The following is a 144179-nucleotide window of genomic DNA, read 5'->3' on the forward strand; positions in this document are numbered from 1 at the left end:
AGACTGTTTAATATAAATTTGAGTAGTTCAGCAGTGTTTGTAAATTCCCATATTACATTTGTGAATCCTTGTGTTCCAGCCCAGTGACCACCAATTATTTATGGCAGGGCTGTTTTTGGTAGCCACACCCATCCTCAGCTGAACTGTTTTTCCCAATTTCTAATTGAGAATCACTTCCAATTCCACCATGGTAGCTATCATACCTATTTAACCAGTTCACCCCCAAGGGTTTTTATCCTAACGGACCAGAGCAATTTTCAGTTGTCAGCGCTCCTCCCTTTTATTCCCTAATAACTTTATTACTACTTATCACAAGAAAATGATCTATACCTCGTTTTTTTCACCGCCAATTAGGCTTTCTGTGGATAGTACATTTTGCTAAGAATTTTTTTATTCTAAATGCATTTTAATGAGAAAAACAGAAAAAAAAGAAAAAAAATCATTATTTCTCAGTGTTCAGCCTTTATAGTTTTAAAATTAAACAATCTCCTGTGGATAAAACAAACACGTTTTATTTGCCCAGTGGTCCCGATAATTAAACCGTTTAGATTATGTCCCTACCACAATGTATGGCGACAGTATATTATTTTGAAATATAAGTGGTTATTTTTCTGTTTGTTCTGGCCATAATTACAAGCCCCTGTGTAATAAATTAAAATTAATTTTCCCCATAAAATATAGAATAAAAAAAGCTGAGTCCCTACGGCAACTATTTATTTATTTTTTTTAAGGTGATTTTTTTTTTTTACAAGTGTTTTTTTGGGGGGGGGAGGGTTGGAAGTGTAATTTTATTAATGATGTGTATATACTTGAAAATGTATGTATTTTGTAGGTGTAATATACTTTTTGGCCACAAGATGGCGCTAGTGAACACTCATAGGACGTGTTCACTTTTTTTTTTTTTACACTTTATTAAACTGTTACATTTCCTGTTTATGTGAATGGACGTAGCCGCTGTTCGCGGTCACGTCCATTCACTCCAGGCACTGTGATTGGGTAGAGGACTGTTCGGTCCTCTTCCCCAATCACCCAGCACGGGATCCCGACGGTAATGGCGGCGGTAGCGGCGGACACACGGCGGTAGCAGCGGCGGGAATGCGCGACGTATTAAAACGTCATGTTGCTGTTAATAGCGGTAAGCATGACGTTTTAATACGTTAGGATGGCGGTAAATGGTTAAGTGCTGGAGCTTGGTCACTCGTGGCCTAGGTCACTCGTGCCATTTAATTCCTAAGTGCCATTTATTACAAAGTGCTTCACAACTTACCAACAATTTACCAAGAATTCACCCAAGAATTCAAACAGGATTCAACAGCCACGGGACTCTGCTGGAAACTACTACTCTGCATCCACAACTGCCTCCAATGCTATTGCTAAAAATGCCACTGCTGGATATATGTTGCACAGCCAAGTAGACTCTGCTTCTTCATTTACACAGGTTTGCTTGCACTAACTGCATACTCATATAAACTGTTTAGTGGTTGGAAACTTCCTGGTTATAATCAGAGACCATTACTATGTTTACTGCACTTTTTCTCATGTTCTGCCTGTCTGCAAATATCTACAAGTTGCATTGCAATATGCATCCTCCCAGTGTACCACACTCCATATTCATTTCACCTGCTCTGCTTTCCTCACCTTACTCAGCTTCTCATGAACTGTTAGCTCTCCTGAAATCTCTCTCTCCCACCAGCAGCTCAAAAACCTCACAAACATTTAAATCCCATTCACATTTGCTTACTCTCTCCCTCCTACTCTTACTTGCAGCTGGTGATATATCACCCAATCCTGGACCACAGCCTGCTGCCAGACAAGCATCCCCTGCTGACCTGCTTCATACACTTCACAGCCCTCTGTCCACAAATAACCTCAACACCCATCCTCGCTCCAACCTTATTTCCATCCATCCCACCCACAAACACATGCTCCCCCTGCCTTGCGGTCTCTGGAATGCCAGATCCGTCCGCAATAAACTTACAGCAGTCCACGACCTCTTCCTCTCCAAATCCCTCACCATCCTCGCACTCACTGAGACATGGCTCACCCCCTCTGACTCTGCCGCAGAGGCTGCCCTCTCCTATGGTGGGCTTCACCTCAGTCACATCCCCAGACCAGACAACAGGACCGGGGGAGGGGTGGGTCTGCTCCTCTCCCCATCCAGCACCTTCCGTGTCCTCACCCCACCTACCTCCCTACAATTGACATCATTCGAGGCCCACACCATCCGCCTCTACCACCCCCTCCCTGCCATTGTTGCGGTCTTATACCGTCCTCCAGGCTCCACCCCACAATTTCTCGATGACCTTGCTTCCTGGCTCCCTCACATCCTCTCCTCTGACCTCCCCACCATCATCCTTGGGGATTTCAATATTCCCATCGATGAAGCCCAGAACTCCACTGTGACCCGGCTACTCACCATTGCCAACTCACTTGGACTAGTACAACACACCAACGCCCCCACTCACACTGCACGTCACACTCTCGACCTTATATTCACTAAATCCACCGCTATTGCAGACCTTGACATCGCACCCTTTCCACCCTCAGACCATCACCTTCTCACCTTCAACCTCCTCGCGGAAGGCACCTCCAAACTACCCGCCCGCCCACCTGGTCGATGGCAGCGAGACCTACGCAAGCTCAACCCTAGCGTCCTTGCTTACCCCCTGCATGCCCTCTCCTCCACTCTCCCCACCCTAACCTGTCCTAATCTTGCTGCAGCTCAGTATCGCCAAACTCTCTCATCAGCCCTAGAGAAAGCTGCTCCACCAATATTTCGCCGCAACCGACCCCCTAACTCCCAGCCCTGGCGCACTACCCATACTCGCAACCTCCAGAGGGAAACACGCGCCACTGAACGGAAATGGAGGAGATCTAGACTTGACCAGGATTTCCTACAGTACAAGACCAACCTGCTGCAGTTCCACACTGCCCTTGCTCATGCAAAGCAGGAATACTTTACCAAGCTCATCGGAGCACAAGCTTCCAACCCCCGGCGTCTCTTTGCCACTTTCAACTCCCTGCTTAAACCCACCCCCCCACCTTCTGTTTCCTCCCTCTCTGCCACAGATTTAGCCACCCACTTCACCAACAAAATTGTCTCTATCCGCCAGGAAATATCCAATCTCAAATCTTCACCTCCCACCCCCTCCCAACCAGCTCCTCCTCCACCCTATCCTCCCCTCACATCCTTCACTCCTACTACCACCGAGGAAGTCATCCACCTACTGCAGACTTCCCATACCACTACTTCCCCCCTTGACCCCATCCCATCTGATTTACTCCAGCCTCACTTCACGGAATTGGCCCCAGTCCTCACTACCCTGTTCAACCTCTCCCTATCCACAGCTACCTTCCCTCAGACTTCAAGCAGGCCACTGTAATACCCCTGCTCAAGAAACCCTCCCTCGACCCCTCACTACCCTCCAACTACCGTCCTATCTCCCTCCTCCCCTTTGCCTCAAAACTCCTTGAGCGTCTGGTTCACAAACGCCTGACCCAGTTCCTCAATGCCAACTCACTGCTAGACCCACTGCAATCTGGATTTCGGCCTGCCCACTCAACCGAAACTGCTCTCACCAAAGTGGTCAATGACCTTGCCTTAGCTAAAGCTGAAGGTAAATACTCCATTCTCCTCCTTCTTGACCTTTCAGCAGCTTTTGACACAGTAGATCATCCCCTACTCCTCCAGTCCCTCCAGTCCATGGGCATTCACGATCTTGCCCTGTCCTGGCTTTCATCCTACCTCTCCAACCGCTCCTTCACGACCGCCTTCAATGAGTCCTCATCCACCCCCGACCACCTCTCGGTGGGAGTCCCCCAAGGTTCGGTCCTTGGCCCCCTACTGTTCACCCTATATACATCCTCCATTGGCAAGGTTATCTCCTCCATGGGTTTTAACTATCATCTGTATGCAGATGACACCCAGATCTACCTCCACACCCCTGACATATCCACCACTACCATGGACAAGGTCTCCTCCTGTCTATCAGCCATCTCCTCCTGGATGTCTGCTAGGTTCCTGAAACTAAACCTAGACAAAACGGAATTTATGATCTTCCCACCCCGGACATCCATAAACCTCCCAGATGCGCATGTCACTGTTAACCACACTACCATTCACCCTACCTCTCAAGCCCGCTGTCTGGGTGTCACCCTGGACTCCTCACTCTCCTTCACTCCCCACATCCAAAACCTCACAAAGTCCTGCAACTTCCACCTTCGTAACATCTGTAAGATTCGCCCTTTCCTGACCTCTGCCACCACCAAACTCCTCATCCATGCCCTCATAATTTCCCGCCTTGACTACTGCAATGCCCTGCTGTCTGGTCTCCCTATGACCCGAACAGCCCCACTGCAGTCCATCATGAATGCAGCAGCCAGAATTATCCACTGCTCCCATCGCTCCACCATGGCGGATCCATTCCTTGAATCCCTCCACTGGCTTCCTATCCAGTCCAGAATCAGATTCAAGATACTGTGTCTGACCTACAAATCTGTGCACAAAACCTGTCCAACCTACATTTCCGATCGTACTCAGAGGTACACACCTAGCCGCTCACTCCGCTCTTCCAATGAAATTCGCCTAACCGCCCCCCGCATCACCCAGTCCCATGCACGCCTCCAGGACTTCTCAAGAGCTGCTCCAACACTATGGAACTCCCTACCTCCACCCGTTAGGGCAGCCCCCTCCTTCAACATCTTCAAGAAAGCCCTCAAAACTCACTTTTTCACTCTGGCCTACTACCCCTCACAAGTGCTCTAAACCCACAGCTGAACTCTGGTCTCCTACCTCTCGTGTCCCTACCTCTCCCTTTAGATTGTAAGCCTTTGGGCAGGGTCCTCCTCCTTTTGTGTCCAACCTGATCATGCACCTCCATTACTGTGAACCCATGCTAGGCATCTGAGTGAACCTAACTTGCCTAATCTACATGCTTCATCCAGTGACTGACTAAGCATTACCTTGTACTCATACTGTGCTGCATGACCTGACCTTTCTTGTATTCAGGTATTGTCGTTTTGCTGTATGTCACCCCTAAATATTGTATGTATCCCTATTTATTGTCCAGCGCTGCGTAATATGTTGGCGCTTTATAAATACAATTAATAAATAATAAATAAACTGTATATTTTAACTATAGTGAAAAACATTTCACATAACCAATTAAAATGAATATACTGAGAGGAATCTGGGATGACCTCCTCCAATGGTCTATAGGCTTCCTGTCTACATTGCCCTGAGGCAGTGAAAATAACTGAGAACTGTAATTGTCACCATCCCTTCCCTGTCACTAATTAAGCTTTTTAAAAGATTCCTTTGGTTATCAATCCTTCACATAAAAGTGTACCTGAGAGGCTGTGCCTTCTCAGAAGAGTCAGATTACCGGTCCTGATTGCGGCCGAACAGAGGCACTCGGGAGGACAGTGGGGAACGCATCGGTGCTCTTTGGGATTGTGGAATCCCCGGGTAAGTATAAAATCTTTATATTCTGCCATCTCAGGTTTACTTTTATGCCTTCCCTTCAGGCTACTTTCCCACATATGCCATTGCATCGCGGTTATCTCCCCAGCTGCAGCTTGTCGCAGTGACCATTAGTCTCTGTAAGACTGGCCACAACTCCTGTGGTGTGATGGAAATGCTCCGGCACTGCAGGGTAATGCAGAAGGTGCAATGCATTACCCAGAATTCCCCTTCTAATTTTTATTTTCTGTTAACAGTCACACCGCCTCTATAACATGTGGTGCGGCTTTTCTAGGCCATTGCAGTGGGATTGTCAAGGCACCGCCATAGTGTGCAACCAGCCTAAAATGTAACATCACTGCCATTAGAAAACAATACACGTTATATATTACCGCTACAGAAGTCACTGTGTGATTTAACATTATGAAACTTTACCATTTCTTTTTAATTTGCAGCTTGATATGAATTCTAACAATTCCTGAAACTCCCCATTTCACTTCTTTGCACCTATACTGACAGGCAATATTTAGTTAACAGATTATCCCCACACCTCCAATTCCCACAATCCTCCATATGTAACTGTCTGCATGTATTAGGAGGTAAAATGTTAGCATTCCATGGATTTTTAGGTTTCCTGAGAAGAAACGTCTGTACACATCTAATTACATGTATCCACATGCTTGGGACAGATTAAAGGGAAGGTCCAAGCAAAAAAAAAAAATGAGTTTCACTTGCCTGGGGCTTCTACCAGCCCCATGCAGCCATCCTGTGCCCTCGCAGTCACTCACTGCTGCTCCAGTCCTCCGCTGGCAGCTTTCTGACCTCGGAGGTCAGGGCCACATTGCATACATTTTTACGCATTCCAGCAAGTGCAGGAACAAAAATTTACGAGTTGCACCACTAACGCGTAAAAATGTATGTGTTAATGTTCCTGCACTGGCGGGAATGTGTAAAAATGTACGCAATTCAGCCCTGACCTCCGAGGTCAGCAAGCTGCCAGCAGGGGACTGGAGCAGCAGTGAGTGACTACGAGGGCACAGGATGGCTGCATGGGGCTGGTAGAAGCCCCAGGTAAGTGAAACTCATTTTTTTTTTGCTTGGACCTTCCCTTTAAGTGATTATATGTGCCAGTGTGAACTTAGTGTCTACATCAGAGAGCAAGGTAAGAAGCTATACTAGTGTGTTCTAAAAACTCTGGCAATGTACAAAGCTGACCTGGAGAAGATTGCTTCTTCTCACTCAGCACAGGAACAGCGGCACGTTGAGGAATTGGTCACCAGCAGAAGAGTATTTGGGCATTTAACAGTTCACTGAGGTTTTGTTCACATCTAAAATCGAAATCGCTGACGCCAGCGATTTTACTTTTTTTTTTCTCCCGGGGCTTACCTGCACACTGCGATTTTGTGTACAGCGTTTTTAAAAGCGCTTTTGCAGAGTGATTTGTTTTTTCACTTCCTGACACAGGAAGTGAACTGTTTGACCCGGAAATGAATAAATACAATGTATTTATTCATCAAAGCGCAAATGCAATCGCCGCACAAAGCGATTTTGTGAGCGGTTTGCACTTTTCCTATACCTTTATTGTAGCAAAATAGCCCTAACAATGATACAGGCAGTGCTTAGCTGAGCGGATTGGAAACGAACAGCTCAGATGTGAACTCTCACATAGGGAATCATTGCACAAGCGCTTTCAGGGCGATTTTGCAAATCGCCGGCGCTTAAAAAATAGAGAAAATGCCTTTAGTGTGAACAAACCCTGACTGGATAAAGTCACTTTGTTCCTCTTAAAGGGTACCTGAGATGAGTTAGAAAAATAAATGTATACATACTTGGGGCTTCCTTCAGCCCCCTTCAGGCTAATCGGTCCCTCGCCCTGCTCCTCTGCCGCATGGATCCTCCACTATGGATCCTGATAATTCCATCATGCATGCGCACTACGCCCCGACTGGCTGAATTACCGGGACCCGCAGAGGAGCATAGAATGATGGAGGACAGCGAGGGATCGATCAGCCTGAAGGGGGCTGGAGGAAGCCCCAGGTAGGTATAAATTCCTTCTTTTTATCTCATCTCAGGTTTACTTTAACCACTTGAGGACCGCAGTATTAAACCCCCCTAAAGACCAGGCCAATTTTAACTAAATGGGCCACTGCAGCTTTAAGGCCAAGCTGCAAGGCCACACGACACAGCACACAAGTGATCCCCTCCCCCTTTCTCCCCACCAACAGAGCTCTCTGTTGGTGAGGTCTAATTCCCCCCCCCCCCCCCGTGTTTATTTATTTTTTAACCACTTTACCCCCGCGCGTACGGATTTCTCCGCCCCTCTTTCCATCCTTTCACCCCCAGGGACGGAGAAATCCGTACTCTGCGCACTCCCGCCGCTGTCCGCGCTCCCGCTCGTAAACACGCCGCCCGCCGCTAGTAAACACGCCGCCGCCCGCTCGCCCAGAGATCAACGAACGGGAAAATCCATTCCCGTTCGTTGATCTAAGCCCCGCAATGATCTGCTGCTGCTCGGCTGAGCAGCGCGATCATTGTGAAAAAATAACAAAGTCCCAGCCTCTTTCTACTTCCTGCAAGCGTCCGGAAGGACGCTTGCAGGTCGCATGAAACAAATTGGTAATGTTGCCATCTTGTGGCCAAATAGTAAAACTACACCCTAACCATTTTTTACACACAAATAAACTTGTTTTACACAAAAAATGAACTCCTTACCTCCCACACTCCCCAATTTTTTTTTTTTTTGTAATTAAAAAAAAAATAAAAAATTTACAATTTAAAAAAAATACATAAATAGTTACCTTAGGGACTGAACTTTTTAAATATTTATGTCAAGAGGGTATAACACTGTTACTTTATAAACTATGGGCTTGTAATTAGGGATGGACGCAAAACTGAAAAAAATGCACCTTTATTTCCAACTAAAATATTGGCGGCAAACATTGTGATAGGGACATAATTTAAACGGTTTTATAACCGGGATAAATAGGCATATACATTTAATGGGTTTTAATTACAGTAGCATGCATTATTTAAAAACTATAAAGGCCGAAAAACTGAAAAATAATAAATTTTTTCCCACATTTTTTCCTATTTTCCCATTAAAACACATTTAGAATAAAATTATTCTTGGCTTAATGTCCCACCTAAAGAAAGCCTAATTGGTGGCGAAAAAAACAAGATATAGTTCATTTCATTGCGATAAGTAATGATAAAATTATAGACGAATGAATGGAAGGAGCGCTGAAAGGTGAAAATTGCTCTGGTGGTCAGGGGGTAAAACCCCTCAGTTGGGAAGTGGTTAATAAATATTTGTTTTTTTAATAATAAAATGTGCTTTTTTTTCAATATATTTCCCTGCTCCCTCCCCCCGCCACCCAATCAGCGTGATCAGCTGTCATAGGCTTCAGCCTATGACAGCCGATCAGTTAAACGCAAATGGAGGGGGCAGCCATGTCACACGGCTGTCCCCAGTACAGCGCTTCTGCCGATCGCAGCACTGTACATGTAAATAGCCGTCAAACCTTCTTCCAAGACTGAAGGCGGGGCGAAGCTCCACCCTCCAAGCAGGAGATGCGCGCGCTGCCTGCGCGCAATCTCCTGCAAACTTCAGCCCCAGGACTTGACGCCAATTGGGGTTAGGTGGTCCTGGGGCTGCCGCTGTGGTCACGCCCATGACGTTACCTGGTCGTCAGGTAGTTAAAGAGGAACTGTAGTGAAAATAACATAATTAATAAAATTGCTTTAGTCATTGTTTGCCCATTGTAAAGTCTTTCCTCTGCCTTATTTACTGCACACTCTCAAATTTATCACTGTTGGTGACATATTTAGTTCTGCCAGATGATCTGTATGGAGCGTTAGTTTACTGAGAGTTCTATGACAGAGGGAGATTTTGCTTGCTTGACAGTTGGAATAAGCAGTTCTTTCCCACAATGCACGACTGCAGACCGGCCAAGTGTCACGGTTTCGCCGTGGCACCAACGATTTACAGCCTCTATCACGGGATCATGGGGCACTGGTCAAATGTCCTGGCCTCTTCACAGAGCAGGAGAGTTTGCAGTTAACTGTTTCACTGCCCGGAGTCTTTGCAGAGAACACTCAAATACATGCATCACATCACAATCTGCAGCCTTGCTTCACGCTGAACTTCATCAACAGCACAACAACATAAACTCCAGGCTCAGCAAGGAATGTCTTTGAAGTTGATAGAGAGTGAGATAGCGATCTCTACCCTGGCTATCTGGTTACAGAGCATCTGAATAGTGAGGGGGATATCTTATCTTTCAATATGCTTGTGAAGTGCTAGAAATCATGTATGGATCAATCATATTGGTTGCACTCCTCTGTGGGGTTTATATGAAAAGGGCGCCTGTAAAAAAGGGCGCCTGGTGGAGCCCATATATACCAACTTCGGCTTAAAAAAAGGCGCCTGGTGTAGCCCATATAAAAACTTCGGCTACAAAAAAAAGGAGCCTGGTATAGCCCATATAAAAACTTCGGCTACAAAAAAAAGGAGCCTGGTATAGCCCATATAAAAACTTCGGCTACAAAAAAACTCCGGGATGTGTTAATTACTATTCCCCCTCCAGGCCGCCATGGATAGTGGGGGAATGAAATAATTTGGCTTCCAGCGCTTGTAGCCCATATAAAAACTTAGGCTACAAAAAAGGCGCCTGGTGTAGCCCATATAAAAACTTCGGCTACAAAAAAAGGCAATAATATGGGCTACAAAGGGGCGCCCTACTGTAGCCGAAAACCTTGTAGCCGAAAAAATATGGGCTACAAAGGGGAGCCCGCTTGTAGCCTATATCAAAACTCGGGCGCCCTTTTCTACACCTTGTAGCCCATATTTCCAAAAATAACATTGATGTCTATGGCGGTGCCCTTTTCATACAGGCAGCGCAGGCGCCCTTTTCAACCGCTACCCCTCTGTGCTATTGCTTTTATTAATAACCCCGTATTGTGATAAAAGATCCTTAATTAGGGATAGTTATGTGATTTAATGCATTTACAGTCCTGGGACTAGAGTTATGCACTTGTGGGCACTGTGTTAACATTTCTGATATGTAAAGTTTTTTGCCAGAAATAAATAATTTAATATTTTGCACATTTCAGTCTTTATTTTGTTATTTAATATATTCATAACTCTTCATGTAGAGCTGTTTACTCTAATTTATATCCTTTATGACATATGTGTGCTGCCATTATTCTTTAAATAGCTTGTCTAACAAGTGGGAGGGGTTTCACCACTATATCAGCCACACAGACCCCTCTGATCTATTCGAGAAAAGGTAAAGATTTCTTGTGGGAAAGGGATATCAGCTACTGATTGGGATGATGGGTTAAAGTTCATCTTTAGACATGCCAGCTGTATGTTGTTATACAATGATTTTGACGGTATGAGTACAGAGCATCAATGCTGCAGCAAACAAAATTATTTTCTATATAACCCTTGTCCATCATTTAAAGCCCACTAATAGGCCCAGTGCACACCAAAAACCTCTAGCAGATCCGCAAAACGTTAGAGGTTTTTGGAGCAGATTTCAGAGCGATTCTAAACTATACCATTCAAGAAGTACCCTCTATAGAAATGAGCCTAATAATATATTCAAAATAAATGATCCAAATGCATATATCAAAGAATTAAAATATTTTTATTAAACTACAAGATCACATACAATAAAACCTGAAAAAGTGCTCGATTGAAGCGGACAGGAGTCTGCGAGCGCGTAAGGCAGCACCCCCCATGCCAGGTTCTTCAATTTGTCATGTAAGCACTTTTTCAGGTTTTATAAGCACTATATGTATTTTATTTCTTTTTGCAGTAATATTGCATGGTGGAGTGAGTCTTGCAAATAGGTCTCTATGCACTTTATATATGATCACTGTGAATTATGACATTGTAGGTGGATTGTGGACTGCGGCACATATCCCGGTTTTTCTGGGTGTGGACTGCAGCCCACGATTCCAGTAGGGTGGTTTTGTATTGTATTTTTGAGCTTTATGGAATTTTTGCATTGTTGCGGATACACAGGAGGGTGTTTTATGTACTGTATTTTTTGTTTATGGGTTCTTTGCCTGTATTTATTGTAAACAGTATGTGATGGCGAATTTGTTTATAATTGGACACTGAACACTCTTATTGGCAATTAGTTGCCTACACATTATTTTCAGCACTTGGTGTTCATTGCCTGATTAGGAGCTAAAATATTCATGTAATTTTGCTTCATTTATACCCTAATATAAGACTGGTGATTTAACATATTGTGTGATGTATGTTTTTTTTTTTATTGATTTTAATTGTATGTGATCTTGTAGTTTAATAAAGATATATTAATTCTTTGATGATATATGCATTTGGATCATTTGTTTTAAATATATTATTAGGCTCATTTCTATAGAGGGTACTTTTTTTCTTGAATGGTATAGTTTTCTATATGAACCCTGCAGATTTGGAGCTGTGATCACTATTATTGTTGTGCTCGCTTCTATGTGTAAAGTTCAGAGCGATTCTAGGCATGTTTAGAGACGTTTTATAAACATGCCTAGCGTTTTTTGGAGCGTTTTTGTGTAGCAGATTACAGGTTACAGTAAAGCTGTTACTGAACAGCTACTGTAACAAAAAACGCCTGGAAAACCGTTCTGATGTAGCGTTTTTCAGAGCAGTTTTTCACTTTCCAATACTTTAACATTGAGGCAGAAACGCCTCAGAAATCTAAAAAAATGCTGCAGCCCCCGAGTATGCATTTGTGGAAAAAATGAGCCGCTCTGGTGTGCACCATTCCATTCACTTTCATTAGCCAAGCGGTTTTCCCCCTGCAAGCGTTTTAAAAAATGCTTCAGAACCGCTCCGCTGTGCACCAGCCCATAGATAGCTGGGCACCCACCCTGCATAAATCAGGTGGCTTCAGTCATAAGCTGCTGACGACTTGGGCTCCCAGTGTGTAGTGTTAGCACTTAGCAGATGATTTTACCCACTTTACTCCACAGGCTATTTCACCCTTACCACCAAGAGCCATTTTCACCTTTCAGCACTCCTCACATTCATTTGGCCATAACTTTATCACTGCCTATCGTGCCTAAATGATCTATATCTTGTTTTTTTGCCACAAATTAGTCTTTGTGTGGGTAATACTTGTTTTCTGTTTTCTGTTTTATTGTACTCTATTAATCATTACAAGCCCTTATTTGCTAAAATAACAGTAATAGACTCTCATACAGTATAATACATAGTAGAAAAAAAGCTGAGTCCCACTCCCTACAGAAAGCATTTACATTTATTTTTAAGGATTTTAAATGTTGGCACAATATGGCACTATACACTTTTCATTAGTGTGTTTAGTGATAATTTTTTTTAACACTATTTTTTTTGCTTTTATTTTTATGAATAAACATGACTCTGGATTGGAGTCATGTCCATTAATTTCAAGGCACTTTGACTCAGGAAACACATGTTCCCCTTCACCAGCCCCAGACATATAAGCAGGGGCGTAGCTAGAAATGACTGGGCCCCATAGCAAAAAAAAATCATGCCCCTCCTCCCCCCGACCTTCCAACCCCACGGACCTCGGACCTCCCACCCAAACATTTTGCGGGGAAATCTGATTCCCCCACAAAATGCAACCAGATTGTCGGCAGATTTCCCCACAAAATGCAACCAGATTGTCGGCAGATTTCCACACAATATGCAACCAGATTGTCGGCAGATTTCCCCACAAAATGCAACCAGATTGTTGGCAGATTTCCCCACAAATTGCAACCAGATTGTTGGCAGATTTCCCCACAAATTGCAACCAGATTGTGGGCAGATTTCCCAACAAAATGCAACCAGATTGGTGGCAGATTTCCCCACAAATTGCAACCAGATTGGCGGCAGATTTCCCCCCCAAAAATGCAACCAAATTGGCAGCAGATTTCCCAAAATAATGCAACCAGATTGTCGGCAGATTTTCCCACAAATTGCAACCAGATTGTCGGCAGATTTCCCCACAAATTGCACCAGATTCGCGGCAGATTTCCTCAAAAAAAATGCAACTAGATTGGCAGCAGATTTCCCAAAAAAATGCAACCAGATTGGTGGCAGATATACCCCACAAATTGCAACCAGATTGTCAGCAGATTTCCCCATAAAATGCAATCAGATTATCGCCAGATTCCCCGACAAAATGCAATTAGATTGTCGCCAAATTTACCCAACAAAATGCAATTAGATTGTCGCCAGATTTCCCCACAAAATGCAGTATATGTAGCCAGGTCTATAGTGGGCTAACATTAATTACCAGGAGGGAGGGTATTTGGGCAGGCTGGCACGCCATTTGCGGTGCAGGGACTGCACTGGGTAGGCAGTTAGGTAGCTGAGTGGGAGGGTAGGCAGTTAGGTAGCTGGGTAGGCAGATAGGTAGACGGGTAGGCAGATAGGTAGACGGGTAGGCAGATAGGTAGATGGGTAGGCAGATAGGTAGCTGGGTGGCAGGGTAGGCAGTTAGGTAGCTGTGTGGCAGGGTAGTCAGATAGCTAGCTGTGTGGCAGGGTAGGCAGTTAGGTAGCTGGGTGGCAGGGTAGGCAGATAGGTAGCTGGGTGGCAGGGTAGGCAGATAGGTAGCTGGGTGGGCAGTTAGGTAGCTGGGTGGGAGGGTGGGCAGTTAGGTAGCTGGCTGGGAGGGTGGGCGGTTAGGTAGCTGGGTGGGCGGTTAGGCAGCCGGGTGGGTGGGCAGTTAGGCGGGTGGGTGGGTGTCTGGGTGGGCGGTTAGGCAGCTGAGTGGGTGGTTAGGCAGCTGGATGGGTGGGTGGTTGGTTGGTTGGGCAGCTGGATGGATGGATGGATGGATGGATGGGTGGTTGGTTGGTTAGGTAGCTGGATGGATGGATGGGTGGGTGCGTGGCAGCTGGGTGGGTGGGTGATTAGGCAGCTGGGTGGGTGGCTGGGTGATTAGGCAGCTGGGTGGGTGGGTGATTAGGCAGCTGGGTGGGTGATTAGGCAGCTGGGTGGCAGGGTGATTAGGCGGCTGGATGGGTGGCTGGGTGATTAGGCAGCTGGGTGGGTGGGTGATTAGGCGGGTGGGTGATTAGGCGGGCGATTAGGCAGGCGGGTGGGTGATTAGGCGGGTGGGGGATTGGGCGGGTGGGTGATTAGGTAGGTGGGTGGGTGGATGATTAGGTGGGTGAATGGGTGGGTGGGTGATTAGGCAGCTGGGTGGGTAGCTGGGTGGGCGGGTAGCTGGGTAGGTAGCTGGGTGGGTGGGTAGGTAGCAGGGTAGGTAGCTGGGTGGGTGGGTAGGTAGGTGGGTGGGTGGGTAGGTAGCTGGGTGGGTAGGTGGGTGGGTGGTTTTCGGCGGGTGGGTAGGTAGCTGGGTGGGTGGGTAGGTAGCCTTTGGGTAGGTGGGTGGCTGGGTGGGCGGGTAACTTTAGCTGGGTTGGCGGGTGGGCGGGCAGCTGGGTGGGTGGGTACCTGGGTGGGTGAGCGGCTAGCTGGGCGGCTAGCTGGGTGGCTGGGCGGGTGGTTTAGTGGAGTAGGGGCCCGACTCCTATCCCCCCTGCCTCACCTGGGGTCCGGGTCCCCCCTCCTTTTACGAGCGGCGGGAGGTGCGGCATATTCAGCAGGCTCCGGCGGGGTAATCAGAAGCTAGAGGTTCAGCTGCCCCGGGTTATGGTGTCTCCTCTGTATACCGCGCGCAATAAACCAGGAAGTAGTGCGTGCGGCATACAGAGGAGACACCGTAGGCTGGGGGCAGCTGAACCTCTAGCTTCTGATTACCCTGCCGGAGCCTGCTGAATATGCCGCACCTCCCGCCGCTCGTAAAAGGAGGGGGGCCCGCCGAAGTGAGGGGGCGGGGGGGCCCGGGCCGGCGCCGGCAATATAATAATAATAATAATAAAAAAAAATAGCTGCCGCGGGGCCCCATAGCAACGCTATGGCTGCTACAGTGGAGAAAATAATTATTTGACCCCTCACTGATTTTGTAAGTTTGTCCAATGACAAAGAAATGAAAAGTCTCAGAACAGTATCATTTCAATGGTAGGTTTATTTTAACAGTGGCAGATAGCACATCAAAAGGAAAATCGAAAAAATAACCTTAAATAAAAGATAGCAACTGATTTCCATTTCATTGAGTGAAATAAGTTTTTGAACCCTCTAACAATAAAAGACTTAATACTTAGTGGAAAAACCCTTGTTTGCAAGCACAGAGGTCAAACGTTTCTTGTAATTGATGACCAAGTTTGCACACATTTTAGGAGGAATGTTGGTCCACTCCTCTTTGCAGATCATCTCTAAATCCCTAATGTTTCGAGGCTGTCTCTGTGCAACTCTGAGCTTGAGCTCCCTCCATAGGTTTTCTATTGGATTACGGTCCGGAGACTGACTAGGCCACTCCATGACCTTAATGTGCTTCTTCTTGAGTCACTCCTTTGTTGCCTTTGCTGTATGTTTTGGGTCATTGTCGTGCTGGAACACCCATCCACGACCCATTTTCAGTTTCCTGGCAGAGGGAAGGAGGTTGTCGTTCAGGATTTCACGATACATGGCTCCGTCCATTTTCCCGTTAATGCGATTAAGTTGTCCTGTGCCCTTAGCAGAAAAACACCCCCAAAGCAAAATGTTTCCACTCCCATGCTTGACGGTGGGGACGGTGTTTTGGGGGTCATAGGCAGCATTTTTCTTCCTCCAAACACAGCGAGTTGAGTTAATGCCAAAGAGCTCTATTTTGGTCTCATCAGACCACAGCACCTTCTCCCAGTCACTCACAGAATCATTCAGGTGTTCTTTGGCAAACTTCAGACGGGCCTGCACATGTGCCTTCTTGAGCAGGGGGACCTTGCGAGCCCTGCAGGATTTTAATCCATTGCGGTGTAATGTGTTTCCAATGGTTTTCTTGGTGACTGTGGTCCCTGCTAATTTGAGGTCATTCACTAACTCTTCCCGTGTAGTTCTAGGATGCTTTTTCACCTTTCTCAGAACCATTGACACCCCACGACGTGAGATCTTGCGTGGAGCCCCAGAGCGAGGTCGATTGATGGTCATTTTGTGCTCCTTCCATTTTCGAACAATCGCACCAACAGTTGTCACCTTCTCTCCCAGCTTCTTGCTAATGGTTTTGTAGCCCATTCCAGCCTTGTGCAGGTCTACAATTTTGTCTGACATCCTTGGACAGCTCTTTGGTCTTTCCCATGTTGGAAAGTTTGGAGTCTGCTTGATTGATTGATTCTGTGGACAGGTGTCTTTTATACAGGTGACTAGTTAAAGGACAACTGTAGTGAGAGGTATATGGAGGCTGCCATATTTCTTTCCTTATAAGCAATACCAGTTCCCCGGCAGCCCTGCTGGTCTATTTGGCTGAAGAAGTGTCTGAATCACACCAGAAACAAGCATGCAGCTAATCTTGTCATATCTGTCAAAAATGTCAGACACACCTGATCTGCTGCATGCTGGTTCAGGGGCTATGGCTGAAAGTATTAGAGGCAGAGGATCAGCAGGATAGCCAGGCAACTGGTATTGCTTAAATGGAAACAAATATGGCAGCCTCCATATACCTCTCACTACAGTTCTCCTTTAAGACAGGTGTCCTTAATGAGGGTGACTAATTGAGTAGAAGTGTCTAACCACTCTGTGGGAGCCAGAACTCTTAATGGTTGGTAGGGGTTCAAAAACTTATTTCACTCAATGAAATGCAAATCAGTTGCTATCTTTTATTTAAGGTTATTTTTTCGATTTTCCTTTTGATGTGCTATCTGCCACTGTTAAAATAAACCTACCATTGAAATGATACTGTTCTTAGACTTCATTTCTTTGTCATTGGACAAACTTACAAAATCAGTGAGGGGTCAAATAATTATTTCCTCCACTGTATCCCCATTGCTACGCCTCTGTTTTCAAGCGTTTTGTGCATTTTAATGCATTTGCGGTTCACATATACAAAACGCATATGCGTTTTGTATGCGTTTTACAAATGTGTTTTATGCAAATAACTAGGAAGATAACGGGAAGCTTAAATACATCACAAAACTTATTTTTTAAAAAAAAATGCATATAAAAGTGCATGGAAAACACATGAAGAATGCATACCTTTACGTTTCCATTGACTTTCATTATGTGTGTTTTTGATGCGTTTTTGCAAAATTATGCAGAAAAAACAGCGTTTTTGAAAACGCATATGTGTTTTTTCCTGTGGCCAATAGACTTCCATTAGCGGCAAAAATTGCAGCGTTTTCCGCAAAGCTATCGTTTCTGCAGTCATGTTGTGAATGAGCGGCGAATGTGCGCATGCACATTGACAGGAAGTATTGGTATGTCCTGTCCTGAAGAAATGCAGCATGCAGGACCTTTTGTGATCATGCAAAACCGGATTTCAATGGTATAAAACAGCTCCTGCGATTACCTTTCTTCTGCAGATGTCCTAGCTTTTTGCAATTTGCATACGATCGAAAAAGGTTTGCAAAATGCAGCAAATTGCTTCTAGTATATAACAGCCCTTAGGGCTCATTTCCACTAGGCACTAGGAGGGATTTCCCTCACAGGAATTTGGATAGAGAATCGCAGCCTACTGAAATCAATAGGCTGCTTCCAAATTTACGTGCGGGGGGAAAATAAATTGAACATTTTTTGCATCATGCATGTCAACCCCCAGAGTGTGTATAACAGGATAGAGGGGTTTGGATGAATACTTGCATCAAGACCAGTGCCAGCATGCGGCTTGGAGACGCCCGGGGCATAGAAGTTTCTCAGCAGACAATTCTCGATTTTCTGTCAACCTGCTCTCAGCTAGAGTTGGGCGAACTGTTAGCGCAACTGCAGCCGAACAGTTCGGCTGCAGTTGCGCTAACAGTTCGCCCAACTCTACTCTCAGCTGGTACATACTGTAGATTGTGGCCCAAAAAGCTGGTAAATCTATATGTGCAGGGTGGGAGGTGTGACAGGAAACTTGGGGGTGTTTATGACAAAACTTTTTACCCTGTAACACATCGAAAACCGCAACTGTGTAGATCTGAGACAAGATTCTGCATTATGGGTCCTATGGGAAAAAAGCATTTTACAATTGTTATCTACAGTATCCGTTTCGACATCACCATTTGCATCATATCTGCTGTGTCCATTGCGGAAGCAGAACGCAAAGTCCTGTCTTGCACTTATTTTTCAGACACTGTATATGCTATGTATGCCAATGGACATAATGAAAGTCAATAAAAAAACGGACTACATCTGTACTAGTGCTTTCAGCCTAATTGTACTTCACAGATTTCTTTTCTGCAACCTCTTGACGACCAGCTAACGCCGATTGGCGTAAACTGGTCGTCTGCAAGTCTCCATGGAAACGGCCGCTCTTCCGAGCGGCCTTTCCATGTCCGTTCACGGAGGCTGTCTCCGTGAACAGCCGGAGAGCCACCGATCGCGGCTCACCGGCAAAATGTAAACAAGCGGGGAGAAAATCCCCGCTGTTTACATCATACGGCGCTGCTGCGCAGCAGCGCCGTAAGGCAGATCGGCGATCCCCGGCCTCTGATTGGCCGGGGATCGCCATCATTTGATAGGCTGAAGCCTATCTTACAATGCGCAAGACGGATATCCGTCCTGCGCAGCTCAGAGGGGAAGGGAGAGGGAGGGAGAGGGACGGAGCGCTGAAAACGCTGCGGAGGGGGGCTGTGAAGAGCCCCCCCCGCAAAGCGCAGAGAGCCGGCGGCGATCAGACCCCCCCCAGCAGGACATCCCCCTAGTGGGGAAAAAAGGGGGTAAGTCTGATCGCCCTGGCTAAAACCTGATCTGTGTTGCGGGCTGGAGAGCCTACGCAGCACAGATCATTCAGAAAAGCCCTGGTCGGCATTGAAATTAGCAGAAACATCAACCCTAGCCAGTAATTACGTAGGACTAATGTTGATGGTAAAATAAAATAATAAAGATATTAAATACACAAACCTCAAACCTTTTCCTAAATCAGGTCTGCCTTGCTGTTAATTGTCAAAAACACAAAATGCATGCTACAACAAATACCACAGGATACATAGTACGTATATTGACAGACACAATTAATATACTAAAAACCTTAATTGGATCTGCTGTGAACATAAATGCTGCCAATTTAGCTTAGTGTGGACCTAGCCATACGCATATGTACATAATGCACTGTATACCACTACAAGAAAAGGTGTGTTTTTGCAGTTGACAAGAATGAAGGTATCTTAAAGCTAATGAAAAGCGCAAAAATAAACAAATAAAAATCAAACATACTAAAGGAGAGGGAAGGCTCTGTGTCCTATAGAGCCTTCCTGCTCCTCTCACAGTCCTCGCTTTCCAGTGCTGACCCCCTGGTAGAAGTATTCGACCAATCGAATCCTGCACCCTGCCACCACAGGCTTTGGAAGACTGATAGGCAGTTCCATACTGCACCTGCGCTAGCACCCTCTCTCTCATGCACACGCATGCGCAATACAGAGCCATCAGGGCCGGTTCTCTCATAAAGCAAGGTGAAACATTAGCATCAGGCACAGAGATTTCAGGGGCAGCATTTTTGTACTGTGTACCTTCCTGAGGAGGAATGGAATGGCTGAGGGTGAGCAGTTTGTTTGTCGCAGACTCACAGCCAGTCAGTGTGCTATTGTGTTGAGCTGCAGCATGTCATGTGAGAACCGTAAATGAAGCAGAGTAAATTGTTGGGTGCTGTGTGATCATTCCAAATCGGGGGGTGAGGGCGCATCCTCACAAGTTTGCCTCAGGCAGCAGACTAGAACCGGCACTGAGAGCCAATTGTCTTTGGGAGCACTCGGGCTTCCGAAGCCTCCCGCAGTGGGGGATTCAAACGGGGGTGACATCACTGGAGCAAGGGGACCGCAAGAGTAACAGGAAAGCTCTAGTCTATAGGACCCAGAACATGCCCTCTCCTTAGGTAAGTATTTTTTTTATTTTGCACTTCCCATTAGCTTTAAGTTGACCTGAACTCTTGCACAGGGCAGAAGGAAAACCTAGAGAAATGTATGGATTTAGAGAGTTTAGCCTGTCTAATTACCCCTTATCTGTGACTAATTACCACTGTAATTTAATCTGATCAACTGTGTCAGCTCAGGGATCTCCTCTGTAATGGCAGAGCTGCCAATTTACAAACAAAGATCTATTTATCGGAGACTTCCTCCAGCCCCTGGCAGCCGTCCTGAGCCCTCGCCACAACCTGGGCCACCGGCTGGGAGCGGAGCTGAGGCAAGGGCACAGGGAGGCTACGAGGGGCTGGAAGTAACACTTGATAAAGGCCGCTGGCCGAAACGTGTGTTTTTTCTATTTCTAAGGTACAATAAACCAGCATTTTTGCACAAATCCAGGTGGAGACCCAGTCATTTTGTCTTTGCTGTTAGGGGCTGGAAGAAGCCCAGGTAAGTAAATCTTTTTTTTTTTATTTACTCAGACCTTCCCTTTAATTATTAGGCAGTTGCGTATCTTTTAGAGCTGAGGGGAAGTTCTGAGTTCAGGCCCGCTTTAAGGTTTTGGCTGGTGCTCAATTTTTCAAAACCACATGGGGTGTATAGGCTAAACTAAAGCCTTTACGCACACACACAGGCATGCCGCCTGGCAGGGGTCGGGACTCAATACCTGGGGAGACATTGCACGGCCAACACTGTACAGATGGAGTTGCTCACAAGTTGTGCCACGCAGTGGGCAGTGTGATTACTGAGAACAATGCTCTCGGCCAGCGCTCAACCTTGTTGTTCTGCTGAGTTGATTACCAGCAGCGATGCCAGGGAACTTTCAGGCTGCTGTACACACACTAGATTCTCAGCAGAGGCAGTACTTCATACCTCCTAACTTTTTGAGATGAGAAATTTGGACACTTAAGCCACTCACCTTCCACACCCCCGATCACATCCCCATCACACCGCTAGTCACAAATACCATATAGATTTCATAAGACAAATATTTTTTATAATTCAAACTACACTGGTCCTTTATATCCTGGTTCATTTTCTTTCATATTAACTTTTTAAAATTGGTAATATATAAATTTAAAGGTTGGGAATAAAGTTTATAGTCAATAAAACACATTTTTAGTAGAGAAATATATATATTTACATAGAAAAAGGACAAAGTCCTGAAAGAGGGACAAATGAGGAGGAAAGAGGGACAGGGCTCCTAAAGAGGCACTGTCCCTCCAAAAGAGCGACAGTTGGGAGCTATGGTACTTACTGGCAGCTCAGCAGAGTTTCATCCAGACATATTCTAGGGAACTGATGACAGGAAACAGTATTCTGCAAGTCACTACCGGCTACCTTAGCTACTGTCATTTTTTAGCTATCTTATATTATGCAGTGCAAATAATTGCGTGACATTAACGGAAAAAAAATGATTCATAAATTGTGTAAGCGGCAGAATAGCAGATAATTCTCTGCTTTCCATCACAGATCACAGTAGCTGCCATCCATCCCAGCCAGCAGCATGTGTTCTGGTGGGGGTATGGTACACTGATGACTGTGTGCCTGGGGTCTCTGACAAGGCTTGACTTGAGGATAAAACCAGTTCTAAATTCCAGCACTGCTTTTTGTAATGCCACAGATGTTCGCATGTCTCCTGTATGCAGGAAGCCGACTACACGCCCCTCTATGAACCTCCCCCATCTATCAGAAGTGGCATGGGGCAGCGTACACTCTCCAGGGCACTGTCACCTCTGCCAGCATCTTCCACTCATACTGCCACTGTACAGCAGGAGCTGCTCATCACCTCAGCGGTGCACCCTCCCGTACAGATACACTCTGTTTATCCAGCTCAAACTAGGATTTAAACGCCATACTGGATTAGGAACTCCACCCTGCACTAACTTCTGCTGCTTACAGGGAACTTTTCCCAGAAGAAATACACAATGGGGCACAAGTTCAAGAAAGAGATCTCTGACTTCTTCTTCGAGTATGACACCCCCAGGATGGTCCTGGTCCGGGACAAGAAGGTCGGGCTGACGTTCAGACTCATCCAGTTTGGAGTGTTGTGCTACATCGTGGGGTAAGAAGTAGAGGGCAGATGACATTACAGCACGTATGTAGATGACAGAGCAGTAGCCAGAGCGCTTATGAACTCCAAGTTTTACTACCCCTTGTAATGATCTCACACCAATAGCTGTGTCTTTAATCTATTAATTAATCGCAATAAAATCTATGATAGTGATTGTTTGAATGTGTTAAAACGAAGCTGCCCATAAATGGTACATCTTGGTTGTAAAGTCTCACCCAATATATGCAGTGTAATACAGTAAAAGGATAAAATAGTGAATTTACTTTGATAGGATACTTAATACTTCTCTCACCTTAAAGATGGCAACAGATGGTCCAATTTTAGTGAAGAATCATTTGAACGATCCCAAAAGATGTTTAACATTCAGTGGCAAATTTGCTGATTGGAAAAAACGTGTTTTTTTTTATAGTTGTAGTGATGGTTAGGTAGTACAGATCAGTTAGTTGGTGAAATAATCGATGTATTGTGACGTTATTTCTGATCGCATTGATCCGCTTGATCGATCAATTCTTTGCTAAAAATTGGTCCATTAATGGCTATATTAAGGTGACATGATATGATTCTTCAGATGATCGATTCTGTAATTCAATCGTAATATCCATTGGATCGATCCCTTTTTGAAACTATTCCATTAATCTGAACTACTTGGTTGGCATCTTTACTTCTGTTAGTGGGCTTGAATGATCGATATTACACTCGAATTGTAGAGTCGATCGTACAAAGAATGGGATCATTAATAAATACCTTTAATACCTTTACATAGTTGTGCTGAGATTGTACATTCAAGACTGTATCATCTGGGCACCGTCAATTTATCAGGTGCTCTATCATTTCCTGCTACCTTTGGAAACCTGCCAGCTGGTTTAAAAAATACTTAAAAAGAATCGGAGGAGTCAAACATATAAAAAAGTAAATACTTACCTAAGGAGGTAATACTTACCTAAGGTTGTCTCCTGGTCCTCTGCCCGGGACGCTCCTTAACATTGGGGCTGCACTTTTCTTCTGGCACAAGCACAGCCGTTTTGCATCTGCCTAAGCACGGCCTCACATGCACAGTAGCACAGAGCCACTCATGCAGGAGCGCTCTGGCTTGCTGCACCGGTGTGGCTGTAGTCATGCAGGCACAGTACAGCTGTCCTCGTGTCTGAAGAGGAGCGCAGCCCAGAGGTTCCTCTCTATAAACCCTTGTTGGTAAACTTCAGGAGTGGGAGCCGCACTCAGCGACAGGGGACCAGAGCATGGTGTGAGAAGCCCCTATAGGATTCCTTCTTCTTAGGTAAGTATTTATTTTTGTACCTGAGCAGTGGTATAGTAATAGGGGATGCAGAGGTTGCGACCGCACCGGGGCCCCTGGACCAGAGGGGTCCACTAGAGGCTCTCCTTCATCCATCTTATTAGCTTTTCATTGGTGGTATGCTGCTAATGAACACCTCTACATGTGCACTGCATAGTGGTTATTATTAACAAACTATTTCCTTACTCTAAATGCACGCATGCGTTCGCACTCCCGTGGCAACTCAAATTCTGCACAGTACTTCTGCGTCTGTGCAGAACGCTCCCAGCCACGGAAGCACAAATGTGAGCAGCGCAGCCCTGTGCTCACGCATGTGAATTGGCCACCGACTTGGCGGCTGCTACGGAGGGAACCCCGGGAGACCGGCTTGGAACGGAGCTGCGGTGAGGGACACATAGGCTTCCAGGGACTGGAGGAAGCCCCAGGTATGTAGATCTGATTTTTATTACTATCCCAGATATACCCTTTAACCAATACCAGTTGCTTGGCAGTTCTGCTGATCTGTCTCGTCAGTAGTGTCTGAATCAAACCAGAAACAAGCATGCAGCTAATCCAGCCAGACTTAAATCATAAACCTCTGATCTGCATGCTTGTACAGGGTTTATGACTAAAAGTTTTAGTGGGATAGGATCAGCAGCAGGGGCGTATCTGGGTAATATAGAGCCTATGGCAAACGCTGAAATTGCGCCCCCTCCCCTGGTTGGAGCCTCTTTTCCCTCTAAAAACTGCATCCTCTCTCGTGTCCATGTGTTATGGTTGCCTGTGTTTTTTGGCTGGAGATATTGCTGAAGTTACTTTTTAAAAAATCTCATATTTCCTCTGTCCTTTTTTGTAACACTAAGCCAAGTGAGCCCTACATACATAAATGAAGTATCCATGTTTGCTAGATAATAAAATTGATCTGAGTTCTGAGTGACATGGAGGCATGGGGCGTAGCATAGGGGCAGACATGGCGCTGTGGCGCCCATGGCATGAGCCATGCCTGCACCCCTCTAGATACGCCTCTGATCAGCAGGACAGCCAGGCAATATGCATTGTTTAAAGCGGATCCGAGATGAAAAACTAACTATAACAAGTAACTTGTCTATAAATCTTATCTAAAGTTTAGATAGTTTACACAGCAAATTTAGCTGCAAACATCTTGAATAGAATATGATTATTTCTTCCTTTGATACAATGACAGCAGCCATGTTGTTTGTAAACATTACAAACAGGCAAGCTTATCTGTATCTTCTGTGAAAAAAAAACCTAATCCCCCCCCCTCCTCCTCTCTCCTCCCCTCTGCCTCTGAAATCTCTGGCTAGTAATAATAATAATAATCCCCCCTCCTCCTGCCCAGTCTGAGCTCCCATGAGCCCTTGCTACTGCCAAGGCTCTCTGAAAAACTGTGGGCGGGGCTTATTTAGTTTATAGGGAATTAGAGTATTAAAACAAAAACAAAAAAGTATTTGGCTTGAGGAATGCCCTATAAACAATAGGAAAGGAACACAATTGTGCAATGAGTAAAAGTTCATCTTGGTTCCACTTTAACCACTTGAGGACCGCGGTGTTAAACACCCCTAAAGACCAGGCCATTTTTTACTAAAAGGGCCACTGCAGCTTTAAGGTCTAGCTGCACAGCCGCACATGTCAGCACACAAGTGATTTCTCCCCCCCCCCTTTTCTCCCCACCAACAGAGCTCTCTGTTGGTGGGGCTTGATCACTCCCCCAATGTTTATTTTTTTCATTTATTTTTTTTACAAGTATTTATCTTTTTTTATTATTTTATTTTTTTTATAAAAAGTGTATTTTCTAATTATTTTTCCCTCCCCCAGTCAGCCTATCACAGCAATCGGCTGTGATAGGCTTCAACCTTTCCCTTCTGTGTCCCACAGGGGGACAGCCCTGTCACATGGCTGTACCCAGTACAGCGCTGCCTTAGATCACAGCTCTGTACAGTCCTATTAGACGGCGTCTAACAGTCTCCGAGCGGCAATCGCCGCTGGGAAACTGAAGGTGGAGCGGTCCTGTGGCTGCCGCCGCGTTCAAGCCAATTGGCTTGGATTGGTCGGCAAGAAGTTAAAGGAAGTAAATATGGCAGCCTGTAATCCCTCTAATTTAAGGTTTGCTTTAAAGGCTCAGGCACACTATAAGTGCTTTTCTGAGCACTTTTTGGCCTCCAGAGCTTTCTGAGAGCTTTTTAAAAAACGCTCCCATTGACTTACACTAAAATTGCAGTAAAATCGTGATTGCAGTAAAATCGAGCAATTTTAATGTAAGTCAATGAGAGTGTTTTTTAAAAAGCTCTAAGAAAATACTAGTGCCGCCCCCTTGCACACCCTTTGCCACCCCTCATCCTGTGATGTGCTCCCTGCTGGACAGGAAGTACGTCACTGAGATGTCCAGGTTTCCCCATCGTATTCCCATCGTTCCATGCATGCATGCCACACCGCCGCTGCTAGCATATTTAACATTTCTGCATCGTCCACTGACTTTTATTACTTCCGCCACGGCTGCATTGCTGCAGAAGTCCGGCAGTAACGCGATGTTGAGTTTGCGGTGGCTCGGCAGCGGATCAAGCACTTTCAGCGCAACCCATCGCAATGCCTTAAGTGTGCTAGGCCTCATTGCCTTGCATTGTTGCTGCATTACCCTGCGGAAAAACAGGGTAATGCAGCACACACTTGCAAGGCAAGTGTAAAAGGAGCCTAAAGGACACCTGAAACTCGCAAAATGCATGGAAAACACAATTGCAAATGCATACAAAAATGTAGAAACACAATGCAGAATAATCATGGTTTTCTGGACAGCATAGTGTGCTCCCAGCCTCAGGGAAAGAAGTATTTGATCATTACCCTGACGTTGGGGCACTGGGTTTTTGAGGGTTTTTCTGTTATTCTGTCACACAGCCACAATAAACTTACCATTACAATTATAGACGGGTCATTTCTTGGTCAGAGGGCAAATAAGCAAAATTAGCAGGGGGATCAAATACTTTTTTCCCTCACTATACATGTTCATATGATAAAGTACAGCAGAAACAAGAAACACTAGGAGGTGGTCCCTGCCTTTGCGGGATTACAATCTAGAGGATATGCAGGTTACAGCTGTTAGAAGGCAAAAGTGATTTTCATGTTGTTATGTGCCAAGCAAAAGGCTTAGGGCCCATTCACACCAGAAGTGCTTTTCTGATCGTTTTGCGATTGATTAGCGTTTTTTAAAATCAATCCCATTCACTTTCATTAAAATAGTGGTAAAAATTGTGGAAAAATTGCAGCGATTTCGATGACTCAGTCATGAAGAGGTTAATTAAAGCTCATTCTCAGGCAATAGCTAAATGTACTATCAAACAGCTTAGTTGTTACAATGGCCAAGCTTTACATTTTTATTTATTTATCTATTTTTTTTAAATAAGGGTTTTGTAGATAAATCTTGTATTAAGTGTGTGGTCACAGCTTGAAGTTGCACAGCAGAAGGAGCTAACAACAGGCTGTGTGTGCTGGATGCAGCAGCACAACAATGGCAAGAGGGCAAACTGAACAATTTAGACGAGGAACAATAAGATGAAAAACTGTAGCATTTAAAACACACACACACACACACACACACACACACACACACACACACACACACACACAGACACACACACACACAGACACACACACACACACACACACACACAGACACACACACAGACACACACACACACACACACACACACACACACACACACACACACACACACACAGACACACACACACAGATACACACACACACACACACACACACACACACACACACACACACACACACACAGACACACACACACAGACACACACACACACACACACACACACAGACACACACACACACACAGACACACACACACACCACACACACACCACACACACACACACACACACACAGACCTTGTTTCAGAATAAAATGCTTTTAAAGAAAGACACACACACACACACACACACACACAGACACACACACACACACAGACACACACACACACACACACACACACACACACAGACACAGACACACACACACAGACACACACACACACACACACACACACACAGACACACACACACACACACAGACACACACACACACCACACACACACAGACACACACACACACACACACAGACACACACACAGACACACACACACAGACACACACACACACCACACACACACACCACACACACACAGACACAGACACACACACACACCACACACACACACACACACACACACACACACACACACACACACACACACACACACCTTGTTTCAGAATAAAATGCTTTTAAAGAAAGCTTTGAGAAAGCCCATGAGGAGATGGACTAATCAAAAACCTGTAGGAGCTGACAGGTTTTACTGCTTACTGTAAGTGATAGTGACATTGGAAAAGTAATTTATAGTGCATTTTATTCTGGAAACCGTTTGTGTCTGTGAAGTTATCTATAAGCTTTTACCAGAAAATGTTTTGGAATCCTATGCTATCAATAGTCTTATTTCTGGAACATCCAGAACACAACTGATTATTTGAAAACATAGTTTGACATTAGCCACACTGTGTAATTTCTAGCTGTGACATGTGTACAGTACCACAGAGTTACTATTTTGCTACATGAGTTCTCCAGAGAAGCTTTGCCTAGTTTTTTTTTATTGAAGTTCATTCGCTGTGTTGTAAAACTTCTTGTAAAACTTCAGTAGAACAGTGATCAGTGTTACAAAGGTCTAATCAGGAGGGACTTTCTATCTTGCTTAGTACAGCTGATAAAAAATGCTAGTACAGGAAGCTGTCTGCCATCTGCTCATACTGATGGAAAGACACTTCCTTTTAAGAGAATGTATTGCTCAAAGTAAAGTGACACAGCTTCACTAAGAGCTTATTTGGAATATTTTTATAATACAGTATATTTATATAGCGCTGTCATGTTCTGACACATCACAGAGTTTATAGCCATTCCATGAACTGTCCCTCATAAGAGCTCACAATCTAATCCATAATACCATAGCCATAGTCTGCTGTCCCATCATAGTCTAAGGAAAATTATTTTCCATGTTGTAACTGTTTTCATTATGAAGGATAACATTGCTACATTGTTGTATTGGACAAAGATTAGTTTGTCCTGTGCCATATAAATACAAAGTTTTGAACCTTTCAATGTAAAAGGTTTATTGTTACTGCAGAGGAGAGAGAGCATTCAACAGCTCAGCTAATTGCTGTTTACATGAGCATGGCCTGTGGTCTCCTGCTGAATGTAAACAACAATCAGCACAGCAGAGGACTTTCTGACACATACAACATGTTTGTGAGTCTTTCCCTGAAACAAGCAGGAATGATTGCATGGAACATTTAAATATTTGATGTAGACTCTTAAAAGAGAAGGTAACTGCATGAAAAACTTGGCTATAACTGTAAATTTGGTCATCGGACTTAGCCAATAAAATAATGGGTGTTGGAGCCCAGATATGAATGGGGGGCAGAGGGAACTAAAGCGTTAGGCGTGGGAGGGGTTAAGGTTAGGCACCCTCCTAGAGTTAGCCAGGGGGAGGGGTTAGGTTAAGGTTAGTTCCCTTCCAAGGTTTAGGCATGTGGGCGGTACCTATACTGGGGTAACTATATCTAGATACCCTATACCTGTACCTGGCGACCTACATACCTATACACTCTGAACCACCTAAGAAGTTTTAGGCAAACCACCTAGGAAGTTTTCGAGTTAGGAGAGTTAAGCAGTGGCTTTTTTTCCCAGGTTTACGGAATATAGCGTTCAGGAGTACTTTAAGCATAAGTTGCAGGGCGTTAAACATCGTTGTCTTCAATGTACAGCTTGCTTCTACACAGAGTTATTCATTTTTTTGTTTTCACAAAACAATTATTACAATTGAATGTATTCGTGTGGATTAGTAGTTTTTCGCTTTGCAAATAATTTTATTTACAGGAATACTGCACTTTCGTTATAAAATATACATAGCACGTATAATTACTAAATTGCTTTAATGATCTTAAAGTAAAATTAATTTTCAGTCTACAACCGGCTATCATTTTTTAATGTTACTTCCTTGTACACTTGGCAACAGTATTGCTTGCACTTATGACTTCCTAGCACATCCATATCCCTGCCCTTTCAGTCCTTTGGGATTGCTGCATTGATTCATTGTCTCCTTTAAAAACTGGCCCTAAACTATGGTAGATACATTAGAGTGTGAGCTCTGCCGAAAGGACAGTTTGTGGTGTGACATGTTTCTCTGTAATACACTGTAAATAAGTGTTGCCACTATATAAATGTACAGTTTAGACCAGGGGTGTCAAACTCAAATAGACGGAGGGCCGAAATGAAAAACTTAGACCAGGTCGAAGGCCAACAGTAATATTTAACCCCCCCCCCCCCCCGCCCCCTTCCCTTTGGAATGATCACACAGCACCTGACAATTACTACAGCATACTATAGCCACGGTGGGCCAAAAAAAAAAAACACCCTAAGTATAGATAGGTAGGTAGCCAGGTATAGGTGACTCTGTATAGGAAGTCAGGTATAGGTGCCCCCAGTATAGGTAGCCAAGAATAGGTGCCTTCAGTATAGAGAGCCAGGCACAGGTGCCTCCGGTATAAGCTAGCCAGACACAGGTGCCCCCGGTATAGGTTAGCCAGGTATAGGTGGCCCCAGTATAGGTTAGCCAGGTAGGTGCCCCAGTATAGGTTATGCAGGCATAGGTGCACACAGTACAGGTTAGCCAGGTAGGTGCCCCAGTATAGGTGGACAGGCATAGGTGCACACAGTACAGGTTAGCTAGGTAGGTGCCCCCAGTATAGGTAGACAGGCATAAGTGCACCCAGTATAGGTAAGCTAGGTAGGTGCCCTAGTATAGGTAGACAGACATAAGTGCGCCCAGTATAGTTTAGCTGGGTAGGTGCCCCTAGTAGGTAGCCAGCCTGCCTTCCCTCCTTCCCTGGCCTCCACTAGGTAGATGCCCCCAGTAGGTAGCCAGCCTGCCTCCCCTCCTTTCCCGGCCACCACTAGGTAAACGCCCCCAGTAGATAGCAAGCCTGCCTCCACTCCTTCCCCGGCCACCACTAGGTAGATGCCCCCAGTAGATAGCAAGCCGGCCACCACTAGGTAATGCCCCCAGTAGGCAGTCAGCCTGCCTCTCCTCCTGCCCTGACTGCCGCTAGGTAGATGCCCCTAGTAGGTAGCCAGCCTGCCTTCCCTCCTTCCCTGGCCTCCACTAGGTAGATGCCCCCAATAGGTGGCCAGCCTGCCTCCCCTCCTTTCCCGGCCACCACTAGGTAAACGCCCCCAGTAGATAGCAAGCCTGCCTCCACTCCTTCCCCGGCCACCACTAGGTAGATGCCCCCAGTAGATAGCAAGCCGGCCACCACTAGGTAGATGCCCCCAGTAGGCAGTCAGCCTGCCTCCCCTCCTTCCTCGGCCGCCGCTCCTTTACCTCCTGTATTCGGTGGCCCGTCCTGCCCCAAAGTACGATCCCCTGCTCCTCTTTGCTGCATGCATTCACTGAAGACAGCAGAGCGGCTCCCTGGTAAGGTCGCGTATACTGGGAAGTATTTCCTGTACACATGCCTACAAGGTTGGAGCCTCTCTGCTGTCTTCACATCACTGCTGCATCCCGCGGCACATACTTTAGGGCAGGACAGGCCGCTGACTCCAGGAGGTAAAGGAGCGGCGGCTGGAGAGTAAGAGACCCCTCGGTTCTTAGACGTCGAGAGGAGGAAAAAGGGAGTGATAGAGCGTAAGCATGTTCTATCACTTGTACAGGGAAGGAGGGCAGAGGGCAAAGCAAGCCGGCCTCATCAAGGGGCCGGTCACATAACAGTGGGAGGGGGCAGAGCCGGGAGCATGGCCGTGGGCCAAAATCAATGTTAATTGCCAAAGCACTTGCGGGCCAAGTTTTATGGCACTGCAGGCCAAATTTGGCTCGCGGGCCAGAGTTTGACATATATGGTTTAGACAAAGGACAGTGATAATAATAACAAACTAACATTGTTCTGGGTTTTGTCAAATAAGCATATATAGGGTTTGTGTGAGCTGCTCGTAAACTGATAAACATCATTTAGTCCCAACTCAGAGTTACTACTAAGACTCCTCTTTACTGAATGGCATTGGCAGTCGATAAAATTGTGTTGCTGTGGTGTTTGGATGCAGTGGGGAAAGAGAGTACCATGGACTGTGCATGAGATCAATCGGTTCCACATCTGCAACTGTGCATGTCATCTGTGGCTTGAAACGAGGGCCGCAGTGAGTCCTCATTACTACCTCTGATGGTTATACAACTAAGGATGGTGTTGACTGCCAGCACAAGACTGATGCCAGTGTTAGGGTTATGCAGATTTCCTAGATTGGCAGAGATTTAGATGATTTGGGTGGGCATGCCAATTGTTGGATGACAGTTTGCGTCCTATTTTAATAATGTGTGAAATATGCTAGATAATTGGTGTATGCATAATTATGTGCCACAGGCCTTGGGGTTTTGTTTTTTTTTTGTTGATTTATCTAGTAACCTGTTAGTGTTTTATTAAGATGGAATATTCAGGGCATCAATAGTGGATCCCACATTAATTTGAAAGAGGTACTGTATATATTAATTTGGGTGCTGGGTGATATTGATAGAATACTGGTAATGAGCTGTTACTGATTATCTACTAGCAGCTTTGCAATGGTAGTTTTGTTGGGGTTGTCGGCACTATTTTTCCTAGATCTGCTGTCCGTAAACAAAAGCCTTCTAATTCCTAACCCCTAATTGTAACCTTCCCATCATTGTAACCGCTTATGATTACATTTTTTCTGTGTACATAGGGAAGAAAGGGGAGAGCGCCGGCACTGCTGTCACATTCTTTTATTTCAAAATCGTTGGAAAGTTAAAAATACATTGTCCGTACAAAAATTGAAAAGACACATACCATTTATAGCAGTGAAAGATGCAGTGGGTGCAGAGGGTGCAGAGCCTGACGGCCGTTTCGCGCAATTCGCGCTTCTACGGAGGCTGCAAAGGGATGCTGGCGTGGACAGGCTTATATATTTTTACAAAGCCTGCGTGCAGCGATTCGCCGCTACACGCACCGCCCCCCTGGCCATCACAACAAGCCTCCACATTGGCCGCTCGTACGAGCGGAGGCAGCTGGGAGCTGGTGACGTCAGGTACTTCCTAGCTACGGCGGCCTGCATGGGAGACACTGTATTAGGTCTCCCAGGCAACCCAAGTTTCCCACATTCCCCCCATCACCTTTAGTCGGTACAATTGTAATATAGCATATCTGCACTTTAATTCAGGGTCCCTGATTTTTTTACCACAGGTTTTTGCACTGTTTTTAATACTTTATACATTTTTGCACAGGTGCACTTTTCCTACCCCAATTTCTTCTTTGGGGCTTATTAATTGTAATTGTCACAATTGTATTCCTAACACAATCATGTTCACTTTATGTGCGTTTTTTAAGGGACACTAATGTTTGCACAAATAATGAATTCAAGTTGTTTTTTTAAACTTTATTATGACTCTATAGCTTTATAAGGTATCAAATTTTGCACAAATATGCACTTTGCAGCCCGCAGCTGCAATATTTATTCTTGCCACAAGATGGCAGCAAGATTTTCCTGGCTACGGAATTGGCCTGGCTCCGTGTTGGTTGCCTGGGAGACCTAATACAGTGTCTCCCATGCAGGCCGTCGTAGCTAGGAAGTACCTGACGTCACCAGCCCCCAGCTGCCTCCGCTCGTACGAGCGGCCAATGTGGAGGCTTGTTGTGATGGCCAGGGGGGCGGTGCGTGTAGCGGCGAATCGCCGCATGCAGGCTTTGTAAAAATATATAAGCCTGTCCACGCCAGCATCCCTTTGCAGCCTCCGTAGAAACGCGAATTGCGTGAAACGGCCGTCAGGCTCTGCACCCTCCGCACCCACCGCATCTTTCACTGCTATAAATGGTATGTGTCTTTTCAATTTTTGTACGGACAATGTATTTTTAACTTTCCAACGATTTTGAAATAAAAGAATGTGACAGCAATGCCGGCGCTCTCCCCCTTCTTCCCTATGTACACAGATCTTTTTGGCCTGAGCACGCTGAAGACACTTAGTATATGACACATACATCTTAGCATTGGACTGTGCTGCCCCCCCCCCCCCCCCTCCCTCCTTCCTGGATGGTAGACAGTCTGCAGTGCCAGCATCTCCTTTTCCCCTATTCTCCTCTCAAAAGTTACATTTATTTCTTCCTGCCTAACCCTTACCTCATTCCCAATGCAAACCCCTACCTAGACAACTAACTGCACTATTAACTCTAATCTCTCCTACCCTATTACTTAAAACTAACTACAGTATTCTCTAAGTATGCTTAACCTAGCTAACTCGTAAAGTGATTGCTTGCTATTGGCTAACCAATATCTGATTATCAGAGCCTAAACTAACCAATCTGTGCCCACAAAACCAATCTATGCAAAAACCATGCAAATATAGCGCCTAAAGAAAACATCCTACCACCCAGTAAACCTTGCAGCTGATGTGTGGCTGATCTATAGCCTTCTACTGGGTGCCTGTCAAACTGATATCCAAGACTCAGCTGTATCATAGCCTGGGCCTAGCGGAATATCAACTATGTAATAGCCAGTGCTTGGCTATATAATAACTGAATGCAGGTGCCTTGTGCCATATTTGTGCTGCTTGCAGGCTCCCAAATTACCTGCTTTTCCTCACTCTTATCCCTTTGCAACATAGGAGCGATATTGTGATAAATGCACAAACACACGCATCTATTAAGCTAAGCTTTTGCTAAGCAGATCCACACCACATCCAGCAGGCCACCTGCCTTAATGCAATCAGGCTTCCATGCCAGGAGTGTGTATGTATAAAGACCATGTAGAAGGAATGTAGGAGTAAATCCAGAACCCTGATGAAAAAGACCTAATACTTAGTGTCAGCACTGCTTTCATGTCTGACACTGTGTCAACCCAAGACATATGCTTCTCAAGTCAGGGCAGTGATCTCGCTCCTGCAGGGTGAACCTCAGGCCTGGGCACTTTCCCTGAAGGAACAGGGTCATGTAGCTATGAAGTTGGTACATAGTCACTTTGAGGCTCTGGCAGATTTGTATGATGACCCCCAAAAAGCTGCATCTGCTGAGGCTGCACTTCAATTTTTACATCAAGAAATGCATCTAGTAGAGGAGTATGTTTCTGACTTTTGAAGATGGGAAGCAGATACTCAGTCAAATGATGCAGCTCTCAAGTAGTCTCCACTCTGCCAAGATATTCTCCAAGCTGGATTTAAGAGGGGCCTACAACTTGGTAGGATTAGAGAAGGTGATGGATGGACGACTGCCTTCTGTTCCCATTTTGGAAACTTCAAATACTTGGTTATGTCCTTTGGGTTATGCAATGCCCCTGCTACATGCCAACACTTTTTCAATGGTATTTTCCATGACTTCCTGGACTTATGGGCTGCCAGGACTGCACTGGCATCCCCTCACAGGCACATTTGCTTGACCTGAGAAAGCGGCTTATGCCATGAAACGCATTGTCCATTGTGCATAATAAAATTTGAACTTTTAATATTTACACCTGTGTAAGCCTCCTTGTTCAAGGTAGGATCAACCAGTTTAACTATTTTCATTCTATATTTGAAGATTTGTGTTTTTGTGCATTACATCCCTGGTATTTGACTTCGGCTTGTTCCTGGACCTTCTTGTTTGCAGCCTGCCCCGATCCCAGATTGTATCTGACACTGATTGATCTCTGCCTGTTCTGACCCCAGCCTTATACCTGTATCTGAACCTTGAAGCCTGCCCTGATCCCAGATTATATCTGATTACCTGGCTCTATCTTGGATTGTGACATTCCTTATACCTCTACAGATCTCCAGCTGAACCTTTACATTGGGGTGTCGCCTGTTCTCCTAACCACTGTTAGGGAACTCTGGAGTGCAACCTGGTGGGTACTAGGGAGCAAAGCCCATCGTCCCTTGTGGGCACTCTTGTGAAGACACGTGGTCACTTAGACCCTCCACTCTAAGGGTTACCCTTGCCTCAGTGGAACGGTTAACATAGTACCACCGCTACAGTGTACTTATAACTTACTGCAGCCATTAACATTCATTTGTAACATTTTATAACAGGAAACTGTTACCACCATATAGCAGGAAACTCTTGCCGCTATATTATACAGTAGCAGGAAACTCTTGCCACTGTATAGCAGGCAAACTCTTGCCACTATATAGCAGGAAACTCTTGCCACCTTATAGAACACAAACTCTTACCATGTCATTGCATGCAAACTCTTGCCACCATATAGCAGGAAACTATCGCCACAATATAGCAGGAATCTCTTGCCACCTCATAGCAGGAAACTCTTGCCACAATACAGCAGGCATACTTATGCTACCTCACAAGCAAACTCTTGCCACTATGTAACAGGAAACGTGCCACTGTACTGCAGGAAACTCTTGCCACTGTACAGCTAGAAACTCATGCCACCATATAGCAGGAAACTCTTGCCACTGTACAGCTAGAAACTCATGCCACGATATAGCTAGAAGCTCTTGCCACTGTACAGCTAGAAGCTCATGCCGCCATATAGAAAGAAACTCTTGCCACTGTACAGCAGGAAACTCTTGCCACAATATAGCAGGCAAACTCGTGCCACTGCACAGCAGGAAACTATTGCCACTGTACAGCAGGAAACTCATGCCACAGTACAGCAGGAAACTCTTGCCACGATATAGCAGGAAACTCTTGCCACCTTATAGAACACAAACTCTTGCCATGTCATTGCATGCAAACTCTTGCCACCATATAGCAGGAAACTATCGCCACAATATAGCAGGAATCTCTTGCCACCTCATAGCAGAAAACTCTTGCCACAATACAGCAGGCAAACTTATGCTACCTCACATGCAAACTCTTGCCACTATATAACAGGAAACGTGCCACTGTACTGCGGGAAACTCTTGCCACTGTACAGCTAGAAACTCATGCCACCATATAGCAGGAAACTCTTGCCACTGTACAGCTAGAAACTCAGGCCACCATATAGAAAGAAACTCTTGCCACTGTACAGCAGGAAACTCTTGCCACAATATAGCAGGCAAACTCGTGCCACTGCACAGCAGGAAACTCATGCCACTGTACAGCAGGAAACTCTTGCCACTGTACAGCAGGAAACTCTTGCCACGATATAGCAGGCAAACTCTTGCCACTGTATAGCAGGATTCTTTTGCAACCAAATAACAGACACTGTTCAGGTTTTCAGGTTGGCTAGATCACAGAGGATCCCCAACGTAAAACGGGGCCACAGCGTTTATCAGAGGTACAAACACAAAAATGGGACACCTCATATGCTCATTCCAACCTGAATAATCACAAATGCCTTCACATTTAAAAAGGGAAATTTCAGTTTTGCATAGCGTTTATAGTGAGAGGGCTTTTTGGTCCTTGTTATCCCCTTACACGCTCCTAGATGTGCTGGTTCACCATGAGCTTGCTGGGCAATCTGAAGCACAAAAATCAGTTCTGCAGATCCACATGTAAATGTGATGTTCAATGCATTCTTGTAATATGTAAAAGTGCAATGTATTTGTAATGATTTGTGAGGATAACCTTTCCCAGCTACCACTGTTTATCACTAAAAAGGATTTATATAAAAGTCAAATGGATGTTAAAACTCTGGGATCAGTTTGTGATTAGCACACAGATAGTGATGATGGCTCACTGCTACATATTGTGGCCATCTGTTTACAGTTACAGCCAAGCTCACAAAAGAGCTGCTATGCAGGAATGAAATGTACTTATATACTACCTTCAGGTCCTAAGAAGGACCTACACCATTGAAAATGGTACCCTTATAGGCAGTGCTTTGATTACCATTGTGTAACCATACCATACATACAAATTAAAATATTCATTATATTATATTACAAATCATAAAGGATTTGTGATTTTTTTTCTTGGATGAAAGGTTTAAACTTGTGTTAATCTCTGCAGTCTTCTGCAGACTCATAATAATGCACTGGGAATGTCACTCGGATTAAGCTAAAAATGTAGGCCGTTTGATGGGACAGATAATACAAGTCACAGACATGGTGCACATTAGTACTCCTTATAAAACCATTCACTTTACTGCTCTCACTGCTACTGGGGTTCACATAGTACTGTTTGCATACTTTTGCAGTACTTTTTGAACATAAGTTGTGTTTCTGCATTAAGTACAAGCATTTCTAGATGCAGAAGAATTGTGAGTCGGCCCCAATATTTGACCCACTCCAAGTTGGAATTTTTGATAACTCAAGTAAACCCTGGAGAGTTAACAACTTCTCTGAAGAGGCAGCCCTGACTGGCCTAGAACTAGCTAGCTTGTGTAGGAGCCTTTTATTTCGGCCTCTAAATGCTAATAGACACCATGCAATTTTCTTGTCAGATCGACTGATCGATAATTTACGGCAAGTCCTATCTGCTTCCCATCGAGAAAAGGATCGATTTTGAGATCAGTAGTGCACAAAATCAATTCCTGTCTCGATCGGAAGCCGAATGGACATGATGTAAATTATCGATTGCTCGGTCGATCTAATGGGAAAACTGCATTGTGTGTGTATAAGCCATAAGCTCTCTGGGATAACACTCTACATGAGCAGTGGGAGTAGTGTAGAGAGCAGCTACTGCCGCAGACTGAGCAGAGTATCAACAAGACAGGAGGATATGAGGAATGGGACATAGCTGACACAAACTAAACATATGCATAGTCTGTCATCCAGGCTCAGAGGAAAATTTCAAATACATTTCAAATACATTTGAAAAAAAAAACCAAAAAACATTCAGGTCCAAGTATGTTTTAATAAAAGCTTACTCGAACACGTGCATAACAGCTTTTAAAACAAAGCCGATTATTAACCTCTGAAGAAAATCTAGCAACTGATACTTTGTCCAGAAATGTATTAGAAATATTTGTCCAGAAATGTATTAATCAAGCGAGATAATTCAGCATCAATCACCTGTCAATCTCTACACGCTGCCCTTCTGCCAGATTTGGTCACTGATGTCACCTGGGGTTCCTTTGGGTGGCTGGATGGTGTAATGGTTAGGGGCTCTGCCTCTGACACAGGAGACCAGGGTTCAAATCTCGGCTCTGCCTGTTCAGTAAGCCAGCACTAATTCAGTAGGAGACCTTTGGCAAGTCTCCCTTACACTGCTACTGCCAATAGAGCGCGCCCTAGTGGCTGCTGCTCTGGCGTTTTGAGTCCGCCAGGAGAAAGGCGCAATATAAATGTTATTTGTCTTGTCTTGTCATAACTTACTGCAGCCATGTACTGTCATTTGGCTGTAATATGGTGTATTGGCAGGCATTGTGACCGATGTGGCTACATTCCAAAAACCAAATACAAAACCAAATACAGCAGCGCTTCCAAGTTTCCAACACAGTTCAATGTCAATTTATGCAGGCTTTTTTCAGACAATGGGCTTGATTCACAAAAGAGTGTTAACTGTTAGCACGGCCATTTCCGCGCGAATTTTCGCGTTGCGCGCAAACGCGAATTTTCGCGCGAAAACTTTAAAACATTATCGTTTCGTGCGAAAATTCGCGATCGCGCGCAATGCAAAAATTCACGCGAAAACGGCCGTGCTAACAGTTAGCACTCTTTTGTGAATCAAGCCCCATATCTTCAGCACAACAATTAAATTCCCAGCAGCTTATAGTCAAAAGGCTCACTCACCAGCTCCACTAAGACCCGACTAAGGCCCCGTTTCCACTTGTGCGCCGGCATGCGTCTTGCGAGACGCGATGCCGGCACAGCTGCTGGCTCTCGCAGCTATGGGATTCGGACAGTCCCGCACAGAATTATGCTGCAGGGCCTCAGATTTTTCCTCTACCACAAATTCGGATGGCCGAGGATGCGAGAGGCAGCAGCTGTGCCGGCATCACGTCTCGCAAGATGCATGCCGATGCACAAGTGGAAACGGGGCATTAGTGGGGCCTTAGTGGAGCTGGTGAGGGAGCCTTTTGACTATAAGCTGCTGGGAATTGAATTGTTATGCTGAAGATATGAAGAGATGGACTAGTCCAAAACCTGTCACTTCTGTCAGGTTTCTACTATCTACTGTAAGTGACAGCAACATAGGAGAAAAGTAATTTATGACTCAATTTACTCTGGAAAAAAAATGTACTTCTTATTTGTTTATGTTTGCACATATTTTAAATTTTACAATTTTTCGGCATAGTGCCACTTTAAGTAAACAGTCGGCTAGCAACAATCTGCGTGTCGCTAGCCTGCCGGGTTTTTTTTATGAGGCACAGCAGAGCACGGGGGGAGACTGGGGGACACGGTAAGGACACAGAGGCTGGGGATTGTATGCTTAATGTGCCTCTGTGTCCTAATAGGATCCTTCATACCCACCTCGGGGTCTCTTTCAAGAGAACCTGAGGTGACATGCAGGTCAAAAGTTAAATACTTACCTAAGTAGAGGGAAGCCTCTGGATCCTCCAGGAGCTTCCCATGCCGTCCTTCGCTCCGTCAGCACATCACTCCTCTTCATGCACAAGTGTGGCCATGCCTCACCCACATTAGAACACCTGCGCCACAGCATGGAGCTGCACGTGCATGAGCATCTCCGGCTTACTGTGCAGACATGGCTTTGCTCACGCAGGTGCAGTATGACCGCGCTCATGCAGGGGCAGTATGGCCACGTTCACGCAGGTGCAGTATGGCCATGCTCAAGCAGGTGCAGTATGGCCGTGCTCAAGCAGGTGCAGTATGACCGCGCTCACACAGGTGCAGTATGGCCACGTTCACGCAGGTGCAGTATGGCCAGCGTTTACGCAGGTGCAGTATGGCCGTGCTCACGCAGTTGGAGTATGGCCGCACTCACGCAGGTGCAGTATGGCCGCGCTCATGCAGGTGCAGCATGGCCGCTCTCACGCAGGTGCAGTATGGCCGCTCTCACACAGGTGCAGTATGGCCACGCTCACCCAGGTACAGTATGGCCGCGCTTGCGTAGGTGCAGTATGGCCATGCTCATGCTTGAAGAGGAACTCGATCATGGAATCCGACCTTGTGGATTTCTTTGGAGGTCCGTGCTCAGCGACGAAGGACTGTAGGATGTCTCCTTCTCTTTAGGGATGTATTTAACTTTTGATCCGAGGTTTGCCTCACATACACTTTAAGTTATTTTTTTATGGTGTTTGCAGGGCTAGTTCTCTAATGAGGCAAGTTGAAACATTTGCATCAGGCGGCAGAGATTACAGGGGCAGCATTTTTGTACTGTGTTTACAGTAACAGCATGCAGTCAGAGTAGGAAGAGAACAAGACTTACAGACTCACAGCCAGCCAGTGTGCTATTGTGTTGCATGTCATGTGAGAACATTAAATGAAGCAGAGTAAATTGTTGGGTGCCGTGCGAGCATAACAAATCGGGGGGTGTTAGAGGAGAGGGGGGGTCACATCCTCACACGTTTGCCTCAGGTAGCAAAAAGTCTAGAACTGGCCCTGGGTGTTTGTTTTATATATTTGTTTATTTTAACCATTATTCTTAAGTGAGAGATCTGCATGGACCTCTAAACTGCATGCTTATTGACTGGGCAGACACAGATAAATTATAGGACTTCCTTTTTTTGAAAGGGGGCTTTAGAATTTCAAATTATTCCTTTGGAACATGTTCCCCAGTGAAGCAGTTTATCTCGGCGCATAGTGCACCACATAGTGCATGGTATTGGTGCAGCTATAGCTGCAATACTATAATCCGTGGTTGTGTGTCAGTAATTCGGACCCTGAATTACTTGTTTCCACCCCCCGCCCACACCTCCACTGAGTTGCTATGACTGGGAGGGGGAATAATATTTATCGCCGTAGGAAATTCGCTGGCAGCGGGGTAAGCCATCATTCATGCAGATCATATGTTTTGCCACTGGTTTGACTGCACTGGCTGCATGCTTGCAGGTTTGTGACTGAAAAGCAACTAAACCCAGAAGCTCAGCCCACAGTGGGAATGAAGATGGCAGCTGAAGGTATTCTCACTTTTGCATCCCTTAATAAGTAGGACTAGGGAGTTCTGGAACTAGGTAATAATGGTGTAATCATAGTATCAAGACAGTGACAGGTCCCTTGCACCATGGGGAGGCTGCACATCCCAATGACCGCCTCACCTGATAAAGCGTTGGTACATTAGCTCCCGACCACCACCCTACAAGCAATCCATCAGGCTGATCAACTTGGCCGAGCACTGGCTGATTCTTTTGTGCCGCCACTTGCCCCGCCCGCTACATCACGTATGCTGCGCTCCATCATCCCTCCATCTCCCTGCATAGCAACAGAGCCTGTGGTTAGCTACACAGCTGACTTTGCATCTGTTCAGCCCAATGATGTCGTGCGAGGCATAGGGTCCCAATCCCCAGCAGGTGACATCAGTCAAAGGTGTGTATGCACCTTTACCAAATCTGTGTAGTAGAAACGTAAACTGAGTGAATATACTTTGAATGGATAATTTAGGTAGTCCCTCACAATACATAAAAGAGGTAAGATTGCACAATCAAGATTGTATCATTAGTGGCTGCCTTGAGAGCCTCTCACCATGATCACAGACACCAGTAAACTGGCAGGGGTTCAACCCTTCCCAGTTCAACCCAATGCTAACAAATTGGTTTGGCTGAAGTTGGACTTTAAAGATGAACTCCAGTGAAAACGATGTAACAAAAAAAGTGCTCAATTTTTACAATAATTATGTATGAAGGATTTAGTTAGTGTTTGCTCATTGTTAAAGGACCACTATCGCGAAAAAAGTAGGCAGTTAAAATCTGACAGAAATGACAGTTTTGGACTAGTCCATCTCTTCATGGGGGATTCTCAGGGTTTTTGTTTTTTCAACAGCATTTCCTGAACAGCAGTTGCAAAGTCTAACTGACAAAACAGTGTGCAAGTGATTAGGGAGGCCGGCTGGTATCTTGCTATTTTGGCAGTTAAACTGCTGTTCAGGAAATGCTAATGAAAACAAAGAAAACCCTGAGAATCCCCCATGAGGAGATGGACTGCCCCAAAACCTGTCGGTTCTGTCAGATTTTAACTGCCTACTTTTTTTTGCGACCGTGGTCCTTTAAATCTTTCCTCTCCCTGATTTACATTCAGACATTTATCACATGGTTATAGGTTTACTGCTGGCAATTGATGTCACTGGAAGGGGATGCTGCTTGTTTTTTTGGCAGTTGGAAACAGCTGTTGTTTCCCACAATGCAAAAAGGCTCCCACGGTGTGATTTCAGTACCTCAGTGCTGTGAGGCGCTGACATCACACTGTAAGAGGGGTTTTACCACAATCAGCCATAAAGAGCCCCCTGATGATGCGTTTGAGAAAAGGAATAGATTTCTCATGGGAAAGGGGGTATCGGCTACTGATTGGGATGAAGTTCAATTTTTGGTTATGGTTTCTCTTTAAAGAAACCAGTTTAACAGGTTCTTGAGAACATTGGCAAGAAATATTTATACAAGCATATCAATGCTGGACTTGAGGACAAATTTCTCCATTTTTATCGAGTTTTGGGTCCTTGGTCAGAATATAGGAATAACCTTCTGTATCAAATGCTATGTCTCTTATTAAAATCATGTTTTCTCCTAGGTCATACTTTCACATCTTATTAACCACTTGAGGACCGCAGTGTTAAACCCCCCTAAAGACCAGGTTCTTTTTTACTTAATTGGCACAGGAGTGATTCCCCCCCCCCCTTTTCCCCCCACCAACAGAGCTCTCTGCTGGTGGGGTCTGATCGCTCCACAGTTGTTTTTTTTTTTTTTTTTTAATAAAAATGCCTTTTTTTTATTCCCCTGCTCCCTCCCTATTCCCCTGCTCCCTCCCTCCCCCCGCCAGCCAATCAGGGTGATCAGCTGTCATAGGCTTCAGCGGTCATAGAGTAGTTAATACAATTAATTTTAAGCCACCAGCAAAAAAGATAATACTCAGAATGACTTTGACAGTACTTTTTCACCTATTGTAAGTTCATCATTTGCAGAGTTCTGAAAAGTTATTTAAAACAGAAGATGAAAAACGGTCTTTTAGGAGAAAACTTTGAAGAAAAGTGAATTGAATAAGGGCCATTGAGTGTCTCATGAGTCTGTGGGAATTGTTATTACTGCACGAGGATTATTTTTAGTCTTAGTTTAGTCTTTTTTCTCTTCCTCTTATGTATTGTTTCTGACATGGTAAACAATCGCAATCATATGCTATCCAGCCTGTACTTGTATAATGGTTGTTTGTTTTATATGTTTACCCCCTTGTTGGGGTCACAATATGAATCCACACTATGTACATTTCTCTGTGAATTGAGGTTTCAATCTATTAACACAATTTTGAACTAAAGACACCGTTTTATTATCTAATATTTAGAAATGTCACCCAGGCTGATGTCATAAAACAAGTTCAGAACAATGGCATGTCTCTTCTGGTATTCACCATCTGTCATAATGACTTAATTGTGAGTAAATAATTGTCACTAGTCAAATAAGGGGAGTAACCTTCTATTGGGTAGATTTATATGCTGTATAATATAAATAATATTGACAAAGGGCAATAAGCTTGCTTCCCTGTGATACTGCTTATTCCTGGAATGTGTGAAAGGTCTCTGTCAAAGAATCTTTGGTACTTTGCTAAATATGTCATCATTTATGGCCATATTCACAGAGGTTGACTATAAAGTTCAGTGTAAGAGACATTTATGTCCACACTAGGTGTGTGACTGTACTTGCCAGCTGTTCTCCAATGTCAACCCCAGTTTTAGAAAGTATTTTTATAGTTATTGACAAACTTTATTTAAATCCCCCATTTGAGGAAAATTATCATTTCAGTTTTGGATAGATTGGCAAGGGGTTAGTTATGAGGATTTCTGTCACTTCCTGTTTAGACAGGAAGTGAAGAAAGCTCTCCAGGAATGACAGAGTCTTAACAAATAATAAACTTTTTGCAGAGTTAGAAGCCCTAACTAGCTTTATTTCTGATGATCAGCACCATTCGGCTTTTTACACTGCTGTCTGAAACATCATTTACATCATGGTGTGACTAGAAATCACCAATCTCCACAGCAACATTAGCACTGCAACAAAGGTTATTTGTAAGCACCACATTGTAACATCTGCAAATATGGCGGCTGCGGACACGCAGGGTATACCCGCAGCCGCCTTTGTTCCCTGTTCACAGGCCTCATCCGTTCCATCGGCGTCTAGCACGCCGGGAACGGTACTGTCTCATGCTCATAGGGTCGCTGTATCGCACAGGCGCACGCGGAGACAAGACCTTTATGCTGGAAGAAGGCGCTGTCAGCTGACGTCAGAGGTGACTCACGCCGCTCAGATTGGCTGATTGGGTTGGGGCTCGGCTGTGAGCTCTCCTCGGCTTCTTAAGCCTTCACTGGTCACTTTCAACTTGTCTGCTGTTGCAAATACACTCGTGTTAGCGCTCAGACCTTAGACTTGTATCCGGTGTGCTTTGATCTGGGAGGAAACCAGGGATTTCACACAAGACTAGGACTATTGTCATATTGTATTACTGATTACCTGTGTATGATTCTGGCTTTACTCTGACCTTGCTATTGTTTATTGATTCTGTACTTCTGCCTATCTGACCTTAGTTGCTGAACTTCTGCCTGATAACTCACTATTCTTCTGCCTCACGTTTCTGTACTGTATTCGTCTCTCAGTTGCCAAACCTTGCCTGTCTGACCTCTCTACTCACCAGTGGGCCCTTGCCACTGGTGAGGTGCTCTTTTGACTAAATACCCACCAGCTCCTCTGGTGAGGTTTAGTTTAAGATATACAGCTCCCGTGATTGATAGTACCTTACCAGCTCCTCTGGTAAGGTCTAGTTAAACTATTCAGTCGCTTGTGCTGATAGTACCTTACCAGCTCCCAAGGTAAGGTTTAGCCAAACTTTGTTGTCACTCTTGCTGTTAGTACTTTACCAGCTCCTCTGGTAAGACCTATTATTTATACTACTGTTGTTGCAGCTAGTACCCACCATCTCCCCTGGTGAGGTCTAGCACTGTTGTTTCAGATAGTACTCACCAGCTTCTCTGGTGAGATCTATCCATTTAATCTACTGTTGCACCAAACACTTTACACCTCTGTTTCTCAGCCTTCTCTACTTGCATTATTGGTGATACTGCAGATCACCACATAATCGGGTATACAGTCTGTATTATTGGTGATTCTGCAGATCACACAATAATCAGACATCTGTGTGCTACACCAATTGTTACACACATGCTTTGTTACGTTCAAGTAAATTCATGTTGAACTGGTCCCTAAATAACACTGGTGTCAAGGCAAAGTTGAAGTCATGTAACCACTTAAGGCATTGACACTGACTGTGGTATACTTCCGAGCAATCATTGGTGTCTTGGCAGGATGTGGGCCAATTTGCACTTTTGACCACAGTATTTGCTCCGTATGAGTGTGGTATGCTACACAAATTGGCATATTCCCTTCCTGGAGATCAACTGGTGCCGTATTCTCCGATTGGCTTGGTTGTGCCTCATTGGTGTAACTTAACCACATTTGTGACTATCTATTGATGTCATCTGTGATTGCTTCCTGCCCTCCATCTTAACTGTTTAGATTACACTTGCCTGATTGCCCCCTGCCTCAAACTTTGCTATGTTAAGCAACCAAGCTTGAGTGCCACCTTCCTCAGTCTTTGCTTTATTCAGTTATAAAGACGTATTGACTCCTGACCTCTGCTTTATTCTTTGACCAAGCCTAACAACCACCAGACATGTCCCAGCTACCTGCTATCATTAGTAGGTGTGACATCCACCCACCAATCCCGTATTACTAGGCCACAGTTGTCCTGCAAGTCTCATGCACTAGAGACTTCTGGAGGTGAATCCACTGTGTGCACAGTAAACGGTTAAGATTGGTTGATGGTGCAATCTCGATTGCCTGTGCAATCGAAAAGGGAAAATGATTGGCTTTGTGTAATTCGGTTGAAAGGGTTGAATTTGTGCAAGACGGTCAGAGTAATCAATTTTGTTTGAAAATCGAGGTACTTGCTGCCACCATCCTCGAAGTACTTGCTGCAACTAAGTAGGCCTCAGTGATTTGGACTGAGTTAGTCAAAAATTCTTGGGGTGCAGACTTGCCCTTTAAGGTGATTTTCTCTTAGAGAGAAAATCTACAGTTCTGTCAGCAGAACAAGGACATACCAAGAAGCTGTTCTATGGACAAGGCCACAGGTCTCACTGACCTCAACATGTACACCACAAGAACAGTAAACACAGCCATGTTTAATCAATATCAAATTCCTTGCAACTAGACCGAGGGGTTAATAGAATATTAATTGAGTATGTGTGTATCATGACATCACAAGGGAACTGAACCAATTATAGATGGTTCAGATGATGACACAGTTAACTCTTTCCTGGTCAGTATTAAGGGTCATGAGTTGCCAACGGAGGGCATTCTTACTTCCATGTTCTCTATCTACTGACTGGACCCCTCATTACTTTCCTTTATTTATGTCTCGTTTGTAATCTTGTATGCTGTATATTCTTAGTTTAGACGCAACTTAGTATAGAAAGAAGATAACCTGACTAACATTCAGGAGGAATGTCAAGAGCTTGTAACGCAAATGGACTTAAAGAACGATTGCTTTGCTAAGATGTAACGAACTGTATCTGTATATCTGTTTACTGAATAAACAACTTGGAAGCCTAAAGAATTTCTATCTCCTGCTTGCTGTGATGAGTCGTGTTTGCAACTCTTGCTGATGAGTTGCTGGTGCCGGAGCAAAAGGCGATTTATAAAAATTATAACGGGACGAAGGAATCCCAATGCTATCATAATATGGCACCCAGCCCAATCATGTCCAATCTGCTCAAGTCACCATTCATGGAATATTCACTTCTGAAGGCTTGAAGACTGTGCGCAGTGTGACGTTAAAGCGGATCCGAGATGAAAAACTAACTATAACAAGTAACTTGTCTATATATCTTATCTAAAGTTTAGATAGTTTACACAGCAAATCTAGCTGCAAACAGCTTCAATAGAATATGATTATTTCTTCCTGTGATACAATGACAGCAGCCATGTTGTTTGTAAACATTACACACAGGAAAGCTTATCTGCATCTTCAGCACTCAGTCTGTGAAATAAACCTAACCCCCCCTGCTACTCCCTCCTCCCCTCTGCCTCTGAAATCTCTGGCTAGTAATACCTCCCCCTCCTCCTGCCCAGAATGAGCTCCCATGAGCTCTGGCTACTGTCTGAAAATGCCAAGGCTCTCTGAAAAGCTGTGGGCGAGGCTTGTTTAGTTTATAGGGAATTCGAGCATTAAAACAAAAACAAAAAAAAGTATTTAGCTTGAGGAATGCCCTATAAACAATAGGAAAGGAACACAATTATGCAATGAGTAAAAGTTAATCTTGGATCCAAGGGTTTCTGGGTCCATATATAATGCAATCTTGATTGTATGTACAATCGGTAAAATAAAATTATCGATTTTGCACTGGAAATCAGATACTAGCTATTCCTAGAGGGAAGAAAACTGTTATTTTACAACCTAGCTAGCAAATCAACAATTTATAAGAAAAACAATGAGGTAGTATGACTCTTCAGAGGGCAAATTCTTTGTAGCAACAATCAGATACCAGAAACAAGTGCAAGACTGAATTATAAAATCACTAGTTTTATTCTAAAGCTATACACACAAATATGCCTTACAGCCTATGGGTAAATATACCTGTCAGTCACAACAGACTGGGTGATAGAAATGAGTAGAGATGAAAAAAAGAAATAGAATGTCTTATAATACAGTTAAAAATGCAGTTATTGGTAGACAATTGAAAGTCCAAGATGGCCGATTGCCATGCGGCCAGAGGCCTTTGTGAGGAAGGAAAACCAAGATGTCCGCTTGCCATTGCCCAGCTGGCTTGTCGGGATGGTATTAGACAAAGATGATGAACAAAGGACCCAGGGCTATGTGAGTGCCTGGGTTTTACTCACTTCTCCACCTGGGAGTGGTCAAGACACCCACAAGTCCAGCCTTGTGTAGCTGGAACAGGGGGCAGTTCCCCCTGCAAAGAGAGATATTTTGGCACAATACCAGTTTGCCCACTCTCTCCATGCCCATATGTCACATCAAGAAACAGAATGCATATCTACGATCAGTGCAACGTTATAAATCCACAGATATCAAACATGAGGGGTGGGACTGTTGTAGTATTAAAGGGTTACTTTCAACCTGTCTTACTCCAGTTCTGGAAGTCCGATTGGACTTGTGCAAAGTTGAGGGGCATAAGAACTTTCTATGACATGAATTATGAAGAAAATGTAAAGAAAATGTGAATATTGGGAATTCTGGGGTCACAGTAGGTCAGCTGCTTTGAGGGGGACCTTGATAAGATCTTCCTCCAGAGCTACAATAGGGACAGGTGCCGAAAATTAATACACCATTCACCTAGAAAGCTTGGTTTATGAGGTTCTGTCGAAGCAGAAGCCAGATTTATGGCATCGTCACACAGCAAACTATCTGCCAACTAGGAATAGAAGCCCATTGATTATGGCAGGGCACTCTGGTGCAGACCAGTGGCTGCTTAGATTGTGTGCCTTGGGAGAGCCCATACTTACCGCCGGTGCCAAGGTCAATAGGTACCCATCACGATAGCACACTGCTTGTGGCTCTATAATCATGTGGCTGGTTCTTTCTCCCTCAATTCCAGTTACAGCTGGCATTTTTCCTCATGACTCTTGGATTTCACATTGTATTTCCATTTTCATACAATTTTCCAGGCTTGTTAGGCAACAGTGTGTATATTTAATAACAGACTGAACAGTGTAGTAATGGTAGTAGTAAAGGATAAAGGCAGGTTCAGAGGGACTGCTGCAGGTGGCCAGTTTAGTCATCAGTGCTCAGCGTTTTGTTGTTGCATATTAAGCCCCTAGAGGGACACAGAATGAGAACACAGCTGATGCTAAACGCTACACGCATCGTCTCAGAAAACTCTATCGACCATGGTTTGAACGCCAGTAAATGCATTGAGTTGCACTGCCCTTCATCTTATTGTAGGACGTGGTGGATCTCCGGTGTATATATTGTGTACAGCCTCTGGCAGTCGCTATGTGAACCAGCCATTAGGGTGTGCTGCCAGTTTCAAAAGTTTGTCCTCAGAATCAGCAAGTCAGTGGTAAGTGGCCCTTACCCAGCTAAGTTGATAACATTGTATTGAGGTGTGTGATTGCTGCTCTCACGTCTGTTAACACTGTGTGTATATTGTATCAATTTTTATATGATTGACTATGCATGCTGTGTTTGGTATAGTGTATTAGGAACCTGGGCTTGGGGAGGTAAATCTGTTAAACGGGTATATTACAGTATATGTACAAAAGTAGGCATTTATTTATGAATTCATATATTGTGCCGCCATCTATGTTAACTTAGTGTTTCAACTGTTTTTTTTTATTTATGGACTAGGGTGTTTTGGCTGTTCATGTTGTATCACTAAAGATTTTTTTATATGGTGTCATTCTATGTAGGAGTACAGTGCATTTCTGTAGAGTTGTTTATGGTTACATTACATTGTAATTGCCTAGGCTAGCACGCTGGGTTGTATGTGGTTATTTATTAGTAATATATAAATTTGGAATAAAACTATAACGAATACAGTAGAATCCCTTTATAGTCAAAGGGACCTCACTAAGTACTTTACTACATCACACGTGTACTATATCAGGATTTGTCATACATTCACACAGGGACTTGGGGACTGAATTTACTATTGCTAGAGATTTACTACATCAGAGTTTACTATAACCAGATTCTACTGTATTGTACCATGTTTTCCAGTGTTGAACCATTGCTTTTAAAAACTTGATTCACACAGTCCTGGGGACACAAACCTGGCATAAACTGAGAATTCCCTATATCTGTATTTATAAATCATATATTCAGGCCCAGCTTTACCTCAGCAGTCTAATGGCACAGAGCACATTTTGCCTTAAGGCAGTTATACACTGTTTACCCAAGTAAAATAGGCAAACAGTCAATATCTGCCTAATATTGATAATTTGCCTAGTCTACTATCTTGCACCATTGCCCCCTAATAGCATGTGCAGCTATTATGTTCCTCATATACATATAACATGCAGCCCTCATATCTAAACCATTTGCCCTGAACAGTGATGTATAGGGTTTTTTTTGCCACCCCACAATATAGAATTTGATAGGGGACCACAGTGTTTTGTGATCACTTATCTGCTGTACTGCCAGCTCCTCAGTTCTAACATCCCCTTTCCTCCCAGGCAACTTGCCTGTGTGTGTGTCTACTTTAACTTCCATCTTCTTTAAAATGATGCTATAGAGTGAAAGCACTTCTTGTCTTTGAATTGACTGCACTGCTTTATCTCATTAGCTGAAGTACCGGTATGTGCTGTACAGCAATCAAGCCAGTGGGAATCACAGGTGGAAGTTGTGGTCAGCTCTGACTAATAGAGGAAAGAGGTTGGACTTTCTTTTCACCTGCAGAGACCTAATTTGCAGTTCAAATATTTTCCACAAAAATGGTTGCTGTATCAGATCTGGCTACTAGTGATGAGCACAACCAACAGGTTAACAGCCACACTTCCCTGTACAAGTGCCCGGCCCACACCTAACCTTCTTCCACTTGCATGTATTTTTATTTGGTCCATACCCACACTTAAGTTTATTCGACCTACTAGCACTACTAGGATGTCAGGGTGGAGTTTATCTGAAGAAGAGAAGAACCGAGAGCCCGATATGGTGTAGTATGTCAAGGTAATTGGATAATTAGAAAGAGTATGAATTGTATACTCACAAACCAGGGTTACCTCCAGGCAACCACTGTATAGGCAGGTGAGGAGATTAGCCTGTCCTCACTCAGGAATAAGAAGTCGCTCTCTGTAGGCTTGAAAAACAAGAAGGGGTATCCCCCTCCACCAAAGGTGGATACAATCAGTATTATGGTAGAGAACAGAGGCGCCAAAAGGATAAAAACAATATTTAAAAGTTTTAAAATTATTGCTTAGGAGGCAGTGGTGGACTCACCTCCCACAAGCAGACACAACAACTGTGTATTCACAAAAGGGACATTTATTGGTATACTCCAAATAAGGTCGCAACGCGTTTCGCAGGTCAAACCCGCTTCATCAGGCAATTATAGGAAGGAGCACACAACTGGGGGTAAGAGGCAACACATTTGTACAAATCCTGAACAGACTGCATATCAATAAACAAATATTTGTATGATGGAATTCACTGGTGTGATTTAAATTAACGGGAAGAGGTGGCTAATTATTGTATTTTGGGGGTGGAGGGGGGGCGGGGAGAGGGGGGGGGGGAAAGGACGGAGGGCCGGGGGGGGGGGGGAATGGGGAAAGATTTGGAGATGGGAAATGGGAGGGGGGGGGAAGAAGGGTGGGGGGGGTTTGTTTTAGGGGGAAGAAAGATAGTGGTAATTTTAAGTATTACATCATAGCATTAATATTCATAAACATAATCATAAACATAATCAAACGTTAATCTCAAGCATGTGGCGAGATACTTTCATAACATACAGTAAACAGTATCATAATTCATATATATATATTTTTTTACCCATACATATGTGTATTGGGAGCGGTTAGCCTATATGAAATAGTGCAAAGGAGTTCAGGGCTGGCAATAGTACATTGGGTATTTAAGAAAGACATGCAGAGTAATTTCTAGAAGACACATAATGAACAAGCATCAAAACAGATTCACTTACCAGCAGTATGTCCAGATAGCACCTGGCACCTCAGTGGCCAAGTAGTACTGAACTGCTGTTTATATAGTGTTGAACTCCTCCCCTTAGCTAATTGGAATGTGGGGAGGGCACTTAGTTACGTCATTACGCATGTGTACATGCGTATTTTGATGCGTAATGGCAGTGGCTGGATAGTGTACTGGCTAAGGGTGCTGCCTTTGACATGGGAGACCAGGGTTCAAATCCCGGCCGAGTCAAGTACCCATCCAATAAGGAATTCAAGGCAAGACTCCCTAACAATGCAGGGTGGCCTCTCGAGCGCATCCCTGTGGCTGCAGCTTTTGAGTGCTTTGAGTCTGACAGGAAAAAAGCGCTTGCAAATGTTTGGATTATGGATTATTATTAATGGCGGGTCAAGGATTTCGTATGCGTACATGCGTATTTTGACGCGTAATGGCGTATATGGATTGCATATTGTCAATGCGCGATGAAAAAAGGGGCGCATGCGTACTAGCATGATGCCATGCGTACGGTGGCATGGAATGGGAATGTGGCGTATATTTGAACGTGTTGGAATGCGGAACCATTGCTCAAAATAAGAGAACCACTATTTAATATTAATACATTTCAGGTTACTTGATCTGACAGTATATACCATTGTGGCTGTACAATTATATGCAATTATTGTCATACGATTTGCTCTGCATTGCAACAGTACTATCTATCAATGTAAACGCATATACATGTAAAAATGAGTAAAATTGATAATACAAATAAAAAAATATAAAAGGTTCCGACTAGCCAACTAAAACATAGAGTATGGATAAAAACATGATCACGTTGGAATACTAAGCATAACGTTCTTAACATAAATACGCTCAAAAACAATTATAAAAATGAGCTAAAAACCCAACAGGAATATAATAGTAAATAAAATAAATAAAAGATTATAAAAACTCGAACTTATAACACAGACCGATAAAAGAGGCGACTAAGTTAAAATAATATTGGAATGTTATGATCAGTGAATTTTTTCTAGTTGTTCGTTGAGTCCCTCCGGAATGAGAGTCCTCAGTATTTGTATCCAGAACATTTCTCTCGCTTTCAGTATTTCAAAAGCATTGTGCTGTTGTGGGTTAATGGATTCTATAAGTGTTATACGGAATAAAGTGGGGTCATTGTGATGGTGAGTGCCGAAGTGTCTCGAGACGCTGTGAAGGGGAAAGTTTTTCAGTATGTTTCTTTTGTGTTGTCCAATTCGGCTGCGTGCTGGTTGTGTGGTACGGCCCACGTACTGGAGGTGACACGGGCAGGAGATCACATATATGATATATCTTGAAGTACAGGTAATCGGGTGTTTAATTGTATAGTTTGTTTTGGTGGCATTGGAGCAGAATGAGGTGGTGATATTGATAAATGGGCAAGCTTTGCATCTAAGTATTATTGCATGGAAAACAGCCCGGGGAGTGTGCAACGTTTGGAATTGAGTTGGATATTTGTGTACGAAGTTTGCTGGGTGCTAGTAAGTTGCGCAAGTTGGGGGCTCTTCTAAAGGTGATTTGAGGTTTTTGTGGGATAGATTGTCGCAGATAAGGGTCTTGTAGTAGAATATCCCACCTATTCGTTAGAATTGACCGGATCTGTGGGTGTTGGGCATTGTATCGTGTGATGAATCGGGGGCAGTCCACGCTAAGTGGCTTAGTGAGGAGCTGAGTTGGGTTGTGCGATGGAGTTGTTTTGGCTTTAAATTTTGCATCCTTGATAAGCTTTTTGGGGTATTTTCGTGCCAGAAATTTGTTAGTGAGTAAACCTGATTGTGTGTTGTAGTCTGAGATGTCTGTACAATTTCTGTATATCCTTCTAAATTGACTATATGGTGTGTTAATGGTCCAGGGGCGATGGTGAAAACTTTCAAAATGTATATAATTGTTAGCATCTACCGGTTTGAAGTATGTTTTGGTTTTTATAGTGTTAGATTCTATGAACAGTGTTAGGTCCAGGTATTCAATATTCATGGGGTCATGTTGTGAAGTGAATTGTAATCCAGCAGCATTTGAATTGAGATAATTGATAAAGAGGGGGATCCGGTCAATGTTGCCTTGCCATATCAGGATGAGGTCGTCTATGTACCGTCTATAAAAAACTATATTGTCAGTGAAGGGGTTATTAGCTTGTAATTTTTGTAGTTCCAGAAGTCCCATGGATAAATTTGCATATGATGGGGCGAACGACGAACCCATAGCTGTTCCATTGGTTTGATGGTAGATTTTGTCAGAAAAGGAAAAAATGTTGTTCTGTAGGATAAATTCTGTACATTGTACTAAGAAGGATTGTTGATCATAGGGCATAGCGGGATTAGTTGACATAAAATGTTTGATAGCTGAAATACCATAAGAGTGTGGAATGTTGGTGTACAAAGAAGTTACATCGCAGGTGAGCCATACAAAACTATCTTGCCAGGTGATGCCTTTAAGAAGTTCTATCAGATGTGCGGAGTCTCTGAGGTAGGAGTCTAGTGATCGTACATGAGATTGTAGATGTTGATCTACAAAACGTGAGAGGTTGCTAGTCATTGAATTTATACCGGATATGATGGGGCGTCCTGGTGGTTTGGTTAAGGATTTGTGTATCTTGGGGAGATAGTAGAAAAAAGGTGTTTTGGGATGCGGGTTGATGATGTAGTTTCTTTCATTTTTTGAAATAATATTGTTGGATAGGGCATTATTGATGAAGGTTTTCAGTGTTTTGTTAAGCTCCATTGTGGGATCAACATCCAGGGTAATATAATATTTGGTGTCACCCAAAAGGCGTTCTGCCTCTTCCAGATAATCCTTTGTGTTAAGAATGACAATCCCTCCCCCTTTGTCTGCTGGTTTGATGGTAAGGTCATGATTATGCTGTAATGTCTTAATGGCGATCTTTTGTTGGCGGGTCAGGTTGGATACCGGGTTGGGGTTGTCAGTGTGTATGTTCTGTAGGTCATTAAGTACTAGTGAATAGAACGTGTCAATATAGTTGCCTTTTGAGGCTACAGGGGTAAAATCTTGATCTTCCTTTAAGTTTTGTAGTGATGTATTGTTCTGTCTGAATATCGGAGGGGGATAGTGTGCAGATTGGTATGGTATCATCGTTGGTGATGATTAAGGCTGTCGGGTCATTGGGAGGGGGCGGATTTAGTTTTTTTATAGCAAAATGTCGTTTGAGTGTTAGTTTTCGTATGTAGGCATTTAGATCGGAAAAAATCTCAAACATATTTGACTGGTTGGTTGGACAAAAAGATAATCCTTTTTCCAACAGTGTGGTTTCGCAGCGGGATAATGAGTGATCGGAAAGGTTAAATATACATTTGGTTTGTTTTGAAGGGGGGGTGGGATTGGTTGTGGTTAGTGTTTTCCTCGTTTTTCTTTTACCGCGTTTCCCCCTTTTTCGGAGTCGGGTAGGGGTCTTTTTTTCTTTGGTTTGAATATGGTCCGAGACGCTATCGGACTGGGTAGTTGGGTAGCTAACACGTTCTGGGATAGTGTGGTAGGTAGGTCTAAAAAAGAGGATGTAAGAGTAGTATCAGCATTGGTGTTGGTGGTGTGTGGGGTGGTGGGGCCATTCATGTTGGGTTGGAAAAAAGTTTCAATGGAAGTTTGAATGAATGTAGTTGGCTGTTCTGAACTATTATCATTTTCAATGTGAGGGGTTGTAGGAGCTTGATTGGTCATTGGGATTGGTCGGGGGCTGTCGCTTGCGGAGGGGTTGGGAGTGGTGGGTTCGGAGTCATATATACTTAACTGTGAAGGTCGGATTGGTGAATTGTGCTCTGATTCTAGTATAGTAGGGGAGGGATTGTCACTCATTCTGGGTTCAACTGTTTTGGATGAATTTGTAGGTAACAAAGACAATGGGGCATCTTTACCGGAGAAGTTGAAGTTTGGATTCATTAGAGGTATTCGAGTAGCTGGTTTGTCACCTCCAGTACGGGGGGTCGAGGTAACTGACTTGTTTTGTTTGGGGTGTGTGTTGGCAATGGTTAGTTTTTTGTTTTGGCGTTGTGGTTTCGCTATTATTGTTGGTCCTGTGTTATAATTGAAACTGTTCGGAGGGGGAGTGGAAGCCGTGAATTTGTTAGTTGTGATTATCGCTGTTGTATTATTGGTAATTGGGGTGGGGGTGATATTAGGTGTGTTGGTTGGTGGTGGGACCGTGGTGGTGGAAAAAACGGCGGGGGTAGGTATGGTGGATATCTGGTGGGGGGTGGCGGTATGGTAAGACTCATAAGTGGTACTGGGCGGGGTTGTGGATGTGCAGGTGGTCTACCTGGCAAAGGAGCAGTTGGGGGGTGCAATTTTCGCTCCCTCTCCCTGTGCTCTGCATAAGCCAGGCGGGTCCCTATTGAGTTTTTTAAGTTTGATATCAATGGTTTCTATTTCAAATTTTCTGAGTCGTGAAGTGAGGTTTGATAGGAGTGGACCGTATTGGGGGCTTTTGGAATGGAGGGCGAGGAAGTTTCGGCATTCAGTAATTACTGGCTGCAAGGCCTGAATGATTGATTTTCTTTTATTTATGAGCCTCTCCATCATGCCCTGTGTACAAAATTCGAGGTAAGCATACCACTCAGTTGTAAATACAGTGTCCGTGGGGAAGGCAGTAAGAGTTTTTATACGTATGCCATCCGGCGAGATTTTTTCCTCTATATAGGTCTCTTGCATGGCTATGTCAGCTATGTTAAAAAATTCATCTCTTAATGCCGTTTCCAATTTTTGAAAGGTGGGCTTGAGATCGGTGTTATCAGCAGGAAGTGTATCCTCTGTAGGAATGGGGTTTGGGTTCTGAATGTTGTTGGATTTGAGTTTGAACTGGGCCAGCAGGCTGTCTCTATGTGAAGACCGATCTAGGAGGGCATCCATAGCAGAGTAGGGCTTCTATCAGTTCGTGTTGCCGGTTCGACGATACGAAAGGCCTAGACGAGCTAGTGCAAATATGAAGAAGAGAAGAACCGAGAGCCCGATATGGTGTAGTATGTCAAGGTAATTGGATAATTAGAAAGAGTATGAATTGTATACTCACAAACCAGGGTTACCTCCAGGCAACCACTGTATAGGCAGGTGAGGAGATTAGCCTGTCCTCACTCAGGAATAAGAAGTCGCTCTCTGTAGGCTTGAAAAACAAGAAGGGGTATCCCCCTCCACCAAAGGTGGATACAATCAGTATTATGGTAGAGAACAGAGGCGCCAAAAGGATAAAAACAATATTTAAAAGTTTTAAAATTATTGCTTAGGAGGCAGTGGTGGACTCACCTCCCACAAGCAGACACAACAACTGTGTATTCACAAAAGGGACATTTATTGGTATACTCCAAATAAGGTCGCAACGCGTTTCGCAGGTCAAACCCGCTTCATCAGGCAATTATAGGAAGGAGCACACAACTGGGGGTAAGAGGCAACACATTTGTACAAATCCTGAACAGACTGCATATCAATAAACAAATATTTGTATGATGGAATTCACTGGTGTGATTTAAATTAACGGGAAGAGGTGGCTAATTATTGTATTTTGGGGGTGGAGGGGGGGGCGGGGAGAGGGGGGGGGGGAAAGGACGGAGGGCCGGGGGGGGGGGGGAATGGGGAAAGATTTGGAGATGGGAAATGGGAGGGGGGGGGAAGAAGGGTGGGGGGGGTTTGTTTTAGGGGGAAGAAAGATAGTGGTAATTTTAAGTATTACATCATAGCATTAATATTCATAAACATAATCATAAACATAATCAAACGTTAATCTCAAGCATGTGGCGAGATACTTTCATAACATACAGTAAACAGTATCATAATTCATATATATATATTTTTTTACCCATACATATGTGTATTGGGAGCGGTTAGCCTATATGAAATAGTGCAAAGGAGTTCAGGGCTGGCAATAGTACATTGGGTATTTAAGAAAGACATGCAGAGTAATTTCTAGAAGACACATAACATAATGAACAAGCATCAAACAGTATTCACTTACCAGCAGTATGTCCAGATAGCCCTGGCACCTCAGTGGCCAAGTAGTACTGAACTGCTGTTTATATATGTTGAACTCCTCCCCTTAGCTAATTGGAATGTGGGGAGGGCACTTAGTTACGTCATTACGCATGTGTACATGCGTATTTTGATGCGTAATGGCAGTGGCTGGATAGTGTACTGGCTAAGGGTGCTGCCTTTGACATGGGAGACCAGGGTTCAAATCCCGGCCGAGTCAAGTACCCATCCAATAAGGATTCAAGGCAAGACTCCCTAACAATGCAGGGTGGCCTCTCGAGCGCATCCCTGTGGCTGCAGCTTTTGAGTGCTTTGAGTCTGACAGGAAAAAAGCGCTATGCAAATGTTTGGATTATGGATTATTATTAATGGCGGTCAAGGATTTCGTATGCGTACATGCGTATTTTGACGCGTAATGGCGTATATGGATTGCATATTGTCAATGCGCGATGAAAAAAGGGGCGCATGCGTACTAGCATGATGCCATGCGTACGGTGGCATGGAATGGGAATGTGGCGTATATTTGAACGTGTTGGAATGCGGAACCATTGCTCAAAATAAGAGAACCACCATTTTGTACACAGGGCATGATGGAGAGGCTCATAAATAAAAGAAAATCAATCATTCAGGCCTTGCAGCCAGTAATTACTGAATGCCGAAACTTCCTCGCCCTCCATTCCAAAAGCCCCCAATACGGTCCACTCTATCAAACCTATCAAACCTCACTTCACGACTCAGAAAATTTGAAATAGAAACCATTGATATCAAACTTAAAAACTCAATAGGGACCGCCTGGCTTATGCAGAGCACAGGGAGAGGGAGCGAAAATTGCACCCCCCAACTGCTCCTTTGCCAGGTAGACCACCTGCACATCCACAACCCCGCCCAGTACCACTTATGAGTCTTACCATACCGCCACCCCCACCAGATATCCACCATACCTACCCCCGCCGTTTTTCCACCACCACCGGTCCCACCACCAACCAACACACCTAATATCACCCCCACCCCAATTACCAATAATACAACAGCGATAATCACAACTAACAAATTCACGGCTTCCACTCCCCTCCGAACAGTTTCAATTATAACACAGGACCAACAATAATAGCGAAAACCACAACGCCAAAAACAAAAAACTAACCATTGCCAACACACACCCCAAACAAAACAAGTCAGTTACCTCGACCCCCCGTACTGGAGGTGACAAACCAGCTACTCGAATACCTCTAATGAATCCAAACTTCAACTTCTCCGGGTAAAGATGCCCCATTGTCTTTGTTACCTACAAATTCATCCAAAACAGTTGAACCCAGAATGAGTGGACAATCCCTCCCCTACTATACTAGAATCAGAGCACAATTCACCAATCCGACCTTCACAGTTAAGTATATATGACTCCGAACCCACCACTCCCAACCCCTCCGCAAGCGACAGCCCCCGACCAATCCCAATGACCAATCAAGCTCCTACAACCCCTCACATTGAAAATGATAATAGTTCAGAACAGCCAACTACATTCATTCAAACTTCCATTGAAACTTTTTTCCAACCCAACATGAATGGCCCCACCACCCCACACACCACCAACACCAATGCTGATACTACTCTTACATCCTCTTTTTTAGACCTACCTACCACACTATCCCAGAACGTGTTAGCTACCCAACTACCCAGTCCGATAGCGTCTCGGACCATATTCAAACCAAAGAAAAAAGACCCCTACCCGACTCCGAAAAAGGGGAAACGCGGTAAAAGAAAAACGAGGAAAACACTAACCACAACCAATCCCACCCCCCTTCAAAACAAACCAAATGTATATTTAACCTTTCCGATCACTCATTATCCCGCTGCGAAACCACACTGTTGGAAAAAGGATTATCTTTTTGTCCAACCAACCAGTCAAATATGTTTGAGATTTTTTCCGATCTAAATGCCTACATACGGAAAACTAACACTCAAACGACATTTTGCTATAAAAAAACTAAATCCGCCCCTCCCAATGACCCGACAGCCTTAATCATCACCAACGATGATACCATACCAATCTGCACACTATCCCCCTCCGATATTCAGACAGAACAATACATCACTACAAAACTTAAAGGAAGATCAAGATTTTACCCTGTAGCCTCAAAAGGCAACTATATTGACACGTTCTATTCACTAGTACTTAATGACCTACAGAACATACACACTGACAACCCCAACCCGGTATCCAACCTGACCCGCCAACAAAAGATCGCCATTAAGACATTACAGCATAATCATGACCTTACCATCAAACCAGCAGACAAAGGGGGAGGGATTGTCATTCTTAACACAAAGGATTATCTGGAAGAGGCAGAACGCCTTTTGGGTGACACCAAATATTATATTACCCTGGATGTTGATCCCACAATGGAGCTTAACAAAACACTGAAAACCTTCATCAATAATGCCCTATCCAACAATATTATTTCAAAAAATGAAAGAAACTACATCATCAACCCGCATCCCAAAACACCTTTTTTCTACTATCTCCCCAAGATACACAAATCCTTAACCAAACCACCAGGACGCCCCATCATATCCGGTATAAATTCAATGACTAGCAACCTCTCACGTTTTGTAGATCAACATCTACAATCTCATGTACGATCACTAGACTCCTACCTCAGAGACTCCGCACATCTGATAGAACTTCTTAAAGGCATCACCTGGCAAGATAGTTTTGTATGGCTCACCTGCGATGTAACTTCTTTGTACACCAACATTCCACACTCTTATGGTATTTCAGCTATCAAACATTTTATGTCAACTAATCCCGCTATGCCCTATGATCAACAATCCTTCTTAGTACAATGTACAGAATTTATCCTACAGAACAACATTTTTTCCTTTTCTGACAAAATCTACCATCAAACCAATGGAACAGCTATGGGTTCGTCGTTCGCCCCATCATATGCAAATTTATCCATGGGACTTCTGGAACTACAAAAATTACAAGCTAATAACCCCTTCACTGACAATATAGTTTTTTATAGACGGTACATAGACGACCTCATCCTGATATGGCAAGGCAACATTGACCGGATCCCCCTCTTTATCAATTATCTCAATTCAAATGCTGCTGGATTACAATTCACTTCACAACATGACCCCATGAATATTGAATACCTGGACCTAACACTGTTCATAGAATCTAACACTATAAAAACCAAAACATACTTCAAACCGGTAGATGCTAACAATTATATACATTTTGAAAGTTTTCACCATCGCCCCTGGACCATTAACACACCATATAGTCAATTTAGAAGGATATACAGAAATTGTACAGACATCTCAGACTACAACACACAATCAGGTTTACTCACTAACAAATTTCTGGCACGAAAATACCCCAAAAAGCTTATCAAGGATGCGAAATTTAAAGCCAAAACAACTCCATCGCACAACCCAACTCAGCTCCTCACTAAGCCACTTAGCGTGGACTGCCCCCGATTCATCACACGATACAATGCCCAACACCCACAGATCCGGTCAATTCTAACGAATAGGTGGGATATTCTACTACAAGACCCTTATCTGCGACAATCTATCCCACAAAAACCTCAAATCACCTTTAGAAGAGCCCCCAACTTGCGCAACTTACTAGCACCCAGCAAACTTCGTACACAAATATCCAACTCAATTCCAAACGTTGCACACTCCCCGGGCTGTTTTCCATGCAATAATACTAGATGCAAAGCTTGCCCATTTATCAATATCACCACCTCATTCTGCTCCAATGCCACCAAAACAAACTATACAATTAAACACCCGATTACCTGTACTTCAAGATATATCATATATGTGATCTCCTGCCCGTGTCACCTCCAGTACGTGGGCCGTACCACACAACCAGCACGCAGCCGAATTGGACAACACAAAAGAAACATACTGAAAAACTTTCCCCTTCACAGCGTCTCGAGACACTTCGGCACTCACCATCACAATGACCCCACTTTATTCCGTATAACACTTATAGAATCCATTAACCCACAACAGCACAATGCTTTTGAAATACTGAAAGCGAGAGAAATGTTCTGGATACAAATACTGAGGACTCTCATTCCGGAGGGACTCAACGAACAACTAGAAAAAATTCACTGATCATAACATTCCAATATTATTTTAACTTAGTCGCCTCTTTTATCGGTCTGTGTTATAAGTTCGAGTTTTTATAATCTTTTATTTATTTTATTTACTATTATATTCCTGTTGGGTTTTTAGCTCATTTTTATAATTGTTTTTGAGCGTATTTATGTTAAGAACGTTATGCTTAGTATTCCAACGTGATCATGTTTTTATCCATACTCTATGTTTTAGTTGGCTAGTCGGAACCTTTTATATTTTTTTATTTGTATTATCAATTTTACTCATTTTTACATGTATATGCGTTTACATTGATAGATAGTACTGTTGCAATGCAGAGCAAATCGTATGACAATAATTGCATATAATTGTACAGCCACAATGGTATATACTGTCAGATCAAGTAACCTGAAATGTATTAATATTAAATAGTGGTTCTCTTATTTTGAGCAATGGTTCCGCATTCCAACACGTTCAAATATACGCCACATTCCCATTCCATGCCACCGTACGCATGGCATCATGCTAGTACGCATGCGCCCCTTTTTTCATCGCGCATTGACAATATGCAATCCATATACGCCATTACGCGTCAAAATACGCATGTACGCATACGAAATCCTTGACCGCCATTAATAATAATCCATAATCCAAACATTTGCATAGCGCTTTTTTCCTGTCAGACTCAAAGCACTCAAAAGCTGCAGCCACAGGGATGCGCTCGAGAGGCCACCCTGCATTGTTAGGGAGTCTTGCCTTGAATTCCTTATTGGATGGGTACTTGACTCGGCCGGGATTTGAACCCTGGTCTCCCATGTCAAAGGCAGCACCCTTAGCCAGTACACTATCCAGCCACTGCCATTACGCATCAAAATACGCATGTACACATGCGTAATGACGTAACTAAGTGCCCTCCCCACATTCCAATTAGCTAAGGGGAGGAGTTCAACACTATATAAACAGCAGTTCAGTACTACTTGGCCACTGAGGTGCCAGGTGCTATCTGGACATACTGCTGGTAAGTGAATCTGTTTTGATGCTTGTTCATTATGTGTCTTCTAGAAATTACTCTGCATGTCTTTCTTAAATACCCAATGTACTATTGCCAGCCCTGAACTCCTTTGCACTATTTCATATAGGCTAACCGCTCCCAATACACATATGTATGGGTAAAAAAATATATATATATGAATTATGATACTGTTTACTGTATGTTATGAAAGTATCTCGCCACATGCTTGAGATTAACGTTTGATTATGTTTATGATTATGTTTATGAATATTAATGCTATGATGTAATACTTAAAATTACCACTATCTTTCTTCCCCCTAAAACAAACCCCCCCCACCCTTCTTCCCCCCCCCCTCCCATTTCCCATCTCCAAATCTTTCCCCATTCCCCCCCCCCCCGGCCCTCCGTCCTTTCCCCCCCCCCTCTCCCCGCCCCCCCTCCACCCCCAAAATACAATAATTAGCCACCTCTTCCCGTTAATTTAAATCACACCAGTGAATTCCATCATACAAATATTTGTTTATTGATATGCAGTCTGTTCAGGATTTGTACAAATGTGTTGCCTCTTACCCCCAGTTGTGTGCTCCTTCCTATAATTGCCTGATGAAGCGGGTTTGACCTGCGAAACGCGTTGCGACCTTATTTGGAGTATACCAATAAATGTCCCTTTTGTGAATACACAGTTGTTGTGTCTGCTTGTGGGAGGTGAGTCCACCACTGCCTCCTAAGCAATAATTTTAAAACTTTTAAATATTGTTTTTATCCTTTTGGCGCCTCTGTTCTCTACCATAATACTGGAGTTTATCTGTTCACTCTGTAATTGTATATATTTCCTCTGGGCACTCATTTCCTCCCACATCCCAAAAACATATGGGTAAGATAATTGGTTACTTTCAAAATTGGTCTCGACCTGTGGTAGGGACTTAGCAGGAGTCTGGAGTGAAAATAAAAATAAAAAAACAGATACTCACCTAAGGAGAGGGAAGGCTCTGGGTTCTATAGAGCCTTCCCGGGCTCCTTGCATTCCCCTACAGGCTCCCCCATTAGCCGTCTACGACCCTTGTGTCATAGACTGCTCTCTTCCGCATTGGGTGCGCTAAGGGAGGCTTCAGAAGCACTCGGTCTTCCGAAGATTGGCCTCTCTGTACTGCGCACGCATGAGTTCCATCTCTCGATTACTTGCGCATGTACAGTACAGTCGCCCATCTTCGGGAGCCCGAGTGCTTCCGAAGACTTCAGAAGTCTCCCGCGGCGGTAGATTTGAATAGTGAAACCTTCGCGGGAATGAGGACACCGGGAGGAGAACAGGAAAGCTCTATAGGACCCAGAGCCTTCCCTCTCCTTAGGTGAGTATTTTTGTGTTTTTGTTTTTTTATTTCCCTTCAGACTTGCTTTAAGACAATAACTATGATAGGGATTAGATTGGGATTCTCTCTGGGAGACAGTTCCAGATCTGCATTAATGTTAAGGGCTGCAGACCATGTCAGCGCTATATAAATAATATTCCACGTGGATAAAAATATAATACTTTTCCATAGTCCATCACATTCCACTCAGGTAAGCTGAGTGTGTCTGTTGCTAGGCACAATTTAGATAGTGGTCAGATCATGCATTACGTGGTGACACATGGCTCACCATTATCTAGTGTATGTACACAGTTTTCCACTGATGAGAAAGGGTTTTGTAGATTAAGCATCTCAAATGAGCATTTTGTTTTCTTCCGAATAAACAGGAGCTTATATTTGTTTATACCAAAATCAGAGTCCCAGTTCTCATGTACTGAGCCTGAAAGTGTGTTTTATATGTGGTTATAAGGCCTTCTTCCAGCATATCAGTATATATGGTAGTCAGTCTTTTCTGTGTACAGTACAGAAAAATTCAATAGCAATGAATAAGTAAACATACACAGAGCAGGAAGAATGTGGGCACCAACTACAAGATTGCAATCAAACCGTCACCTTTATTCCATCCCCATTGTTCCCAACAGAAATTGCAGGATGAATGACCTGACAGCCATTTCGCGGGCAAACAACCCACTTTGTCAGAGGCAAAGTAGCATAGCATATAATTGATTTCAATTGATTTGATCTGTCTGACAGGATGAAAAATCTGGGTCAATCTGCTGCTGGCAGCAGATCGATGACCCATAGAGTTGCATTGGATCTAATGGTCCAGTAATGCTTTTAGATCGATTTCCAATAGATTTCATTCTGAAATCTATTGGAAATCTGTTCCTAGTGTGTGGCACACATCAGATTAGATTTGACAAGCATCTGACAGAAATCCATCTGATGGTCGAATCTGTTGCAAATCTTTAACCATTTGCGGACTGAGGTGATAGAGATCTACACCCTGTTTTGATGGGCTCCTGGCTGGCAGGGCGTAGATCTCTATCACCGGCGCCGCTGCTCCCCGCCGCGATCGTGCGCACCAAACCGGCTGCACTTAGCTGTCTTATGACAGCTAAGGCTTCCGGGTATCGGCAGGAGCCGTCACTGATTGGCTCCCTGCTGTGTGATCGCTGTGAGCCAATCACAGCGATCACCCTCCGAAAGGCAACATAGTTGCCGTTCCGCCTCCCTCTCCCTGTCACTGTGTGGATCTTGTGTGACAGGGAGAGACGCACAGCCTGCAGCCGTGACAGGCTGTGCGATTTTAGTATTAAAAAAAAAACACTTTTTTATCCCGATCTCCCCCCATGTATCTCTTGATCCCCTCCCAACCACCTATATATAGATATATATATATATATATATATATATATATATATATATATATAGATCTATATATATATATATATATAGATAGATATATCTATATATATATATATATATATATATATATATATAGATCGATATATCTTTATATATATATATATATATATATATATAGATCGATCGATCGATCGATCGATCGATCGATCGATCGATCGATCGATCGATCGATCTATCTATCTATCTATCTATCTATCTATCTATCTATCTATCTATCTATCTATCTATCTATCTATCTATCTATCTATCTATCTATCTATCTATCTATCTATCTATCTATCTATCTATCTATCTATCTATCTATCTATCTATCTATCTATCTATCTATCTATCTATCTATCTATCTATCTATCTATCTATATTACTGGATTGTGATTTTAACCACTTGCCGACCACCCCTACCTAGGGGCGGCGGCAAAGTGGAGCCCGCAACGACCGCAATACGCCGATCGGCGGCGGCTTGTTGCGGACTAGCTGGCCGGGGATCGCACTCTGGATGTGCCCACCCGCGACGTCAACCCGCCGGCCAATTAGCAGCGCCGGCGGGTTGTTAACCCCTGATCTGCCGCATGTAAAGCGGATAATACGCTTTGTAATGTATACAAAGCGTATTATACAGGCTGCCTCCTGCCCTGGTGGTCCCAGTGATCGAGGGACCACCAGGGCAGGTTGCAGCCCTCCTAGTAAGCACCCAAGCACACTGATCCTGCCCCCTGATCGCCCACTGCACCCATCAGACCCCCCCTGCCCACCCCTCAAACACCTGTTTGCACCCAATCACCCCCCTAATCACCCATTAATCACTCCCTATCACTATCGCAACGCTATTTTTTAGATTAGGTCCTAAACTGCCCCCTGGGGGCTCCTGAACAACCCCCCCACACACACACCCTCAGATCCTCCCTAGACACTCCCCCCCTGCGTACTGTATACATCTATTCTCCCCTATAATCACCCACTGATCACCTGTCAATCACCCATCAATCACCCCCTGTCACCACCTGTCACTGCCACCCATCAGATCAGACCCTAACCTGCCCTTTGTGGGCACCTGATCACCCACCCACACCCTCAGATTGCGTGCAGACCCACCCTCAGATCACCTCCGAAAATGAATTGTTTACATCTGTTCTCCCCTCTAATCATCCACTGATCACCCATCAATCACCCCGTCACCACCTGTCACTGCTACCCATCAGATCAGACACTAATCTGCCCCTTGCGGGCACCCAATCACCCGCCCACACCCTCAATTAGCCCCCCAGACCCCCTCTGATCAACTCGCCAGTGCATTGCTTGCATATATTCTCCTCTGTAATCCCCTACTGATCACCTATCAATCACCCCGTCACCCCCTGTCACCACCTGTCACTGCTACCCATCAGATCAGGCCCTAATATGCCCCCTGCGGGCTTCTGATCACCCGGCCAAACCTTCACCCGCCCCACCGCAGTGACAGAATTTTTTTTTCTTATCACTGCTGGTACGACTTAATTGCCATGTCCAGGTTTGAGAACATCCGGCGCTTCCTGCACTTCAGTGCCAATACAACCTGTCATCTAAGAGGCCATCCTGCTTATGACCGGTTCCACAAAATTCGGCCCCTCATAGACCACCTGTCATCAAAATTTGCAGATGCTTATACTCCTGAACAGTCATTTTGAGGCATTTGGTTTCCAGACTACTCCTCATGGTTTTGGGCCCCTAAAATGCCAGGGCAGTATAGGAACCCCACAAGTGACCCCATTTTAGAAAGAAGACACCCCAAGGTATTCCGTTAGGTGTATGACGAGTTCATAGAAGATTTTATTGTTTGTCAAAAGTTAGCGGAAATTGATTTTTATTGGGTTTTTTGCACAAAGTGTCATTTTCCACTAACTTGTGACAAAAAAAAAAATCTTCTATGAACTCACCATACACCTAACGGAATACCTTGGGGTGTTTTCTTTCTAAAATGGGGTCACTTGTGGGGTTTCCATACTGCCCTGGCATTTTAGGGGCCCTAAACCGTGAGGAGTAGTCTAGAAACCAAATGCCTCAAAATGACCTGTGAATAGGACGTTGGGCCCCTTAGCGCACCTAGGCTGCAAAAAAGTGTCTCTGTAAATCTCTCTGTAAATGGACAATTGTGTGTAAAAAAAATCAAAAATTGTAATTTACAGAGATATTTCTCCCACCCAGCATGGGTATGTGTAAAAATACACCACAAAACACATTATACTACTTCTCCTGAGTACGGCAATACCACATGTGTGACACTTTTTTGCAGCCTAGGTGCGCTAAGAGGCCCAACGTCCTATGAGTACCTTTAGAATTTCACAGGTCATTTTGAGGCATTTGGTTTCTAGACTACTCCTCACGGTTTAGGGCCCCTAAAATGCCAGGGCATTATAGGAACCCCACAAGTGACCTCATTTTAGAAAGAAGACACCCCAAGGTATTCCATTAGGTGTATGGGGAATTCATAGAAGATTTTATTTTTTGTCACAAGTTAGTGGAAAATGACACTTTGTGAAAAAAACAATAAAAATCAATTTCCGCTAACTTGTGACAAAAAATGAAATCTTCTATGAACTCCCCCATACTACTAACGGAATACCTTGGGGTGTCTTCTTTCTAAAATGGGGTCACTTGTAGGGTTCCTATACTGTCCTGGCATTTTAGGGGCCCTAAACCGTGAGGAGTAGTCTAGAAAATAAATGCCTCAAAATGACCTGTGAAATCCTAAAGGTACTCATAGGACTTTGGGCCCCTTAGCGCAGTTAGGGTGCAAAAAAGTGTAAGACATGTGGTATTGCCATACTCAGGAGAAGTAGTATAATGTGTTTTGGGGTGTATTTTTACACATACCCATGCTGGGTGGGAGAAATATCTCTGTAAATGGACAATTGTGTGTAAAAAAATAAAATAAAAATAAATTTACAGAGATATTTCTCCCACCCATCATGGGTATGTGTAAAAATACACCCCAAAACACATTATACTATTTCTACTGAGTAAGGCGATACCACAGGTGTGACACTTTTTTTGCAGCCTAGGTGCGCTAAGGGGCCCAAAGTCCTATGAGCACCTTTAGGCTTTACAGGGGTGCTTACAATTTAGCACCCCCAAAATGTCAGGACAGTAAACACACCCCACAAATGACCCCATTTTGGAAACTAGACACTTCAAGGTATTCAGAGAGGGGCATGGTGAGTCCGTGGCAGATTTCATTTTTTTTTTGTCACCAGTTAGCAGAAATGGAAACTTTTTTTTTTTATTTTTTTTGTCACAAAGTGTCATTTTCCACTAACTTGTGACAAAAAATAAAATCTTCTATGAACTCACCATGCCTCTAAGTGAATACTTTGGGGTGTCTTCTTTCCAAAATGGGGTCATTTGGGGGGTATTTATACTATCCTGGAATTCTAGCCCCTCATGAAACCTGACAGGTGCTCAGAAATGAGAGAGATGCTTCAAAATGGGAAAATTCACTTTTTGCACCATAGTTGTAAACGCTATAACTTTTACCCAAACCAATAAATATAAACTGAATGTTTTTTTTTTTTTATCAAAGACATGTAGCACAATAAATGTGGACAAAAATGTATACAGAAATTTTACTTTATTTGACAAATTTTATCACAGGAAGTTAAAAAAATCATTTTTTTTTACAAAATTCATGTCTTTTTTGATGAATGTAATACAAACTAAAAATCGCAGCAGCAATCAAATAGCACCAAAAGAAAGCTGTATTAGTGACAAGAAAAGGAGGTAAAATTCATTTAGATGGTAGCTTGTATGACTGAGGAATAAACCATTAAAGCTGCAGTGGTCTGAATGGAAAAAAGGCTCTGGTCCTTAACGGGGAACTGAAGAGAGAGGTATATGGAGGCTGTCATGTTTATTTCCTTTTAATCAATACCAGTTGCCTGGCAGCCCTGCTGGTCTATTTCTCTGCAGTAGTATCTGATTAAAACCAGAAACAAGCATGCAGCTAGTCTTGTCAGATCAGACTTATAAGTCTGAACCACTGAAACACCTGATCCGCTGCATGCTTGTTCAGGGGCTATGGCTAATAGTATTAGAGGCAGAGGATCAGCAGGGCTGCCAGGTAACTGGTATTGTCTAAAAGGAAATAAGCATGACAGCCTCCATATACCTCTCTCTTCAGTTCCCCTTTAAGGGGTGAAAAGACTGCGGTCCTTAAGTGGTTAAAGGACCTCTTTCACGAAAATCTGAAAATTTTAAATACATGTAAACCAGGGGTGCCCACACTTTTTCGGTTCGCGAGCTACTTTAAAAATTGCAGTGCCCAGGAGATCTACCCCCCCTCCCACGTACACACAGTGGCTCGAACCCCCCCCCCCCCCACACACACACACACGTTCCCCCATATCCCAGCATAGTTAGGCTCAGTTCTGCATAGAGAAAAAATAATTCCTGCCTGTCCCACATTCAGGCTATACAGCAGGAAGTAAACCTCCACTAGACTCACTCAGAACTGCTGCTACCATATTGCCAGCATCTGAGCAGCTCCCAAGAACCAGTTAAAAATATAAAACAATGCATTTGAACTATTAGAGCTGTGTCCCTGTGCTATTTAGAGGACAATTATTTACACAAAGCTCAGCTCTAGTTTCAGCTGAGAATCACACTCTCCTTCCCTGCTTCACACGTAATCGCTCATCAACCCCCATGTCTTGCCTGGAGAACAGCTTCCCCCTTCTCTCTTCACTCCTGTGACCCCATGCTGTTTTCTAGGAAGGGGGATCAGCTTATCACAGAGGCATCCTCAGCACGGAGGCATCCTTAGCTGTGCTGCTGTTGCATCTCCTTCACTGCTGACAGCTTATCAGTCGGCAGTGGCTGGAAGATGCATGCTGTGCATTCAGATGACATAATACAGTTGAGGCAGGAAGATGGCACTCGGGCAGCACTACTGACCTAAGGAGAGCTTTCTCTGCTAGCCAGGAACTGGATGATGGTTGGGAGCCCTGGAAGACAGACACTCTATCACGAGCAGCCTGGCGGGGAGGAGACGCTATATCCTCTTTCACTCCTCTCCCCTTCAGCCACGCCTCCTCTTCAGCCGCGCCTCCCCTCTCCTCGCTGATGCTGCTCTGGCAGCAAAATCTGACAGCCGCAGCTGCAGAATATGTCAAGACGCGGCCACCCGGCCGCGATCTACTCTGAAGGCGGTCGCGATCTACCGGTAGATCGCGATCGACCTATTGGGCAGCCCTGATGTAAACATATACAAATAAGAAGTACGTTTTTTCCAGAGTAAAATGAGCCATAAATTACTTTTCTCCTTTGTTGCTGTCACTTACAGTGAGTAGTAGAAATCTGATATTACCAATATGTTATGCAAGTAGAGCAAGTATTTACTTGTATATGTTTTTTTTAAATTTCAGAGATATTATAGCCGACAGCTCCACTTTAACCCTGTTTAATCTTAAGGCAGCATCAATTTAATCAGGACACCCATTGAATTACTATGAAGACAAGATAATAATCTTCCTTATTGCTTTAAAAAAGTTAGAATCATATCACAATCTGTTCCTCAGAGGATCTTGCAGTCTAATCCTTACCCATAGCCATAGTCTGATGTTCCCGCTAGGGATGGTCAGTGAGATGCAAATGACTCCAAGCTGATTCAGAATTATGAAAATCTTGTATGCAAATTTACATGGTTTGAAAATGGACCAATTAAAGTCTTCCAAGATTGAATTTGAACGGCCTTTTTAAAAGCAGCATGCATTTGCATACAAAATTTGCATACTCCTTTATCAACTCAAAATTACTTGAATATAATTGTCCATACCCACCATGGTCTAAATCCAACTGGAGTTGGGAGGGAGGGGGGGGGGGTGCAGTTAACTTATTAGTATGTTTGTGGGGAGAAACTGGAGTGCACAGAGAAAACACATGGAGAACATGCAAACACCATACAGACTGTGTCCAAGTCAGGAACTGTTCCCAGCATTCTAGTGTTTTGAGGCGAGAGTGCTGTCTGCTATGCTATGTCACTGTGTTATCCACCTCCATGCTTATGCAGTGAGGGCTGTGCAGCCACTTTGGAGGCTTGGGTCCTGCCAAGTTTAAAAGAGGATTAATACTGAGTGTCTTCCCTGAAGTTAGTAAACTTCAAAACGCCTCTATCCTCAGCATTGTGTGGATGTAGGTAATGTTTTTTCAGCTTCAATAATATTGCCTTTTTTTAATTTCTTCAATAATATTTGCATGATATTTTATCTGGTTTAATTTTCAGACTGAACCCTAAAGACAGTTTATTCATGTTTTCATTTAGATGGGTGTTTTTGTACGAAAAAGGATACCAAGAAGTTGATGGCATTATCAGTTCTGTCTCCATTAAAGTAAAAGGTTTAGCAGTTACAAATCTTCCAGATTTAGGAACAGAGATCTGGGATGTTGCCGATTATGTCTTTCCTCCACAGGTAAGGATGTCTTTTACACTGATAAATAGTGTGTTGCACTAACCTGTAATGATTATAAATCACCTTTTATCTGTTTTAGCACACCATGTATGTTGTTAAATAAGTCCATTTTGATTTACAAATTAGTTTTTTAGGATAAAAACTAAACCAGTGCATTCTTTTTATAAATGATGTATCCATTTAAACATGATTAGAGAAGGGCAACAAGATGCTAATAATTTCAGCTTACATTCAAATTTAATGATAATTGTATGCAGCTATGAAATGGACAAATCAGATGCACTTGCTATCAATTCTGACCAGGCCAATCCCAAGATGCATATAATATGCAAATGATTTGCATGCCAGCCAGAATTATTTGCATCTCTTTGACCACCACTAAATACCGTATGATATTCCAAGTAAGGTGTAGAACAGGCTTTCTCAACCAGGGTTCCCTGGAACCCCAGAGTTCCTTGAGCACTCTGCAGGGGTTCCTTGGCATTTCCCCCCATCATAGGGGAAGTATAATAGAGCAGACTATTATAGGAGGTACTGTAAAAAGAAGAACTAAATTGGGGGTAAGAATAATAATGAGATCATAAAAAAAGCACTAGGATGAAGAAACCGTATAATGAGTGGCAGTGTAATGGGGGTAGTGAAATAAACAACCTCACCTACTTTTAAAAACCATGCCTCCTGCAATATAAATGCAGGGGTTCCTCGAGATAAAAAAAAAATGTTTGCAGGGGTTCCTTGAGATGCAAAAGTTATTTACAGGGTTCCTCCTGGGTAAAAAGGTTAAGATCGGCTGGTGTAGAACAATTGGCAAGGGGAAGCTGTGGCAGTGTGGTGGTTTAGGGCTAGAGTGCCCCAAGTGAGATTATATGCTTGCCTAAAGAGATGAGTTTTCAGGCTGTGCCTAAAAGGTGGTAAGTGTGGGTGAGTGGAAAAAAAATTGTGGAAGGCCTTTTCTGCAAGAATGAGAAGAGGTGACTAGCGAGGAAGACTGGAGAATATTGTTAGTAAAGCAGATGTTTCCTGCAGGGCTGTATCTGGAGACAAGAATAGTTATGTGAGAAGGAGCTAAACTGTAAAGCGCTTTGTAGAGGAGAGTTAGGATCATGGAAGTAAATGAAGCTCCCATTCTAACTGACAAGAGACCCATTTTCAAACTCTTGGACAGAAATTCTTAGCTGCTTGGATATCTGTTTGCAAAGTTCATCAGCGGCATCTACAACAGTATCCATGATGTCTGACAGTTGCCGTTACCACGGTCAGCCATTGGTAGCTAATGCTGGCTCTTCCAAGATGTAGAATCTAAGTTTCATCTGGTCTCTACCAAAATACCACACAAGGGATGATGGCCAGCAAGGGGTGGTGACCTTTGAATAACTTTGCTACAAAATGTTATCACAGCCAGAGAATTATCCACCAGTGGCTGGCAAGGATAGGATGACCTATAATGAGATGTTAGCACTGCAGAAAGTCTACAAACAGGTCAGGAAGAGTGGCATGTGAAGGCCTAGACAGAATTGTAACTCTAATCTGAGGTCCAGACAGGTAACAATCAGTCAGTTGGTAACACAAGCAGAGGTCAGGTCAGAATTCCGTAAGAAAGAACACAGATAAAACGGAGTCAGGTTAGGCAGCAGTTTGCAGAATATTGAGAGTTAGGCGATAGGTGCAAGCATCCTTTCTCACTCTGCACTACTAGTTAAAACGCAAACTATATTAAGAGTTCTACTTTAATATGGGTTATGACAGATGCTGAAAGGTAAAAAATCTTGTGTACCAAAGAAACCATTTCCATGACACCAGACTGATAATTCATTGTTGTCTTAGCGTTTCAAGTATTTGAAAAGAAACACATAAGGGTTAAAATCTGTTGATATTATAAATGGGTGACTTACAGTAGTCATTTGATTAAACAGAAATCTCATAATCAGTTTGAGCACTTGCCAAGAAACCAACATATTACAGCACTACTGGTATGTCCATAAGAGGACATGCTTACAATGTGGATATCTTATTTCCTGATCTGGAATTCTGTCAATCTTTCGTTGTTGTCTGTTTCTCTTGTTTTTGAAAGCAAGCACGTATATGATTTTTTTTTTGTAAATCAATGTTGGTTTATTTTTACATATTTACTTTTTTATTGTCATCCAATTCAGTGGTATAAATTTAACTGATTGATTTGAGGTTGTATTTATCTTAATTATTTTGTTTTTTTCCCCCTTTCTGTTTGGGAGCTGTTGCGCAGGGAATTCCTAGAAAAAATATTTACTTAAACTTGCATGTGGTATATCAAATTTTATTGAGAGCACAACTCAATGCAAAGTTGGGTTTTCTATGTTTGACTGGAGGTCAGCTTTAATTAGCTTTATTACTCAAAACTTCCATAGTTAGACCAAGTGAAAATACTTTTCCATCAGGGCCGGTAAATCAAGTGCTGAGGTCAGGCTGGAGTTCAGTGTACATTCCATCTAAATTACTAATGCCTTATAGCTACAGAGCTTCCTACTTTCTGCTGTGTAAGTGTTTTTTTTTTGTTCCACAGGGAGACAGCTCTTTTGTTGTGATGACTAATTTCATAATTACTCCAGAACAAGAAATGAAAACATGTAATGAGGTATGTATCTGTATGTATTATAATATGGATGTTCACCAAAATATCACCAGAATGATTATTGTGAGGCCAGTTGGCATAACTAGTAATGGTATGCTATTCACAGCACAAAACATGGTTAAGGGCTGATTCACACTACAAGAGCTTTTTAATCACTAGAGACTTGAAAAGCTCTAGCTAGTGCAATGCTGTGGGGGATTTTTACAAAATCACATCGCTCCAGTGAGAACACACACAAGATAACACTAGCAAGAGCTTTTAAAATCACAAAGCTTGTAATGTGAACGAGCCCTAATTCTCAAAATAAAATGGTTGATTCACAAAACATATCTCCGGAATTAACTTGCCTTACTTATTAAATCAAAATGTATCCTGTCTTAGCTTATAATTTATCTCTCCCTATACTGTATGTCTTAAAGGACCACTATCACAAAAATCGTAAAATTTAAAATGCATTTAAACACATAAAAATAATAAGCACAGGGTGGGCCATTTATTTGGATGCACCTTAATAAAATGGGAATGGTTGGTGATCTTAACAGCCTGTTTTTCTTGTGAAATTCCCAATAAGTTTGATGTGTCACATGACCCTCTTCCTATTGAAAAAACAAAAGTGCATTAACCACTTGAGGACCTAGGGCTTTCTACCCCTTAAGGACCGGCCACTTTTTTTCCATTCAGACCACTGCAGCTTTCACGGTTTATTGCTCGCTCATACAACCTACCACCTAAATGAATTTTGGCTCCTTTTCTTGTCACTAATAAAGCTTTCTTTTGGTGCTATTTGATTGCTCCTGCGATTTTTACTTTTTATTATATTCAGCAAAAAAGACATGAATTTTGGCAAAAAAATGATTTTTTTAACTTTCTGTGCTGACAGTTTTCAAATAAAGTAAAATTTCTGTATACATGCAGCGCGAAAAATGTGGACAAACATGTTTTTGATTAAAAAAACCCCATTCAGTGTATATTTATTGGTTTGGGTAAAAGTTATAGCGTTTACAAACTATGGTGCAAAAAGTGAATTTTCCCATTTTCAAGCATCTCTGACTTTTCTGACCCCCTGTCATGTTTCATGAGGGGCTAGAATTCCAGGATAGTATAAATACCCCCCAAATGACCCCATTTTGGAAAGAAGACATCCCAAAGTATTCACTGAGAGGCATAGTGAGTTCATAGAAGATATTATTTTTTGTCACAAGTAAGCGGAAAATGACACTTTGTGAGAAAAAAAAAAAAAAAAGTTTCCATTTCTTCTAACTTGCGACAACAAAAAATGAAATCTGCCACGGACTCACCATGCCCCTCTCTGAATACCTTGAAGGGTCTACTTTCCAAAATGGGATCATTTGTGGGGTGTGTTTACTGTCCTGACATTTTGGGGGGTGCTAAATTGTAAGCACCCCTGTAAAGCCTAAAGGTGCTCATTGGACTTTGGACCCCTTAGCGCAGTTAGGCTGCAAAAAAGTGCCACACATGTGGTATTGCCGTACTCAGGAGAAGTAGTATAATGTGTTTTGGGGTGTATTTTTACACATACCCATGCTGGGTGGGAGAAATATCTCTGTAAATGACAATTTGTTAATTTTTTTTACACACAATTGTCCATTTACAGAGATATTTCTCCCACTCAGCATGGGTATGTGTAAAAATACACCACAAAACACATTATACTACTTCTCCTGAGTACGGCGATACCACATGTGTGGCACTTTTTTGCACCCTAACTGCGCTAAAGGGCCCAAAGTCCAATGAGTACCTTTAGGATTTCACAGGTCATTTTGAGAAATTTCGTTTCAAGACTACTCCTCACGGTTTAGGGCCCCTAAAATGCCAGGGCAGTATAGGAACCCCACAAATGACCCCATTCTAGAAAGAAGACACCCAAAGGTATTCCGTACGGAGTATGGTGAGTTCATAGAAGATTTTATTTTTTGTCACAAGTTAGCGGAAAATGACACTTTGTGAAAAAACACAATTAAAATCAATTTCCGCTAACTTTTGACAAAAAATAAAATCTTCTATGAACTCACCATACTCCTAACGGAATACCTTGGGGTGTCTTTTTTCTAAAATGGGGTAATTTGTGGGGTTCCTATACTGCCCTGGCATTTTAGGGGCCCTAAACCGTGAGGAGTAGTCTTGAAACGAAATTTCTCAAAATGACCTGTGAAATCCTAAAGGTACTCATTGGACTTTGGGCCTTTTAGCGCAGTTAGGGTGCAAAAAAGTGCCACACATGTGGTATCGCCATACTCGGGAGAAGTAGTACAATGTGTTTTGGGGTGTATTTTTACACATACCCATGCTGGGTGGGAGAAATACCTCTGTAAATGGACAATTGTGTGTAAAAAAATCAAAAGATTGTCATTTACAGAGGTATTTCTCCCACCCAGCATGGGTATGTGTAAAAATACACCCCAAAACACATTGTACTACTTCTCCCGAGTACGGCGATACCACATGTGTGGCACTTTTTTGCACCCTAACTGCACTAAGGGGCCCAAAGTCCAATGAGTACCTTTAGGATTTCACAGGTCATTTTTGTTTCAAGACTACTCCTCACGGTTTAGGGCCCCTAAAATGCCAGGGCAGTATAGGAACCCCACTAATGACCCCATTTTAGAAAGAAGACACCCCAAGGTATTCCGTTAGGAGTATGGTGAGTTCATAGAAGTTTTTATTTTTTTGTCACAAGTTAGCGGAAATTGATTTTAATAGTTTTTTTTCACAAAGTGTCATTTTCCGCTAACTTGTGACAAAAAATAAAATCTTCTATGAACTCACCATACTCCGTACGGAATACCTTTGGGTGTCTTCTTTCTAGAATGGGGTCATTTGTGGGGTTCCTATACTGCCCTGGCATTTTAGGGGCCCTAAACCGTGAGGAGTAGTCTTGAAACCAAATGTCGCAAAATGACCTGTGAAATCCTAAAGGTACTCATTGGACTTTGGGCCCCTTAGCGTACTTAGGGTGTAAAAAAGTGCCACACATGTGGTACCGCTGTACTCAGGAGAAGTAGTATAATGCGTTTTGGGGTGTATTTTTACACATACCCATGCTAAGTGGGAGAAATATCTCTGTAAATGACAATTTTTTGATTTTTTTACACACAATTGTCCATTTACATAGAAATTTCTCCCACCCAGCATGGGTATGTGTAAAAATACACCCCAAAACACATTATACTACTTTTCCTGAGTACGGCGGTACCACATGTGTGACACTTTTTTGCAGCCTAGGTGCGCTAAGGGGCCCAACGTCCTATTCACAGGTCATTTTGAAGCATTTGTTTTCTAGACTACTCCTCGCGGTTTAGGGCCCCTAAAATGCCAGGGCAGTATAGGAACCCCACAAGTGACCCCATTTTAGAAAGAAGACACCCCAAGGTATTCCGTTAGGTGTATGGCGAGTTCATAGAAGATTTTATTTTTTGTCACAAGTTAGTGAAAAATGACACTTTGTGAAAAAAAAACAATAAAAATTAATTTCCGCTAACTTTTGACAAAAAATAAAATCTTCTATGAACTCGTCATACACCTAACATAATACCTTGGGGTGTCTTTTTTTTCTAAAATGGGGTCACTTGTGGGGTTCCTATACCGCCCTGGCATTTTACAGGCCCAGAACCGTGAGTAGTCTGGAAACCAAATGTCTCAAAATGACTGTTCAGGGGTATAAGCATCTGCAAATTTTGATGACAGGTGGTCTATGAGGGGGCGAATTTTGTGGAACCGGTCATAAGCAGGGTGGCCTTTTAGATGACAGTTTGTATTGGGCCTGATCTGATGGATAGGAGTGCTAGGGGGGTGACAGGAGGTGATTGATGGGTGTCTCAGGGGGTGGTTAGAGGGGAAAATAGATGCAATCCATGCACTGGGGAGGTGATCGGAAGGGGGTCTGAGGGTTTGGCCGAGTGATCAGGAGCCCACACGGGGCAAATTGGGGCCTGATCTGATGGGTAGGTGTGCTAGGGGGTGACAGGAGGTGATTGATGGGTGTCTCAAGGTGTGATTAGAGGGGGGAATAGATGCAAGCAATGCACTGGCGAGGTGATCAGGGCTGGGGTCTGAGGGCATTCTGAGGGTGTGGGCGGGTGATTGAGTGCCCTAGGGGCAGATAGGGGTCTAATCTGATAGGTAGCAGTGACAGGGGGTGATTGATGGGTAATTAGTGGGTGTTTAGGGTAGAGAATAGATGGAAACACTGCGCTTGGGTGGTGATCTGATGTCGGATCTGCGGGCGATCTATTGGTGTGGGTGGGTGATCAGTTTGCCCGCAAGGGGCAGGTTAGGGGCTGATTGATGGGTGGCAGTGACAGCGGGTGATTGATGGGTGGCAGTGACAGGGGGTGATTGATGGGTGGCAGTGACAGGGGGTGATTGATAGGTGATTGACAGGTAATCAGTGGGTTATTACAGGGGAGAACAGATGTAAATATTGCACTGGCGAATTGATAAGGGGGGTCTGAGGGCAATCTGAGCGTGTAGGCGGGCGATTGGGTGCCCGCAAGGGGCAGATAGGGGTCTAATCTGATAGGTAGCAGTGACAGGGGGTGATTGATGGGTAATTAGTGGGTGTTTAGGGTAGAGAATAGATGGAAACACTGCGCTTGGGTGGTGATCTGATGTCGGATCTGCGGGCGATCTATTGGTGTGGGTGGGTGATCAGTTTGCCCGCAAGGGGCAGGTTAGGGGCTGATTGATGGGTGGCAGTGACAGCGGGTGATTGATGGGTGGCAGTGACAGGGGGTGATTGATGGGTGGCAGTGACAGGGGGTGATTGATGGGTGATTGATAGGTGATTGACAGGTAATCAGTGGGTTATTACAGGGGAGAACAGATGTAAATATTGCACTGGCGAATTGATAAGGGGGGTCTGAGGGCAATCTGAGCGTGTAGGCGGGCGATTGGGTGCCCGCAAGGGGCAGATTAGGGTCTGATCTGATAGGTAACAGTGACAGGTGGTGATAGGGAGTGATTGATGGGTGATTGATGGGTAATTAGTGGGTGTTTAGAGGAGAGAATAAATGGAAACACTGCGCTTGGGTGGTGATCTGATGTCGGATCTGCGGGCGATCTATTGGTGTGGGTGGGTGATCAGATTGCCCGCAAGGGGCAGGTTAGGGGCTGATTGATGGGTGGCAGTGACAGGGGTTGACAGGGGGTGATTGATGGGTGATAGGTGATTGGCAGGTGATTGACAGGTGATCAGTGGGTTATTACAGGGAAGGACAGATGTAATTAATGCACTGGCGAATTGATAAGGGGGGGGGGGGGTCTGAGGGCAATCTGAGCGTGTGGGCGGGTGATTGGGTGCCCGCAAGGGGCAGATTAGGGTCTGATCTGATAGGTAACAGTGACAGGTGGTGATAGGGGGTGATTGATGGGTAATTAGTGGGTGTTTAGAGAAGATAACAGATGTAAACGATACATTTGGGAGGTAATCTGACGGCGGGTTTGCGGGCGATCTAATGGTGTGGGTGGGTGATCAGATTGCCCGCAAGGGGCAGGTTAGGGGCTGATTGATGGGTGGCAGTGACAGGGGGTGACAGGGGGTGATTGATGGGTGATTGATGGGTGATAGGTGATTGGCAGGTGATTGACAGGTGATCAGTGGGTTATTACAGGGAAGAACAGATGTAATTAATGCACTGGTGAATTGATAAGGGGGGGTCAGAGGGCAATCTGAGCGTGTGGGCGGGTGATTGGGTGCCCGCAAGGGGCAGATTAGGGTCTGATCTGATAGGTAAAAGTGACAGGTGGTGATAGGGGGTGATTGATGGGTGATTGATGGGTAATTAGTGGGTGTTTAGAGGAGAGAATAGATGTAAACAATGGATTTGGGAGGTGATCTGATGTCGGATCTGTGGGCGATCTATTGGTGTGGGGGGGTGATCAGATTGCCCGCAAGGGGCAGGTTAGGGGCTGATTGATGGGTGGCAGTGACAGGGGGTGATTGACGGGTGATTGATGGGTGATTGACGGGTGATTGACAGGTGATTGACAGGTGATTGACAGGTGATCAGGGGGATAGATGCATACAGTAAACAGGGGGAGGTGGTCTGGGGGGGGGGTCTGGGGAGAATCTGAGGGGTGGGGGGTGATCAGGAGGGGGCGCGGAGCAGGGGGGGGGATAAAAAAAAATAGCATTGACAGATAGTGACAGGGAGTGATTGATGGGTGATTAGGGGGGTGATTGGGTGCAAACAGGGGTCTGGGGGGTGGGCAGGGGGGGGGTCTGATGGGTGCTGTGGGCGATCTGGGGCAGGGGGGGGAGAAATCAGTGTGCTTGGGTGCAGACTAGGGTGGCTGCAGCCTGCCCTGGTGGTCCCTCGGACACTGGGACCACCAGGGCAGGAGGCAGCCTGTATAATACACTTTGTAAACATTACAAAGTGTATTATACACTTTGTATGCGGCGATCGCGGGGTTAACATCCCGCCGGCGCTTCCGTATAGCCGGCGGGATGTTGCGGCGAGCGAGCGGTGACAGGCGCCGGCGGAGGATCGCGTCACGGATGACGCGATCGCTCCGCCCATGCCCTTAAATAGACCGCCGCCTCTGTGGGTGAGGCCGTCCTGAAGGGCTCCACTTCCCCGCCGCCCCTGTGTAGTGGGCGGTCGGGAAGTGGTTAACAATGCCCGACTTCAAAATGGCCACCATGATCACCACCCATCTTGAAAAGTTTCCCCCCTCACATATGAACTTCCTGTTTGTGGCACATTAGTATATCACCAACCATTACCATTTTATTAAGGTGTATCCATATAAATGGCCCACCCTGTACATTACTTCCAGAGTAAAATGAGCCATAAATTACTTTTCTCATATGTTGCTGTCACTTCCAGCAGGTAGTAGAAATCTGACATTACTAACAGGTTTTGGACTAGCCCATCTCCTCATTGGGGATTCTCATGGTTTTGTTTAGTTTCAAAAGCACTTAGCGAAAGGCAGTTGGCCCGTCCAACTGCCAAAAAAGTGTGCAGCGAGCACGGAGGCTGGCCAGCATTTTTTAATTATATACATCTTTTTCAAGGAGTGTCTTTATAAAGAATAAAAGCCATGCGGAGAATCCCCTATGGAGAGATGGACTAGCTGAAAACCTGTCAGTAATGTCAGATTTCTACTACCTACTGTAAGTGACAGCAACATAGGAGAAAAGTAATGTGTGGCTCATTTTACTCTGGAAGAAATGTACTTCTTATTTGTTTATTTTTACATGTATTTTAAATTTACGATTTGCGCGATAGTGGTCTTTAATTGACTTCACTCATATTATATCTATTCTTGGAGTTCATTTACCAAACTTGTCTCAAGATTAATCACATATTACTTATTAACTCACAACTTATCTCTCCTTGGCTTTGATTCACCAAACTGGGGTAAGATCACCATGCTCAGGCAGCACATGACAATTTTACCATTACTAATATTATGGGAGCACCACCCAATAAAACGTTAGCACCACGCGTGTTACCAGGGTGAAGTCTGCATTCCCAGGTTATAGCACAATATCCCGGTAATGGGTATGGAATTATTAGGTTAACAGGCAGTGCTCCCCTTGTGTCAGTACTTGTAAAATTGCCGCTGGCTGCCTGAGCATGGCGATCTTACCACCGTTTGGTGAATCAGGGCACTTGTCTTTTTTAACTCTTAATTGAGCTCTCCTTATCATCTTAATACAAAAACATTTATATTATAAGGTGCTTTTCTATAGGACTCACATCCGAGATCGATACATAGTTGCAGAGTGGACTGTGTTACAGAAGAAAGAGTGAAGTGTTCATAAATGCCAGACTAAACAGGTGGCTTTTCAATTCGGACTTGAAAGCCTCAAGGGGTAGAGCAGTCTTGATTGGGTGTGGCAAAAAATTACAAAGGGTAGGAGCAGCATAAGACAAGTCTCCAAAGGTTTTTAGGTAAACTTTGTGGGTGACTAATTTATTAGAGTCTGTTTATCTGAGGTGGTGAAAGGTGTGAAGCAATTACAACAATTCTTTTGGTTATCCAGAGCCTTGTGTAGAATTTTGAATGTTAGTAGGTTAATTTTAAAGAGGTTTCTCCTTTTTATGGGTAGCCAGCGGAGTGAGCAAAGGATCAGTGTTATATGGCAATGGTTTGTTAAAAACATCTTGCTGCGGCCTTCAGTACTAACTGCAGCCAGAGCAGAATTATTAAGAAGGTGTGTATATAGAGCATTGCAATAGCTGTGATGTGAGGAAGGCATTAACTAGGATTGGAAGATCTGCTGGAGGTATGAGGCGCTTAATTTTTTCAATGTTCCTTAGGTGAAAAAAAAGAAACATTTCACAACTGAGATTTTTAGTAGTACAGGGTTGGAGAGGAAAGGCCCCAAGGATGCCCCCTTGTTTTCTGCTAGCCAAGAAGCTGAACTACTGGAGAACTAAGCCAGCAATGTCACAGTACTCTTGAAGCCTATTAACCAGTTTAGTTTTTTGGATGTAGCTCCTACGTCCAAAAATGCATGCTGGACGTTGGAGCTTTGTCCATGAAAAAACCCATTGCACCGATTAGCCTGGAGATCAATGAGTGGGCGTTCCTATTCATTGATATAAGTCCCTGTGTCAATGAATGCCGGCATCAATGCCATCATTGCGATGTCAGAAGTAACACATCCACACATTACTTCCTTTTTAGCAACAGAAATTAATGCACGATGTCATCTTGTGGCCAAATAGTAAAATTACACTTACTGTATATACTCGAGTATAAGCCGACCTCCCAACTTTTACATAAAAAAAAAAACCTGGGAAAAAGTATTGACCCGAGTATAAGCCGACGGTACCATATTACAGACCACCATTTCACACAGCTCCAATCCTAGCAAAATAATCTACAACATCTACAACATCTGTTAGCAGCGCTTAAAACACGACAGAGATGTTAACAACCTGGGCACCTCATGCATGAGTAACCATATTTTAGATGAGTGCTCCCTAAGCATCTAGAAGTGTGTGTGGGAATCAGAAAGCTGTGACATAAGCTCACCAGCAGCATCAGCTCATCAGCAGCATCTGGGGTTGGCAATTGACAATAGTGTGTGACAAGGTGGACATAAAAATATTGGAGGTAGTTATAAGCAGTTTAGGGATTGTGTTGGGGTGGCTTTTATGTGGTCTTCCACACTTCCCAGTATACTGCTCATGCATTCTGTGACATAATTTCCTTATTTTACATCCTGAACATCCTACTTAAAGTAGAAGGGACTATTATAGCACCATGAAATTGATCCAGGCATTACTGCGAGAAGCAAAATAGAAATATATCACTACAGCTACACCCACACATTCCTGTCTATTGCATACCTGGCATGTACTCCCAGGATTCGGTGCATAAGGGGTTACTTTGCATAGCTATAGCATTAAGAGGATAACAAACCAAACAGTTCAGCTGCCTGCCACCCCTTATTAGCTAAACAAATACTGCTACAAAAACACATATAAAGTTTTGTACAAATGTACAACTGCTGTATGTGCTTTCAGTCATTGAGAATTCCTTAAAGGGACACTTAAGTCAAACAAAAAAAATGAGTTTTACTTACCTAGGGCTTCCAATAGCCCTCTGCAGCTGTCCGGTGCCCTCACCGTCTCCCTCCGATCCTCCTGGCCCCACCGGCAGCCACTTCCTGTTTCGGTGACAGGAGCTGACAGGCTGGGGACGCGAGTGATTCTTCGCGTTCCCAGACACATTAGCACCCTCTATGCTGCTATATGGATTATGATATATGCTATAGCAGCATAGATGGCACTATTGTGGCCAGGAACGCGAAGAATCACTCGTGTCTCCAGCCTGTCAGCTCCTGTCACCGAAACAGGAAGTGGCTGCCGGCGGGGCCAGGAGGATCGGAGGGAGACAGCGAGGGCACCGGACAGCTGCAGGGGGCTATTGGAAGCCCGAGGTGAGTAAAACTCATTTTTTTTTTTACTTAAGTGTCCCTTTAAAGCCTCATCTTTTTTTTAACAGAGTAAAATACTGGTGTGGAGGGAGGGAGAGAAATGCTATAAAGATAGTTCCATATTAGGACTTTAAGAAACTGGTATGGAGAATGTCATATTTAAAACAGGATACAGAGAATTGGTTACTTACGGTGCTGCTGTAATTCTTGTAATTTTTACAGCTTCCTGATGTTGCACCATGCATAACCAATGAGAACTGCAGTGCCCTTTCCTTTCGCCAAAGTCAAGGTATGCTTTTAATACTGAGTATGCAATAGTTGTTTACAAATGAAACCAAAATTATTCACTACATCCACATAATACACTGTTAACATCATAGCCAGTGATAGAAGTGACAAACATTACTTTTTAACATACATCTGTCATACATCTGTCATAAGGGCAATTCAATATAGTATATGATGAAAAAACATCCTATTGAAGCAATATACATATTTCAACTTTGCCCGTGCCTCTAGCCTACTTCCTAAGCTTTCATGTATGTTTTTTAAAGGGAAGGACAGCTTAAATGGGAAGCTGATGAGCTCAACACATTTTACTTTCACTTTTCACTATACAATTTTGTATCACTGGAACCAGGGGTGTAACAACAAATTATGAGGCACCCCAGAAAATCTTTGATAGGGCAGCCCTATGTTTACACCCTCTTTCCCTTTGATGACACTCACAGCCAGGGGGTTTTCTGCCCCTTGACCAACAGTGCAGCCACAATTACTCCCCCACCCATAAAAAGAGTGGCAACAACTACACCTGCACTGGAGGAGAGGAGCTTAGTATTGAAGGGCGGGAGAGTAAAAAGTTGGTCCCTGGAGGTCCAGGCTTCCCCTGTGAGAGCAAGTGCTGTTCCCCCACTTTAAGCCTATGTTTGGAAGCAGTTTTCACTGTAGGTAAGATTTGACTACATAGTTTACCACTTGGGTAGTTAGTATTGTTGAGTTTTGAAAACAGATTACTTGAGCTAGTATGTCAAAATTTTTGAAAATGCCTCCGACAGTCAGACGTCACCTTACTTGCCATTTTATTGTTATATGTAAATTCTTCTCGTCTATGTGCATGAGTTGTAGACCAGTGTTCCCCAACCCTGTCCTCAAGGCCCACCAACAGTGCATGTTTTGTGGAAATCCACAGAGGTAGATAATCAGCTCTGCTGAGACACTAATTACCTAACCTGTGCATCTTTGTGTTTTTCTGCAAAACATGTACTGTTGGTGGGCCTTGAGGACAGGGTTGGGAAACTCTGTTGTAGACTACTATTGAAAGCAGTCTGCGGAAAGAGTAATATGGAAGATAAATGTACTCCATGTTTGCAGCCTGAAAATTATGGAATTACGGTAGTAAATATTCTGGCAGAAATTCAGCTAAATGGTGCTGACCTAAATTACATGCCACTTCTCATGTTTCTGTTTTATTGTTGTTGTTGTTATTATTATAATATATATAAATGCTGAATTTGAAGGACACTATCACCTTGTATACTGAATACATATTAATATTAAAATGTGGATATAAAACAGGCAAAACTCTGTCCCAACTAATTAGCTAATGATGACTGCATTGGGTTAGATCATGCTGAAATCTACTAAAAATTGACATGCTGTGTGTGATAGGAATAGATCTCTCTCTGTTCAGATTCAAATCAGTGAGGGATCTAGCTTTTTGCTCCATTAGATGACAATCTACAATTCTATGGTCACCTTAACTCAGATAAGCTTGTTTTACAATTGAGGCAGGCACAAAAGCATCCCAGAATTCACATCATGTCAATTCACTTCAAGTTCCACTCCTGTCTGCCAAGAATGGAAAGCTGAGGTGGCAATGAGCACAGGCTCACCTAAACTGGACAACTGAACATAGGAGAAATTAGGCTTGGTCTGATGAATTGACATTTCTGAAGAGACATGCTGATGATAGAGTCAGCATCTGGCATTAAAAGCACAAATCTATGTACCAAGCTCTCCCTGTGTCAGCAGTCCAGGTTAATGATGGTGTGGAAATTTGTAGTATGAATATAGAGCAAATAAATCTGCAGAATTTACCCAGTGCATTGATTTCACAATTGACCAGAATCTCAAATAAATATTTTCAACAAATCCACACCACAAAGAACTAATTCTGTTCTCAGTGCAAAGGACTGACCCATTCAGAATAATTCTGCATATATACATCCAATATGGATTGGCCAATGATCGGCCAATTTTACTATTTCCATGTAGCATGAGGGCCAACAGATTGTGTACATAAGCTCTCATACTACATGGAGGTGGTAAAATTGGCCAGTCATTGGATTGGCCTATCAAAATTAGATGTCTGTACGCACCCTAAGTATAATGTTGTTAACAAAGTGAGTGTGCAGTGAGTGTGTAATGTTTACATTTGACCTATTAAATAAACATGTCAGCTGTCTGCATTTGTTAATTCTCAGTATAATGTTACTTAAATATATCAGTGTGGTGAATTCTGTTTTGTATGTTTTTAATTTCCCCTGTTGCAAAGGAGAGAGCGATACACCAGCACTGAGTGACTCAGGTAACCATGACATGGCAAGATATAAACTGGTGATGGGAGTAGACTTACATGGTGCTGATTGACATAAATCTTTCAAAAATAATAATAATAATTTGGAATCAGAAAATAATAATCAGAAAACAAAATTTGCAAAAACCAGGGGAATTCAGTATATTTCTTTGTGACTTTGTGACAACTATAGTTTAATCCAGTGTTTCCCAACCCTGTCCACCAACAGTGCATGTTTTTGTGGAAATCTACGAAGGTAGTTAAGCAGCACTACTAAGGCACTAATCACCCGACCTTTGAATATGTGCAGTTTCCTGCAAACCATGTAGTGTTGGTGGAACAGAGTTGGGAACACTGGTGTAATCCTTCTACATTTCCAAATAACACGGTAAAACAGACCCTTGCACAGAGTTCCTTTGAACTAGATAAGAACCATAAAACACATGTGAATATCATACCCATTGTTATAATGAGCTATTATTAGTGACCCTGTAGTGAATCCAAGCATGTGATTTCAATAGAACAGGTGTTGTTCTCTCTTATCCAGCCATATAAAAATTGTGTAGCTCAAATTAGCTACTAAAGAGTTGAGTCACAGCTGAGCTTGCTCGCTCTCACGTGGTCAACTCCTCAACCAAGTCTCATGACTTTCTGTCTGGGTGGAGAGCAGAGTGCATGGGTGATCTGAAGGGTGTGGCTAAAGAATGATCACAGGGAAGTCAGGAACATGCTTGAGTGACCAGTATTTTTTTTCTATGACTGCATAAAACACAATTAAAGAATATTTCGTATAACATTTAGGATAAGATTAAGTGTCTTTGTTTTTATAAAGTGCTGTTTTAGGACATACAGTAATAACATTCATATGCATGGATCCAGTACAGCTTACATTTGATTGCTACACCTTTTAATTTGTGCAGTCAATTGCTGTTACTCGTACTGCCTTTTTGACTGTACTTTCTTCTGGGTTTTGGATCTCTTTCCCATTGATTGGCTGTTTCTGAACTTCCTATTCTTCCTACAATTTAAACCCCTTCTGCTAACGCTAAGTCCTTCCAGGTGTTATACATTAACCACCAACATTCATTCCTTCATGATGCCTAACCCTGACCCATCAGTCCCCCCAATGTACAGTCTTTTCTTATGTCCAACCTTAACCACTACCTCTGTGAAGACAGTGTCTAATCCTAACTTATACTGACCTTCCATTGGCTTAATTTCTGGGTGTTTGTTCTGGGAAGCAATGCTTTTACTACAGTACATCAATTGAGTGCTGGCATTTGTTTATTTCTTTTTTAAACTGAACACTGGCACCCAATTGATGTTCCATAGCCAAATACCACAGCCCAGATTAAATACCTGGCGTCCAAAATGCCATTTTGCCACTCATTTCCATTAGATAGTGGCAGCCAAATAAACAAGTTTGTTATTCAGCTGATTTTTGAACTACAGGGTCACTTTAAGTGTCAGTGTGCCCAGTCCCATGAATTGTTAGTGTAAATGGTATAGTGGTTTCAAAGTGGATGTGTTGAAATGATTGCTATATTAGTAAATCTGAACTGGCATAGCATAATGTATAATTGGATCAAGCTTATCACAGCACATGAACCATTCTGTATTTCACTAAGTCACAAACTATACTGCTCTTATGATGAAGACTAAATCATTAAAATATCTGTTTTTAAATGTAAAACATATGTGGGGTTTTTATTTATATTAATCAAAATACAATTTGCTACACTAAACACTAACAGTTATAATGTAGGGGAATGCTGGTAATTATTTTTGTATTTCTTAGGTACACCACCTTACTATATCCTTAAAGAACCTGCTACACAGTACAGTGTAACTCCACCAGATGTAGTATACTCTGTCTACCACAACAGCCACAGCTGTAAAATCTCTGAGCCGTATGAAAGTTTTTACTCACATGACTTGTAGACCAGGTCTGGCCATTGCTCTAAGCGACAGGTGTCAAACACAAGGCCCACTGGCCGAATTAGGCTCTCCTTGTCATTTTATGTAGCCCTTGAGAGTTCCCAATGTCCATCATTGTAGACAGCAAAAGAAAGACAGTGCACTGCCTTCCTGTGAGGAGGAGCTAAGCTCACAGGACCTCCCCAACAAGATTAGCATGGGCCCCCCTCCTCGGTGCCAAACCCGTCCCAACCTCTCCCACCTCCCACCCCCCATTTACCTGGTAAGACACATTCACCTTCCCCCCCACATACCAGAGTAGCGCAGCAGAATATTTGTGTAATATTTACCTGCTCCAATGATGCACAATATCTCATCTGTTCTTCTTGGCAGCTGCATACGCTGTGCTTCCATCCCTCTTTCTCCCAATCATGAGACATACCACAAGCCAGAGGGATGCAGCATAGAGCTTGTGGCTGTCAGGAAAATCAGAGGATACCCAAAGTAGAACTGGAGCAGGTAAATATTAAACTCCTCCTCTGCCCTACTATACATCCTGTTCCTGTGAGTATACTTGCTACTTCCTTGTGCAAAGACAAGAACTGGAAGTGATATGTAGAAAACATTGATTCGTTGTCACTATAGACCATTTATATGAGAGTGCAGCTTTTGCACAGATATTGGCAGCATGATAAGATTTGCAAGGAGAAGCATATAGTAGCTGACTGAGAACAAGAGACTGTAGAAGTGGAGTACACAGTATACCGACTGCTGTGAAGAAAAGTTTGAATTCATTGGGAGTCGGGGTGCTCATATTACCTTAGGGGAGCAAAATCAGTCATGCATATTAATTGCTTTACCGATTAAGAAGCAGTTTGGCACTGACTTAAAATATTTATGGTAAGTAACATAAGTACATTGTAATCCTTGAGTGAAAGTAAAATGTCTGTTTAACCTAGTCAGCTAATATACTGTATGTTACCTTCCTACAAGCCTTCTAATAAAGAAGAGCACCTAAAAAGACAGTTATGTTTGCCTTCATGTTGTAATATAAATAGTAGATTTTCCATGACTGTATGACTATACTATCTGTCACCGACTCTACAGCTGGCACCATCAGCTAATTAGTAATACGAATTCTGATTTTCAGAATCCAAACTCTTTAGAGATGGTCTTATAACCCATTCCATCTTTATGGCAGTGTTGCTAAATAATCCCTTTAAATATGGACACTTATACATTATGCAGGTTCTGGAGCTACTAACACATAATCAGTGCCTAAACCATGGGATGTAGCTAGCCACAAGACCTCTACAATTCATATGTGTCAGTAATTAAAGGGATAGGTTGGCAACACTGCTTTAGGGGCATGAACCACTCTTCCCCCCCCCCCCCCCCCCCGGGGTCTTCAGGCACATCTTTGTTTGAGCCATGACAAATGTCTACAGATGGATTGTATTTGTGATCAGGTTTTGCTAAATCTATGTTCTTAAAAAAAAAAAAACTATTGCATCTCCCACACACACTTCATTGAAAACACAAGCCCCTTAAAATTATATGATAATCCTAGCATTCACTTGGACCATAAGGAAGGCTTGAGCACAGAACAATCAATGCCTGGAGAAGACTTTTGAGAATATCTTGACATTTTCCAGCCACCCCCTCTGCTTCTTTTATCTTCTAATTAAAACACTTCCACTGAAGGATTCCAGGGAAAGTGTATTTAAAAACAGGCTGGGGACAGTTCTCTTTCCATTTTAAAGTGTACCTGTATCAGTAAAAAGTGCCCCAAATGGGTACTCACCTCACTAGAGGTAATCCAAAGGCTTCCCTGTCCTCTTCCACTGGCCAGTGATGCGCCCTTCACAAAATCATTGATAGCTCGGGCATGGGCAATAGCATGTACCTGATTTGGTTTGTCTTTTTCCGCCTAAGCCCAAGTGGGTCCATACTATGGCACATGCGTGAACCATCTGTGTCTGCACAGTAGCACGGACCCGATCAAGCTCGTCTTTTTTCGACAAAGTCCAAGGAGGTCTGAGTTACTGCGCAGGCACAGTGCAGCGAGCTTCGAGAGGACACAGCCCTGGTACAACAAGGTGGAGGGAGATGAGGGAAGCCTCTGGAGGATCTGGAAGCTTCCCTCTCATGAGGTAAATATCTCATGTTTTGTTTAACTCACAGGTTTACTTAAAGGGAACCTTAAGCTTAAGAAAAAAAAATCAGTTTTACTCACCTGGGGTTTCTACCAGCCTGCTTATTGCGCCTGCCCAGACCTGGCCACCCGTCTCCATCTACACGTAGAAGGCTATGGATGGCTAGGCCTGTCAGCAAACCAAAGGTAGCTGGGGCGGGGCACAGGAGGATTGGAGAGTGACTGCGAGGGCACAGGACAGCTGCAGGGGGCTGGTAGAAGCCCCAGGTGAGTAAAACAATTTTTCCCCTGGCTTAAGTGCCTCTCAAATGTAAGCTCATAAGCTCATACATGGAGCATTGCTTGTACACAGTTTTTCACTTTGTAAATTGTCCTTAACATCACTGCTTCTCCTGTATACTTATATTATATTCTTATTTCAGGAATTCTCACTGGAAACTGCACGCCTTATGACAACAAAACGAAAACGTGTGAAGTCTATGCATGGTGCCCTGTGGAAAATGACTACAATGTCCCCAAGTATGTTATTTTCTGTAAGGCAAGAGAGATCACAATAAGACAAGTTGATTCTCTGTAATGGTTCACAGCTCCTTCTATATTTCACCATCCTAAAACACAAGCCGTACCAGTCTGGCCCTGATTCTGCCAGAGGATCCAGGTGGGTCCTGGTATTAACTGGCTTCTACACAAGTCATTTATAATACTGCTCTAATATTATAAATGCAGAATTGTGAATATTTATGGTATAAACTGAATATTTTTCAAGCTATTACTATTAATATTCTAAGTATTATTTTTCCTTTTAACTTTGTTATGTTTCCTTTCAATTTGTCCTTCCATCCTGTTTTTATGGAGAGCACTGCATATCACAGACTAACACTCAGCAAGACAAGGCAGAGAGCAGAAAGACTAAGTGGATAGCACTCTCCTAATGGAGTCCCAGGAGTCTTAGTGTGACAATTTTCTCAGCTGCAATGAAAGTGACAGAACCTGGAAACTCATGGAGGGTGCATACTTCTGGGTTGCAGAACAGGGATTTAGGGAATACCATAGAGCCTCTTTACATTTTGATCTCCCCATCAAAGTCAGTGCATACAGTTCATTAATCTGACAGTAGAAAGCAGAAGTGCATATTCAGAAAAAAAAATGTAGTTTCAAAAGGTTATATTAGAAAACTTATATTAATTATGAACAGCATGCCAAGATAACGGCCCACGCAGGGGTTCAAGTAAAAAAATCATACAATAATAATAAATACAAGCGAATGATTACAACATGCAGTAGGCTTGCACCAGTTTTCTATTTAAGAGAAAGTGGGAAACGTTTGGGTGGGAAAGAAAAGGGAAGGGGGAAAGGAAGGGTGGCTCATGGGTGGAATACACAGCTGCCAAATGAGCCAGAGGAGTGGTGACAGGAAAGGAGTGGGGGAAATAAAACCAGAACAAAGCAACATACGGTAAATATAAACCAGAGAGTTAGATGATCTGTGTAGCTAGTCATTCCAAGGCTGTCTTATCGATAGAAATATCCTGCTAAGATTGAAAGACTTATGAGATCAAAGCATACTATCCTTGTTTAAACTGGTTCAACACAAATGTAAGGGGGGAGTCAAAAGGCATGTAGGACATATGAACATTTTTTTTTTTACAAAAATGGGGTTCAGGTAAACGCTGTATAACATTAATTTTTGTCTAATAATATCTTTAATTACAAAAGTGTATTGTTCCAAATGACAAATCATGAGGTGTTAAAAAAGGAAGATGCTATATAAAAAAAACCGCTGCATTTTTAGGCTAGGTTCACAATGTTCCCTGTAATAGCAGGAATGCAACTAAATGGGAAAGTCATGCTGAATGTCATCCACACGTTGCTAAGCTTACAGCCAATGAAAAGTATGCTTCCCTGTCAGTGTTAATGCACACAGTTTGCAGTAACGCACTGCATGTAGTGCATTGGGATGCCACACGCTGTTAAACTGCACCAGCCACACTGTAAACATTGCATAGGTGCTGCATTGCAGTGCGATGTTCTGTGTTACAATGCGGCCATTACATCGCAATGCACCACTGAATCTAGCCTAAAGCTGGGCATTAGATATACATCTTACCTAAGTAAAGTGGCTTCAGTCTGTTGATTATGATATTTTGTATGTATTAACAGAGAATAATTTAGTGAAACAAATTAGTGATGACCGCTTTGCTGTATTTTTGTTTTGTTTTTGTTGTTTTTCAATGAAATGCTATATTCATTGATAATTATGTAATCAAACAGCCATATATGTATTGATCTGGATAAGATGTAATCCAGCCAGCTATCTGTGTATTTATGGTGATATGTTTTTTTGATCAAGCAGTACACCTTTATGAGAAGGTGTAACAAGCAGGCACTTACATTTCACTATGGATTTAATAAAGTGATATTGGTTTATATATGCAGTATTCTTGCGCTCTATTCTGCGGTGATGCACAGCTTATGAAATTGTCAGTATTCCACTTCAACTTTTCTTTGTTAGTATCATGGCTTAATTTTGTGGGTATAAAGGTACTGTTACATCTATTTTCACATACAGTAATTACTGTTAACAACTCTATATGGTGTATGGCCAGCTTTTGGGCTGATTCATACAAACAGAGTGATGTGTAGTAGCTAAGGCTGGTTTCCTAGGGCTTCCCATGGTACATGGGGCACCACAGAATAATGCCAGCACACTTTTCTTTACAATAAAGAGAAGGATCTGCACTACCCCGATTTCCTGTGCTGGCTTACACTGGAAATGTGAGCATACTTTTCTATGCAGACTTCTTATGCATAGTTGATGAGAATGAGGGAATGAGATGGGAATGAAGGGATGAGGTATCAGTCCGTGTTAAAGTGCCCAAAGTGTATGCTATAATATCTAAGCCAATGCAGTAATTTGTAGACACCTGAATGGGCACTCCTTAGTAGGATAACAGTTGTTATCAGATGAGCGTACCAATGGTGTGGCAGGTGCAGTCAGTGTATTACGTGCTCTGGTATTTGTTTTAGGTTAGTTCAGGATTAATTGTCTTGGAATAATTAATCATCTGCAAGATTGCAAGCATATGCCCTTATATGTCCACAGACATAAGCTAGGTACACACCTTCAATTAGTGTCTCTCACAGGGGCTCAATCCCACGGGCGACAATTTGGGGCCCGGTGTTACAGATGTGTCACTAACCTCCAGGCGTCTATTTGCAATGGACAGGGCAGAAGGGATCCTGAATTGTACATGACAGAGCAGTATGAGGTGGGAGAGGTAAGGAAGAGCTCGGGTGAGGTAAACTATGTAAAGAGTGTACAAGGCTTTAGGACACCAGAATGTCCAGAAACTAGTCTACAAAGGACTTTCTGTCAACCATGTCACACACACTCACAGCTTCTTCAAGCTGCACAGACATATATTTGTAAAGCTTTGTAGCAGCAGTCTGTAGCAACTGCTATAGTTTGTGCAGCTCCAGGTTGCTGCTAGAGTGACATAGTTGGCAGTAATTACTGTGGGTAACATTAGCAGCAACTTTATCTTCCAGTCATACTATAGAAGAAGGCCATCAGGAATCAAGTTGGCTGCAATGATGTATGCTAAATGTACATTCAAGGAAGAAACTCCACCCTTGTCTTTTTTAACAGATGAGAAAATAAAAGCTTTTCAAAGATAGAGGAAATCATTGTAAATATCCACTAAGTAAAAAGAGTTCATTGTCATCCATGAAGTAAAAGAAATTCTTAAGAAAGATTTAAGCTGACAAAGCCGCTTTAACATGTTTATGGAGCATAACCAATGCTTGTCTATCTAACATTCATCTTTTATTGACCATGTTCCAAACTTTACCAACACTGCTATACTGTATATAGTTTCTTACATTACATGTAGAAATATATTCATTGGGACAACTGTATACAATGTGTTCACTGTTTCTTTTATTTTACAGGCCTCCATTATTGCTGCAAGCAGAAAATTTTACTTTATTTATTAAGAACAGCATAAATTTCCCAAGACATAAAGTTAATAGGTAAGTACTAATGAGTTCAGACATCTCAAAAGCCGAAAAAATTAAAATGATTTCCAGTGAATACAATTTATGAAGTAGTAACTCATTGGTCAACTTCACCACTTCACCCCAAAGCGGTTTTTACCCTAATGGACAAGAGCGATTTTCACCTTTCAGTGCTCATGCCTTTCATTTGCCAATAGCTTAATCACTACTAATCACAATGAAATGATCTATATCTTGTATTTTTCACCACCAATTAGGCTTTTTGGGGTTGATATTTGTTTTCACTAATTACTTTATTTGCTATGTATTTTAAAGGGAAAAACAAGGAAAAAATGAAAAAAATACACAATTTCTCAGTTTTTCATCCCCTATAGTTTTAATATAAACGCTGCTACTGTGCATAAAACCCATACATTTTATCTGTCTATTTGTCCTGGTTATCACAAGATTTTAATTATGTCCCTAGTACAAAGTATGGTGACAATATATTATTTGGAAATAAAGGTGTATTTTTTCTGTGGTGGTTTTTTTCTTCACTCTTTTCACGTGCATGCGCACAGCGGCAGCAGCAGCACTGTTTGACTTATAAAAATGCCCTGAAGCTGTTAAGAGGCTCTAGCAGGACGTTTTTATAAGTCAGCTTGTCATGAAGTGGTTAATATATACAAACTGCCTTAATTCTACGTGGCATTGATTCTACAATGTAGCATACGTAACACATTGTTTCCTATGTAGCGTACTTGTACACTACATAGGATTTGCTCAGCGGGAACATCTTGTGGCCAAATAGTACAATTACACCTACTGACTTTAGGGATTAAAAAAAATTGATATGTATGTCAAGAGGGCATATTATTATAAATGTATGGGCTAAAAATTGCGATGGATGTAAAACTGAAAAAAATGTACCTTTATTTCCAAATAAAATATTGTCACCATACATTATACTAGGGATATAATGTTAACGTTGCAATAACCGGGATGAATGGGCACATAAAATGTGTTGATTTTAATTACGGTAGAATTAAAACTACAATGGCCGAAAACTGCAAAATAATGATTTTTTTTTGTGCCAGTAAGCAGCACTATGCTGAGAGAACTTCCTTTAACCACTTCCCCTCCCCCGGGACGAGTAACTATGTCCCTGCACATTCCCTCTTCCCAATGCAGTAACTATGTCCCTTCCCGACGTGCACTTCTGTTTGCCCCCCAAGTGCTCCCACGCTCATTATCGCGGCTGATTGTTAGGTGAATGAATGGGAATGCAGGCATCCCCGTATAAATGGTAGCAGGCATCAAAGAGTTGCTGCGATCATTTGTTTACTTCTGACGGAACCCATGCACACATTACTTTCTATTTAGCGTACTATAGAGGCGTAATAGAGTACTATATAGGAAGTAATGCGCGAGGGCATCTTGTAGCCAAATAGTAAAATTACACTTACACACATTTAATTTAAAAAAAGACCCACTCTGAACCATGTGCTCCCGAATTCGAACACCAACATTAATTATTACTGCTGTTGTTGTACTAGTAGATATCTATATACATACACTTACCTAAAGGATTATTAGGAACACCATTCTAATATAGTTTTTGACCCCCTTTCGCCTTCAGAACTGCCTTAATTCTACGTGGCATTGATTCAAGAAAGTGCTGAAAGCATTCTTTACAAATGTTGGCCCATATTGATAGGATAGCATCTTGCAGTTGATGGAGATTTGTGGGATGCACATCCAGGGCACGAAGCTCCCGTTCCATCACATCCCAAAGATGCTCTATTGGGTTGAGATCTGGTGACTTTGGGGGCCATTTTAGTACAGTGAACTCATTGTCATGTTCAAAAAAACAATTTGAAATGATTTAAGCTTTTTGACATGGTGCATTATCCTGCTGGAAGTAGCCATCAGAGGATGGGTACATGGAGTCATGAAGGGATGGACATGGTCACAAACAATGCTCAGGTAGCACGTGGCATTTAAACTATGCCCAATTGGCACTAAGGGGCCTAAAGTGTGCCAAGAAAACTTCCCCCACACCATTACACCACCACCAGCCTGCACAGTGGTAACAAGGCATGATGGATCCATGTTCTTATGCTGTTTACGCCAAATTCTGACTCTATCGAGACTCATCAGACCAGGCAACATTTTTCCAGTCTTCAACTGTCCAATTTTGGTGAGCTTGTGCAAATTGTAGCCTCTTTTTCCTATTTGTAGTGGAGATGAGTGGGGTCTTCTGCTGTTGTAGACCATCCACCTCAAGGTTTTGCATGTTGTGGCTTCACAAATGCTTTGCTGCATACCTTGGTTGTAAAGAGTGGTTATTTCAGTCAACGTTGCTCTTCTATCAGCTTGAATCAGTCAGCCCATTCTCCTCTGACCTCTAGCATCAACAAGGCATTTTCGCCCACAGGACTGCCGCATACTGGATGTTTTTCCCTTTTCACACCATTCTTTGTAAACCCTAGAAATGGTTGTGTGTGAAAATCCCAGTAACTGAGCAGATTGTGAAATACTCAGACCGGCCCATCTGGCACCAACAACCATGCCACGCTCAAAATTGCTTAAATCACCTTTCTTTCCCATTCTGACATTCAGTTTGGAGTTCAGAAGATTGTCTTGACCAGGACCACACCCCTAAATGCATTGAAGCAACTGCCATGTGATTGGTTGATTAGATAACTGCATTAATGAGAAATTGAACAGGTGTTCCTAATAATCCTTTAGGTGAGTGTATAAAATTGTATGTATGTGTATGTATGTATGTGCCGCCATCACTCGAAAACGCTTTGACTGGTTTCAACAAAACTTGGTATATAGATCCCTTTCTACCTGGGAAGATATGTTCTGGGGGTCTTGTGTCCCTCCTGTACAACCTGGGCGGAACCACAAACGACCAATCAGATTTCACCTATTCACGTAAAATGGAAAAAAATGGAAAAGGCTGCCAGTCTCACAGCAATAAAGCCAGAGTCCCCAAACTTATCACAGTTGGTCACTTTGTCTCTCACTTTGTTTGAGATGAAACATTTTGGGAAAGTGGTCGGAGCATAAAGCAGACGATTAATTTTCAGCAATTTATTCTTAATGGGAAAATGTATACTGCAGCCATTCTTAGACTATAAATCGCATGTTTTTCAAACTTGGAACACAAAGTACTGGGTGACTGGGATTAATATTCTAGTGGGTGGAGCCTACAACAGCCAATCAAAATTCAACTATTGATCTTCAAGGGCAATATTTAAACTGCTGCCATTCTTACTCTGATAATGCCAGAGGCGGGTGACAGGTTCAAATTCACTAAAGGGTGTGGAGCCACAAACAGCCAATCAAATTTCTTTGCTGGATAAACTGCCTCCATTCACACATTTTTTTATGCCAGAAACCAGAAAGCTTAAAAACGTGTTCAAGGTTTAAAGAAAGTGGGCAAAGCCAAAAAAAAAATTCACTGGAAAAAAGTAAACTGCAGCCATTCTTACACTTTTAATGGCAGGGATCTTAAGCTTCACACAGTTGGTCATTGGGTGACTGGGATTAATATTCAGGAAAGTAGGTAGAGCCTACAACAGCCAATTTAAATGTACCTATTGATTTTTAAGAGTAATATTTAAATTGTTGCCATTCATGCACTGTTAATAGCATTGGCCTCAAACCTGGTACAGTCGGTCATTGGGTGACTGGGTTTCAAATTCAGAAAAGGGGGTGGAGTCACAAACTGGCAATCAGATTTTTTAATTTCTATGGGAAAATTTTAATTATTGGTGCCGAGGAATCCGAAAGCTCACAAACTTGGTCATTGGCTGTCTGCGTGTGAAGGTTAGAAAAAGATAGTGGAGCCAACAACAGGCAAATACATACCGGGGCAACGCTGGGTCTTTCACTAGTCAAAATATATACTTGTGTATCTCTACCAACTATTATGTGTACATTATTTTTGCTTGGCTTACTTTACTTTTCTTTTCCAGACAAAATTTAGTAGAATCAGTAACCAGTGATTACCTAAAGAAATGCCTTTATGACACAGAAAAGGACCCACTTTGTCCTGTTTTTCGGTTGGGATATATTGTAGAGCAAACAGGACAGAAATTCAGTGACCTAGCATACAAGGTAATGTCTGATAGTAATGTGCATACTGTAAATATATATGTTTGTTTTAGAACCATGACATGCCGTGTATTGCTCGAAATGACAGTTTTTGTATCCAAAACAAGAACAAGAACGGTGGACCACACAGAATTGCAGCTATTGTTAGAGTTATGGGCCAGAGATACCTTCTTCAGCCGATAATAATTGAATGAACAGCAAAACATGGCTGAATGATAATAAAAGATTTTCTGTCTTTAATGTCAGAAGTTTTTAAGACAAAACAATGCAGTCAGATGTGTGAGGTGTTATCTAACATCGAAAATGAGTGCTGTGCCCTGATAAGACAAACGGTATATTTTTTTTACACAAAAGTGAGTTTAACATTCATTTTTAACTGTAAAAAAAAATTAAAGATATTTTATGAAATAAAAAAACAGCTTGACTTCTCATTACATGCTTTTTAACTTCTTAAATGTCATTCCCTTAAGAAGAAAAAAGGTTTTCGTTATGTCCTTAATGGATACATGAGGCAAGAAGATAAAGAAAAGTTTAACACACCTCGGGCTTCTTCCAGCCTCTATTAGTCTATTAGTGGCCACTCCACAGTTCCGGTCTTCTCCAAGCCACCCCTACGCCCTCTGTAACATTGTGAGCCGTGGCTGGGTTGGGATCGTCTGTGCGGGTGTGACGAGCGCCTCTCGTGATTATGCTCTCATGGCTGGGTTCATGTCTTTGTGGACTGCGCAAGTCCAGAGCGCTCCCAGCTACAGGAAGGTGATCATGAGAGGCATGCAGTGCATCCGCACATGCACAGAAGATCCTGAACCAGCCATGGGTATCAATCTTACACAGGGGGTGTAGTGGCGGCCTTGAGAAGAGTCCAAAAGTCCATTTGTTTCAGTAATACAACTTAAAAGGTGAAACTAATATATGAAACAGGAACCATTTGCTAGTGTTTTTATACTCAGTTTTATGAAAACTGCGCCTGCCCTTTATATTCAGAGTTACAATTTCAGCTTGTCGAGAGTGTTCGCTACCACATTTCCATATGTACACATAGACCAAAACTGTGACAGTGCTCCTCTTCATCTAATCTGTGAAGTTAGAAAAAAAGGCTCCACATAGTGCATTACTGCTATAACAATATTGCAAAAGCATGCATCCACCCTGGTGTGAAATGTGAATCACTGTGCTCCACTCCGTGTCTTACTCCACAAACATCCCATCAATATAGCAGCTCACCAGATTAAAACCACTTCAAAATCCAGGTGGGTCTAGCGTATAAACTCAAAGGCAACAGACTCCACTGCTTCAATCTAGATGTGGATCCAGAAGGTGAGGCTGCTCCTGATAATTGTCCATAATAACTGTCAGATTTCCAGCGTTCCCCGCCTGGCTTCCTCAGTCAGTCACGTGATGCTCCAGCTCCTCAGTCTCCACAGCAACCAGTGCCTACAGCAGCCAAAGCTATCCTCAACTCAAGAGTGGAGTCTGTTGCCTTTGAGTTTATATGCTAGACCCACCTGGATTTTGAGGTGGTTTTAATCTGATGAGCTGCTATATTGATGGAGCACAGTGATTCATGTTTCAGGGTGGATGCATGCTTTTTCAATATTGTTATAACAGTAGTGCACTATGTGGAGGCTTTTTTTCTAACTTCACAGATTATATGAAGAGGAGCACTGTCATAGTCCTGGTCTAAGTGTTTTTATACAGTGAAATGAGAATGACTGCACTATCTGCACAGTAGCAAGGGGCCTACTACTCCGCAGGCACAAGCTTTCTGCCCCTTCACAGTCCGACAGAGGGTCCTAACTCTGGAATGTCGAGAAGGAGGGGGCAGGGGAAGCCTCTGGATTACAGCACTTTTTTTTCACTACAGGAACATTTTAATAGATGTAAATAGGGGACTATCCCATTACACATACAATTTTCAAATTAGATGCAACCATTCAAGAGAAATTAAGTCAGTTGAAAAGTCAGTCACAGAAGCCAACAATCTTTGCAGAAAATTTGGAGATGCCAGAAAATTGTTAGTTGCTTCCCCTACACAGGACCAACACCACCTCCACTATCATTGTGTTCTATGGGAAAGACTGTCTGGTTTCCCCTCCCAGCTCCTCCCTAACTACCTCATGTGAGTAATAATAGGATGGGAGGAATTTTGATGGCTTTACAGAGTTGCTGTTCTCTCAGGCAAGTGGAATCTGACATTGTCGCAGGAAGACAGCAGTGAAAATCCAAACATATCCAAAGATGTCTGATTGCTCAAACTGCTATCCGGAACCAGGGAGTAGACCAGCCTACACCTGGATCCTCAACAGTGCATAAGTATACAGCAGGGAAGGAAAGGACCCGTTCTCAATCTGGACTTCACAATAGTAGCTTAATTTATTAGTACCATAGCTATTACATAGCAAAAGTTTCAGCACTCAGATCTTTCGCAAACGTTTCACGGTAAGGTCCAATAAATATCACTTTAAAAAGCATTTTAGATTAAAGTTCTCATTCATTCCATATGGTTAAGGGTCCTTTTTTCACTTAATCAGTTGCTCTCAGTTATAACTGAAAGAAAACTGATTTTCAAAGTAATGCCCATGTTTTCCTATGGCCTCTCATACACTCAACACGTTTTAACTGAAATCTTCTTCCCAATGCACTGCTATGGAAAAAACGCATACCAACACATAATAACACACACTAACGCATACAAACTGATTAAGTGTAAACGGGGCCTTAGAGTGTTTTTATCTGGGTTTATCAACTCTCCCTTCTCAGGAGGGCAGTCTCGCAGCCCATGCCTTCATTCGCTGATACGTTCTTCAGTACTTACCGTCTCAATTTGTTTACTGCATGCTGGCATTTGAAGAAATGACGCCCTATGGGGGAAATACATTTCTTCTTACTAACATCCATACTGTACTGATTTCTGCCTGTTTATTTCTTGTACACCCTTATGTCACTTCGATATTCATTTATTCTTATCCGAACATCCTAGTGGTCTGACCCACATAGCCCATCCTGCAGGGACATTTAAGAAAATAGACGACATTTGTAGTAACATGAGAAATTTCCATTGATATTGATTTTTGTCCCTTTTATCGGTTGAATAACGTGGTCACCCCTAAGGATGCTCAGACAGCTCTGGCAGCTCAGACAAGAAAAGGTGCCTTTCTTCCTAGGGAATAAAGAAGAACCCTCACCTGGTTCTTGCTTCATCCTCACCAGGATGTCTCTCAAACTTTTACCTTTCTTTTTTTTTTTTTTTACACAAAAGAGGGGGGTGAGTGAAAGATTTTAGATAGCAAAGGGTCTGCTTACACCAATATCCGTGCATCAAGAACACTATTCTTCACCAACTGAGCATGGTTATCATATGTATAAATTGGTTGCACCTCCCTAGTCTAGACCATCTCTAGCCAAACACTCCCTAAGATCTTTCCTATCCAATGTGGCAACCATTTCTGCTATGGCTGCCACCTCCCTTTTCTCATACCCTCTTGACACAAAATCTTCAATCATTCAATGCACTTGGCACCAGTACTACCCATCATTAAATGTAATGCACCTTGCTCTTATGAATTGGCTTTTTGGTAACCCGCGAATCAGTGGTCAGGGGTGGCAGCCACTTGCCAATAGAGCATCTCTATTGTGTTTGTTTCTGGAAAAGATCTGCCATCAAAACCCAATCATGTATCTGAATATTCATGTCAAAAAAATGGAGATTTTGTGAATGGAATTCAAGGGTGAAATTAACTGTTCCGTTGCAGATATTGAGTCCATCAAAAAAAAACGCACATAAATCATCCTCCGGTCCGGTAGGGCAAAAAACAAATCATCAACATATCTGCAATAGCTTTTCCTGAAATGTTTAAAGCTTTTATTGTTTAAAACATACTTGTACTCAAACTCTGCCATTTAAATGTTAGCTAGCATTGGAACATAAGGGGCCCCCTTCGGGACTCCCCTAATCTATAGATAGAAATCCCTTTGAATTTGAAAATAATTAGATCTTAACCACTTTATGACAGCCTGACTCATAAAAACATCCTGCTCGAGCCTCTTAATGGCTCCAGGACGTTTTTATAAGTCAGACAGTGTTGCTACTGCTGTGCGTGCACGCGCGCCTACGCATGTCCATCCCCGTGGACGTGCACATGAAAATAGTGAAAGAAATACCACCAAAAAAAACCCACCTTTATTTCCAAATACTATATTGTCACAATACTTTGTACTAGGGACATAATTAAAATCTTGTGATAACCAGAACAAATAGGCAGATAAAATGTGTGGGTTTTATGTACAGTAGCAGTGTTAATATTAAAACTGTAGGGAATGAAATTGGAGAAATAGTGTGTTTTTTTTTCATTTTTGGCGGATCGCTCAAACTCACTCTTATCACGCGAACGACAGTCTGTACACACGCCCGATTTAGCGGGCGAATGAGTGAACGACGGGTCGTTCAAACGACCCGTCGTTAGCAAAAAACGGATGTGTGTATGGGCCTTTAGTCTCCTCTGCCTGATTTGCCCGCCCTTCACTATAGAAAGTGCATTGTTTCAGCCTGAGAAATTTTGGCCAATCAGAGAGGAACAGAGGGAGGGGAAAACAGGAGGGAAAGAGGCTTCAGCCAATCAGGCTGCATTAGTTAAGTCTGAGGGGAAGTAGAGAAGCAAAAAAAGACAAGACAGCATGCCCTGCAACTTCTCTTTGATAATTTATCAACAAGAAAAGTAATAGTGATTTTAACTTTTGGATTGCCTGATTAGCATCCTTATTACTTGCTTACCAGATAAAAATAAAGAATTGATTTTTGATTTTATGTCCGACAGTTACTCTTTAAGCTATTGGCAAATGAAAGGGATGAGCACTGAAAGGTGAAAATCGCTCTTGTCTGTTAGGGTAAAAACATCTTTAGGGTGAAGTGGTTAAAGGGGTTATGGGGGTATAAAAAAACCCAAAGAGCGTCACTTACCTGGGGCTTCTACCGGCCCTCTGCAGCTATTAAGTCCTACGCCGTCACTGAAGCCCCCTCCGTTCGTCACTGCCGGTGACCTGATAATTATTCATCTAACTAGACGAATAGCACTGCGGCTGCGTGGTCACCAGCGGTGACGAACGGAGGGGGCTTCAGTGACGGCGTTGGACTTAATAGCTGCAGGGGGCCGGTAGAAGCCCCAGGTAAGTGACGCTTTTTGGGTTTTTTTTACACCCCACAGAACTCCTTTAAGCACAAGTCAAGTAAATCACAGGGGAAGGCCACATTAACATCAGATTGCTCAGAGGAGTGAATTGTCCGTTCAGTCGATTCTAGTACCTCCTGATGTGTACATTGGTGGAAAGGCTTACCACATCGAGACTCACTAGATACCTCACATCTGATATGTCAACATTATCTAAATGGTTCAAAAAATTGTGTTGTATCCTGAAGACATAAAGAGTTTGATTTGAGAATTGATTGCAATACACTGTCCAACCATATACCCAACAGTTCCATTAGGGAATTAACTGGTGTGGTAATGGGTCTCTCTGGGGGATGAGCACTGTCTTTATGTTCTTTTTGGCAGGGTATATAGAATCCGGACTCAATAGTTTTCTTTAATCAAGGCAGTCTGTAAAGATTTAGGAAATATGCCGTTATTATAGGCCATAGTCACAAAACCATCTATCTCACCCTCTATACGTAATTATGGATCACCTGGTAGTGGCCTATATGTCTCAGTATCCCCTGCTTGCCTCATGTTCTCTGACGTGGATATTTTTATTTGTTCTCTGACACGAATATTACGTATTCCTCCTATTTTAACCTTCCTAGTACTTCCCTTTCTCGAAGGGAGAGATTATGCTGATCACAATATTAATCATTATCCAACATATTGATTGGCCCAATAGGCTGCCTGTCACTTGACAGGCAGTGTATTGGGCTAATTAGTGTGCATGGATCACGTCCTTTAAAGTCACTGGACCCACCAGGGCTCAGGACGGGTTCAGTGGAGCGGCCGTTAATTAGAGGGTGTGCAAGTAAGTTAGCAGCGCTCGCTATGCTGCACTACAGCATCGTAGCGTGCGCTAAACTCGCGTTCCTTACTTACGCATGCTACACTGCCACTAGCGTGTGTAGCATGCAGAGACTAAAAATGAAGGCACACTGATGTAATAGCGCGAGAAACATGATGTTACTCGCGCTGTTTAGGTTAGTGAATCAACACCAATATGCTTTAAAAACATGAGCCTGAACTGGGATTTCATTTATAATGTCTTACCAAAAATAAGAACAATGTCCTATTTTTTAGGGAGGCACAATTGGTATTATAATTGACTGGCAGTGTGATCTGGATTGGCCACTAAAATACTGCAAACCAACATATAAATTCCATGGACTTCATGATGAGAACTCCGCCTCACAGGGCTTTAACTTCAGGTAAGCCAAGGTTTTTATTCCCCTCTGACTACCCCAAACCAAAGCAGGTATTTGTAGTCGCAGTTTGTATAGCAAGCAGTCCTAACTCTAGTTTTTCCCTGTATAGTCTGCAGAAAAAAAAAACACCTAATCTTCATTAAAAGGATGAGTCTGACGATTTAATATAGAAAATTGAGTTGGTAAATTTGGGGGTAAAAGAGAGAAACAGACTAAATATACCGACTGTAATTGTGTAACAGGAGGCCAAGTCTAAGACTACATAGGGTAGGATCCAATGAATGCATATGCCGGTGAAACAGCAAACCTGTAGTAGTAGAATTTAGAAAGCTATTCACAATAAATCATTTTCACATGAAAAGTGGGGATTTGTTTTTAGTTTTGTCTTGAAAATAAAGTCATCTTTTTCAAATATAATATGCAGCAATACCAATGTTTGATTTTAAAACATGCTATTTTTTTGTGTCCCTTAAAGGCATGCAAGATACTACAAAGAGAATGGGATAAGGAAAAGGACATTATTTAAAGTTTTTGGAATTCGCTTTGATGTCTTAGTGAATGGCGAGGTACTGTAAACTTAAATTAAAATTGTTATTATTACTATTAACAAGATTACAAAATCATGTACCAGAAGACTCCACCAAACATTAATTCTGCAACTTCGGGAGTATTGTTCACCTACTGACAACCTAGTACCTACCAGACCTATAGACAACAGCAGGTGGTGAAAGGGAGAAAGGGCAGATCATATTTACTACCTATTTAGCATCAGCTGCTTGTAGGCATGTGCCTATAGGATCGTTGCACAGACTTGCGGTAATATTACCGTGTACAGACATTGCACAGCAATATTACCCTTACTACCGGCACTGTGCACCAAGAGTTAAACTATTAGCATGACCCACGGTACTCGACTAGCGAGTGATACTGTTGGTAGTGCATGGTAGCTTAGCAACACTCATGATAGTCAAGTACCAGGGGTCACACTAATAGCGTAACTCACAGTATACAGTGCCGATAATAAGAGTACCCACAAATTAATTTAAAATTTTGTGGGTTTTTTAGTTGTCACTATTTCAACTCAGATGACCCCCATAGAGCCACATTAATCCATGCCATGCACTGACGACCAATCTGAAACAGGCTGTTTGCATGTTGGATTATTGTGGCTCTGTACAATTAAGAAGCTGACACATGATTGCATTCCAGTGGTTCTGGAGGTGTGTTTAGCTTACAGGGACAACAAAGGATGATTTGCATATTCAGCAGTGATGCATCGTGGGAGACATCATATGCTCACTCCACCCTGAATCATCACAAATACCTTCTGTTTTAAGAAGGAAAACTTGTTTTTCCTAATATTTTAGTGAGGGCTTTTTGGTCTTTTGTAGCCCCTTACACCCTCCGAGGAGTTCTGGTTCACCATGAGCTTGCTGGGTAATCTGTAACTCAGATGATGCAAGTCACAAAATGATTTTAACCAGTGGTGGAGAGACACATCCATTTAGCCCCGAAGCATGAGTCTGTCTACATGTGCTCTGTTCTTCTGTGGGAATACTTAGCTTTTTATAATTCTTATCCTTAATGACAAACAAGTAGATTGATATCCCACTCTGCAGGTTCCCTAGGAGAATATAAACCAATACTTCATATTTCACAATTTAAATTGTTCATGCAGGAAGCATGGTGAGCATATGCCTCAGTGTGCACATTTCAGTGCATTGTGTACTTTCTGCTACCTGTCTGGTCAGAAGGAAAATTTCAGTCAGAACTGATTGGATTCAACTGAGTTACAATAAATGCATATTATTGCTTGCTGACCTGTGATACACACAAACAAAACTCTATAATTTTGCTAATTCTACTATGACCAAACATTGACATTATAAAGAGCTTGTGTGATGCCACTGTTATGTTTATTTTAGGGAGGAAAATTTGATATAATTCCAACCATGACAACAATAGGCTCCGGAATTGGCATCTTTGGCGTGGTAAGTTCTTTATGGTATACAAGGAAGGGAATTGCACATCTTAACCTATTTTGGTTCCTGGACGTAGAAACTACGTCCAGGAACCATGCGCACTACCGGGCGCTCCCGCGGCCGATCGCGCTTGTGCACGCGCACTCCCGGCCCGTGGTACGTTAGCCAGGCAATCAGTGAATCGGGCTATGGTGCCCGATCACTGATTCCTCTCCCCCACTGAAAAAGCGACAGCTTCTCTCGGAAGCTTCGCTTTTTCTGGCTGTAACGTACCCCATGCGTCGCTCTAAGCGTGTGTTACGCTTAGAGTGACGTCATGTAAACAAACTCATGGCCGCCATCTTGTGACCAAAAAGTAAAACTACAACTAAAAGTAAAAAAAATAAAACTCAAACACACATTTACATTATAAATCACTTGTTTACATCCCACCCTCCCAAAACTACCCAAATAAAATGTTTAATATTAAAAAAAAAAATTACAATAAAAAAAACATGTAAATATTTACCTAAGGGTCTAAACTTTTTAAATATCAATGTAAAGATGAAATACTTCTATATTTTTTTATTTTAAACTTGTAAATAGTGATAGATGCAAAACGGAAAAAAATGCACCTTTATTTCCAAATAAAATATTGTCGCCATACATTGTGATAGGGACATAATTTTAATGGTGTAATAACCGGGACATATGGGCAAATACAATACGTGTCTTATTCTTCCTGTTAAAATACATTTACAGTAAAGTGGCTCTTAGCAAAATGTACCCCCCAAAGAAAGTCTAATTGGTGGCGGAAAAAACAAGATATAGATCAGTTCATTGTGATAAGTAGTGATAAAGTTATAGGCTAATGAATGGGAGGTGAACATTTCTCAAGGGAAAACGACGGAACGCGAATGGGTTAATAATAGTAACGATATTACAGATTAGCAGGGGTGCAGGTATATCAAACAAATAAGGTGTAGATTAAAAAATTTACAAAAAATTATATTGGGTATAAAACACATTATCCAATCAGAACAGTGAAAAGAGACAGCTGTAAGGGACTTACAGAGGGAAGCAGCTTATGATGAGTATTGGGAGTGGATAAGTCTGGCAGCCAGGTTCATGGCAGATTGCAGGGGTCGAAGTCTGGTCTCTGGAAGTCCAGAGAGTGCTCCAGCAGTCTAGGCGAGAGATGAAAAGTGCATGGTCAAGGACAAGGAGTTTAATATGTTTTGAGTTTTGTTTGAAATATAGAGCTTTGTAGAAATACCACAACTTAATACGCTAATCTGAAATATTCTATTTATTTTGTTGTTATGAAGCTTCAACATAGACAAAATCTTGTAACTTGGACTACTTTAGTAGTCATTATTCTTGTATGATACATACAGATACATACAGATTGTAAGCTTTATAATTACATGATACTATACAGCAAATTGTTAAGGAATTCCATGTTATTCAAGAAATGTTTTAACACTATACTTATCTTTACCTGTATCTCATTGTTCAACTATGCATTCAATAAACTTTATTGAAACAGAAAGTAGAGAGACAACTTCATTGTCTGAGGGAGGAGAGGTGAGGGTAGGTGACACTAACTGGGGTGAGGGGGTAGGGAGGGCCTGAGAGGTTCGGATGTAGGGAGATGGTGTCTCTGATAGTGGCAACGTCTTGGGTAGAAAGGTTAGTAATGAGGGATCGGTGTATGTTTACTTTGTAAGATTTCTGTTATATATTTCATGTAATTTACATTCTTCATATTTATTTTTATTTATCAAGGCAACTGTTGTATGTGATTTGATGTTATTACATATTCTTCCAAAACGAAACTACTACAAGGAGAAAAAATTCAAGTATGCAAAAAGTGAAAAGGTAAATACATTGTTCAAATAATAGTACAAGCAAATAAACTGTATGATTCTATTATTGGCTACTTCACTGAAACAGTAAGGATTTCGATCTCTTTAATTGCACTGCATTTACTGTGCTTTTACCTATTTGATTTGCATTGTTCAATAAAATGTATTGACACAAAAATAGTAAAGGTGTAAATGTTAACTTTAAAGGATACCCGAACTGACATGTGACATGATGAGATAGACATGTATATGTACAGTGCCTACAACACAAAAAAGTAGGCTGTGTTCCTTTTTTTCTTTATCTGCCTGAAAGAGTTAAATATCAGGTATGTAAGTGGCTGACTCAGTCCTGACTCAGACAGGAAGTGACTACAGTGTGACCCTCACTGATAAGAAATTCCAACTTTAAAACACTTTCCTAGCAGAAAATGGATTGAGAGAGCAAGAAAGAGATAAAAAGTGGCTGCTGTTATTTGTCTTGTCTTATAATGGGCAGTAGCTTCCAAATGCTGAATACCCACTATGCAGTAGGTAGATAGCAAAGAAAAATGTTTAAAAAAAATATTATATGCAAAGGCTCTTTCTATTCAGTCCCCAGTCCAATACAAAAATTATTTATCCATTGAAATGCTTGTCACAATAATATGGTTTGCTGCTGCTGGTTGTGTTCCTCTGTTGGCCATCCAGTGATTTAGAATTCAGTAATGTCCAGTAGTACAAGAAACAAGGCACTTAAGTCTTTGGGTGCTGCTACATAAACCTATGGTAGGTGCTGAATTTCCTACCCTCGGCTTATACTCGAGTAAATCGTTTTTTGTTGTTTTTTTAGTAGTTGGGTGGTCAGCTTGTAGTATACCTGAGGAAATATATGTAGTTTATGGAAATGTGTCGACGTAACATGATCCTAAAAACTCTTTTTATTATTATCTTTATTATCATATGGTTATTTGTTTAATATATTTATCTACTGCACTTCTTGTCTCCTATTTCAGAAGACACTGAATAAAGAAGAAACTATGGGCTATACAAATAACAGCCAACAAGACAATTCTCAGGATTCTGCTGCATCAGCTGCCAGTTAACAAAACAACATTTCAAAAGCAGAAAAGTAAGTTACAGCATCTCTTTATGTACATGTATCTATGTATAATACATGCGTGCTTCCAAAGATAATTTTACATAGTGTAAAACTTCAGCCAAAACTGGGGTTGTCCCACCACTGAGATTTTTCCCCATAACATTTCTCAGTGACCTACAGCTTACCTGCGAGTTGTGAGAGGAATGTACTATTTCTCCTCTACTTTGCTTTTTATAGTCCACTGTGAGCTGATTACCATGTTATTGCCTGCTCTGTGGATGTGTCCACATTGATGACAGAATGTTGCAAAACAGGTGTCAAACACAAAACCCATGCACCAAATGTGGCCCTCATTATATGCATTATTTTAAATCGTAAAAACGACAGCACACTGCCTTCCCATCCAGAGGAGCACATTGGTGACAGTTTTTCTGGTTGAAACATTGTCAGTCAGTGGGGTGCAGTAAAAACCCACAGAACCCCTCAGCAAAATGAGTATGGGGCCCCCTCTTGGGAACCAATCTCCCTTGTGTTCCTGGTAAACTCCCTCCCATTCCCAACCACCTCAGATTACCAAAAAGGATATGGGGAAGTAAAGCACAGCATCTTGCCTTGAGCCACATTTCGTCTTGATCCTTTTTGCCTAAGCAGCACTGGGGCAGGTACATATCAAACTGCTCCCTTGCGCTACTCTGCAGAAGGGGGAGGAGCTGACCCCCCCCCCCCCCCCCATCATGTTCGCTATGGTTATGCCACTTAGTTTGACATTGTTCAGTAGTGGTTTAATCTTAATAAACCCATGACTTAGACTGTGTTTTAGATTTTGGCCCCTTTCATGATTGAGTTTGACACCCCTGCTCTAAGTAGTAGCATGAAGAGTTGCTAAGTCATCTCTTGCCTGTATTATTATATACATAATGCAATTATGTGAAACAGGAAATTCTGCCTACATTAGCAGCTGATTTAAATGATGCCTACTATTAATGTTGAAGTAAGTGTTCCTATGTACTTAAAGGACCTCTGTCGCGAAAATCTTAAAATTTAAAATACATGTAAACATATACAAATAAGAAGTAGGTTTCTTCCAGAGTAAAATGAGCCATAAATTAATTTTCTCCTATGTTGCTGTCACTTACAGGAAGTAGTAAAAATCTGACACTACCGACAGATTCTGGACTAGCCCATCTTCTCATGGGGGGTTCTCAGGGTTTTCTTTGTTTTTAAAAACACTTAGTGAATGGCAGTTGTTCTGTCCAGGGAGGCTGCCCAGCATCATTGTATAAATCTTTTTCAGGGAATGTCTTTATAAAGAATAAAGGCCATGCTGAGAATCCCCCATAAGGGGGATAATGTCAGATAATCGGTAATGTCAGATTTCTACTACCTACTGTAAGTGACAGCAACATAGGAGAAAAGTAATGTATGGCTCATTTTACTCTGGAAGAAACGTACGTCTTATTTATATGTGTTTTAAATCTTAAGATTCTTGTGACAGTTCCTCTTTAAAGGGAACCTTAACTGAGAGTGATATGGATGTTTCCTGTTAAACAATACCAGTTGCCTGGCAGTCCTGCTGATCTCTGTGACTGCAATAGTGGCTGAATCACACCCTGAAACAAGCATGCAGCTAATCCAGTCTGACTTCAGTCAGAGTACCTGATCTGCATGTTTGTTCAGGGGCTGTGGCTAAAAGTATTAGAGACACAGGGTCAGCAGGAGAGTCAGGCAACTGGTATTATTTTTAAAAGGAAAAATCCATATCCTTCTCAGTTTAGGTTCCCTTTAAAGGGAACCTGAAGTGATAGTGAATACAGAGGCTGCCATCTTCATTCTTTTATAAATTATGCCAGTTGCCTGGCTGTCATGCTGAGCTCTAGGCTTTTTAGAGTCACACCTACAACAAGCATGCAGCCAGTGGAGTCAGACCAGAGTCAAAGCATCTGATCTGCATACTCCTTCTGGGCCAGTGATTAGAGGAAGAGCATCAGCACTGGAGCCATGCAACTGGCATTGCTTATTAGAGAATGAAGATGGCAGCCATACATGTTCCGCACACTTCAGGTTCCCTTTACATTCATATCCTGCAGGAAGCACTACCACCTGAGCATCATTAGTGTAAAACCCTTGAGACTGTAGTCTGGCAACTTTTCTGGGGGGAGTAGGTGGTTGGATATTTGCACCCTCTGTATCATGGATTACTAACCCTTATGCCTGGCGTGCTCAGCTGGCATTGATAACTGGGAAATACCATGAATGTATTCCTACTTGAGTGAGTGCTAGAATTGTCTATTATCTGTGTCACTGGGGCATTTTGGTTCAATATTTTATCAATTATTATTTTAGTATTAGTAATAGTATTTTCTTGTTTGCTGGTGGCTAAAGACATTGTATTGATAAGATGTGAAAATACAATATCACCTAGGAGAAAACAAATGGAATTGAATAAGGACCAGAGGATCAGCAGGGCAGCCAGGAAATGCAAATTGTTTCAAAGGAAAATAAATATGGCAGCCTCCATACAGGAGCATAACTACATATCATGAACCCTCCCCCAGCAAAACCTTTATGGGGCCAGCCAATGTTTACACCATTTCCCATTTACCCCTTGGTGACCCTCACAGCCTGGGGAACCATCCAGCAAGGGTCATAAAACAAGTGTGGGCTTTATAATTGTCACCCGCATAACAAGTGTAGGCACAACAACACCTGAAGAACGCCTGATCTGAAGGATGGACCCCTTTATCAGAGGGAGTGCACTAGTAGTCAGGGCCCCCTTACAGCTCTGCCTCTGTATTCCTCCCACTTCAGGCATCCTTTAACCACTTCACCACTGAGGGGTTTTACCCCTTGAACACCAGAGCAATTTTCACCTTTCAGCGCTCCTTCCATTCATTCGTCTATAACTTTATTATTACTTATCCCAATGAAATGAACTATATCTTGTTTTTTTCGCCACCAATTAGGCTTTCTTTAGGTGGGACATTATGCCAAGAATTATTTTATTCTAAATGTGTTTTAATGGGAAAATAGGAAAAAATGTGGGAAAAAATTATTACTTTTCAGTTTTCGGCCATTATAGTTTTTAAATAAAGCATGCTACTGTAATTAAAACCCATGAAATGTATTTAACCATTTGTCCCGGTTATAAAACCATTTAAATTATGTCCCTATCACAATGTTTGGCAACAATATTTTATTTGGAAATAAAGGTGCATTTTTTTTCAGTTTTGCATCCATCCCTAATTACAAGCCCGCAGTTTATAAAGTAACAGTGTTATACCCTCTTGACATAAATATTTAAAAAGTTCAGTCCCTAAGGTAACTATTTATGTTTTTTTTTTTTTTTTTTTTTTTTTTTAATTACAAAAAAAAAAAAAATTGGGGAGTGTGGGAGGTAATGAGTTAATTTATTGTGTAAATGTAATGTTTGTTTATGTAAAATGCTTTTAGGGTGTAGTTTAGTATTTGGCCACAAGATGGCCACAGTGTGTTTGTTTACATGCGACCTGTAAGCGTCCTTCCGGACGCTTACAGGAAGCAGTAGGAGGCTGGGAGAATCACTATGATCGCGCTGTTTCTAATAGAAGCAGCGCGATCATTGCGGGGGCTTAGATCAACGAACGGGAATGGATTTTCCCGTTCATTGATCTCCGTGCAAGCAGGCGGCGGCGTGCACGAGCGGCGGGTGCACGCGCACGAGCGGCGGTAGCGAGGACAGCGGCGGTAGCGCGGAAGGTACGGATTTCTCCGTCCCTGGTTTTTTAGGGGGGAAAAAAGGGACGGAGAAATTCGTACCGCGGGGGTTTAAGTGGTTAAGGGTATAGATATTGAGGCAATATACAGTATATTTGGGAAAATAAAATCTTAATAAATGTTTTTCCTTGTGTTGCAGGGATTGCACAATGGTCACCAGTTTGAAAATGTTGTATATTTTGGTTATTTGGACTTAAGCCAAAATCTCCCTGGTGCAGGAGAAAGACTTTCAGATGCAGTCACATTACACATTTTGGAAGAATTAGAAAAGCACTGACATAATACTGTAAAATGAAAGCTGATGAAAATACATAACCCTGCTGTACCAGAACAGAAGTGAATAATGTACAGTTTAAAGTCCTCACCATATAACAAGTAACATACATGGGTTACACTAATAGGTGGAGGTAAATGCTTCAAGTGATGCTGTATTTCATGAGATGAGAAGTCATTACTTATGTTTGCTGTGAAGTGATTTCACACCTTTAAAATTAAAACATCTGTCACAAAACACAATGAAAAAATGGATAGAAGGACCACAACAGAGACGTTACTGCCTAAGCTGTGATGTGAATTGCTGGTGTCCTGAAGAATACTATACCTGCTACTGAAAATAATGACTGAGTATGATGATACCTGCCTCCTTGTTTGTTGTTCTCAACCATTTCCTTGTATGTGGTCCCTGAACTTTTCCTAGATGTCTAATAGTGGTATGATTTCTAGTGGAGGGTGTGGTTGTATTCTGTATATAAAAAAGGCAATCGGTACAAGTTGCTGAAAATAACACAAATGCGCAAATACTCAAAAGCCTTGTCTTTTGAACAGGGAAATAAAGAGTAAACTTTGTATATTGAATAGTTATTGCTACATAAAACTTGGAACCATTGAACCTGTAATCCTGTGTGCCACAGTATGGCCTTGTTCACATTATGGCTGTAGCAGTTTGTGCTGGTAATGTAGCATGCATGGTGTTAGTTACATGCATGTGTAATGTTAACATGTCACTTGGTTAGAACATGACTCATGCATTATCCTGAAATGTGCTCAAATATGTGAGGACAATGCAGTCCACTAATATGCGGAGATGAGAACATGTTCATTGAGTTGTATGGGCAGGATATTTGCATGCATTAACATAATGGCTTCAATACAGTAAGACCTGTGCGGTAAAAATTTCAAGTTCGGTAATTTACCTCATGCGGTAAAAAGGTTTTTATTAAGTATTCACTAGGCTTTTCACACATGCGGTAATAGTTTGGCAATTTACTGAAAAACTGCATGTTAATTCACAATTATTTTTACCTCATGTGGTATTTTATTCAGTATTGTAAGGAATGATGTGGTATTTCATTCAGTATTTGACGGATTACAGCAGCACATGGAAATGGATGAAAGACGCAGCATTTTTTTTTCACTATTCTGACAAGAAACGTGCAAGTCCAAAGTACGTAAATATAACATAAAATTTGTATCAGCTCAAAACTATTAGCATCTTATTAATCATTTTAATCACCATACGACATAATCATATTTTAAAATTGGGGAAATATGTTTTACCTAAATAATTACCATATGATATACTCGACTATAAGTCTAGAAATTTAGGTCTGAATCACTGAATAAAAGTAGAGGAGTCAACTTGTACACGAGTCAGACCTAAATTTCGGACTCATGGCCAAGAGAGTGAGGGGTGCACCTTTCTCTCAACATTTGCAGAGGAAGCCGCAGCAGCCAGCATGCTTTATAACACCCCTATCACTATTACCTTTTTCTTGGAAAAGCACTACTTTGTATAGCCTTTGATATGAGAAGGATTTAGAGACATCCATTTCTAACCAATAACACTTAGCACACAGAGTAATGTGTGTGCTGTTAGCGACATTCCCTTTTGCACTAATTTACCCCATGGTAAGTGACACTTTATTGATAAAGGAAAGGCCAGGAAAACACAGGTCTGAAATTCCTGGCCACAACAACTAACAAGGAAAGGGCAGGGGGAAGATACTGGACTACAGTGCTTACAGTGCTTACTATGGAGGGGGAGTAGATGATTGCTGCACTTGGGAACCTGGAGGAGTTATCGGCTGCACTTAAAGGACCACTCCCACGAATCAATAAATTTTTAACCATCCAACAGTATATATATATATATATATATAGTATATATGAGCCTTGCTGTGTCATTTTTTTTTTATTTTGTGATGTCCCTTTAATTTACTGTTTGCCACTGAAATCGGAGTCCGTCAGTCCCTTGCATACCGTTGACGGACTTTTGTATCTAATAAACATTGCAGGGGGAGCCTTTGCAGGGTTTGGTAGAAAAAAGACGAGATGGTTTTGCCCTGCAATCCCAACTGTGAAGATCATTGCGCTCGTGCTTACCCCTCAGCAGTAGCCATTATTTAGAAGGACCCCTCCGCACTTAGGCATCCCGCAGGCTTTTAGGGAGGCAGCTGTCAGTGCAGACTTTGCTGCGCAATGAGCCGCTCTTCCTCTACCTTGATTCGCCTGCGGGTCTGCCAATGATGACGTGTGGAGGAGCTGAGTGACTTTGCGGTGGCAGAGTCAGTATGGGCTTCCCTCTGTCTATCGCCGCGGCTCACGTCCTTATGACGTGCGGCGTAATGAGCGCAGAGCTCGCTCTGCTGTACTGACAGAGCATACAGCTTCTGTCTTTCGCCGCGCCTCCAGCCCTGATGACGTTGTCATTAGCAGACTCGCAGGCGAATCAAGGTAGAGGGAGAGCGGCTCATTGCGCAGCAAAGTCTGCGCTGACGGCTGCCTCCCTAAAAGCCTGCGGAGAGGTCCTTCTGAATAACTGCTACTGCTGAGGGGTAAGCACGAGCGCAATGATTTTCACAGTTGGGATTGCAGGGCAAAACCATCTCGTCTTTTTTCTACCAAACCCTGCAAAGGCTCCCCCTGCAATGTTTATTAGATACAAAATTCCGTCGACATTATGCAAGGGACTGATGGACTCCGATTTCAGTGGCAAACAGTGAATTAAAGGGACATCACAAACTTAAAAAAAATGACACAGCAAGGCTCATATATACTATATATATATACTGTTGGATGGTTAAAAATGTATTGATTCGTGGGAGTGGTCCTTTAAGGGACAGGAGGAGTTAATGGCTGCAATACTGTATGCAGTGTAGTCATTAACCCCTCCTGGTCCCCAAGTGCAGCTGGTAATTTCTCCTGGTCCCCAAGTGCAGCCATTAACTTTGCTAGGTAGACTTATACTTGAGTAAAAAAAAAATTCCAGCTTAAGAAGGTGAAATTTAACCTTATACACAAGGTTGACTTATATTCGAGGATATAAAGTAAATTAGTTTTAACCTTTTCTCTGCTCTGTTTCCTCCCTTCTATAACCTTCTCAATGGCTGCTTGCTATGTTACCTACATCTCCAGACTGTAGGTAAAATACCAAACATGTTTTACTGCATGCTGTATTCTTTGAGAATTGACATTTACTAGGTATTTACATCAGAAGTTGGTAATTTACCTCACTAGATGGTATTTTTCTTTTTCCATGCGATAACAGCCTTTGTGAATTTGCATTTCAGAAAATGGGTCTAATGCACAACAGTACAGTAAAGTTGCCATTGCTAATGCCAGGAAGCACTGAGGGCATTACCGTGGTAAAGCGTACATTGCTGTGGTAACGTGTGTTTTACCATGCATTACCATAGCAATGCGCATGCCAACCCGGTAATGCCTGCAGTGCCGTTCTCTCCAGGCGTTAGCAACAGTAAGATTTCCATGCGCTCCTTTACCGCACTATTGTGCATCGGGCCACATGTTTTTCATTAAGTTTTAGTTTTTTTAACTGCATGCAGTAACCTGATATTCTACTGTATCCTGTTCCTACTATATATATTTTTCAAAACTCAAGTAAATAGATCTATCAGAGAATCAAAACCACCACACATTCTCTTCATCTCTAGCAAATGCTGTATGTATGCACAGGAAGCCTGTCACGTCACTGTCAATTTTAGTCACATGAATGTATATGTTGATTTATGCTTTTTGAGTGAACTGAGGTCACTACCATTGCTGGACAATGTAATATTGAAGTTTCATTTTAAATATTGATATCAAATTAAATATTAAAGATGGTTTCACACTGTGTGTGTCTGTTGCATTATAATGTGTGTGAACTGCAACATACACTGCACACGTTATAGCATACATGTTAATGCAAAGCCTGCATGCAGTGAGTTAGAATAAAGCGATCTTTTACAATGCAGGAATGTGAATAAACCCATACAACTGTATGGGCAGTGAGCTGACAAGCAGAATTGATATGCCACGCAGCACACAGGAGCCTGAATGTCTGATTTGGGTCACAAATTATTATGAAACATTATGCTGCGTGTTATGCAACATATTGTGCAGGTTTTATGCTACTCACAAAATTCCTTTGTAAATATGTTCTGGATGGGTTTTCTGTGTGCCGTTTGTACATTGTTTTTTTTCTTCTGTCCACCACCACCCTGTAGACAAATAGAAATCAATATTTGTTAAAAGCTGTTAATTTGTATAACTTATTTCTGCAGAACAGAAAGTAACACTATGGAAGCTAAACTCTTCTGTCTAGAATTAGCAGTAAATCAAGCTGAAACTGAGTTTATAATAATAGTGAACTTAATAGCATCTTATTTAAAGGATACCACAACTGACATGTGGCATAATGAGATAGACATGGGTATGTACAGTGCCTAGCACACAAATAACTATGCTGTGTTCCTTTTTTTCTTTCTCTGCCTGAAAGAGGTAAATATCAGATATGTAAGTGGCTGACTCAGTCCTGACTTAGACAGGAAGTGACTACAGTGTGACCTTCACTGATAAGAAATTCCAACTATAAAACACTTTCCTAGAAGAAAATGGCTTCTGAGAGCAAGAAAGAGATAAAAAAGGGGGAAATTCTTATCAGTGAGGGTCACACTGTAGTCACTTCCTGTCTGAGTCAGGACTGAGTCAGCCACTTACATACCTGATATTTACCTCTTTCAGGCAGAGAAAGAAAAAAAGGAACACAGCCTAGTTATTTGTGTGCTAGGCACTGTACATACCCATGTCTATCTCATTATGCCACATGTCAGTTGTGGTATCCTTTAAAGTAACCCTGTATTTTATGGAAGTGCACGCAAGACTGCATAGTACGTGTCGTGAACATACAAACTTGTCTGTTGCAACTTTTCAGCAGGTACCCAAAATGCAGTCTTATTTCACTATGACCCATACATAGTACAGTGGTTTATTGTCCTTTCTCTAGTAGTCAGTAGAGGTTACCTTGCTCCGGCCCCATTTGTGATACAAGCAGAGGAGCCACGCCTCTTGACCTACATCACATGGTGTATTATTACATGGAAGCAAATAGCCTCTTTTTACAATTTAAAATCAACGGGGAGGCTGAGGTAACAGCAGGATGGCATGGTCAAAAGGGTCCCCTGGAAATTTGAGCACCTGAAATATCAACTAGTAGAATATGGGTAAATTTAACCTTACCATACTCTCTCACAGAATCCTCCCTCTACCTATGCCTAACCCTAACCACCATTCCTCTTATGCCTAGCCCTAACAACCCCCTGCAAACCTGCAGCAAAAAATGGTAAATATTGGGTGCCGCCATAGGTGCCCATACAAATATAGTTTATTGCAGGAAATGTAGGCACAAAGGTGCCCGATAAATAGCACCCGTGGCCACCCTGTAAGCAAACTATGGCTACAAATAGTGGGGCTAGTGCCCGCTATTTGTGGCCATGGTTTGCATACTACCATTATTAACTTGCTATAAGCAATATTTGTATAGGCGCCTATGGTGGCTCCTAATCTTCCACGACTCGCCAGGGCCCAAATTTCCTGCTTCCATGGAATGCTGCACTTCATTGTTTTACATGTATTCATTTTCTCATAGTTTAAAGGGACTCCGAGCAGTGCAGAAACTATGCGAAGATGCATATCATTTTAAAGCTCTCTTTCTCCTCTTTCCAACGATATATAAACCGCCGCCCTACCCTTTAGTTTTCGCAGCCGCCGTGATTTAGATCGTGAAAAAATCCGAAAACTAAAAGGCGTAGGGCGGCGTTTTATGTGTCGTTGGAAAGAGGAGAAAGAGAGTTTCAAAATAGTATGCATCTTTCCATAGTTGCTTGTATTACACAGGACGACTTTTCCCCAAAGTCGGCAGCTGAATGGAGCTGCCGACTTTGGGAGAAAGTCGTCCTGTGTAATACAAGTAACTATGGAAAGATGCATACCATTTTGAAGCTCTCTTTCTCCTCTTTCCAACGACACATAAACTGCCGCCCTACACCTTTTAGTTTTTGTTATTTTCGCGATCGAAATCGCGTTTGCCACGATTTCGATCGTGAAAATAGCAAAAACTAAAAGGCGTAGGGCGGCGGTTTATATATTGTTGGAAAGAAGAGAAAGAGAGCTTCAAATGGTATGCATCTTTCCATAGTTTCTGCACTGCTCGGAGTCCCTTCTAGCTTTTGTAGTTTTTTGTTCAGGATCACAATAATTATAGCCTTTATAAGAGGGCTGCAATATTAATATAATATAAAGTAAAGTATAATATAATGTAAAGCAAACCAGTGAAAGCTTGGAAAATGTATTAACTGCACATAAAAATATGGAAAGTAGAGGATGCAAATAATAACCGTCTATGAGAAGTAGCCTTCTGCAAAAAGTTGTTGTCTCATCAATCTTGTTGCTAGCTGTCTCCAGTAACACCTCTTGTGTACCACACTGGAGCCATTTACATCCTCTGTTGACATTCTTCACTTCTCCACTGTTTGGTATGTCTTTGCACTGATTCAATTTAATATAATTTTTTGACAATGACTTTTCAATAAAAATGTCAAGTGATATTTGTAACAGTAATAAAGTTATCCTTATTAGGAAAACCAACCGTTTTGGAATGTGACATTTTTGTAATTTTAAATAAAGTCATATTTTTTTTTAAAAGGTGTTTGTAGTTATTACAGATCTCCTTCTAAACTCTGTGGTCAATACAACATCAAACCGTACACAGCAAAACTTATAAGAAGTTAGAAGGAAAACCCAACGTGACTGCTTAGGCAGGAAATTCATTTGTCTTTCAGTTTTCTGCGCGTGGTTTTCTGCGTACTTTTTCTGCACACCAAGTGTTCTTCTATGCAGGAAACCGCATGCATTTTTTCACAGCAGCTGATGTAATTGATGGAGAAAACTGACAAAATGTGCAGAGTCATCATGCAGAATTTCAGTTTTTTTTCTGCACGCGAAAAACATATTAAGTGTGAACTAGCCCATTGATTAACATAAGTTCTCAGTTTTTCTGTGCAGAAAACGCACAGTTAGGGCCCTTTTCCATTACACAGCTAAATCGCAAATCACTAGTGATTTTTAAATCATGAGAAGTATTTTCCACTATAGTGATTGGATTTGGAAATCGCAAATCACAATCGCTTTCTGGAGCAAATTTTTAGAGTGATAATGCAATGCAAATGAAAAATCGCAATCGCATAACAGAATTAATGAAAAATTGCAATCGCTGGCGTGTGTGATATGTGATTGCGATTGCTAGTGGAAAAGGGCCCTCAGTGTGTTCCCTACCTAAGTGAAACTCTACATACATATCTGGTGGTAAGGTTGCACACTGGCTGCTATCAAAAAAGGCACTGTACAGAGCCCTAGCAAATCACCTTAGTTTCATAAGAACCCAACCATGGACCCAGCCACTAAGCACCTCCTTCATCCCAACCTGACAACTGTATACTTTTCTGGCACCCATTCAAATATTAGCATTTGTTCCAAAGCTAGTGCCCGCCCTAATTTCCCATTTCTGTAGCTGGCATGGTAAAGGTGTAGCAAACACAGCATAGTGCAGGAAGGGTATGGCATGGTTATGAGAGGGTGTTACTTAAAGAGACTCTGAAGTCTCTTTTTTTTACCTTATATTGGAAATTAATGCTGAAGGGGATTTTATGACAAGTGGAATCGCAGATGAGTGATTTATTAGTGAGAAATAGCCCTGCAAAGCTCTAGGGCTTGCAGGGCTTTACTTCCTTGAAGAGGCACAGCTTTGCATTGTAGCTCTGCCTCCTCCACAGTCAATCTCTGCCAATCGCCACCTCTCCCCGCCCCACTCAGTCTTCTTTCACTGAGAGGGGTGGGGAGGAGGCGGAGATCCCCAGAGATTGATTGCGGAGAGGCAGAGCTACAGCACAAAGCTCTGCCTCTCCAGGGCAACATAATCTGCGACCAGCAAAGTCATGGAACTTTGCAGGTCTATTTCTCAGTAATAAATCACTCATCTGCCGTGGATGCAGCGATTCCACTTGGAAATAAATGCTGAAGAGGATTTTATGACAATATAAGGTAAAACAAGAGAATTCAGAGTCTCATTAAATCAGAAGGTGCAGCCAAACTTTGGAACTAACTGGAGCTAGGCAAAGATTCACATTTGACAGTATCCGGTGCTGCTAAGGTGCCTTCTATCAATACAGGAAACCTGAACTGAAAGGCTGACCTTAATAATTACTTTTAACAATGAGAGTCGCCTGTCAATTGCCATTTATAGTCCTCATTTGCCTTTAATAGTGTCTGGGCCACACACCTGGTACAAGCATGGAGTCAGGGTAGTATCAGAACACCTGCGTCCTGATGCCATTCCATGAGATAAAAAGGTTATTCTCACAAAGCATGTTAAAGACATCGCCCTGATCGATTCAGTGGGGTTAGAAGCAGGATACTGGGCAATTTCTGAGAGAAAGATATGCTAAGATGTAGTGGCCTTAGAACCACACATTGCTTCTCATTTCAACTTTGTTATTATTAATAATTTTAATTAATAAAAAAATGGTATAGCCCCCCCCCCCCCCTTCTCCCCCATGCAGGCTTGTACTCCCCAAACGGCTGAACCAGGCAGCATAGAAGTAGTTGTGAAGCATACCAGCCTCAGCCTGCATAGTTTATGACAGGAAGAGGACTATGCACAGTGTCAGACTGGGCTGTTGTAAAGCTGAGGAAATCCACTAGCTGGCCAAACAGCAGTAATCATGTGTTGCTGCTCACTTTGAGTACTTGATACAGGTCTCTATCGGGAGTGATAGCATGGTTTCTGCTGCTTGGCCAGCAGGTAGATTTCCTCAGCTTTATCACCTCCCAGTCCAACACTGACTGTGCAGGATAGGGGCAGAAAGCTTTCCCCTCAACTGCAAAGCTCCCAACCATATGAAGGACAAGGTGCTCATCCCCACCTCGATGTCTGAGAGGTGGGAGGAATTACCCACCACATGTGGAGGTAGGTCCTGGGGGCAACTATAGAGGAATTCCAGAGCCCTATTTAAAGGACAACTGTAGTGAGAAGAATTATGAAAGCTGCCATATTTATGTCCTTTTAAACAAGGCCAGATGCCTGGCAGTCCTGCTGTTCTATTTGGCTGTAGTAGAACACCAGCAAAAAGCATGCAGCTAATCTTGTCAGATCTGACAATAATGTCAGAAACCCCTGATCTACTGCATGCTTGTTCAGGGTCTATGGCTAAAAGTATTTGAGGCAGAGTATCAGCAGGACTATCAGGCAACTGGTATAGCTTAAAGAGGAACTCCAGTGAAAATAATGTAATAAAGAAAAGTGTTTCATTTTTACAATAATTATGTATAAATGATTTAGTCAGTGTTTGCCCATTGTAAAATCTTTTAAATCCCTGATTTACATTCTGACATTTATTACATTGTGACATTTTTACTGCTGGCAGGTTATGTAGCTGCTGCATGCTTTTTTGGCAGTTGGAGACAGCAGTAAACAGCTATTTCCCACAATGCAACAAGGTTCACAAACAGGAAACTGTCAGGAGTACCACGGTCCTCAGAGTATCTTGTGGGAGGGGTTTCACCACAATATCAGTCGTACAGCGCCCCCTGATGGGCTGTATGTGAAAAGGAATAGATTTCTCATGTAAAAGGGGGTATCAGCTACTGATTGGGATAAAGTTCAATTCTTGGTCGGAGTTTCTCTTTAAAGGGAACCTTAACTGAGAGGGATATGGAAGTTTCCTTTTAACCACTTCCCGACCGCCGTATGTACAATTGGCGGCCGGGAAGTGCACCCCGCAAGGACCGCCGTATTGACAATTGGCGGCGGTCCTTGTAGGGGCATGGGCGGAGCGATCGCGTCATCAGTGACGCGATCCTCCGCCTCCGCCTGGCGCCGCTCACCCGCCGCAACATCCCGCCGGCCATACGGAAGCGCCGGCGGGATGTTAACCCCGCGATCGCCGCATACAAAGTGTATAATACACTTTGTAATGTTTACAAAGTGTATTATACAGGCTGCCTCCTGCCCTGGTGGTCCCAGTGTCCGAGGGACCACCAGGGCAGGCTGCAGCCACCCTAGTCTGCACCAAGCACACTGATTTCCCCCCCCCCCTGCCCCAGATCGCCCACAGCACCCATCAGACCCCCCCCCTGCCCACCCCCCAGACCCCTGTTTGCACCCAATCACCCCCCTAATCACCCATCAATCACTCCCTGTCACTATCTGTCAACGCTATTTTTTTTTTATCCCCCACCCTGCTCCCTGCCCCCTCCTGATCACCCCCCACCCCTCAGATTCTCCCCAGACCCCCCCCCCCAGACCACCCCCCCTGTTTACTGTATGCATCTATCCCCCTGATCACCTGTCAATCACCTGTCAATCACCTGTCAATCACCTGTCAATCACCCATCAATCACCCGTCAATCACCCCCTGTCACTGCCACCCATCAGCCAGCCCCTAACCTGCCCCTTGCGGGCAATCTGATCACCCCCCCACACCAATAGATCGCCCGCAGATCCGACATCAGATCACCTCCCAAATCCATTGTTTACATCTATTCTCTCCTCTAAACACACACTAATTACCCATCAATCACCCATCAATCACCCCCTATCACCACCTGTCACTTTTACCTATCAGATCAGACCCTAATCTGCCCCTTGCGGGCACCCAATCACCCGCCCACACGCTCAGATTGCCCTCTGACCCCCCCTTATCAATTCACCAGTGCATTAATTACATCTGTTCTTCCCTGTAATAACCCACTGATCACCTGTCAATCACCTGCCAATCACCTATCACCCATCAATCACCCCCTGTCACCCCCTGTCACTGCCACCCATCAATCAGCCCCTAACCTGCCCCTTGCGGGCAATCTGATCACCCACCCACACCATTAGATCGCCCGCAAACCCGCCGTCAGATTACCTCCCAAATGTATTGTTTACATCTGTTATCTTCTCTAAACACCCACTAATTACCCATCAATCACCCATCAATCACCCCCTATCACCACCTGTCACTGTTACCTATCAGATCAGACCCTAATCTGCCCCTTGCGGGCACCCAATCACCCGCCCACACGCTCAGATTGCCCTCAGACCCCCCCCCTTATCAATTCGCCAGTGCATTAATTACATCTGTCCTTCCCTGTAATAACCCACTGATCACCTGTCAATCACCTGCCAATCACCCATCAATCACCCCCTGTCACTGCCACCCATCAATCACCCCCTGTCACTTCCACCCATCAATCACCCGCTGTCACTGCCACCCATCAATCAGCCCCTAACCTGCCCCTTGCGGGCAAACTGATCACCCACCCACACCAATAGATCGCCCGCAGATCCGACATCAGATCACCACCCAAGCGCAGTGTTTCCATCTATTCTCTACCCTAAACACCCACTAATTACCCATCAATCACCCCCTGTCACTGCTACCTATCAGATTAGACCCCTATCTGCCCCTAGGGCACTCAATCACCCGCCCACACCCTCAGAATGCCCTCAGACCCCAGCCCTGATCACCTCGCCAGTGCATTGCTTGCATCTATTCCCCCCTCTAATCACACCTTGAGACACCCATCAATCACCTCCTGTCACCCCCTAGCACACCTACCCATCAGATCAGGCCCCAATTTGCCCCGTGTGGGCTCCTGATCACTCGGCCAATCCCTCAGATCCCCCTCAGACCCCCTTCCGATCACCTCCCCAGTGCATTGATTGCATCTATTTTCCCCTCTAACCACCCCCTGAGACACCCATCAATCACCTCCTGTCACCCCCCTAGCACTCCTATCCATCAGATCAGGCCCAATACAACCTGTCATCTAAAAGGCCACCCTGCTTATGACCGGTTCCACAAAATTCGCCCCCTCATAGACCACCTGTCATCAAAATTTGCAGATGCTTATACCCCTGAACAGTCATTTTGAGACATTTGGTTTCCAGACTACTCACGGTTTTGGGCCTGTAAAATGCCAGGGCGGTATAGGAACCCCACAAGTGACCCCATTTTAGAAAAAAAGACACCCCAAGGTATTCTGTTAGGTGTATGACGAGTTCATAGAAGATTTTATTTTTTGTCAAAAGTTAGCGGAAATTAATTTTTATTGGTTTTTTTTCACAAAGTGTCATTTTTCACTAACTTGTGACAAAAAATAAAATCTTCTATGAACTCGCCATACACCTAACGGAATACCTTGGGGTGTCTTCTTTCTAAAATGGGGTCACTTGTGGGGTTCCTATACTGCCCTGGCATTTTAGAGGCCCTAAACCGCGAGGAGTAGTCTAGAAAACAAATGCTTCAAAATGACCTGTGAATAGGACGTTGGGCCCCTTAGCGCACCTAGGCTGCAAAAAATTGTCACACATGTGGTACCGCTGTACTCAGGAAAAGTAGTATAATGTGTTTTGGGGTGTATTTTTACACATACCCATGCTGGATGGGAGAAATTTCTATGTAAATGGACAATTGTGTGTAAAAAAATCAAACAATTGTCATTTACAGAGATATTTCTCCCACTTAGCATGGGTATGTGTAAAAATACACCCCAAAACGCATTATACTACTTCTCCTGAGTACGGCGGTACCACATGTGTGACACTTTTTTACACCCTAAGTACGCTAAGGGGCCCAAAGTCCAATGAGTACCTTTAGGATTTCACAGGTCATTTTGCGACATTTGGTTTCAAGACTACTCCTCACGGTTTAGGGCCCCTAAAATGCCAGGGCAGTATAGGAACCCCACAAATGACCCCATTCTAGAAAGAAGACACCCAAAGGTATTCCGTACGGAGTATGGTGAGTTCATAGAAGATTTTATTTTTTGTCACAAGTTAGCGGAAAATGACACTTTGTGAAAAAAAACTATTAAAATCAATTTCCGCTAACTTGTGACAAAAAAATAAAAACTTCTATGAACTCACCATACTCCTAACGGAATACCTTGGGGTGTCTTGTTTCTAAAATGGGGTCATTAGTGGGGTTCCTATACTGCCCTGGCATTTTAGGGGCCCTAAACCGTGAGGAGTAGTCTTGAAACAAAAATGACCTGTGAAATCCTAAAGGTACTCATTGGACTTTGGGCCCCTTAGTGCAGTTAGGGTGCAAAAAAGTGCCACACATGTGGTATCGCCGTACTCGGGAGAAGTAGTATAATGTGTTTTGGGGTGTATTTTTACACATACCCATGCTAGGTGGGAGAAATACCTCTGTAAATGACAATCTTTTGATTTTTTTACACACAATTGTCCATTTACAGAGGTATTTCTCCCACCCAGCATGGGTATGTGTAAAAATACACCCCAAAACACATTGTACTACTTTTCCCGAGTACGGCGATACCACATGTGTGGCACTTTTTTGCACCCTAACTGCGCTAAAGGGCCCAAAGTCCAATGAGTACCTTTAGAATTTTACAGGTCATTTTGAGAAATTTCGTTTCAAGACTACTCCTCACGGTTTAGGGCCCCTAAAATGCCAGGGCAGTATAGGAACCCCACAAATGACCCCATTTTAGAAAGAAGACACCCCAAGGTATTCCGTTAGGAGTATGGTGAGTTCATAGAAGATTTTATTTTTTGTCAAAAGTTAGCGGAAAATGACACTTTGTGAAAAAACACAATTAAAATCAATTTCCGCTAACTTTTGACAAAAAAATAAAATCTTCTATGAACTCACTATACTCCTAACGGAATACCTTGGGGTGTCTTCTTTCTAAAATGGGGTCATTTGTGGGGTTCCTATACTGCCCTGGCATTTTAGGGGCCCTAAACCGTGAGGAGTAGTCTTGAAACTAAATTTCTCAAAATGACCTGTGAAATTCTAAAGGTACTCATTGGACTTTGGGCCCTTTAGCGCAGTTAGGGTGCAAAAAAGTGCCACACATGTGGTATCGCCGTACTCAGGAGAAGTAGTATAATGTGTTTTGTGGTGTATTTTTACACATACCCATGCTGAGTGGGAGAAAGATCTCTGTAAATGGACAATTGTGTGTAAAAAAAATTAACAAATTGTCATTTACAGAAATATTTCTCCCACCCAGCATGGGTATGTGTAAAAATACACCCCAAAACACATTATACTACTTCTCCTGAGTATGGCAATACCACATGTGTGGCACTTTTTTGCACCCTAACTGCGCTAAGGGGTCCAAAGTCCAATGAGCACCTTCAGGCTTTACAGGGGTGCTTACAATTTAGCACCCCCCAAAATGTCAGGACAGTAAACACACCCCACAAATGACCCCATTTTGGAAAGTAGACACTTCAAGGTATTCAGAGAGGAGCATGGTGAGTCCGTGGCAGATTTCATTTTTTTTTGTCGCAAGTTAGAAGAAATGGAAACTTTTTTTTTTTTTTTTTTTTTTCACAAAGTGTCATTTTCCGCTTACTTGTGACAAAAAATAATATCTTCTATGAACTCACTATGCCTCTCAGTGAATACTTTGGGATGTCTTCTTTCCAAAATGGGGTCATTTGGGGGGTATTTATACTATCCTGGAATTCTAGCCCCTCATGAAACATGACAGAGGGTCAGAAAAGTCAGAGATGCTTGCTAATGGGAAAATTCACTTTTTGCACCATAGTTTGTAAACGCTATAACTTTTACCCAAACCAATAAATATACACTGAATGGGTTTTTTTTTATCAAAAACATGTTTGTCCACATTTTTCGCGCTGCATGTATACAGAAATTTTACTTTATTTGAAAACTGTCAGCACAGAAAGTTAAAAAAATCATTTTTTTGCCAAAATTCATGTCTTTTTTGCTGAATATAATAAAAAGTAAAAATCGCAGGAGCAATCAAATAGCACTAAAAGAAAGCTTTATTAGTGACAAGAAAAGGAGCCAAAATTCATTTAGGTGGTAGGTTGTATGAGCGAGCAATAAACCGTGAAAGCTGCAGTGGTCTGAATGGAAAAAAAGTGGCCGGTCCTTAAGGGGTAGAAAGCCCTAGGTCCTCAAGTGGTTAAATAATACCAGTTGCCTGGCAGTCCTGCTGATTCCTTTGGCTGCAGTCGTGGGTGAATTACACACCTGAAACAAGCATTCAGCTAATCCAGCCTGACTTCAGTCAGAGCACCTGATCTGCATGCTTGTTGAGGGGTTGTGGCTAAAAGTATTAGAGACACAGGATCAGCAGGAGAAGCCAGGCAACTAGTATTATTTTAAAAGGAAAAATCCATATCCTTCTCAATTTAGGTTCCCTTTAAAAAGCAAATATATATATGGCAGCCTCCATATCCTTCTTTCTTCAGTTGTCCTTTAACAATAACAGGATCCCCAGAAGTTTGCCTATTTATAAGTAATGGTTGAAAAACATTTTTTCTTTTATCCATGTTCTTTTCTTATCTATACTTTTAGCTTGTGAAGTATTGTTCTTCTATATACTTCTTTATTCTGTCACTTTCATCTGGATACTCTAGTGATGGGTCGTTCGCGAACGAGCCGGCTCTTTGCTGTGAACGACAAGAGCCGGCTCTCAGTTTTAAAAGAGCCGATGCCTCAGCCGCCCCACACAGCTCTGCTTTGCTGTGTAATAAAGGGCGCTGAGGCATGCTGGGAGATGTAGTCCTGTAGTCGCAGCTTGTAGAAGTGTAGGGGGCAGAGCAGAGCAGTAGCAGGAGGGATTGCTGCAGTCAGAGAAGCAGTCTGGAGTTGTCATGGAGACGGGGGCGGGGCTTTTACTCCGATTCTGAGTGGTGTGAAGTGATATTTAATGAAGAGCCGATTGAGAGCCGAAAGAGCCGGCTCTTTAATGGGAGACGATTCAGAAGAGCCGATTCTCTGAGAAGAGCCGGAATTCCCATCACTAGGATACTCCCTTATTCTGACACTTTTATCTGTATACTTCATTCCTCATTTTTATTCCTATTTTATTCAGCCTTCTTCCTTTTTTCACTTCTAAAAAATTGCTTGGAGAGTCACCTGTAGCTGCATGCCAGACTTCTTCTGCATTGTCACAGAAACAGCCTTCATTACAGCCCCCCCCCCCCCCACACACACACACTTACACACACACCTCTGTTAAGGCACCTTCAACACCGCTGCTCCCCGCCAAAGCACTGCTGGGACTTATGCTACATCTCCAGGGGCTCATTTGGAAAAATGTGAATTTTCCTTAAGGAGGATTCCCATCAATCAGATGAAATGACCAGTGGAGAGCCCAACTAGGGCTCCCTATACTGTACCATTACTATTGATTTTACCCCCCTGCATGTAGAATCGCTAACTGAATCAAGGCGAAAGAATTTGGGGGTAGAAAAGAAAGCCCAAAAGACTTTCTCACAGTGCCAAGCGAGCTTATATTCAGCCAGCAGTGCAGTGATAACTGAATCATTTATTACATAGTTACATAGTATTACTATGCAATTGAATAATCCCATGATTATTCGAGCACATTACAGGTAAAACTTGAAAAATTTGAATATCATGCAAAAGTCCATTTATTTCAATAATTCAACTTAAAAAGTGAAACTGATATATGAAATAAACTCATTACATGCAAAGCAAGATATTTCAAGCCTTTATTTGTTATAATTTTGATGGTTATGGTTTACAGTTTATGAAAACCCCAAAATCTAAATCTCAGACAATTAGAATAGTGTAAAAATGTTCAATATTCTAGGCTCAAAGTGTCAGACTCTAATCAGTTAATTAATCCAAGCACCTGCAAAGAGTTCCTATTTTATATATTAGTTTCACCTTTTAAGTTGAATTGCTAACATAAATGGACTTTTGCATGATATTCTATTTTTTTCAAGTTTCACCTGTATTAATCACATAATCCCATGATTTTCAAACTCGCCACTGCTTTTCTCTGGCAAGGGGTTGAACCTAAAAATGCCTACATAAAACAACATAATCTGTCTACCCTTGGAAGGTTACCAATATCTGAATTGGAGCTATCGGCTTAGGCAAGCATCATAGTCCCTGTAATGCAATGAGGACAGGTAAACCAAGCATAGGATTAGTGCCTATATATTGAGAGCAAGTAACAAAAATCATGAAATCTGTCCGGTAACTTTGTGTTCACAATTTTTGGCAGTCATCTCATGTCCGTAGGTTGTGATGAGAAAAATGAAGCTTCACTGTCCTAATGGAAATTTAATTTTAGTTTAAAGAGGATCTCCATCCCAATATAAAAAATCCTACAGCGCTGCTGTAAAGAAAAGTTATATTTACCTGCGTTGTCTTGTCCCACGAAGCCGTCCCGAAGACCCCACATCACTCCACTTCTGGCACCAGGTTCTGCCTCCCCTCTCTTTCCAGAGAAAAACAACACTAAGCTATTTATTGCAGTAAATAGCTTGCCGTTTTTTTTCTGGGGAGACGGGCGGTGGAGTGATGTTGGGTCTTCAGGATGGCTTCGTGGGACAAGACACTGCAGGTAAATATAACTTTTCTTTACAGCAGCACCGCAAGATTTTTTTATATTAGGATGGCGATCCTCTTTAAGAAAAGGTTTAGCTGCTAGTTAAATCTACATACATACACTACCTTTTTGTCACCTAAAATGATTAGCTACTTAGCCAACTCCACTGTAGTTCTAGAGCAGGGGTGCCCACACTTTCTCAGGGAGCTACTTTGATGATGACCAAGACCAAGATGATGACTCAGTGATCTACCTTCAGGACAGATTGTTTCTGGTGACATTTCCCACCATTAAATTGAAGGACGATACACACGGCATACATTTGTCTGTAGTTGTGAGGCAGCGACAAACAGACAAGAAACAACAGCATATTTATGGCAGTGACAGTTGTACACACGTGACAACAGAAAGAGTGAAGACACAACGGAAGCTGTCTGCCACAGACTACGTATAGTAGTAGTACTGTGGTAGCGACTCTGCTGTCTGTAAAAAAGACTTTCGTACACACGACAGATCACCAACACACTAAGCGCCGGTTTGTGAGACAAAAGTCACAATCTATTCACCAGCTGAATCGCTCAATGGCTGTGTCGGCAGTCTGCTGACAGTCTTTGTCTTTTGCACCATACACACAAACAAACCTTATCACAAACACAGTCGCTCAACACGTGTCTGTACAGACATTTGTATGGGCCTTTAGACTTGGATGAGCTAAATTTGTCTCCCTTTCAGGGTTAGTGGAAGACTGGTTATCAAGATAACCTTTTGGTCTTCACTATCTTGTATGTTTAGCTTGCTCTTACGGTTTTTCAAGATGAAATGACAGCTAGCTACCACTAGATGTCACCCAGGCAATTTTGAATTCAGAAAACGGAATGAGCATGTTCCTGCAATTTGATGTGGTTATTAATTATTAATATTATGTTTTCTTTATAAAACACAATACATTATACAGCACTCTCCATTAAATAAGAGGTTGATGTTACAAAATAGACATTGAATTCACAAAATATTAAACTCAAAGACAGAATTAAACCTGACAAAAAGAAAGTCATATCAGTTTTGCAATGAAGATATTGCAATAACCAATGCATAACAGATTGGATAATAACAATAGCTAAAATGATTAAAGTTAAATTAACAAGTGTGGAAAGGAAACTGTACCTTAATCGTTTTGTTCATTCAAGATCTTAGGGTGAAAAACTCAGTCATGCATTCCTGAAAGTAATTCTATAGGGATTAGGGAACAGTCAGGATTACTTAAATACACAATTGAACCAAGGGCAAATATCACTATAGCAAGTCCTAATCATGTCTGTAAAACTATGTTTACCCTAGGAAGCTTCACAATATTAGTACATAAATAGATGATAAAAATACGTAGTATAATTTAAACACTTTAAAGCAGAGCTAAATGAAAAATTGACCACGCCTTGCAGAATAATTACACTTTAATATGAAATACTGATTATTATTTTTTTAAGGGCTTTGAAACTGAGAGGGAAATGGAGGCTGCCATATTTATTTCCTTTTAAATAATATCAGTTTCCTGTCTGTCCTGCTGATCCTGTGCCTTCAATATTTTTAGCCATAGATTCTGAACAAGCATACAGATCAGATGTTTCCAACAATAATCTGACAAGATTAGCTGCATGTTTGTTTCAGGTGTGTGATATACACTACTGCAGCCAGAAAGATCAGCAGAGCTGGTATTGTTTAAAAGGAAATAAATATGGCAGACTCCATATTCCTCTCAGTTCAGGTGCCCTTTTATGGTGGGCATACACGGGTCGACCGGCGGCTCGATTAGCTGCCGGATCGACCCGAGCCGCAGCCCCGCCGCGTCCGCGCGGATCGACTCCCGCTCGTCCCTCGCCGGCGGTCCTTATCAGCCGCTCGATTCCCTGCCATTGTCCGCCAGCGGGAATCGAGCGGGCGCGGGTCGAGCGGCATGATCGGCCTAGCTGAATATTATCAGCTGACTGGATCAGCTGGTCAATACACGGTACAGAAACGTACCGTGTATCCCCAGCATAAGGCTCGATCATGTTGCATGCCACTACACAGCAGGGTTGCTCGTAATCGAAATTACGCTACTTCATCCAGGAAGAAGGAAGCGTGGGAGTGACATGGAATGCAAGTGGAACGCATTGGCCTTAAGCAGTGGAATGGGCAAGTTAATCCCCCTCTACCGCAGCCAGTAAGTGCTACTCGTAATTTCAATTATGAAAGCACAGGCTTCCAGAATCATAAGTGTAAGCACTATTGCTGACAAATCGCATATGCTTGCATTTTGCATGCATTTGCATATTTAACCCCCTCCTGACTGCCTAATTCCGATCGGCGGTGGGAGGGTGGCAGCTACAGGACCACCTAACTCCGATTGGCGTCAGGTCCTGTAGGTGGAGATTGGAATGCGCACAAATTCCCCGCTAAGTTAAGGATTGGCACTCAATAAACAGCCTGCCAGCCATGATTAGAGCTGGCAGGCTGGTAGGAAAAAAAGTTTTTTTCATTTTTACAGCACTGCAATCTAGCGCAGCGCAGTACAGGGGACAGCTTTATCTAGCATTGCTGGAGTGACTCACAATCAAATCCCTCTCATAGGCTGATGTCTATGAGAGGTGATCATAATGGTGTATCTCAGGGGGGAAGGAGAGAATTAAAGAAAAATAGCTTTATTTATAAAAAAAATAAAAATAAATAAACAATAAAATTGATTAAAAAAAATACGTCACAGCAGCAATCATATACATCGATATGAAAGTCAATGGTTCGCTAAAGTTGCATTGTAAATCTTTAAGAAGGCTACTATTGATGCAATTTTTTTGTTCATTGTTACCATTTTTATGTAATATGAGAGACTACCTAAAATATCCAATCAAAGTATATTCACTCAGTTTACTCTCGTATTACATTGATTTGGTAAGATTGGACAAAAGATTCATTAGTGGGCACCGTAAGGTCTGCGTATTTATTTATTTTTTTAGAAATTGCCAAAAAAGCACTTGCAATGATTCCCTATGAGAGTGTTCACATATGAGCTGTTCGATTCCGATCTGCTTTCAAAAACGCTGCCTGTACCATTTTATGAGCGCTTTGGCACAATGGAAGGTATAGCGTAATCGCAAAACACTTGAAAAGCGCTTTGTACAGTGATTTCCTGAGCGCTTCTATGAATAAATACATTGTATTTATTCATTTCTGGGTGAAATAGTTCACTTCCTGTTAGGAAGTAAAAAAAAAAATTGCTCTGCAAAAGCGCTTAAAAAAGTGCTTAGAAAGCGCAGGGAAAGGCAGTAAGAAAAAAAAAAATCACTCAGCGCTTGCAATAGCGCTGGTGATTTATAATGTGAACATAGCCTTAGTGTGTGTTTATACAGTACATCTCACCAATAGCTGACTGAGTCAGATGAACTGATATTTTGGTGTGAGAGGTTTTTTTTTGTGTCTTTCAGCAATTTGTTTCTCTGCGCTGTACTGCACATCTCGTTCAGCTCTCTGATAAAGAAGGGAAAAGAGCATTTTCTGCTAACTATAAAATAGATTGAAAGCCCCATGGATTATAATGACATTACAATTCATTCATGATACCTTTGTGGTTATCTACTAGCCAAGTTGGGAAAGGTATTGGACAGAAACTACATCTGGAGCAAAGCCTCTGAATGAACTCATGCTGGCTAGTGAAAGGCTCCACTCTCCTGTTCTCTCTGCCTGTATTCTGGTATCCTGCCAATGACAGACTGCACGTTAATAAAGTTCCTAAAAAGAATATACACAGTGACTTTGGAAGTCTATTGTGATAAGCCAGAAACAGGGCTGCCTTTAGAAATGTGTGGGTTCCACACAGGGGAGGACTGGGACCTTTTGGCCTGGAGGGAAAACCAGGGCCGGAGAGCTACCATAAAAAAAAAGGCAACTGCCCCAGGGCCCCAGAGCCTGTAGGGCCCCCCAAGTTGTACCTCCCCATGTTAACTGTTGCTCCCCAGGGTTTCTGCAGAGTCTGTTAAGTTGGGAGGTGATTGAGGGAGGGTCAGCAGCCAGCTCAGGGGCCCAGGAGGGAAGTTTGGCTGCAACAAAGGGCCTCTAATGACTCTTTTTGGTCGGGGGGTGTCTGTTGGGGGGCCCCCCAGGCTAATTTTGCCCTAGGGCCCAACTGTTACTTGAACCGGCCCTGGGGAAAACACAAACTAGAGGCCCGGTTTCACGGCAGTCCCAGCCTAAATTACGTCACATGCGCCCCACGTGCTATATAGCAGTAGTCACATGGTCATGCCAATGCAGAAATACAGCATGACAGGTAAAGTATAAATGCACAGGCACCGTGGGGTACATAATAGATTTTGAGGGAAAACGCCAGGGTTTCCATTGCGTACATAGTTTGTCATTATCGCACTTAACGAATACATCGACCCGAGATTTACCAGCATCTCAGATTGATACATTCAACTACTTTCCACCCGAAATAAGTCAAATTGTTGATTGGGCATGCTTGTGGCGGCACAGATTTTCATCCGATTGGATAATTATCAAAGCAGTTGGTGGATCGGCCAGCCCTAAATCATTAAAGGAGAGGCAGCCTGGGGGGAAATCTCCCCCCTTCCCCCCTGGCCAGTCCTCCCCTGGTTCCACACAGGTAAACTATCTCCTCCCCCAAAAAGCAGTGTATTTCCATAAAAGAAACATGATGTCAGTGCAATATAAACACATAATAATATGGTAGGACATTTAACTATGACTATGGTAAGATTAGATTGCGAGCTCCTTTGAGGACAGTCTGTGATGTGACTTTGTACTGTGGAGAGGAGGAGCAGGAGGAGGAGGGGCTCTATGCCTACAGGAGAGAATGGAGGAAGCTGATATACTGCCTCAAGATACAAACTCAAATGCTAAATACCGGAATTCACTTCTCTATACTGCTCTGTAATCTGACATGTTGCTCAGCTATCAGAACAATAGCATACACCAAGCTTACAGGATTGGGGAGACAAAACACAATTTGTGTGCTTGAGTGGGGAATCCCTATTCTCTGAAGCTGAGACAGTTAGTTTTTCCTGTCCAGCGCACAATGCTGGAGACTGGAAACTGTTAAATGTATGCCATTCAGCAGGAGGCCCTAATCAATGTAGGCCCCAAACTCCTGTAATGGGCGTTATCCCCCTAAAGGTGGCCCTGGCCAGAAAGCTACATGTACACTGTATTCAAGTATAGACAATGGTCTTCATCACAACATCCCGCAAGGCTCAGCTGGATGCTACCCCTTGTGGGCAATAAACTACTTTGCAGCTACCCACTGCCAGGTCAGGACCCTGCAGATTGCCCCACCGGAGACAGAGAGGATAGGAGAGTCCATAGCTAAGAGACTGTGCCTTGTTGATTAACAGAGGTGGTGGACAAAGCAAAGTGGTAGACAAGCTGAGGATGGTGGCAGTGGCAGCCAAGACTGCAAAGGTGTTATCTGTATAATGGAAAAGTTATGTACTGCTTCAAACATATTACGAGGTAGGCTAATTGGCATTGAGTAAGTAACATAAGGGAGTATAAAAAGAGCATCTAAAAGGCAGGGCCAGGTGCTACCATAGAGGCAACCTAGACAATTGCCCCAGGGCCTCAAGCACAGCTAGGTTCCCAAGGTTCCCCTGATTTGTGCTCCCCTAGGCCCCTGCAAAGTTTTTGTCAGCATAGCAACTTACCTGTCCCAGCTGGTGCACTGCTCCATTAGTCTGTGCACTCTCATCCGTGCACTCTCATCTTCAACCTCACCTGGCTGCATCTTCTCTGTAGGTCACAGACAAGGTGCATGTCATTATGCAATAACATGAGAATAATATGAGAAGATGCACCCCTGCGAGGATGAAGACGAGAGCACACACACAAATGGAGCAAGCTCGGGACCCCTGGGGGGAGGGGGGGGGGGGGGCTAGGACCTGCACTGCTGAGAGGAGATGATTCTCTCAGACTTTAGGATGGGGGGGGGGGGCAAATAGTGTGTGGTAAATAGTGTAACAATTTAAAAATTATGTTTCTTAACATAACATTGCAAAGAATTTAAAGGACAACTGAAGGGATTATGGAGGTTGCCGTATTTATTTCCTTTTAAACAATACCAGTTGCCTGGCTATCCTGCTGATCCTCTGCCTCTAATATTTTAATCCAAAGACCCTGAACAAGCATGCAGCAGATCAGGTGTTTCTGACAAACAGGTGTTCGATCTGACAAGATAAGCTCCATGCTTGTTTCTGGTGCACTTCAGACACTACTGCAACCAAATAGATCAGCAGGGCTACCAGGCAACTAGTATTGTTTAAAGGGAAACAAATATGGCAGTCTCTATATCATTCTAACCTTGGGTTTACTTTCAGAAAGTCTAGTGGAAGTACAGATGTGCCCCAACACTGGTGGTCTGCTCTTCACTAATCCACCCATTTATATAATACTCGAGCCATATCTCTCAAAGGTTTTGTCCATTGGGTAGTTCAAACAACCCCTGAGTAGGTGCATGGGCCAACATAGGAAGGATAACTCGACAGGTCAAGACTCTGTTTTCCATCGCAACTTTTAATCTACAACTACATCCAGATCAGTTTCTGCTGCATATGGGCCAGGGTTCTTCGCATCGTTACCGGTGCTCTCTACCGTGTCACATGCTCAACGCAGCTATGGCCTGTATCCCTTTATTATGGAAGTCACCAAACCCCCCTGAGCTTAAATTGTGGTATGAGAAAATCAATCTTATCTATGAGGTTGAGGAATTGATATCTTTGAAAACCTTCAAAGGAGATAAGTTTTACACCACATGGGTATTATGGACAGACTTCATGAATAGAGAAGATTATAAACTAACACTGACCTCATCGGTATCCTCTTAGATGTTTGCTCACAGAAGTAAAACTCTCCTCCCAGGGTTTAGTTGCTTGATATACCATTGTTATCCTGTTGACCTAGCCATAATGCTTTGCTAAACATATATCAAACATATGTCCCTGTAGGGTTCAATTAAGTGACACCACTTTGATATATTCCTCATCACAATAAAACTCTAACTAGCATTCTTGGAACGATAATTTGACTGCTTTTTATCGCAAATTTTATCTTCCCTAGTGTCGTTATCCCTCCAGGTCTGAATCCATACTCCTCCTATACCCCTCTCAATCTCACTTTTACTCCAACTCTCATTCTTTTTTTCACTCTTTATTTCCATTTTGATTTATAAAGTAATATATTATAAAGTATTTATAAAGCGTGATATATGCATATCTTAATTCTAGATCGGGACTCACATACAATTTATTGTAAAGTAGGGTTCTCTCACTCCAGATGTGTACTCTTTGGACTGGATGTAAAAGATATTTTTGCTGTTGTGTGCATACAATCTTATTATAGTAATGTATATCCGATGTTATTATGCTGTTTTACTGTGAAAGTAAACCCCTTGTTTGGTTTCTTCTACTGTGGATTTCTATACCTTAATAAAGAATTGTTTAGACTCTGTTTTCCACCTACATCTGAAGGAGAAAGGACAGGCTTTTCAGGATTGTAAAGAGCATGTTTAATGGTACCCATACACGGTACAATAAAAACATTCAATTTTCCAGTTTTTTCAACCAATCAAATTAAAGTTGAAAAGAATCTTGTTTTTCGATCAAGAGAAATGAACGATTATCCTGTTTTTTTCTATAAAAATCTGATCAGACATGTTGGAAAAATCTTTATGTTCGATCTAACGGAATAATCGAACAAAATTTTCTAATAAAAAAAACAAATGAAAAATTGTACTATGTATGGGCACCTTTAGAGCTGCTACACACTTTAACAAGGCACCTAAACAATTAACATCTGCATAAAAATGCCCGCTAATGGTTCAATCCTTTTTCCAATCTTACCATTGCCATGTAATGTAAGGGACTGCCTAAAGTATGCCATCAATATATTCACTCAGTTTACTCTTCTACTACATAGATTTGGTAATATTGGACAAAAAAGATTGGATCATTAGTGGCCACCATAACGGTATCAATAAGCTAGATTGTTGGCTGAAATGCTTAAATTACCTGTACTTAGTAAGCATGGCCGGATTTCAGGCAAGGCCACATAGGCCATGGCCTAGGGTGCCAGGAAAGCAAGGGGCGGACTGTGGGCAGCAGGATGGCAGCAGCAGATAGCCTGTTGAACTTTCATGTTGCTACACAGAGTTTGCACATAGCGGTGGACAGCTACCAACAGCCGGATCTGGCACTCAGGGATGAAGGGGCAGTAAACGGGCGCTTACTGTGATCTCTGAGCTGCCTGTCACTCACCAAATGTGCCACTCGCCAAGGAGCTTACACTCTAATCCCTGCCAATACGTCACTAACTGTCCTCAGAGGGGTTTACAATGTAATCCCTGCCATTACGTCACTAACTGTCCTCAGATGAAGTTACAATCTAAACCCTGCCATGCTGGAAGGGAAGTTTAGGATGCTGTCAATCTGGGGGCAGATGGTAAAAGTGGGCCTTGGGCGGTAAAAAGTACAAATCCGGCCCTGTTAGTAAGGAATTTCCTGTGCTCATCAGAATTTAATAAGTTTAAGAGTAGTAAGTTTAGACCCTGCATGTGCTGTGCCTTTAAATTTGACAAGAGACACGTATGCAGGAATCTTTTCTTGGGGGGGGGGGGCAACCATAGGTGGTACCCCCAGGGTGGAAGTCACGCTTGGGGGGAACCACCTGAAGATTATCTGCTTCCAATACCCCCCCTCCCCGTGTGGTCCCGGTGCTTCTTGGCAGCGAAAGCGTTTCTGGGGCATCAGTGTTGCTCCCCTTTCGTGGGGTACACTTGAGGTTAGGATGGGGGCAATAAGGAGGCCTACACAAGGTGCCCCTGAGATGCAAATTATTTTGCATGGGCTGACTCCTACCGAGACAAATAGGAAGCAGAATAGTTAGTTTAGACCCTGCATATTCTGGCTTCCAGATGCATGTGCTGTGCCTTTAAATTTGTCGAGAGACACTTGTGCTGCAAGATTATAAGTCAGGTGATACCTGGTTTGGTAGAACACACCTTCTTTGTTTCTCTTGAGCAGTTCATGAAAAGATATTAGGAAGGGTCAAGCCAGAAAACATGGCAGTCACATTAGTCTTCTCGATATGATAGGGTTCACTTTTTCCTACCTCAGCATCACATCAAAGTGCCAGTTTTAGGTCTAACCGACCGTCCCCCTTACCTACACCTGGTGACTCTCAGAGCCCGGGGGCCCATCTTGCAGACAGTCATAAAACATGTGTGGGCATCGTAAACTTCACACTTATAACAAGTGTGGCCACAAAAACACCTGATCTGAAGGATGGTCCCCTTTATTGGAGGGAGTGAAGTAATATTTGAGGCCCCCTTACAGCTCTGGGGCCCTCCCCTGTAGTTACGCCCCTGCTAGACGAGCATGTCGATCAGAGCGCAGGAGATTTGGGCGCAGCTGGCGCCACCATATACCGTAATAGGCGTTACCGCTATAGCAGTGCACAGTGAGTAACTTCTGCGCTTTCAGAAGATGGAGCTGAAGTTACATTTAAAACACTGTAATTTGGCCGTCCAGCAATAGATAGAAGCCGAATTACATCATTCCCCACCATGCATGTGGACCTGGAGGGGGAATAGTAATTAACGCCGCTGGGACTTGTGCAGCAGCAAGCAGGGCTTGGCAGTGGCAGAGGCGAGAAAGGCTCCAGTCTCAGGGCGCAGTGTAGGAGGGGGCACGCAACTCACTCAGCTATCATTCCCCAATTATGTTTGAAGCAGAGAGAAATAAGAAAAGGGGGTACATGGCAGTGATGGCAAGCCAGATAACTAGAGATTGAGGTGTTGGGGGCCCTGAGGCACCTCTTAGCAGGGCCGGGCCGAGGCATAGGCTGGAGAGGCTCCAGCCTCAGGGCGCAGTGTAGGAGGGGGCGCACAATTCATTCAGCTGTCATTCCTAATTGTGTTTGAAGCAGAGAGAAATAAGAAAATGGGGTACATGGCAGTGATGGCAAGCCAGATAACTAGAGATTGAGGTGTTGGGGGCCCTGAGGCACCTCTTAGTCTATTAGCAATCAGTGTATGATGGTTGGGGAGGGGATGCACTTTGGTGTCTCGGCCTTGGGTGCTGGAGCACCTTCTCCCACCTCTGGGAGCAGGGTAAGTCATATATCAGCTGTATCTTGCGCCCAAGTCTCCCGGTGCTGATTTCTCTCGTACGCCTGCTAGGATCCTCTAGAGCACTTTCAACAGTGATTTATGCATTCTAGGAATCACCAGCAATTTCAAAAATCGCTATGTCAATGAAAGTGGATTTAGGTGAGCCCACTGGAGCGATTGTGATTTGACCAAATTGCAATCACTCTGCCTGCACCATTTTTCTAGTGATTGCAATTCAATGTTAAGTATAAGATTGCTGTGAAACAGTTTTTCAATCGTTATACATAGTGAAAAGAAAAAAAAATCGCGAAAAAAAACCCATAACTGGGATTGTTACTGAAATCACTTTTAAAAACACTATAAACAATGCTGACCAATTGTGACTGTGATCAGCTATCTGTAGTGGGGCCTAGACCTTAGCGTCCTTAGCAGCAATTCAGTTGGATGTATGCTCATCCTTCAACACACTTACCACTGAAAGACTTAACACAGAACCATAATCACCTGTAAGGGCAACTTCCAGTATTGACTGGCTAAATTCCATTAAAATGAATCAGGCCTGGGCAATTACCATAAGCTTTTATTATTGACAGGTATAACCCAGCTAAAGCTTTCTCCCATTCCTTTACAAATGTCGACTGTATTTGTATCAAGTCAGCAAACAGTAAGAAAGCAATCAGCTTGGCAAGGCATTAATTGGATAGGCAGTTTTGGAACAGCATACAGTAATGCTGGGAATACACAATTAGTTTTTTTCAGCAAATGTATTGTCCAATCTATTTTCTGATCGATTTTCATTCACTTTCTATTTTCAGATCGATTTTCATACAATTCCACCTAAATTGGCATACCTGATAAGTATAACAATGTAGATCTGATTAGCAAAACAATGGAGAGACAAATGTTATTATTGTGCTAAAAGTTTCAGATTTGTGCTGTGCAGATTGCGACACCCTGGCACTGTTCATCAAAGCATACTGTTTAGCCCAATAACTGCTGCTGCTGTTTTTTTATTTGAGGCCATCAACTTTCTGACAAATAAGGGCTCTTTCATATGGATAGCTAAGGGCGGTGAATTCACTGCCTGTCAGCTGCTCTCTTGCTTCGGTCGGATGCTTGTTAGTGCTTGGTAACAGCAGTAAATAGGCCCCGTCTACAAACGATGCAATTTCTTTTCAGATCAGGT

At 42.8% G+C, this 144179-nt stretch overlaps 1 protein-coding gene across 2 annotated transcripts; it reads left to right on the plus strand.

Annotated features, from left to right (window-relative positions):
* Nucleotides 1-22074: 22074 nt before the first annotated feature.
* Nucleotides 22075-117251, plus strand: P2RX1 (purinergic receptor P2X 1). 2 transcript variants are annotated; one of them, XM_068268508.1, is made up of 14 exons: nucleotides 22075-22424; nucleotides 72638-72785; nucleotides 75325-75396; nucleotides 85535-85601; nucleotides 87867-87899; nucleotides 92382-92478; nucleotides 95911-95991; nucleotides 99945-100086; nucleotides 106359-106486; nucleotides 106959-107049; nucleotides 108409-108474; nucleotides 110233-110325; nucleotides 111305-111420; nucleotides 115283-117251. In XM_068268508.1, the coding sequence occupies exons 1-13, from the start codon at nucleotides 22288-22290 to the stop codon at nucleotides 111392-111394; spliced, it is 1245 nt and encodes a 414-aa protein (XP_068124609.1). In that variant the 5' UTR covers nucleotides 22075-22287; the 3' UTR covers nucleotides 111395-111420; nucleotides 115283-117251. The 2 variants fall into 2 exon arrangements, with proteins under 2 accessions (XP_068124609.1, XP_068124611.1); XM_068268510.1 differs by lacking the exon at nucleotides 87867-87899.
* Nucleotides 117252-144179: the final 26928 nt, after the last annotated feature.

This window comes from Hyperolius riggenbachi, chromosome 2 (genome assembly GCF_040937935.1).
Source record: "Hyperolius riggenbachi isolate aHypRig1 chromosome 2, aHypRig1.pri, whole genome shotgun sequence".
In the NCBI taxonomy this organism is placed as follows: domain Eukaryota; kingdom Metazoa; phylum Chordata; class Amphibia; order Anura; family Hyperoliidae; genus Hyperolius; species Hyperolius riggenbachi.

Coding starts and splice junctions, on each gene's coding strand:
- P2RX1 (XM_068268508.1), top strand. CDS start 22,288: ATGGGGCACAAGTTCAAGAAAGAGATCTCTGACTTCTTCTTCGAGTAT. Junction 85,602..87,866: donor TTCCTTTCGCCAAAGTCAAG/GTATGCTTTTAA, acceptor CCTGTTGCAAAG/GAGAGAGCGATACACCAGCA. Junction 106,487..106,958: donor TCACAGGGCTTTAACTTCAG/GTAAGCCAAGGT, acceptor TGTCCCTTAAAG/GCATGCAAGATACTACAAAG.